At 28.7% G+C, this 138,735-nt stretch overlaps 6 protein-coding genes across 16 annotated transcripts in view; 4 read left to right on the forward strand and 2 right to left on the reverse strand.

Annotated features, from left to right (window-relative positions):
• Positions 1-20,626, forward strand: part of LOC108570031 (interference hedgehog-like) — a 37,828-nt gene extending 17,202 nt beyond the window's left edge. The window contains exons 1-8 of one of the 4 annotated variants that reach the window (XM_017931854.1): positions 9,080-9,102; positions 13,361-13,452; positions 13,513-14,184; positions 16,375-17,360; positions 17,428-17,647; positions 17,708-17,896; positions 17,958-18,115; positions 19,747-20,626. In XM_017931854.1, coding sequence (XP_017787343.1) covers positions 13,377-13,452; positions 13,513-14,184; positions 16,375-17,360; positions 17,428-17,647; positions 17,708-17,896; positions 17,958-18,115; positions 19,747-19,980 — 2,535 coding nt within the window. In that variant the 5' untranslated portion in view covers positions 9,080-9,102; positions 13,361-13,376 and the 3' untranslated portion in view covers positions 19,981-20,626. Of the gene's footprint in view, positions 1-9,079; positions 9,103-13,360; positions 13,453-13,512; positions 14,185-16,374; positions 17,361-17,427; positions 17,648-17,707; positions 17,897-17,957; positions 18,116-19,294; positions 19,354-19,720 lie in introns of those variants that run through there. The other 3 variants (XM_017931853.1, XM_017931855.1, XM_017931856.1) reach the window with 3 other exon arrangements.
• Positions 20,627-23,574: 2,948 nt separating this feature from the next.
• On the forward strand, positions 23,575-25,831 carry LOC108570025. Its single transcript, XM_017931836.1, has 2 exons — positions 23,575-23,749; positions 24,143-25,831. The coding sequence occupies exons 1-2, from the start codon at positions 23,723-23,725 to the stop codon at positions 25,766-25,768; spliced, it is 1,653 nt and encodes a 550-aa protein (XP_017787325.1). The 5' UTR covers positions 23,575-23,722; the 3' UTR covers positions 25,769-25,831.
• A 1,516-nt stretch (positions 25,832-27,347) lies between these two features.
• Positions 27,348-39,673, forward strand: LOC108570026. The gene is made up of 23 exons (XM_017931837.1): positions 27,348-27,508; positions 27,566-27,754; positions 30,062-30,222; positions 30,277-30,431; positions 30,485-31,154; positions 31,208-31,545; positions 31,602-31,843; positions 31,893-32,158; positions 32,583-32,685; positions 32,748-32,905; positions 32,964-33,146; positions 33,200-33,857; positions 33,909-34,024; positions 34,081-34,438; positions 34,498-34,890; positions 34,947-35,158; positions 37,349-37,765; positions 37,821-37,958; positions 38,012-38,248; positions 38,307-38,460; positions 38,520-38,797; positions 38,851-39,001; positions 39,057-39,673. Exons 1-23 carry the CDS (start codon positions 27,406-27,408, stop codon positions 39,251-39,253), a joined length of 5,877 nt encoding a protein of 1,958 aa, XP_017787326.1. The 5' UTR covers positions 27,348-27,405; the 3' UTR covers positions 39,254-39,673.
• On the reverse strand, positions 39,296-41,751 carry LOC108570024 (kinesin-like protein KIF6). The gene is made up of 7 exons (XM_017931835.1): positions 41,587-41,751; positions 41,394-41,525; positions 40,904-41,135; positions 40,694-40,849; positions 40,446-40,641; positions 39,835-40,371; positions 39,296-39,474 (listed from the first exon to the last, which is right to left on the reverse strand). Exons 1-7 carry the CDS (start codon positions 41,688-41,690, stop codon positions 39,296-39,298), a joined length of 1,536 nt encoding a protein of 511 aa, XP_017787324.1. The 5' UTR covers positions 41,691-41,751.
• On the reverse strand, positions 41,624-43,932 carry LOC108570029 (kinesin-like protein KIF6). Of its 2 annotated transcripts, none has more exons than XM_017931846.1 (9): positions 43,584-43,931; positions 43,336-43,531; positions 43,086-43,261; positions 42,930-43,024; positions 42,376-42,450; positions 42,275-42,317; positions 42,113-42,217; positions 41,837-41,951; positions 41,624-41,703 (listed from the first exon to the last, which is right to left on the reverse strand). In XM_017931846.1, the coding sequence occupies exons 3-8, from the start codon at positions 43,143-43,145 to the stop codon at positions 41,838-41,840; spliced, it is 492 nt and encodes a 163-aa protein (XP_017787335.1). In that variant the 5' UTR covers positions 43,146-43,261; positions 43,336-43,531; positions 43,584-43,931; the 3' UTR covers positions 41,624-41,703; position 41,837. The 2 variants fall into 2 exon arrangements, with proteins under 2 accessions (XP_017787335.1, XP_017787334.1); XM_017931845.1 differs by having other exon boundaries at positions 41,691-41,774; positions 43,584-43,932.
• Positions 43,933-43,946: 14 nt separating this feature from the next.
• Positions 43,947-121,685, forward strand: LOC108570027 (disheveled-associated activator of morphogenesis 1). 7 transcript variants are annotated; one of them, XM_017931840.1, is made up of 10 exons: positions 43,947-44,245; positions 107,548-107,670; positions 115,146-115,274; positions 115,523-115,681; positions 115,745-115,978; positions 116,039-117,457; positions 117,525-117,823; positions 117,883-118,186; positions 118,250-118,498; positions 120,985-121,685. In XM_017931840.1, the coding sequence occupies exons 2-10, from the start codon at positions 107,626-107,628 to the stop codon at positions 121,444-121,446; spliced, it is 3,300 nt and encodes a 1,099-aa protein (XP_017787329.1). In that variant the 5' UTR covers positions 43,947-44,245; positions 107,548-107,625; the 3' UTR covers positions 121,447-121,685. The 7 variants fall into 7 exon arrangements, with proteins under 7 accessions (XP_017787329.1, XP_017787330.1, XP_017787327.1 ...); XM_017931841.1 differs by lacking the exon at positions 43,947-44,245 and adding an exon at positions 52,930-53,518; XM_017931838.1 differs by lacking the exon at positions 43,947-44,245 and adding an exon at positions 84,847-85,104.
• Positions 121,686-138,735: the final 17,050 nt, after the last annotated feature.

Raw genomic sequence — 138,735 nt, forward strand, 5'->3', positions numbered from 1 at the left:
ATCACGTTCACTCGAAGCGCCAGTTATAATATTCTTAATCCACATAAACGCCGCTTTAATATCATCCATTTATATTATAACAACAACAACAAAAAACAGACTTTTCTTTCGTTCCAATCAGACAAATTGATAGTTTTAATTTAATTAAGACATTATATACGGATTTATCTGTTTCTTTCATACAATTTATATGTTTTTCTATTTGAATTTTAATTAATTATGAGCAATGAACATGATAATTACTAATACTAATATTTATTACAATTATTACACAAAATATAACAAATAATTGCGAATTTCAATACTGAAACAATTAATTAAATTTATGAAAATTTTTGATTTTTTTTTTCATTAAAATATAAAATTACTTTATTTGTTATAGATTCCAGAGTAATTTCAATTAAAAAGACTAGTAACGTCCCACAGGGCAGTTTTGTATAAGCCATATATCATGTGCAAAGGATATGGCGGATATATTCGCCATTCGTCCACAAAGCGTTAAAGATGTTTATTGGACGGTAGAATTTTATTTGAATTTTAATTAATTATGAGCAATGAACATGATAATTACTAATACTAATATCTATTACAATTGTTACACAAAATATAACAAATAATTGCGAATTTGAATACTGAAACAATTAATTAAATTTATCAAAAATTTTTGATTTTTTTTTCCAATAAAATATAAAATTACTTTATTTTATATATATTTCATTGCAATTTCAATTAAAAAGACTAGTAACGCCTCGATTAGAACTAAGATTCGATGGGTGCAATTTTTGTATAAGCCATATTTCATGTGTAAAGGGTTAAATATGTTTATTGGAAGATAGAAAAGTGATAAAATGTTGGTAAAAGCACATTTTTATTTAAGAAATTTACATTTAATGAATATTGCTGCTATTTTATACAATTGACTGTGTTTTCTAATCACAAAAATGTAAAGAATTTTGTTATTTTTTAAGTTTAAAATTCAGATGGACTCAAAAATAAATGAACTTTTCTTTTAATTATTTCAATACTTGATTTATTTGAAATTATTTTGTGTTAAATAAATCTTTAAAGAACATACACTTAGGGAAAAAACGTAGATGATTCAGATTTGATCAAATCTTGTGTACTTTTTCAAGAAACTTGTCTGTACTTCAAATGAACGCAAATTGATGTTAATCATTTAATGCGATCATCTCGAACGCACAACAATAAAGTCTAATAAGTCTCATACACATAATGCGCACATAAGTTGCATTCAAAAACAATAATTAAGGAAAATATCAAATAAACATTTTAATTAATGAAAAAATTAAAAAAATTAAATACAACTGGAAAAGGGGATAAAATAGACGTTTAAGGATATTTTTTTTGTATACCATTAGTTTCTTTCTTTTTTTGGGTTAAACTGCGGGGAGTCAAAGCCTGCTTCAGTTATGTGATGTGTAGAAAACATGCTGAATATTAAAATTTACGTTCTAGGAAAATGTTAGATTCGTATCTCTTTGAAAAGATACATTTCTGAAAGCCTTTATACTTTTCTAACGAGTTTAAAATGCAAATTTAGTTAAAAAGAAAAGAATATATTCAAGTCTGTCGAAATTAATTGATTTTTTTTAGTAAATTTTGAAACAATAATAATATTTATGTTAAAATAATCGATTTTGAGTAAATTTTGAAATAAAAATGCTGTAAATTATAAATACGAAAAGTAAATTTGAATTTGCCGCCATTTGTGCAGTAAAGTGTTGGCAACTCAAAAACAATAAAAAATTTGACAGCTGAGAGGTTAGGGTTAGTAAAAATCTTGCGTTACTTTTGGGACACCTTTTAGAACTAAAAAATGAATGCTTTAGGTTTGCTGAAAAAAAAAACATAAGGAAATGCTTAAATTTTGATTAGATTTTAATGAGTTTAATATTCAAATTGACTAAAAACACTTGAATTTTCATTGAATTCTCAAAATTGTAAATTGGTATAAAAAGAAGAAAATTTATAAAGTTATCATTGTTTTTTTACACTTCTAAAGAGTTGAAAAAGTACATGGAATAAAGAGTAAATCAAAGTTTTAGATCTGTTGAAATTTGTTGAAAGAATAGAAACGTTTCAATTTTGATTATATTTTGAAATGTTACTGTAAATAATTATAATATTTGTTTTAATTATAACAGAAATTTCAAGAATAAGAAAAGATTAAAGAGTTTAGTTCAAGATTGTTAAAATCATTAGAAAATGAAGGAAAATAGAAATATTAAATTCTGAAAATAAACTGTAAAAAATGAAAATTTATTGAGAAAATTGAAAAAACAATAAAGAAAGTCCTAACGAGTTCAAAATGCAAATGGGCTAAAATTGTTACATGAAAATTTCGATTACATTTCTGAAAAATTAGTGTTCCTACGAAGCGTGTAATCCTCTCTCCGTAGGTGCGCCCTCATTGCATCATCATCATTATTCGTTCCGAAAACGCTGTTGTTCTTCGTGATCGTTCGAGGATATAATGTATTACGTGCAATTAATCTAAATTACAGGAGAGTAAAGAAATAAAGAAAAAAAAAAAGGACGAAGAGGAAAGGAGAGAAGGCGAATAATCGCGTTTATAAAATATACGAGTGTAATTTGTCGATTCGTAACGGAAGTCAAAAATTACGATGCAGTTAATGATGAGTAGAGAATAAAAGAAAAAAACGAGAGTAAAACAAGATACGATTACGTGACCGTAAATTGTCGATCCATTCAATAAAAGCGAACTCGTCGTGCAATTAAAACAATGCCCGAGTTTGAGTTTGAGCTGAGATGAGTCTCGAATCGAAACCAATTAATTGGGAATATAATTGCGGGTCTCTCGTGGAATCCGTCGGAATTCCATCTGAAAGATTACCTTTTTGTGTTGTTTTGTGAGCGTTCGGTTAAGGCTCTGCGCAAAACACTCTTTTTACCTGTACGAATAAAGTAGATTACGTTCAGGTAAGAGAAGAGATGCATGCAGAAATGTTCCCATACGCTTAAACGCGTTAGCGCCAACATCAAATAAGAAGTGGAAGAGAGAGAGGAGAACCACTTTTAAAGGCTCTCCTCGGCTATTTCCAGCTGCTCGCACAGAGGTCGCAGCCTCGGAGTAATCCAAGAATGTCTTCTCGCCGATCTCCGAATTCCATACGTATACGCAACGTTTGCAATGCTTTTTTTTATTCCTTGTTTGATAATAATCAGTAATTTGTTTGATAATTCTTTCAATTTTCAGGTGAATTTGTTAGAATTTGATAGTAGCATTTAATTGCAGAAGTTCAACTGATACTGTTATTGGTTTTTTCTTTAATAAGCTTCGAGAATTGCTTTTATCAAGTTTAGATTATTTAGTATGTAAAATGAATTCGGTTCACGAACTATTCAATATTATTTACCATTAATTAACACTGAATTATGAGGATGAAAATCTAAGTAAACTAAGTATAAAACAATTGAAATTGTCAAAATAAAACAACGAACTAATTAATTTGACTTAAGTTTGAAGCAATTTTTTGTTATGTTATTCAATACAATTTCTATTAGTATCAATTGCCAAAAGAAAAACATGCATGAATTCAGTTTACGAACAATTCAATGTTTTTTTTAAATTCTTTGTTTGATATTAATCAGTAATTTGTTTGATAATTCTTTCAATTTTCAGGTGAATTTATTAGAATTTGATAGTAGCATTTAATTGCAGAAGTTTAACTGATACTGTTATTGTTTTTTTTTTCTTTAATAAGCTTCGAGAATAGCTTTTATCAAGTTTAGATTATTTAGTATGTAGAATGAATTCGGTTCACGAACTATTCAATATTATTTACCATTAATTAACACTGAATTACGAGGATGAAAATCTAAGCAATCTAAGTATAAAACAATTGAAATTGTCAAAATAAAACAACGAACAATTCAATTTTGTTATGTTATTCAATACAATTTCTATTAGTATCAATTGCCAAAAAAGCATGCATGAATTCAGTTTACGAACAATTCAATAGTACATTTTGAACTAATCAAATTGATTTAGTTTTGAATCATTTTTTTTGTTATTACTTTCTATACAATTTCTACTAGTATCATTTTTTAAATTCGGTTCACGAACAATTTAATATGATTTACATCAATTATTGTTATTCATTTTGACACATGTCAATTTTGACACTTGACAGTTTCGACATATACAAATACATTGCGTTGTTTCTTGAAACAATGATATTAATTTTGATATTTGTCGTGACAGTTGATAATTTTGACACTTGACAATGTTGATACGAATACGAATTTCGTTACGCTTAGTTTATATAACATTACAGTTAAGAAGTTGATATAGCTGTTGAAGCTACTTACAAAGTTAAACAAGCTTTATGAAAGATTGTATTTGAATGGGTTGACAATACTGTAAAAATTATATGATATGAAATTAACTGAAATTATGTGGATGAAAATCTAAAAAAAACACGATTAAATTCGGTTTACGAACAATTCGATCTTATATTTCAAACTAATTAAATTAACTTAGTTTTGAAGCAAAATTTGTCACATTTCTTTCTATACAATTTCTATATAATAATTCTCATTGACAAGAATGAATTCGGTTTACGAACATTCAATCTTACATTTCAAACTAATTAAATTAACTTAGTTTTGAAGCAAAATTTGTCACATTTCTTTCTATACAATTTCTATATAATAATTCTCATTGACAAGAATGAATTCGGTTTACGAACAATTGAATCTTACATTTCAAACTAATTAAATTAACTTAGTTTTGCTTCAAAACTTGTCTCATTTCTTTCTATATAATAATTCTCATTGACAAGAATGAATTCGGTTTACGAACAATCCAACCTTACATTTCTAAACTAATTCAATTGACATAGTTTTAAAACACTTTTCTACATGTATCATTTCGTTTTAATATTCTTTAACCGTCCATTTAACTCTCGACTAGAATGAAACTCTCGTAAACTCCGTAAGCGTTGAGTAATTGAATTCGAAATGTTAATTAATGCATCTGCATTATTTATTATAGCACCGTTGAATGTATTAAAAACGTTTTTTACGATCGCAACGGCCGCGACAATCTTGCATTAGAAAACAAAAGAAAGTAATAACTATGTGCAGATAAAATGGGAGTGACGTAAAGAAAAGAAAAAAGAAAAGAAATAAACTTTCAATTGCAACGAACCCATTAACGAACAATAATATCAAAATGCGTATAAATAATGTCCGTGCAATTACGGAACAATCAACGTGTTTATTTTAAATTGCTTTATACAATGAACAACGATTACAAAGTTAAGCGAGATGGTTTCAGGATAATCGCTTGAATTATTCATTCTGACACATGTCAATTTTGACAGTTTTGATACTCGATATTTCTGACGCATGGTAATTTTACTGATCAATTATAGTTTGCATTTTAATATACAAATACAGGAAATTAGATAATATTAGTTTATTACATTGTAGCTAAAAAGTTAAACAAGATTTCTAGAAGACAGTACTCGAATGGTAATAATCAACGAGTTTATTATATATTTCTTTATACAATCAATTACAAAGATAAGCGAGATGTTTTCAGGACAATTACTTGAATCGGTGTTATTCATTTTGACACGTTTCAATTTTGACACGTGTCAATATTGACACTTGACAATTTTGACACTTGATATTTTTGACACATGACAATTTTACTGATCAATTATAGTTTGCATTTCAATATACAAATACAGGAAATTAGATAATCTTAGTTTATTACATTATAGTTAAAAAATTAAACAATATTTCTGGAAGATAGTACTCGAATGGTAATAATCAACGAGTTTATTATAAATTTGTTTATACAGTCAATTACAAAGTTAAGTGATGTTTTCAGGATAATTGCTTGAATTGGTGTTATTCATTTTGACACTTGACAGTTTTGACACTCGACATTTTTGACACCTGGCAAATACAGTAATTATAGCTTGCATTTTTTATATATAAATACAGGAAATTGGATAATTTTACATTGTAGCTGAAAACTTAAAAGATAAGAATTCTAAATTTATTGACATAATTAATGAATTACAATTTGTATTTGAATAGAAAATTACATGAAATATTAGAAGCTTTTTTACATTACCTATTATTATTACATATTTACTTGAATCACTGATATTAATTTTGACATTTAACATGACAGTTGATAATTTTGACACTTGACAATTTTGACATTTGAATAATTATTTGAATTGACATTTTACAATTTTAACAATTATAATTATTTATAAACAATTAATTTTGACATTTATGACATGACAGTTGATGTTTTTGACAATTACAATATTGACATTTACAATTTTAACATTTGACAATTATATGAATCAAATAAAATTAGTATTTTTGTATATTAGTTTATATAACATTACAGTTAAGAAGTTAAGCAAGATGTCTAGAAGATATTGCTTTGAATGGGTGATAAACATGTTGAAGCTACTTACAAAGTTAAACAAGCTTTCTGAATGGGTAAAAAAGTGATATGAAATTACTGTTCAAATAAACTAATTTACAATTCGCATTTAAATATAGAATTTAATGCAAGGAATTGAAGAAGATCGTGCTAAAATCTTCGTTATTACAAAAGGCGTAAGGCATAAATTATGATAAAACGAGTTTGTTTTCGCGTCGTACATAAGCGTGAAATGCATGATTGTATACAATTTCCTTTAATATTTGTTTTTTTCTTTCCTTTCGTTTCTTTCATCCGCACTGTAAATATTTTATGTGGTTATTAAACGTCGGTGTTTATGCATTCCGTTAATGGTATTTAAATTCCTGCAGCGAGAAGTGCTAATTATAAAATTTATTAAGTTAAGCAATTTACATAATATTTCGGTATGATCTTTTTTTTTTTATTATAATTTATTGTTTTTTTTTTAAAATTAATGTTTACGGTATTTGATTAAAATGAACCTCAACATGGAAATTTTCTAGTAAATCGCTTTCTGGAAAAGCGATGAAGTCACATTATTCTAAGATATTCAAGACGCGCGTTTCGTAATCGTTGTCTATTCAACTTATATCGCGTCCACTGCACAAACCTCTCTCTCCACACTATCCATATATATCAACAAACATCATCAACGTCGGCTGCGACGTTACGTAAGAATCTTTGCGAGGAATTGGTCGGACCATATCCGCCCTCAAGGTCGGAAGAAATGCGTGCAAGAAATGAGTGGCAATGGGACAGAGAGGAAAATCGAGCGTGAAGATCAAGTGTGTTGTGTTCGCATGGTGTAACGTTACTAGTTTCTACTCTTTTTTTTGGTCGTTGTTGTTTTGTTATTAGAAAATCACCTTGCAAAAAACCGAAGAAGGAAATTTTAACTATTTCTCGTTTATCTTAATTGATTTCTAACTTTATTTTGATCCAATTCACTTATAAAACAAGTTATAATTATTTGGTACGGAAAATTTGTAATTTTAATCCTGATGCGTTTTCTTTATGTAGTCATTATTTCTTATATGAATTGTAATAGTAACTTTAAGTGATTTTTGTAAAGTTAACTTCAGCAGAAAAGTTATATTAGTTGATGAGTTTTCAGAATTATTAGAATTATTTTGATTTTCTAATTATTTACTGAAGAATTCATTCAATGAAATTTGAATTCAGAACGTATTAATCCTTTGATTTTTCTAAATTTTCAAATAAAAATGTTCTGAATTTGAGTCTCAAATTTGATATATGGTTTTTATCAATTTATTACATTTTTCTACATATTCTATATTAGTTAAGTTTATAGATTTTGAGAAGTCACATCTTGATTATTAACGATTTTTCAGTATTTCTTATTGGAATTATTTCAAATTTTTAATTGATCTTTGAAGATTACACTAATTTAATAGTAAAATTGGAATTCAGATCGTTTTAATTCTATGATTTTTCTAAATTTTCAAATAAAAATGTTCTGAATTTGAGTCTCAAATTTGATATGGTTTTTTTATCAATTTATTACATTTTTCTACATATTTTATATTAGTTTATAGATTTTTCAGCGTTTTTGATTAGAATTGTTTTAAATTTGATAATAAAATTGGAATTCAGATCGTTTTAATTCTATGACTTTTCTAAATTTTCAAACAGAAATGTTCTAAATTTAATTGAAAAATTTCATATTTTATATAAGTTTTATGTGGATAATACTTAATCATACTTAAAGTTAATGTTTCTTTTGATTGATTTCTCAAAATTACTTTAGTTTAATAATTATATTGGACAATTCAGATACTTCGATTTTTCTAAATTTTCAAATAGAAATTTCTTGAACTTAAGTCACAAACTCTATGCAAAATACGTATTTTTTCTTTCCTGATTTAAACCTGTCATTTTTATACATTTTTATATAGAAAATTGTTGAATTTAAGTAAAAAAAAAACTAATATTTTACATAATTTACAAGCAAAATTTATTTTATAAAAAAAAAAACATGATTTGCTAAGGTTTGGATTACAGTTTTTTATATGTAATTTGAATGAAATTATTTCAATTATCTAATTTTATTAATGATTTTGAATCAAATCATGAATTTATTGGTTTTAATTTAAGTTTATTTCTCGCTTAAATTAGTTAAGAAAAAACATTTCTTCTTAAAGTTGATTATTTTATTTAGTTTTGTAAGTTACAGAAAATCAATTAATTTCAGTATTCTGCATGTTTTAAGTCTAAAAATCTAACTGACTCTGAGTTAAAGCTTAGAGATTTTGAGTATTGTTTTTATAATAAGTTAAAAATCAATTTATATAAGCGAAATTTGGAACTTTTGTTGCATTAATAATTTTCTTATAAAACCAACCAAATTTTGTAAATTTATATTATAATTTTATCAAGAATGAAATTGATTCATTAGCAAATGAAAATTGGGTTAAGTCAATAAAATCCAATTAACTAATATTGATTGCGCTAGTATGAACTTTGATCGTGAACAATTACGTCCCGTTTTCAATATTCCCATCAGAGAAAAAGCCGCAACATCTTGTAATGATAGTAATAAATTATGAATTTCTTTAATAGGTGTACAGATCCATCAGATTCCTGGTAAAATGGGATTACTGGTAAAGATAATGCTATGATTAGTTCGCTTTTATATTTCATCTTGTTGCATTCCCCGTGCATTTGAATAATGGAGAATGCGGTTCGGTGTATTAACATTCAATGCTATTGCAATGCTGTAAAACATTACGATTATAATACGGTGTCTTTGCGAAAGGCTATCGACCGTAATCCTCTTTCACTCCTTCTTCTCCTCTACATAAATAAAAATAATTATCGAACCTGTTTTTGGTCGGAAGAGGGTGGATGCGAGCCGAAGGTGAAAGAGAGTTGGAAGATTGGGTGAACGGTGTTGTATCGCTTTTGCATCGACACACAAAGAACACACCACCACCACTTTCCATTACGTCGCACCGCCTCGGATCGCATCCAATCTCGGATGCACTTGCAGCTACATTTCCAACATCGGCTTCGTGAGAATCCAATTAAGCAATTCCAAGCAAACCTTATACTTAGCTCCATTTTTTCCTCTCTCTCTCTCTCATCTATTCATCTCTCTCACATTTTATACTGTTTTCGTCAGTTTCATTTCAAGCACAAGCACATTCAGTCACGATCTTCTGTTGTTCTTTTTTCTTGCCTCCTTTGATAATATGAATAACAAGGCATTTTTTTGATTACTATCAAACATTCCAAAATTACATCACAACTTATTTGCATCTATATTTCTTAAATCAAGCAATACAATTTACTTGGAAAAGTTTAGTAAACTTCAAATCCAATTCAATTTTTTCATCAATTCATGATTTCATTATGATTGTTTGTATTTTTGGGATAAGTTTGAATGAAAATTTACAATTTATATTGTAATTAATATTCAAATTCTATAGAAAATGGAAATGTTTCTTTACATTTTATGTTTATTAACGAGAAGAAAATCTTAAGAAACATCTCTCAACAACTATTGTCCACATTAAATATTATTTCATAATTTGCTTTGATTTTTTTTTAATTAATTGCAAACATAAGTAATAATACGTACTTAAATTATTGTATAATAAAATTTGATGGTTCTTACTACAAGTGTATCAAATAAAAATGTACATAATCTCAACATTAATGAAATGCAGAACAAATGAAATAGTAACGTTTCTTTTGTGACACTTTGTAAAATATCTCAAAATTAAAGATTTTTTATTTAAAACGAAAGTATTGTTTTACGTACTTAAATTATTGTATAATAAAATTTGATGGTTCTTACTACAAGTGTATCAAATAATAATTTACATAACCTCAATATCAATAAAATGCAGAACAAATGAAATAGTAACGTTTCTTTTGTGACACATTGAAAAATATCTCAAAATTAAAGATTTTTATTTAAAATGAAACTATTGTTTTACGTACTTAAATTATTGTATAATAAAATTTGATGGTTCTTACTACAAGTGTATCAAATACAAAATTACATAACCTCAACATCAATGAAATTCAGAACAAATGAAATAGTAACGTTTCTTTTGTGACACTTTGTAAAATTTCTCAAAATTAAGGATTTTTAACATTTTTTTATTACATTCCAAAATTACATCACAACTTATTTGCATCTATATTTCTTAAATCAAGCAATAACATTTACTTGGAAAAGTTTAGTAAACATCAAATCAATTCAATTTTATCATCAATTCATGATTTCATTATGATTGTTTGTATTTTTGGGATAAGTTTGAATGAAAATTTACAATTTATATTGTAATTAACAAAAAAAAAATGATTTTATAATAAACAATTTCGTTATTAATATTCAAATTCTATAGAAAATGGAAATCTTTCTTTACATTTTATGTTCATTCAACAACTATTGTCCATTTGTTCACATTGAATTTTATTTCATAATTTGCTTTGATTTTTTTTTTAATTAATTGCAAACATATGTAATAATACGTACTTAAATTATTGTATAATAAAATTTGATGGTTCTTACTACAAGTGTATCAAATAAAAATTTACATAACCTCAACATCAATGAAATGCAGAACAAATGAAATAGTAACGTTTCTTTTGTGACACTTTGTAAAATTTCTCAAAATTAAGGATTTTTAACATTTTTTTATTACATTCCAAAATTACATCACAACTTATTTGCATCTATATTTCTTAAATTAAGCAATAAAATTTACTTGGAAAAGTTTAGTAAACTTCAAATCCAATTCAATTTTTTCATCAATTCCTGATTTCATTATGATTGTTTGTATTTTTGGGATAAGTTTGAATGAAAATTTACAATTTATATTGTAATTAACAAAAAAATCTGATTTTATAATAAACAATTTCGTTATTAATATTCAAATTATATAGAAAATGGAAATCTTTCTTTACATTTTATGTTCATTCAACAACTATTGTCCATTTATCCACATTGAATTTTATTTCATAATTTGCTGTGATTTTTTCTAATTGATTGTAAATACGTAAATAAATTATTGTATAATAAAATTTGATAGTTCTTACTACAAGTGTATCAAATAATAATTTACATAACCTTAACATCAATGAAATGCAGAACAAATGAAATAATAACGTTTCTTTTATGACATTTTGTAAAATTTCTCAAAATTAAAGATTTTTTATTTAAAACGAAACTATTGTTTTACGTACTTAAATAATTGTATAATAAAATTTGATGGTTCTTACTACAAGTGTATCAAATCAAAAATTACATAACCTCAACATCAATGAAATACAGAACAAATGAAATAGTAACGTTTCTTTTGTGACACTTTGTAAAATATCTCAAAATTAAAGTTTTTTTATTTATAACGAAACTATTGTTTTACGTATTTAAATTATTGTATAATAAAACTTGATGGTTCTTACTACAAGTGTATCAAATAAAAAATTACATAACATCAACATCAATGAAATACAGAACAAATGAAATAGTAACGTTTCTTTTGTGATACTTTGTAAAATTTCTCAAAATTAAAGATTTTTAATATTTTTTTTAGTTATTTATGATACAATGTATTAAATAATTAGTATATTCATCATTCTAAATTATATTTTAACAATTATCATTGGAAATTACAAAAATCATTATTTTTCTATAATTTTCGAAAGAAATGAATGAATTTATATCTTTTTTGGTGATAAATTAGAATTTTCTTCAAAATTTCACAGAATCTTTATTTGAAAATATTTGGTCACAAAAACCATAATTTTATTTATATTTTGTTTTCAATTCAATTAATAAAGTATTAATCATTGATATACAGTAATACCTCGCACAGTGCGGCTTCGAACAGTCCGAAATTTTCAAAACAAATCAAACATAAATTATCTATTTCTATAGACAAGTGTCTTTTATTTGTAGTTTATTTTTATACGATATTCTTAGTTTAAATTGTGACTGGAATGGAATGTAAATGATTGAAATCTAGTTAGAGAGCAAAAACGAAAATAAATAAAAATGAATGAAATAAGCGCGATGAAATCAGTGCGGATGGAGAGAGGAACGTTTCGAGTCGCAGGATTTAATTGAAAGCTTTGCAAGCGATTTGCGTCCACACGAAAGTAGTCCACATTACTATGTGCATCATCAATACGCGCATTCCATTCGTTTATTTTTTTGTATACTCTGCTTCTTCTTCATCTTCTTTCGATCCACTTCCTAAGAACTGTACGCGCTCAAGATCAGTCGCAACCGCCGCTCGATGCGGTAGTTGTTGTGTCGAAATTACGGAATTATTAGTCATTGGCATTTCGCGTCGGCCTTTCTTACTTCACGACGAAGGTGCATGCACATTCCTATAACCCAACTCTCCGCATTTCACCGGTCGGACAACAACAATCCAGGGCCTGTGACCGCCCGACGAGAGCTGCTGCTGACTCGACCCCCCCTCGACTCTCTCAAGATAAAATTCCTTCACTCGAAAAACTCTTTCACTGCTCTGGTTAATGCAGAGAACGGTTTGGATCAAAATCCCGACAGTATCTTTTATAATAAATGAAACTATCTAGTTAATTAACCCTTAGGATCATCAAGAAACCGGGAAGAGGAGTTGTATGTAGATTATAGATCATTTCATTATTGCTATATTTCAGCCATAATCTTCGAAAATGTTTGAGATTTGAGATGGTTGTGGGGCTGTAAAGAATCTCTTCATCCCACGAGTTCTCCTCTGTATCAATGATTCAAGATTTACTAAATATGTATTACAAGAAAAATGGGGTGAAACTGAATGCAGCGCGTGTGGCCCACTTGCGGTATCGCTTTACCAAACTTCAAGTGAGATTCTAATTTTCTTTCTTTGTTCGCAGGGATGTTTGAAGTGCGATGGGGTGGTTCGAGGTAATCAGTTTCTACGCAGCGCTCGTGCACGTTCTTGGATCCATTACGAGCGTCGCCTCAGGTACTGTTAAATGATGATGTTATCTTCATGAAGTGTTCTCATTGTTGTTGTTCTTTGCAGAAGTGGGACGCATCCATAAGATTTCGTCCCCGACTTCCATAGCTCTTCCGCTGAACGACGAGACGATCCTGATATGCGAGATGAACATCGTTCCCGACAAATTCGAGTGGAGGTTCTACAAACTGGACGAGTCTCAGGTGTCGAATCCGAACGCTCTTCTGAATCTGACCAGGGATTACGTGGAGCTGCCTCCGAAGCGGTTCACCAACGACAAGAAGAAATCGACTCTGACGATAAAGTTGACCAATTCCTCTTCGGCCGGGGATTACCAATGCCTGGCGCATTACGGTGCTTCCGTCGTCGCTTCGGTTCCGGATCGGATAACGCTTACGACTCTTCGGAATTTCCCGGTGCAGCATACCACTCATGCGGTCGTCTCTTCTGGGAACACCGTGGTGTGGAAATGCGATCCGCCCTATTCGAATCCTGCGGCCTACGTCGACTATTATTACAAGGATAAACCGTGCCCCAATTCGCAGGGATCCTCGCTCGTTCTCCAGAACATCGCCGAAGATCAATCCGGATTGTACAAGTGTCAAGCGATGAACAGTCTGAATCCTTCCTCGAAGGTCACTTCAAGCGGTAATCTCAATATCACAGTAAAGGCGCACATGCAAGCTGAGAAGCCCAGATTCATAGTCCAACCACAATCCATCTACATTCTTCAGAAAGGTAATTTTAATGCAATCAAATTTCAATCAACATATTTCATTTAAACAATATTCTAGTACAACTATTCTAGGTGATTTACAAATCAAAAAAGTTTATATAAGTCTAGGCTTACAATTTCTACTCTCCATTCAATATGTTTAAAATGTAAAATTTTATTAATTATAATACTCGTACCTTGGATAATATCAATTTATCATTAACTCATGTTGAAGAAAAAAGTTTGGTATTCAATTTTTGTTCATAACTACTTCAACATTTTGTACATCTTGTCTTAAAGTTGACAACTTGAAGAAGTACTACATGAAAGTATAGAATTCAAACACATTTTTTTCTGAAATTTTACAACCTACGTTTGTCAAGTACTCAACAAATACAGTATATGCATTACTTGACAAATCACTTGGAAAGTATGGAATTGAAACAATAAGTATTAATCATGAAGAACACAATACTCTATACTTGACAAATTACTTGAAAAGTATAAGTCAACACTATTACTATTAATATTTTGACATTTTCATTCACTTCAAGTATTTTCTTTAAAATTTTTACAACAGAAGTTTTTCAATCATCTACCAATACTCAGCAAGTACAACAGGAAGTACGCAACGGAATATTTGACAAGTTACTTGGAAAGTATATCTACAGTTTTCAAAATTTTGAATATTTTGAAGTATTTTTTTTTCCTGAAATTTTACAACCTGCGTTTGTCAAGTACTCAACAAATACAGAATATGACAAATCACTTGAAAAGTATGGAATTGCAACAATAAGTATTAATCATGAAGAACACAATACTCTATACTTGACAAATTACTTGAAAAGTATAAGTCAAAACTATTACTATTAATATTTTGACATTTTCATTCACTTCAAGTATTTTCTTTAAAATTTTTACAACAGAAGTTTTTCAATCTTCTACCAATACTCAGCAAGTACCATAGGAAGTACGCAACGCAATATTTGCCAAGTTACTTGGAAAGTATAGCTACAGTTTTCAATTTTAAAGTACTACATAAAAGTAAAGAATTCAAACACATCAAAATTTTGAATATTTTGAAGTATTTTTTTTCTTGAAATTTTACAACCTGCGTTTGTCAAGTACTCAACAAATACAGTATATGCATTACTTGACAAATCATTTGGAAAGTATGGAATTGAAACAATAAGTATTAATCATGAAGAACATAATACTTTATACTTGGCAAATTACTTGAAAACTATAAGTCAAAACTATTACTATTAATATTTTGACATTTTCATTCACTTCAAGTATTTTCTTTAAAATTTTTACAACATAAGTTTTTCAATCTTCTACCAATACTCAGCAAGTACCACAGAAAGTACGCAACGCAATATTTGACAAGTTACTTGGAAAGTATAGCTACAGTTTTAAATTTTAAAGTACTACATAAAAGTACAGAATTCAAACACATCAAAATTTTGAATATTTTGAAGTATTTTTTTTCTTGAAATTTTACAACCTGCGTTTGTCAAGTACTCAGCAAATACAGAATATGCATTAATTGACAAATCACTTGGAAAGTATGGAATTGAAACAATAAGTATTAATCATGAAGAACACAATACTCTATACTTGACAAACTACTTGAAAAGTATAAGTCAAAACTATTACTATTAATATTTTGACATTTTCATTCACTTCAAGTATTTTCTTTAAAATTTTTACAACAGAAGTTTTTCAATCTTCTACCAATACTCAGCAAGTATCACAGGAAGTACGCAACGCAATATTTGACAAGTTACTTGGAAAGTATAGCTACAGTTTTCAATTTTAAAGTACTACATAAAAGTAAAGAATTCAAACACATCAAAATTTTGAATATTTTGAAAAAGTTTATATAAGTCTAGGCTTACAATTTCTACTCTACATTCCATATGTATAAAATATAAAATGTTATCAATTAGAACATTCGTACCTTGGATAATATCAATTTATCATCAACTCATGTTGAAGAATAAAAAGTTTGGTACAATTTTTGATACATATTTTAAAGTGGCCGTGAATACAAAAAGGTTAAGAAGCACTGTTCTAGAACATCGTTTCTTAGTGTAGATTTCAATGAAGCTGTATAAATTGATGTTTAATTCTATGTAAATTGTTCATAATTGATGATTGAAGTGTTTTAATGATTGTGTAATTAAAGGTTTGTGTGTTTTGGATTGTAGGTCAAACGTTGTTTTTGGAATGCGGTGCGGTGGGGACGCCGGTACCGACGGTATCTTGGGAGAAGAAAAACGGGATTTTACCAAAGAATCGCACCGAGTTCGTGGCAGGCGGTCTGCGGATCGTCGACGTGGTGCCAGAAGACGACGGCGTGTACATCTGCAAATACTCGAATTACAAAGGATCCGCCACTCATCTGATCACCGCGATGTACAACGAAGAGCCGACCATCATCCACGGCCCGAAAAGCACTCACGCCAAGGAAGGCGAAAACCTCGAGCTCGAATGCACGGCCAGAGGTGTACCTCAACCGAGGATCACCTGGTTCCTGAACGGCCAGAACGTCCTAGGCGACAAGAACATCGAAGCTGTAGAGAACATCCTGTACTTTGTTCCGTTCGAGAAACGGCACGCCGGAATCATCCAGTGCTTCGCCACGAACATGTACGGAACGACTTACAGTAGCGCCGATCTGGAAGTGATCCCCAAGCAGATATCGAGCGCTAACGCCGTCGAAGATGTAGTCGTTGCTCCGGTCGTTCCCAATCACAAGCGCGGGAAGAACAACAAGAAATTGAAGCACAAAGGAACAGCGGAGATGATCCCACCTGGTAGACCGATAATCTCCAGGTTGAACGATGAGTCGGTGGTGGTGCGATGGTTCGTGCCGACGAACGACGGTCTTCCCATCCAGTTCTTCAAAGTCCAGTACAAAGAATTGGGACCGGGGAAGAGATCCAAATGGAAGACGACCAACAACGATATAGCCCCGAACATACGCAGCTACGAAGTCAATAATCTTAAGCCCGAACACACTTACAAGTTTAGAATAGCGGCGGTCTACAGCAACAACGACAACAAGTTGAGCCCGATCAGCGATAAGTTTCATCTAATCAGAGCGGATTTCTCCACGAACAATCCGCTACCTATTCCAATCCTGAAGCACACAGAAACCATAAATACTACTTCAATCAGAATATTCTGGGAGGTAAATGCAATTAGTTGATTATCATCCTGCAAACGATACAAATTGAACTGTTTTTTTTAATTTCCAGTACACGCCTTTCCCGAATATAACCGTCGATGGTTTCTACGTTAATTACATGTCTGCGAGCAGCGCCGGAGATTACATGAAGGCCACAGTCGAAGACGAAAAAACTAACACTTACATCATAACTCATCTAATACCGGACACCGTCTACGACATCAAATTGCAGAGCTTCAACTCGAAGATGGCTGGACTATTTAGCCCCATCCTGAAGCAAAAGACTGACAGTAATATAACATCAACATCTTTGCAAAATCAACACGATTAATGATATTTTTTTCTTTCAGAATTAGCCACAGAATCTCCACTGACGACGACGGTGAAGAGCAAATCCACCGACGAATCCGCTTCAGATTCTCAACTCTACATATTCATCGGGGTTGGAGTACTCGTGGTGACTGTTTTGTTAAGCGTAGTCGTACCTTTGATAATCTGCACGAAATGGAAGCAGAGCAAAGAGGCGGTCAACGCTCGAGGTAATTTTAAATGTTTAAATTTCTTAGTTGATGGAAGTATTAAGTTTTATATTTCAATTAGGGGAGAGGACGAATAAATCCTCCGCCGACGAAATAAGCCATCACATTCAGGCCGAAGCGAACGAGTACGTGGTGACGCAGAAGAACTCGAAGAACAATGGATGCGGCCCGAATAGGATCACAATAACAGCGAATCCTTTAGCGGACGCTGATAACAAGGTAACTACAAACGCCAAGAACAGTTTAAGGCATTTGCATTTCGGTCTTCCTCATACTTCTAGGGTTCAATAAGAAAGAAAAAACTGTCTAGACTCAATTGCGCATTCAATTTTTGTTCATAACTACTTCAACATTTTGTACATCTTGTCTTAAATTTGACAACTTGAAATTTTACAACCTACGTTTGTCAAGTACTCAACAAATACAGAATATGCATTACTTGACAAATCACTTGGAAAGTATGGAATTGAAACAATAAGTATTAATCATGAAGAACACAATACTCTATACTTGACAAATTACTTGAAAAGTATAAGTCAACACTATTACTATTAATATTTTCAAGTATTTTCTATAAAATTTTTACAACAGAAGTTTTTCAAGCTTCTACCAATACTGAGCAAGTATCACAGGAAGTGCTCAACGCAATATTTGACAAGTTACTTGGAAAGTATAGCTACAGTTTTCAATTTTAAAGTACTACATAAAAGTACAGAATTCAAACACATCAAAATTTTGAATATTTTGAAGTATTTTTTTTCTTGAAATTTTACAACCTGCGTTTGTCAAGTACTCAACAAATACAGAATATGCATTACTTGACAAATCACTTGGAAAGTATGGAATTGAAACAATAAGTATTAATCATGAAGAACACAATACTCTATACTTGACAAATTACTTGAAAAGTATAAGTCAACACTATTACTATTAATATTTTGACATTTTCAAGTATTTTCTTTAAAATTTTTACAACAGAAGGTTTTTCAATCTTCTACCAATACTCAGCAAGTACCACAGGAAGTGCTCAACGCATTATTTTACAAATTACTTGGAAAGTATAGCTACAGTTTTCTATTTCAAATGAATTGTATTTTAATTCTAGGTTTTTTGTTTGTTTATTCTCAATGTTTTATTATTAATTGTTATTATTTCCTCTTAAATCTTGTTCTTATTTTCGAAACATCAATATTCGATGTATGTAACTTATTAGTAGTATTTGCTTTGTTCTCTGAATGCTTTGAACAAAAGATGGAATGCGCAAATTAGTAGTAGTATTATTATTTTCAGAATTGAATGAAATGCAAATGCTTGTTCAGAATATTTACAAATCTTCAGTAGCTTTGTTTCTGTAAAAGTAGTGATGGATTATTGTGTTTTTTTTTGTAAAATTTCTAGTAAAAAAAAAAGTAAGAGAATGCTTAAAAAGCGGAAAGTCGATGATGTAATTTAATGGTAAAAAACAAATCAAATCAAGTACGTTTATGCATGCGTTTATTACAATAATTATAATCACGTTTTTTTTGACGAATATTAATGATATAAACACACACAAAAAAAAGGAGAAAGAAATTAAACAAAATTAAGTTTAATTAAATTAAATTAAAACCGCCGCCCGCATTTTTATGTAACGCATATAAAAACCACGCTTACTCTTCGCTTACCTAAAAAAACTAACTACTAATTCGCTGTCGTTTGTTTCGCTTATTGTTTTTTTGTTTTTGTTTTGGGAGCCGCTTAGTAGTTTTTTGTTGTTTGTAATCTCTTTGTAATCACTTCCTATAACACTCGACTAAAACTAGGTTTATTTGGTCTTATTTCCAGAATATTCTAGCTCGGATTTTTTCCAGAGTCAAAACATGATAGAAATGTCGTGTTTGTCTTCTCAAAACAACAACTGCACGTCGTCGGCAAGCGCGGATGGTCAGGACCAGCAGCCGTCACAGCAGCAACAGCAACAGCAACAACAACAGCCACAGCAGAATCAGCAACCTCAGGAGCAGACGATGATGATCAAGGCTAAGCACAAGAGCAAAAGGCGAAAACACGCCGTCGACGGTTCGTCCGGAGAGAACTTCGTCTGAGACTGAGAGAGATAGAGTGTGAGAGAGAGAGTAAAAGAAGATGTGGTGAAGATGTCGATCGAGATCCAAAGAATGCAAACAACATCCAAGATCTCTTCAGCACTTCAAGCACAACAAAGCACAATCATACTTGCCATATCCCATTGCAGTTGTATCTCCGATATTCAGTTACTTAGTACAACGAACAAATATGTACATAATTTATTATATTAGTTAATAAGAATCATGATCATGACTACTACCTTCGCTGCCTATTTTTTTTTTTGTTTTGTTTGTTTTGTAACTTCAGTATTACACGTAGCTATTAGTAATCAGTAATTACTATTTAAGTTTATTTTTTCTCTTATTTAAGTAACGCACACTTATGTATATACGAATGTACAATAAATTAGACTTTAGACTTTAATTCATACGAAAATATTTTTTTTTGTTGTTGTCGTAAAGTAGAAATTTCTTCGCATTGTTTTAATATTAATATCACTTGCGCACAACTTTCGTAAACTGAGAACTACCTGCATATTATTTACTTGCCTTGTCCTACCTTTCATGCGGATCTACTTAATTTATTGTTAATAATTTATGTTTTTTTTATTGTTGTTGTTGTTTGAAACGCATTCAAAATGTACCCAAGCTTCCTCACCAACAACGATAACGAAACTAAAAGTTATCATACGTTCAGATTGACGTGCTCTGCTAATTAGTAATTCCCATAAGACTGGATTGCATAGTTTAAGAATATTTTGGGGGAGAAAAACGTCAACTCTGAAAGCCCATGTTCCTAGATCTACAAAATCCCCGAATTTCCTTTGTTTTTCCCATTGCACACTCTAATTAATTGCTTGCAGCAATTATCCTGACTTGCTATTAGATCAAATCTAAACGTCTCATTTTGTTGTTAATTAACTCGCTTACACACGGATCTGCTTATTTTTGTTTTATTTTGTTTTCTTGGACAGTCCAATGAATTGAGGATTGTTGACACTTTTGTACTGTTAAAATTTAGAAGAAAAGAAAAATCTGATATTGTTCAACCAAGAAACTACAAAGTACTTGTCCCATTCAGTGTATACACAAATGTAAAGGCTAATTGATTAAAATTGTGATTTAAATAAAAATAAATTATTAATTGGACTATTTTGTTATACATTTTTTGTTGTTGTATTATTTATTTAATCCTGGATAGATTTTGGTTCATAATCTTATGACACCGGTTTGAAAATCAGTGTACTAAAATTTGAGATTCGCTGCTGCAGCTGTTTCGATTCGTGGATATTCGTGTTTTCTTCACCATTTAATTCACTCGTTTTATTTTCACACTTGATCATTTTTTTTATCAAAACTTTCATTGAATAATATACGAATAATTATAAGATTATATTCACGTAAAATCCTATAGTTTTAGCTTTAAAATACATATCTTACGTTCATTCTAGTGTGAAGAGTTTATCAGAAATTCTATAAAATTTGTATATTTAAAAAAAAGAGTTTTTCAATTTTGATATTAAATTACATAATAATGATAGGAATCACAATAACGCAATTATAGTCATATTAGAGCTTATAGTTTTAGCTTTAAAATGCATATTTTATGTTTCATCTAGTATGAGTAGTTTTTGACAAATACCTTAAAACGTAAATATATGTTTTCAACTTTGCTATCGAATTACATTCGATTTGTGTAAACAATTGCCTTATTTTTATTACTGTTTTATCTAGGGTGCGAAACGCCCAATAAGAACTATTTAAAAGTACAAATCAGCTCTGATTCGTCGTGTTTTAGACAGTGCGGAAAATATATTTGAATGCGAACTTATTCATGAAAAAATATTAGAATTCTAATTTAATAATACATATTTTTTTGTTAATATTTTAAATGTCCAAACTCGACTCTACAATTACTAGATATTTGAGCTATTAAACAGTGTTAGTGGACAAGTAAATTTAAAAAAAATATACAAAAGATTCCAGAGGATTCCAGTACTTATAAAGAAATTGTTTTCTTCCCATCACTTTCTTATTGTGATACATCAAAATTAGTTATAATTCTTTCCTCTTCCTTTCTAATTATATCCAACATTAATATAATAATAGTAGTTCTTACATTAACTACTTTCACTGAGAAAAAGTATATTCACAAAAATAAGCTATTTCAATTGTTAAGAGTTTTTTTCTTTACTATTATTACTTTATAATAATTAAAAAATAGTTTTATCAGATTTTATAGAGAATTATATGAAAATCATGAGTATCATCGATTATTTATTATAGTCATATTAAAGTTCATAGTTTTAGTTTTAAAATGCATATTGCATTTTTTATGTAGTGTGTGAATGGTTCCAGAAAAATAGATTCAAATGTAAAGACAATATTACTTTAAAAAGTTTTTTTTGACAATAAATTAGAAGAAAATGGTAAGTACTAGAATTAAATTATTGCTTTCATATTAAAGTTAATAGCTTAAGGTTTATTATGCATATTTTACTTTCTTTCAAGTGCGAATCGTTATTGAGAAATAAGTTAAAAGGTAAACACACTGTGTTTTAGATCCTCAATTTTTTTCAATTTTGGTAACGAATTATACACAAAATGGTGCAAACAACAATTAAGATATTAATTCATATTAAAGCCAATAATTTTAGCTTTAAATTGGATATACAACGTTCTTTCTAATGTAAATAGTTTCTTTGAAACATTGAAAAAAGTAGACACTAGTTTTTTGAAGCTAGATAAAAGCATTTTTTTATTTAGATGTCGAATTACACGAAAATGGTAATTACGACAATTAAGACATTATAACCATATTAAACTGCATAGTTTTAGCTTTTAAAAGCATGTTTTACATTCTCACTTGTATGCTTTTTTCTTTGAGAAATTTAATAAATTATATTATCAAAACTTTCATTGATTAATATGCAAAAATATACAATAAAAAAGTACAATCATTATGAATTGATATTCTTATAAAATCTTATAGTTTTAGGTTTAAAATGCATATCTAACATTTTTCCTAGTGTGAATAGTTTGTGAGAAATTCCATAAAATATGTACATTCTTAAGAAAAGAGTTATTAAAGTTTGAAAGTAAATTACATCATATAGATAAGAATCTCAATTACACAATTATAGTCACATTAAAGCTCATAATTTTAGCAATAAAATACATATTTTATATTCTTCCTACAGTGAATAGTTTACGGGAAATACGTTGAAACGTAAAGACACTAATTCTCGATACTTAAAAAGCAGTAATTAATTGTCACTTAAGTAATATTTAACAAACAATTAGTTTATGTAATAACACGTAACAATGACGATTGTATTTTCATTTAATTTAATATAATTGATATCCTTTAGTGAAATGCAACTAAAAACAACAACTAATAACTGCATGTGTGTAGAAGAGAAAAAAAACTTGTTGTGAAATTTCTAATTAGCTGGTGTTTTCAAGGTGTAAAATATAATTAGGTATTTAAATTTAAGTTGGTTTGATCTTGACATCGTCTTCTTCGTACAAAAAAAAAGAAGAAGTGGAGGGAGGCGAAAGAAAGATACCGAAAGCATAAAGAAACCAACCAGTCGTCAATCGCGGTTCGACCTCGCGTTTACCAGTAGCCAAGAAGTTTCTTTCTTGCGTGGAATGAAGTTCTGAGAAAGAAAGAGTGAACATTTATTGAAAAGAAAAACTGTGAAAAGTGAGAATCACGAGATAAAATAAAGAAGTAAACTTAAATCGAGGAAAGAGGATGATGGATTATTTTCGAAAAGCTGCGGTGAGTTTCGTTTAATGTTTGACCTTCGCACGAGATTGCTTTACGCAACTGATTGAACCGCACTTTCTAAAGTATTTTGCATAAGGAATGGCACAAAGACAAGTAATGATAATGGATTGTTGTTTCCCAATCATAAACATTAACCGTTAAGCAAACAGGTACACAGTTTTCGCACTCGAAGTGTGTCGAATTACGGAATTTAAAACGATTTATTGAAAATGTGATTTTTCCTTTGAAATTTCATTTTGTTTGAATGAAAACTCCGGAGAAAGTGAAATTAGAAAGTCGTAGCATGCATGTATTCTACAATGCGAGATGCGTTTAAATTACAAGAAGAAACTGTTAAATAATTGTTTATTAACTGTGTGTTTTTTTTTCCACCGCCTTTTACAGTTCCTGCACGCGATTCTCGTAATTGCGTGTTCGCTTCAGCCGTCGCTCTCGTTGCCCGCTGGATCTTCGGATGTCCACTACGAGGATACTGTGAAAGAGGTGGAAGATCTGATCCAAGCCGATCCGTCTTTGCCGCGACTGACGCGCGGCGAAATCTTGGAGATTTTGGATAACATCACCAAAGAGGAAAGCGATTTGGGGAGCAGAGATCAAAAGTCTATTATGGTGGTGATGCCGTATTCACCGGACAGCGAACGTAACGAAGACATGCAGGATCTGTACACGAAACCACCGGTGACGCACATCATCGGTGACAGCGGCGAAGAGAAATCGAAGAAAAAGAAGGCGCCGAAAACGCCGCTCCAAACCGTCAAAACAACTAAACTGCTTCCTGTAACCACGGAAACAACAACAAAATACGTTACTAGGAAACCGGAATCATCAACTAAGATAGTTTACGTGACGGAAGCTCCTGAAACCACGAAGAAATTTGAGCGTCATCCGAACCATAAATACCCAGATGAGGATAAAATCTTCGCGCAATCGTCCACCAAAAGACCGTACAGGGTTAAATCGACGACACAAAAACCGGCGACTCGTCCTGAGTACGTTTACAGGACGAAAACGACGACCCAGAAACCCATCTCGAATCAAGGATTGAACATAATCACAGCTCCCACTTTGATCCCGGAAGCGGCGAAGCTGATAAACAAGAAACCGGTCGCGTCTCCGGCTCTGGTCGACACGATGCAATTACCGGAAGATTTCAAGAACGTTTTGAAGAATCTGGACACGCTCATTAAGGAAAACCCGGAATACAGCGCTCAGTACGAGGCTTTGAGTCCGTTACCCACAAATCCACCTTACGTGGAAACGACAACAGCTAACGCCGATTTGCAGAACGTCGCTAATAACTTATCACCAGACATGAAAGAGCTATTGATGAATTTCGGTTTGATCCCAGATTTGAATAAGAAAAAAGTGCCTTCAGTACAAACGAAACCTTTTCAATCTGCAAGCTTAGATATTAACCCGAATTCGTACGTAAGTTTCAAACCTTTACCCGAATCGACGATGGGAAGTAGTGACGATGGAATGGACGAGTTTTTAGCGAAATTCGGGCTCGGTGGAAAGAACAGTCAACGATCGCAGAAAGCCATCAGCGCGCAAAAACCGAAGAACGAATTGGATAAAGGTCAATTCAATTTGGACATGATTCCCGACCATCTGAAGGGAGTATTAGCTGATATCGGTATTCAAGGAAAGAGGAATGATCAAAAGTCCATCCCTTTGCACCATCAGAAAGGACCCAATCCCATAGATTTCGATAGCAGCGTCGATAAAAACGAGTACAAAAGGCAACAAAGCACAACAACAACAGAAAAACCAGCAGAGCCACAAAACGGTTCGATGAAAGATCTGGAAGATTCCTTCGGAGGATCTTCGGACGTCGTCAAGGAAACTGTAGATGTAACGACGGAGGCTCCCAAAAGGACCGGTTTCTACTACCTAGTGGATTGGAACACTTTCCTGGACATCGACAATCAAAAAGGAAAACGCGTCAATTTACGTTTCCAACCGACAATAGGAGATCCGAAGCGATTCCTCTCCGTCTCCGTCCCGTAAATTACCAAAAATCTAAGCAGGTTGTGGTTTCTAAACAAAAGGGATTTATACTGTATATATACAAAAAAAAAACGCATTTTATTTAGTAAATTTGCGCGTAAATTAAAACGAAAATAAACGTATTTATTTATTGTATTAAAAAAATGAGCAGAATTTGTGCTAGTTTTAAAATTATTATTTATTGGTATTGTATCGATCATTAAATTTATTATTTTTTTACTATATTTTTGTTATTTATATGTAACCTTAATTATACGGTTTTCGTTGATTAGGAGGAAAAAGCGAGGAGGAGAAAATTAAGTGAATAAAAAAACGGTTTTTCTTCAGTTTAAAAAGAAAAAAAAAACGTGTCTGCATCAATTAACGGAATATTAAGTAGGTTTTGGAATGGTTACGAGACCTCGAACTTACCAACGGTTCGGATGCAGGACGTGCTAATTGGTTAATGCAAATATTAGCATTAGGAAAAGAAGCTATAAAAATCATGTTTAACAAAATTTGATTCATATAATTTCAAACATAGTTTACTTACTTTTTTTTACTCAAAATTAGATTTTTTAAACTTCAAATACAGAAAAAATTGTATACAATCAAAATATTTTTTGATCAAAATATTAAGTTTTTTTAAATTTAAACCATGTTTTCTGACCCAAAAATTACATTTATTAACTCAGAAGAAAGTTATTTGTATACATTCAAGGTATTTTTAGTTTTTGTATCATTATTTAAAAATTTTAGAAAAAAATCTTTTAAAAAATTATTTAATATTTAGTTTTTTTTTGTGGAATTGTTCAAATTAAACTTGTTTTAAACAAATCTTAGATAATGAAAATAAAAAAATCTAAATTTGAACTTAAAAATTTCACAATTATATAATTATTTGCTCTAGTAAGTAAAAACTTGTTTTTATTTTAAATAAAATTTAAGAATTTATTTGTATCAAATATCAAATCAAACTTTTAAGAATATTTTAATCAAATTTTTGTTTAAACTTTGAACAAAATGTAAAAAAAATAATATTTATTTGGGTTTGGAAATTGTTGTTATAATCACTTTATTTAATCAAGACTTATGCAATTTCGATTACACATCATACGTATACATACACTTTCAGAACTAGTTTATAAATTCTTGTTTTTTTTCTCTTCTTAATTTTATTTTTCAAGTAAACAGACTTAAGAAAGTAGCACAAAGTTTAAATAACTTGTTTTCCGAATAATTTTCTTAGATTTCTAACGAAAGTTATTACCGTTTAATTTCTTACATGCATAAATATATCAAATTGAATGGTAAATATTAAAACTTTTTTCAACAAATTATAAAGTTAAATTATCAGAAAATTATTTAGAAAATTACAATTTTTACAAAATGTAATAATTTATTTATATTTAATCAAAGTTTGTTAGTAATAATGAATATTTTAACTATAATATTATACTAATTTTAATAATATAATTAAAAATATATTTTTTGTAACAAATTTTTATAGTTTGACTGAAGAAAAAGTTTGAGAACTTTTTCAAAACTCAAATAAACAAGTTTTTTTTAAATGTATTTGAAAAAAAAATGTGTGTAAAGATTAGTTTAAAAGTGAATTGTAAAAATAATGTTTCGTATGCTTTTCGAACGGATGAACGATGTTCGTCTTCTATTTACTATTGTGTGTGAGCGCTTCAATTGCCGCAGATGAAGACCCTTGGTATACGTATCAATTTGAGAATGCGGACGAAAGCAGAGAAGGTAAACTATATTTTCAAGGAAACAACAATATTTTCTAAAAATCTAAAAATCTTCTAGAATTGATCATCGATCGTGTGAACGCCGTCGACGGATTCAAAACTGCTGAGTCCGTCTTGAAGTGGAAGAGTATTTCGTGGAAACGCCGAAGCTACGCTTTAGGTATTACAAACACCGGGATTGCAGTGCTGAAGGCGACATTGAACAGTACCGAAAATGAACGTTTCGACATCGCAGAAAACCATCACGGTGAGTTGTCTAATAACTGAAACATCAATTTCGGATACGCAATCGTTGTTGCGTATTAATTAATAGCGGGAAAGTCAAGTCAACTATACTATCCATTGTTGTGTAATAATTTCGGGTTTCAATTACGTCCGATTATGTCACAGTCGTCTTTGATACCGACGTCGTTCCAAATTTGTTTCTTGTTTTCCGTTTCCTAGTAACGCAATCGCTAAGCAACTGCCAATTAGATGGTTGTCAATGTGAAATGCCTGTGCGTTGGTCGTACAGGAAATTAGTTCAACTCGTTACAAACGAAATATGTCTAGAATTTCCTTATAATTTGCATAAATATTTTCTAAGAATTAGTTAGAAATATTTATTGGGTTGGAAAGAAAGTAATTTCGGTTTTCACAAATAGATGGCGTCATTTTTGACTTGTGTCAATGTTATGATTTTGTCATTTGGTTTATTATCAATTTTAACAGGAATGCAAAAACGAACATTTTCGACATATTTTACTGTTTTATTTCTGTAAAGACACGAAAGTTGCTAAGACTTACAAAAAGATATGTAAAGTTTATGATGTTGATTGTTTAATAGAAATGGTTTGAAATCGTTCGTTTTGAAGATTTTTCACTCAAAGAACACACACATTCTTGTCGACCTACTGAAGTTTGTGATGACCAAATCAAAATCTTAATTGAATTGGATCGTCATATAACTATGTATAAATGTATTACAAGAACTGAAATTCACTTAAATGTCTTGGACTCATTAAGAATCTCGATATTTGCATGAATTGGAAACGAATCAATATTTGCAATATCCATCTAAAACGCAATGAAATTGTATACTTTTTTTTAACAAATCATCACTAGTAATGAAAAATGGATCATCTACGATAACATCAATTGAAAATTATCATGATCCAAGCGTGATGAACCAGTATAAACCAAATTGAAAGCTGAATTGCATCAATCAAGATCATGCTATCAATTTGGTGTGATTGCAAAGGTGTTGTTGTGTATTTTGAGCTGCATCCAAGGAACCAATCGATCAATTCAAATGTTTACTATCACATTATTCATATAGCTCTGACCTTGTACCATCAGATTTCCATTTATTTCGAAGTTTTCAAAACTTTCTTTTACTAAGTATAAGTGCATATAAGTTCAGTTTTTAGCTGATACAAAGATCACCAGAAGTTCTATGATCGCGAAATCATGAAGACACCAGAAGGTCAATCAGCCAATATTCAAGGAAAGAGGAATGATCTGGACCATCAGAAAGGACCCAATCCCATAGATTTCTATACCAGCGTGGATAAAAACGAGTACAAAAGGCAACAAAGCATTCATTCTTTGTATATAAAGAAATGAATTTTATTTCGTAATAAATAACCGAAATCATTTTCTTTCTGACCCAAGAGAATTAAAAAGATGTAGATTTGTTAAAAAATGGTTCAAATCTGTTTGAAAACTGAACTGTTAACAAAAAAAACGAGAATATTTTCCCCATAAAAGTTAACGTAAAATGAATTAAATCTTGAAGCTTCTATGATTGCACATACATCACATACTTGATTTACCTTTACTCGAATTGACGATGGAAAGTAGTGATGATGGAATGGTTGAGTTTTTAGCAAAATTCGGACTCGGTGGAAAGAACAGTCACTGATTGTAGAAAGCCATCAGCGCGCAAAAACCGAAGAACGTATTGGATAAAGGTCAATTCAATTTGGATATGATTCTCGAAGATTTGAAGAGAGTATTAGCTGATATTAGTCTTCAAGGAAAGAGGAATGATCAAAATTCCATCCCTCTGCACTATCAGAAAGGACCCAATCCAATAACAAAGCATTCATTCTTTCTATATAAAGAAATGAATTTTATTTCGTAACAAATAACCGAAAACACTTTCTTTCTGACCCAAGAGAATTAAAAAGATGTAGATTTGATAAAAAAATGGTTTAAATCTCTTTGAAAACTGAACTGTTAACAAAAAAAACGAGAATATTTTCCCCATAAAAGTTAACGTAAAATGAATGAAATCTCAAAGCTTCTATGATTGCACATTTTGTTCGTAAACCGAGGCTTTTTCAATTGTTTTTTTTTTATTTCAGTAAGTTATCTTTGTAGAAAAGCAATGACAACTTTGATTGTGACAAAAATATTTATCAATTTATTTTCCAAAAATATTATTAATTTTTACAATTCAATTTGGAAATTTATATTATTTTTTCTTGTGAATTATCTAATTTTCAATATTCAGATTCGTTTTAAATATAGAAATTTGAATATTTGATGATTTTTTTTCTTTACATTGCAGCTTTGGATTCAATTGTTTTGGACGCCGACTTGTTTCTATATTCGAGCAAAGATGAAAAACAGACGAGTCTCATCGCTCTGGTCCTTACATCCAATCAAAAATCATCCACAAATGTTTCCGTTGATTTAAATTGGTACGACGTAACTAAAGAGAATCAATTTGTAAGTATACTAACAAATTACAAACATTTAAAGTAAAAAAAATTGTGCGTTTAGGAAAAAATCTTATCCTTAAATTTGAATAAAAACGTAACATACAGCAAAGTGATCAAAACTAAATCGAAACATCTTCTTCTCATTGGTGATGTATTGGGAGATGAGAAAAGTTTAGCAATTTACGAGTTTTCTTTACGACGTCCAACAAATTATTGGTGCGTTCCATTTGAATTAAATCATTATTTCTTAAATTAATTAATCAATTTAGGTTGATTCAAGTTATTAAATTAAATAATCCAATATTGAGTACGGCTTTCGTGACGTACGGCTACAATTCATTCCTCGTCGTGGCTCAAGAAACCGACGTGCAAATCTTCATTTATACCAATGGAAATTTCACGAATTCCGGTGTTATGGAAGTGAAACACGTGAGGCACGTGTCTTCGTTCACTATAGGTTCTAGGGCTTATTTAGCCGTTGATGGTTGGAACGCAGGCATCTACAGATTCACGAAATCTGGTTTGGTGCAGGAAAAGATCAAAGATGATCATTTCGAGGGTGTAGACTTTTGGTTACCAATGTCCTTGAAGACGTACAAAGATGAAGAGATTCTTTTAGCTGAAAGGTTCTTGGATCACGGCTCACACAAAACGTATACCATCGACGTTGTGATCCACAATGGAAGGAGATTCGCCATACACGACGAGATGATTTGCAATTATTACGGCGAAGAAACGCACGGGATGAACTGTTTGGTCGAAGAGGAAAGCACTTGGGGTATCAAAGGTTCGGCTATCCTTAACGTTGGGAATTTGTTAGGTATTTTGATCCCAAGGAAAAACGCATCCTCTGGTTTGTTCATGATCCACACCAGTTTTCGTGACCTCCCAGACCCCATGGATTTAACGCATCTGAAAGAGTTGAAGCAACAATTTGATGTAATTCAATCAAATCCATCAAATTCCTTAGATTAATCAATCAAATTTTGTAGAAAGATCTGAAGCGACAGATGGAGGAAATAGCGAAGATTAAGGAACAACTAGAACCTAAAGTGGAAACAGCTAAAGAAGTCCACATAGTTCAACAGCAAAACGTGATGTGGGATAACAAAGATTACATCGAGGAATTGAAGCTGAGGGTTCAGAACATCAGGAAAGTTTTGGCGGATATGAAATTAAGGATGGAAAGTTCGAATTTGAAGGATCGCAAATTTAAACATCTCGTTGTTAACGATTTGGTCGAAGTTAAAGGAAGCAGTAACGTTAAAGATATAAAAACGGTTAAATTTAACGGAAGATTAGTCGACGATGTATTTGGCGATATTGTTAGGTGAGGATATAACAAAAATCACTTGATTTTAGATAAATAATATGAGGTAATTGTAGTAAAGATAATATGAAGCACATACCGAGTTTGAAAACTTTCCAATTCGCTGAAATCAAAAACATCAGTTTCGATTCAATCAATGGAATCGATAAAACCAAAATCGCGTTTACTGAAGACGTGGTTCGTATCAAAGGAGATGTTGTCTTTGAGAATCCTGTAACTGTTGGAAAGTTGAATGCTTCTACTCTCAACAATTTGGTTCTTGAGAATGAAATCATCAAGACTGGAGCGTTTTATAAAGGTTTGTTTAATTTTTCTACTGAAATTATTGTAATTATTTTCTGTTTTAGATCCTTTAAGCTTTGAGCAATTGAATGTTGTCGACACGTTATCAGTTGATAAAATTAACAGTTTTCCAATTCATAAGAATTATTTGGATGCATTCAGTATCAATGCGAATGGAGTTTATCCAAAGTTGGGAGATATTGAGAACGTTTATATTCCTGGAAATGTTACAGTCAATCAAATTAATGGTGAAAATTTGGATGATTTTATTAAGTCCCTTTGTTTGACCAATATCAAAACTTACGTGCCTTCAGAAACCACAATTATTGGAGTAATTATGATACTTTTTTTTTCAAATTTTACTAACAAAAGCTAAGGTTTCTTCTTTCAAGTTTACTGAAAAATATAACAATTCTAATTTAATCATAATCAGAAATATCTTCATCTAATTTTCATAAAATTGTACTGAAAACCTTATTATTTCTTCATCTCATTCTTCTTTAATGTTTCTTTCCTGTTTATACTGGAAAAAATACTTTAATTTTCTAAATTCTGCAAGAAAAAAAGCATTTTTTTTTTAACTACACTGAAGAAATGCAATATTTCTTGTTACAATTTAACAAAAAAAAATGTTTCTCTTCCTAATTATACTGAAAACTTTTATATTTCTTCTTCTAATTATAGTGAAAACTTTTTAGAAAATTTCCATTTTTCTGTTCTAATTTTCTATAAATATATTCATTCTGTTTACACAGGATTTGATTGTGAAAGAAAAAGCCGACACGGTTAAATTCAACAAACTCTCATTCCTCGACGATTACCTTTTCGGAATATCAAATTCTTTCATACACATCAAAGGTATTTTTCATAATAATTAATAATAATAATTTCACAAACTACATCATTTCACTTTGTAACAGGCAAGAAAATGTTTTCGAACCCGATATTCGTAAATGAACTAGTGACCTTTGAAACAATCGGCGGTGTCGACCCCAACGAATTGGTGACCATGACAACGCAACAGGAAATCTTCGGTAAATTCACCTTCCAAGACTTAGAAGTCACAGAAAGTTTAGATGTGAGTTAATCGTTATTATTTAGTTTGGAAAAATTTGTTAATTTTTTTTTTTTTGCAGATCATTGGTAACGTGACTGGTGTAAATTTGGAAGATTTCTTACCGAACGTGGGTATAACCAAGACCAAACACATCATGTCCGATATTAGCTTCAAGAATTTAGAAGTTGAAGGCACAATTTACGTTGAAAATAGATTCAACAGAAGCAATTTGGATGAGATACTAGAGAATGTTATTTATAAGGTTTAATTATTAATTTTTTGTCAAAAAAAAAATTTAATTTAATTTTTTTTCAGAATGAGGATTTTGCTGAAATTCACGCCCTGAAAGGATTTGCTAACGGTTTCACAGTGCAAAGCAATCTTAACTTACTTTCCAACAAGATTAATAATTTTGATTTGGACAGTTTCATACATAAAGAGAGTCAAGAAATAATCAAGGCTAAGATTTTGCGTGGTCTGGTGACTTTCGAAAACTTGGAGTTGTCTGGTAATATTGGGGATGTAAACTTGACTAATTTGGATCAAGAATGCGTGAAGTTGTCGGGAGAACAGTTCATTTCGTCAGAGCTAATTTTCGAGGAAGATTTGAACGTGGGTGAAATCGAAATTTTGGGCGGTTTGAACGAAATACCCGTTTCTGATTACTTCTACACTGATAGCAACAGCGTTTTGTTAAACACGAAATTCGATAGAATCAAAGTTTCGAATTTGATAGTCGAAGGAAATTTGAATACGATTGAGGATAATTTCAATCTGCAAATTATAGATCAAAGAAGGCTCAGTTTTACTCGAGATCAACAGATTACGGCAGATTATAAACTGAATACTTCAAATATGTACAATTTGGTTGTTAATAACGTTAATAATTACCAGTTCAAAGAATTGTTCGATGTCGACGTTGTTGGTGAAATACTGAAAAAGAATTTACTCGAAAACAAGTATAAAATTAAAGGTAAATTATCAAATATAATTTGGATAAATTATTAGTTTATTTCATTTACAGATCTTATAGTGGAAGAAACTTTATCCATTGAGAGTGTAAACGGTATTCCCATGAAAAATATAACGAAAAATTGCGTTTGGTCGCAGGAAAACGATGGCCCAACTTTAGCCTTCAAAGTAATCTAAAAACTAAGAAAGTTTCATCAAAATTTAATCATTTCTTCTTTTGATAGGATAACGTTTATGTTAAAGAAATTATCACGGATAATTTCAACGATATTCCGTTTCAAGAAATGCTGGAAAACGTGGTTTTCAAGAACGAAACTGATGATGTTAGAATCGACGGATTCAAGCTGTACGCCAACGGTTACGAAGTGCTGAATTACATGGTTTCGCCTCGTTTGAACGCAGTTAAAATGGAAAATATCTTGTTGAAATCTGGAAGGCAACAGATAAAATCACCGGTGATCGTTTTCGGAGATGTTCTGATCAGGGAAAACGCCGAGGTTTTAGGTAACATCAACGAAATACCTGTTAATTACTTCGTGAACTCGTTTGAAAGCCTCAACGAAAACACATATAGAATTAAAGGTTTGTTTTTTTTTGTTGCAATTATTAAACAAATTTGTATAAGTTAAGTTGATTTTTAGAAAACGTAATGTTCAGTAAAGTAGCTTACGTAAAACAGTTGAATACGCAAGGGTTTATAAACAAAATCAATATATCCGAGTTCATGATGAACAGGGTTGACGTTAATCAGGATCAAAGGATTCCGTCTGAATTGATCTTCGAAGATTCGGTTTCAATTGACGCCAATTTGATTATTAAGAATCAAATCAACGGTTTAGATATGATCAACATGAAGGATGAACTCTTGTACATCACGCAAGACGCCGTTGTTAACGTTCCAATTCAGTTCCAAAACCCTGTGGTTATACGCGAAGAATTCATTTTGGACGATGATTTTAACAGTCAATTTGTTGATGGTGTTAACGTGTCTGATTGGGTTAACGCAATCTATATTAACAAGGGTTTCATTCCTGGTAAGAATTGTAAAGTTTTGTCGAAATTATGTTAAATTTTTGTTTGTTTATTCTAGAAACTGTAAAGTTTGATTGGGTTGATGTACGGGGAAGAGCTGAAGTTGAATTTCTTAATGGTATTTCGATGCTTGAAGTTATTCCTTTGAAGACGGAACAAGTTATAAGTAAAACGTTGGCTGTGTCCAAGTTGTCGGTGTTTCGTGATCTGTCTGTTGGGAATTTGGTGAATGGTGTTAATCTTCAAGATCAATACTTGAATTCTATAATCGTAAGTTGAATCAGTTGAATGAAAAATGTCCATCTTTGAGAGCTTATTTCAGAAAAATGGTACTAGATAGGAATATTTGCATATTGCATATTGCATATTGAAGCTTGAATATTTGGCTTTAATTAGAGTACTCATATTTATAATTGCTCTAATTAGTTGTCCAGTAATACATCAAAACGTGGACACACTGCTTTTTAAAATTTGAGGTCTAATTACAGGAAAACGGTATTAGTTCCAAATATGTAAATACTTGCATATTGAACTCTAATTATTTGTCTTTAAATCAAGTACTCACACATCTAATTGTCTCAAGTAATTGTCAAGTAATACAACTAAACAAGGTGCACTGCTTTTTTGAGTGTTATAATTATTTTTTTTCAAATTTGAGGTCTAATTACAGGAAAACGGTATTAGTTCCAAATATATAAATACTTGCATATTGAACTCTAAATATTTATCTTTAAATCAAGTAGTCACACTTCTAATTGGCGCAAGTAATTGTCAAGTAATACAACTAAACAAGGAGCACTACTTTTTCGAGTGTTATAAAAAAAGTTTTTTTTTTTCAAATTTAAGGTCTAATTACAGGAAAACGGTATTAGTTCCAAATATTTAAATACTTGCATATTAAACTCTAAATATTTGTCTTTAAATCAAGTATTCACACTTCTAATTCTCGCAAGTAATTGTCAAGTAATACAACTAAACAAGAAGCACTGTTTTTTGGAGGGTTATAAAAAAAGTTTTTTTTTTTCAAATTTGAGGTCTAATTACTGGAAAACGGTATTAGTTAAAAATATGCAAATACTTGCATATTGAACTCTAAATATTTGTCTTTAAATCAAGTACTCACACTTCTATTTGTCGCAAGTAATTGTCAAGTAATACAACTAAACAAGGAGCACTGCTTTTTCGAGTGATATAAAAAAAGTTTTTTTTTTCAAATTTAAGGTCTAATTACAGGAAAACGGTATTAGTTCCAAATATTTAAATACTTGCATATTAAACTCTAAATATCAAGTAATACAACTAAACAAGAAGCACTGTTTTTTGGAGGGTTATAAAAAAAGTTTTTTTTTTTCAAATTTGAGGTCTAATTACAGGAAAACGGTATTAGTTCCAAATAAGTAAATACTTGCATATTGAACTCTAAATATTTGTCTTTAAATCAAGTACTCACACTTCTAATTGTCGCAAGTAATTGTCAAGTAATACAACTAAACAAGGAGCACTGCTTTTTCGAGTGTTATAAAAAAAGTTTTTTTTTCAAATTTGAGGTCTAATTACAGTAAAACGGTATTAGTTCCAAATATGTAAATACTTGCATATTGAACTCTAAATATTTGTCATTAAATCAAGTACTCACACTTCTAATAGTCGCAAGTAATTGTCAAGTAATACAACAAAACAAGGAGCACTGCTTTTTCGAGTGTTATAATTATGTTTTTTTCAAATTTGAGGTCTAATTACAGGAAAACGGTATTAGCTCCGAATATGTAAATACTTTCATATTGAATTCTAAATATTTGTCTTTAATTCAAGTAATCACACTTCTAATTGTCGCAAGTAATTGTCAAGTAATACAACAAAACAAGAGGAGCATTGCTTTTTCGAGTGATATAAAAAAAGTTTTTTTTTCAAATTTGAGGTCTAATTACAGGAAAACGGTATTAGATCCAAATATGTAAATACTTGCATATTGAACTCTAAATATTTGTCTTGAAATCAAGTACTCACACTTCTAATTGTAGCAAGTAATTGTCAAGTAATACAACTAAACAAGCAGCACTGTTTTTTCGAGTATTATAAAAAAAGTTTTTTTTTCAAATTTGAGGTCTAATTACAGGAAAACGGTATTAGTTCCAAATATGTAAATACTTGCATATTGAGCTCTAAATATTTATCTTTAAATCAAGTACTCACATTTCTAATTGGCGCAAGTAATTGTCAAGTAATACAACAAAACAAGGAGCACTGCTTTTTCTAGTGTTATAATTATTTTTTTCAAATTTGAGGTCTAATTACAGGAAAACGGTATTAGTTCCAAATATGTAAATACTTGCATATTGAACTCTAAATATTTGTCTTTAAATCAAGTACTCACACTTCTAATTGTCGCAAGTAATTGTCAAGTTATACAACAAAACGTGTAGATTCTGTTAATACTTGTTGTTTTATTTGTGATTGTAGTCCAACAGGAATCAAGGGGTGAACTCTAGAGTCATATTTGAAAGCAACGTTTTGGTGCGTGACGTTCTAGAAGTCATCGGTAATCTGAACGGCTACAATGTATCATCTTTGGTTACCACAAACACCGTGCAGAATCTCACCGCCTCCTACAAATTCACCGATAAAACGACCGTGGCCAATCACGTCATCGCATACGGTTTAGTAAACAACATCAACATCAGCGAGTGGACTTCCAGCGCCGTCTACAAATACGCTGAAACCCCGCAAACAATCAATCAACCTTGGAAAGCGAACAACATCACCTTCGGCAACAACGTCTTAGGAAGCGGCAAGATTTGCGGCTTCGAAATCAGGAAATTGGCGGATCGCACCGAAGAGCGCAGAGTCTTCAAAACTACAGTCGAAAGCGAAATAATCGTAACTTGGAAAATATTTAAGAAAACTTCGATAATGAAACAATTTATATTTTCAGAATCAATACGGAATGATTTGCAAGGATATAAACAAGATAATTTCAGCTTCCAGAGATCAGATTTACTTGTTCAGTTATTTGGATTATTACCAATATTTGGAGTTCGAAAACGATATTGCGAACGTCCATAAATTTGAGGTTTAAATTCAATTGAAACTAAGTTTTTTTTGATCTAAACTTTATAATTTTAGTATTTGGGTAAGGCTTACCTTTTGGTGAGCGAAGAGAACAGCTGTAAATCGAGTCTCTTCCTTTGGGCCGAGCACGGTTTTCAGCATCTCCGCTACATCCAAACCGGATTAATCTCTCAAGTCATCACCGTAAGAGACGGCGATTTCCTCTTCTTAATCACCAGAAGTGATGTTGTTTTCACCAATTGCAGCATCGAAAACAGCAATATTTGGAAGTTCGAAGCTGATGATCTAATGGTTCTTTATATACCAAAAATTAATAACCAACAACGAAATTAACCATTTCTTTTTTCAGTTGCTGTACAATTTAGGTGATCAAATTTTGTTGCAAGATTCTCTAAAACCGGGAACTTTCTACACGATGGACAAGGATGCAGTGAACGAATTCTTGCTTACAACAGTGATCGAAACTGATTTGCGGAAGATTCGGAGATGGTACATTCCAACAGGTAAAGCAATCATAAATTTAAGCTTACACAATCATAATTTTTGGGTAATTTTTGGATAGAAAACGCTGCTTTCATTCCGCGAGGTTTGAAAACTTCATTGGCAATTCGTAACGGAAGGAAAATCTTCTACTTAAACACCAACGATGTAGTCGACATGGCTGAGAGCTACGACGCTGTGGTTATTGGAAATGTTACTGTTCAAGAGATGCATTTACTTCCTGGTCGCAACGGCGGTGAACTTCTTCGGTTGAACGTTGGTTATCCGAGGAGAAGAACCTTCTTAGCCTACGCTTCACACGAAGAAACCAGTGTTAGAGGTCGTCTGGATTTCATCAAAGTAAAAGAACAATCAACAAAAAAGTAAACCTAAAATTATCTTTTAAATTTTAGATTTATGAAGACATCTTGACCGGAACTTTATACCACAAAGTACCAACTTATAAACCATCATCATTAATATCTTTAGAGTTTGGTGAAAACGGAGAAACTCTTCTAATCTTCATGGAAGACGAAAAGAACTTGCAAATTTATGAATATAAAGGTAACACAAAACAATCAAAATCTCACAAATTAATTAATCTTTTTTTTTTGTATAGGAATCGAAGGGTTTAAGCTAAGATCTACAGCTGTGATAGCCGGAAAACAGTTGGTACCATTGATTATACCTAGAGAAGAATGTCCGAGCAAGAATCACGTCTTCATCGGATCCATAAATGCGAATCGGCTGACCATTTTGCAGGCGATAATGCAAGGCGATAAAATCGAACAAGAAAACATACATTGTGTTCTGTGATTCATGTTTATGTTTATAAAAATAATATATAAATCGTATTGTTTACGTCTTAAACTTTAGTTTATAGAATTTGATGATTTCCTCGTCGATTTCAGCGTCGCCAGTCAAAGGTACAGATTTCAAAAAGTCCTTGAAACCTTTATCATCTTCTTGCCCAAAAATTGTTTCAGCTTTATCAAAATTTTGCTTCAAATTAGGTTGAACCACAACATCAGAATTTACTATAAAATTTGGTTCTGTAATCTCAAAATCTTTGCTCCAATTTGGTTCAATTTCATCAAAACTTTTCAAATAATTTGGTTGAATCGAATCAATTTCTCTTCTCAAATATGGTTCGATTCTACCAAAACTTTTCTTCAAATTTGGTTCAATGAAATCAAAACTTTTCTTCAATTTTGGTTCAATGACATCATTCTTCAAATTTCCTTCAAAATCTACATTTGAGACAAGATTATCAAAATCTCTATAATCAATTGGTTTTCTAAAATCTTCATTCAAAATTTTCTCTCCACCAAATTGATTTCTATTGCAATTTTCATTCAAAAGCAAATCCAATTCAGCGTGGATATTAAACTCCTTACACTCATCATTCTTAACAACTTCATTAGCTTTAACATCTTCATTCAATTTCCGCACCAATTGATTCTTTATAGACCCATCAACTCTTCTAACATTCGAAGCTTTAGCTTCCATCAACACATTATTCAAATTACATTGTTTCGCATACGACAATCCAATCTGCTCATTCTTCAATTTAGACTCGAACCTAACTTTAGTCCTTTTTACACTCAAAGGCGTATTTTCTACTTCCTCTTTGATACTCTCAATTTTACCCAACAAACCGCGATATTCCACTTGAGCATGTTTCAAAGCAGTCTCCAATTTGTTAACTTTCACGAAATTATTCGAATTAGCTTCGATCTGTGCTCGAACATCGATTATTTTCAATTGAAGTTCGCGCAGTTGCGACGAATACTTTTTGGCCACTTTAAGATTATCGTTCAAATTAGGTTTAGAAAATTCCAATTTCTTAAAATCTTTGTTAAGAGCGCAGGGAGTGTCAATAGTTATTCTGTTTCCATGATAAACGTTTTTATCAACAATTTTTGATAAAATTTCTGAAATTTTGTTAAAAAAAAAATAAATTTAAAGATTGTGTTTTTTTTGTTATCTAAATTAAAATTAAGGATACGAATTTCTTCATCCTTTTGCTTAATAATCGTTTGATACTTGTCTACATCACAGTTATCGTTGATGCGAGTTTTAAAGATATCGAAATACGCTTTTATCTTACGAAAATCGTCACATTCCAAATCGGCAATTCCGTTCAAGAAATCTTCAACTTCGCCTCTACACTTGTCTTCCTCAAATTTACTTAACTTTGATTCCTAAACTTAGTAAAATAAACAATAGATGTCTTCATTAACATTAAAATATTACCATTACATGATTCCTCATCTGCAATTTATCACGTAAATCTTGGATTTCGCTCTTCAAATAAGCGATTTCTTGGATCGAATTGCATTCTGCGTTGCTCGAACTTTCGATGTTGACTTTAGCCACTCTTTGGGCGAATTTGCAAGTGGCCATAGTTTCCTGCAATTTGCTAAATTTAGTTGATCATTTTTGTAAGTTTGATTATGGAAAAACCTCGTAGTTTATTTGAGATACGCTCAATGTTGCCAACATCGTGGTAGCTCCATTGTTTGAAAGGGAATCGCGCAGCATGAATGTGAGAAGGCTGTTTCTGAATGGAACGTGAGCTCTGTTGGTTTCAGTCAAGGCCGAAATTACTTGTTCCAAGTAATGCAAAGACAGATTTATGTATTTGGCCTCGCTCAAGTTCACGCCGTTCAAAGATAGTTTACTCAATCTTTCTGAACTAAATTATACAAAAAAAATACTATATAAAAATCAGAAACCCATAGTTTGGTTCAATATAATCAATATCTTTCATGAAATCTGGTTCAATTCGATCAAAATCTTTGTTCAAATTTGGTCCAATTCAATCAAAATATAAATGAAAAACGAAAGAAGTTCTAAAACTCTTCAACTACAAACTAATAAAATTAAGATGTTGATAAAGTTTTATGAAATTGAAGAAGATAAAATGAAAATCTTCATTGAAAATAGATAATACCCAGCCAAATCGACAATATTCAATTTAGATTGAATCAACGTATTTCCTGCATCATCAAAGAAATGTATGTAAAACGTGAAGACGCAGTGAGATCTGGAAGAACACTTGTTCAAACTAGTTTCAGCAGTTGTCCTGAAAACGAAAAAAAATCTTCATAACATAGAAAAGGAATTGATAAATGTAAAAAACTAACCTTCTGGTATCTCCCATATACAACAGTTTCATAGCGTCACGTTCACTGCAAACTTTCACGACATTCAAATTCTTGTATTGAGCTCTACCATCTCTGTCCTCCATGAAAGTGACGCGTCTGTGTAAAGAAACCAAAAAAAAAAAAAGAGACAAAGATTTTCCTGAATTATCTATCTATAAATCGCACACCTGAAATGTTGAAAAATTTGATAAAATAACACATTTTTGATAGTTTTTTTTTCTTTACTCACTTTACGGTAATTCCTCCGCGCCGCTCTCAAACGTTCTTTTCGGATTCAACAGGTCGTAAGCTGTTTCGTTGTAAATCTCCAAGAATGATAAATACACGATGTATCTTCCATTTGTCTGAAAATATTCAAACAAAATTGTACAATTCTTTCAGAAAATTAATTAAAAAAAACTGAAATATTTTAACGTTAATTTCATATTTAAACTTAAACTAAAAGAAAAATCTAAAAGCTAATTTTAATGTTTTCAGTGAAATAAAGGTAAGTCAAAAATAATACTTCGGTGAGAAATTTGAATATGTATTCGATGGTCCTCGGAATCAATCCACGTTTTTCGTAGTTTGAATGCGATCCTGTTAAGGAATACGTTTTTCCGCTTCCTGTCTACAACCAAACATTGTTAATTAAAAAAATTTAATTTTTAAAACTGTTAATTTTTACCGGTCCGTACGCAAAAATCGTACCATTTCGACCATCCATAGTTCTACAATTAATTCTTAATTTAATTCGATATCTAAACAATATTCATAAGAAAACTGTACTTATCAATAATCGGAACTGCGATACTTTCAAACACATCTTTTTGATCTGAATTTAAATCAAACACCCTTTGAAATCTGAAATAAAAGATATATGACTGTATCATATTTTTATTATGTGTGGTTAGGTTAGGTTAGGTTAGGTTAGAATAATGTTGGAATAAAAAGTTAGGTTAACAAAGAATAATATTGAAATTAAGTAAGGGTAAACTGTTGTAATAGGTTTGGTCAAATTAGTGTTCGGATTGAGGTTAAGTTATATTTATGTTGAATCAGAAGTCAGGTTATATTAATGTTGAACTATACATTAAAGTTTTTAAATATGTCACTTTACACGTAGTTTTACAAGAAAACTCAATGAAAGAATAATTTTCCAGAATAACCTAACCTAACAAAAAATCAACAAATATGAACATTACACAGTTCTTCAAGAAATTATTCGTCAATGTTTATAATTCAAATAATGTCTGCAAACAAGAATTATTGCTTAGAAATGTTTTTTTTAACTAAATTAACAGCAAATTAATTGATAAATTTTCATCATAATTGAGATTTACCTGAATCTGTGCGAAATGCGTTTCTTCCGGTGATCATCTTCAGGCTGATGCAGCGTTAAAGTGTCACCGTTGCTCGAACGATCCACCCCATAAAACTGCAACGTAAAGTTAACAACCAGAGCTTAAACTTAACGAGATCTTTAAAATTAGTTTTACCAATCTCTTCGCAACATCCTCCCTTCGTATCCTCGCGTACACGTTAATCCTACTTTTCATCCTTTACTACAATTGTCTCAATTGTCAAATTATTGACGTTCACACAAACTGTCATCAATCCATAACAACAACAACAACATGATAAACGTTTTTATCAACAATTTTTGATAAAATTTCTGAAATTTTGTTAAAAAAATAAATAAATTTAAAGATTGTGTTTTTTTGTTATCTAAATTAAAATTAAGGATACGAATTTCTTCATCCTCTTGCTTAATAATCGTTTGATACTTGTCAATATCACAGTTATTGTTGATGCGGGTTTTAAAGATATCGAAATACGCTTTTATCTTACGAAAATCGTCACATTCCAAATCGGCAATTCCGTTCAAGAAATCTTCAACTTCGCATCTACACTTGTCTTCCTCAAATTTACTTAACTTTGATTCCTAAACTTAGTAAAATAAACAATAGATGTCTTCATTAACATTAAAATATTACCATTACATGATTCCTCATCTGCAATTTATCACGTAAATCTTGGATTTCGCTCTTCAAATAAGCAATTTCTTGGATCGAATTGCATTCTGCGTTGCTCGAAGTTTCGATGTTGACTTTAGCCACTCTTTGGTCGTTAATCCTACTTTTCATCCTTTACTACAATTGTCTCAATTGTCAAATTATTGACGTTCGCACAAACTGTCATCAATCCATAACAACAACAACACTAATAGTGTTTGTTCCATTCGCATGTTTCGTAATCCATGATTTCTTTTGCATCGGAATCGATGAGATCGTGCGCGCAGGACGACAGGATACTTGGGCGTGCGCCATCCGCCGCCCTTTTCCGCCCCCGCAGGACGACCTTATCACCGCAGAGCTATTTCGCAGCATTTCCTTCCCACTGAAATCCTTCGCAATAAAAGCGTACGGAGAAGGAAAGGAGAGGAAGGACTTGACGCGGAAATCGATAGGTCATTTACGGTCGTGTGTGCATCGTTTTTCTGTTACTTCCTACAAAAGATTCTCAATTCTGCAATTATCCTCCGGTAATCCCTGTGTAATCTCGTGGTGCGTTACCGTTCTCTTCCAATGGACCTGACGTTCGTGATGATGCCTTCCCACTTGATCAAAACCCAGTCAAAATAGCTACCCCAAATAACGTAAGTACAAGAAAAAACTTAATATTTTGTTAAATTCATCATTGTAAACAATCTTTAAGTTATACTAAATTGTTCTAAGTACAACTAAATCATAGTTAGACGACTAAAATTGTTAATGAACTTACGATATTTTCTTTCGAAAACAATGTTAGAAAAATAAAATAAAATTTAACAGTCTGTTATATTTACAATAATTGAATAAAAACGATGATTAAAAGATGAAAATACTAATAAAAACACTAATTATTATTCATTAATTTTTGAATACAGTTAAGCAAAAAAATTTAATTTTAAGTTCATTTATTGTATAGAAAAATTTAATTTTTCATTTTTGAGTTCAAATATTCTGAACACAGAGAAAATTTGTATTATAAACGTCCCAATCTTATTCATTTTTTTTTAATTATCACATTTTATAAGAAAATTAATTAATTTAAGAAGTTATTAATAATTAATTATTAATTTTTTTTGATAGAAATGTTGCTTATATGAAGAAATTCACTGTATCAAACACAATTTTGAACTTGTTAGTTGAAGGAATCGATGAAAGCTGAAGTTTACGCAAAGTTCCGGTAGATGGAAGCATCCGATTACCGGCTTCATTTTTTTTTTGTTGTTTGTTTCTTGTTTTCTTTCGCACCGAAAAGCACGCCGGATCCTATAAATAATGTCGGCTACTGTGCCGAGTTTATTCTTAGCAACTTAATTACCGTTTTGCGGCTATTTCAGAAGCATAATATTTTACGTTATGCAACACGTACTGTTGCGGCCAACGATAAATAAACTCTGTTTTATTTACTCGAAGCAATTCAATTTTGTATCATTAACTTCAACGTTTCTATAGAGATTATTGAATTATATTTTTTTGAAACGTATGCCATGGCATAATCATTACATATTATCATTATTATGATGCCAACTAACCCCATGCGCATTAGGCAAATCCTCTTACACGCCTACTACTTGCACCCCTATAAAACCGCCGCAAATTGTCAAATCATGCAAATTTTCAATAGATTCAATCAGTTCTAAGCGATTTGTTTTCACCGTTATTTTATATTTAACTAAGGGTCCATTCTTCACAACATTTAATTAAAAAAAATATTATCAAAAACATTATTTAACTTTTTTACATTAACAATTACAGCATAATGCGGTTTCGATCAGTCCGAATTTCAATAGTTCTGTTTGTTTTCTTTTTGTTTATACGAATTGCTTCTTAATGAAATCATTACTTCATGTGAAATCATGCAAATTTTCAATACATTCAATCAGAACTACGAGATTTGTTTTTATGGTTCTTTTCCAATTAATTTAATTCAAATATTTTACTTCTTTAAATTAACAATTACAGTAATACTTCGTATAGTGCGGTTTCGATCAGTCCGAATTTCAATAGTCCTGTTTGATTTTTTTTGTTTATACGAATTACTTCTCAAACTTACAAACATAATTGTCAAATCATGCAAATTTTCAATAGATTCAATCAGAACTAAGAGATTTCTTTTCATGGTTCTTTTCCAATTAATTAAGGATGCATTCTTACAATAATATCTCGCATAGTGCGGTTAAGAATTCCAATAGTCCGGTTTGATTTTTTTTAATAGATATTAGTTATTAAACTTAGAAACATATTTCATAAATAAAATTGTGAATAAAGGAAAAATATTTTATAGGTAATAAAACTTGTATATGAAATAGTTAATGTAGTTTCTTGATATATAGTTATTATAGTTGTAGTTGGCGTGTTGATGTGTTTTTCTTTTCTTTTGAAAAAAATATGATTCAATTAAAAGGAAATAATTATTAGTTGCTTATATGTCCTTGCTTATAAACTTATGCGAGTGTCGTTAATAAAAAATGTGGAAAAAGAGAGGGAAATAAAAAGAATGTATTAATTTATACAGAGAGAAAATAAATACAAAGTAATAATTTACAACGAAACAAATGTTGCGGTTTATTGCGCATGTATTATTTATTAATCGAGTGAAAAATATGCTGAGAATATTAATGTAAAGGGAAAATTATGTTTATTAAGTTTTGTAATATTAACAATTCTTTGCGAATAAAGATATGTTAAAATTCATGAAATATTCCCAAAAAGTGAGTTAATTTAAAAAAAAAATCCAAATATTATAATATTGAAACTTATTTTTAATGGTATGAAATACATTTTTGTAAGATTTTGATGAAAAATTTACTGATTTGAATCAAATATATTTGTTTTTACATAAAATATCATGTTTTAGTTAACTTTAAATCAGTCTTCATTTACTTCAATTTATGCTGAAAACGCTCCTAAATCGAGTTAATTTAAAGAAAAATACAAATATTATAATATTGAAACTTATTTTTAATGGTATGAAATAGATTTTTGAAAGATTTTGATGAAACATTTGCAATTAATTCATGGTTTTTAGCATTTTAATGAAATGAAACAAACATATATATTTTCTTTATAAATTTTGTTGAAAACTTTTTAATTTATTCCGGATTTTTAGTAAACTCTGTCTTCATTTATCGTTGAAACGTTCATAAAGTGAGTTAAGATAAAACGTTTACATATTTCATAAGATTTAGTCATATTAAGCACATTTAAACTCATTTTAATGAATTCAAACAATTATATATGTTTTTTTTACAAATTTTGTTGAAATTTTTTCAATTTATTCATGGTTTTTAGTAAAGTATGTCTTCTTTTCTTCTTAAAACTATCATAAAGTGAGATAGGATGTAAAGTTTACATATTTCATAAGATTTAGTCTCTTTGATCAAATCAAAACTCATTTTAATCAATTGAAACAAATATACATATTTTCATTACAAATTGTGTTGAAAAACTTTCAATTTATTCCTGGTTTTTAATGAACTCTGTCTTCATTTAATCTTGAAACGATGCTAAAGTGAGTTAAGATGAAAAATTTTCATATTTCATAAGATTTAGTCACTTTAAGCAAATCAAAACTCATTTTAATGAATTGAAACAAATTTTCTTTACAAATTTTGTCGAAAAAATTTCAATTTATTGATGGTTTTTAGTGAACTATGTCTTAATTTAACCTTGAAATGTTCTTCAAGTGAGTTAATATGAAAAATGTACATATTTCATAAGTTTTAGTCTCTTTAAGCAAATCAAAACTCATTTCAATGAATTGACACAAATATACATATTTTATTTACAAATTTTATTGAAAATTTGTCAATTTATTCGTGGTTTTTAGTTGAATTTGTCTTCATTTATTCTTAAAAAGTTCATAAAGTGAAAAGTTTAATGAAGTGAAACAAATATATAAATTTTTAAAGATTTTGATGAAAATGTAATTTCATTAATTTTACCATATCCAAAAACAAATTTATATTAAGCAAAAAAAAACGTACAAATAAATAAACAACATAAATCTAAAAATTGTACTGAATGATCTTACAAATCTACGTTGTATTTTTTTGTCGTTGTATAAACAACAAATAAAAGTGAGACCAAAACCTACAAAACGAAACGAGAATGCGGATTCAAATGAATTGATTTCATTTAACGTTTTAGCAAAGAAACGAACGAGAGAATAAGGAGTATGTTTATAAAAAAAAAGAGTCTGTTCGAAGCAGCCGCAGCTGTTTTCACTTTCTTCGATAAAAATTTCATTCCAATTCGGTCATCGTAATTGATAGACTATTAAGTTTCTTTTGATTGTATTATATTGTTTTTTTTTTCTCTCTATATTTATACAAACATCATGTGTTTGATGTAATCTTTTGCTATTTTCGAGAAATTTATTTATAAACTTTCATATTTTAGTGAAATACCGTTAGTTAACTGAAATCCTGTTGACCTAGGTCTTCTAGTAAAGTTGGGGTAGTATTTCCAGTTAAAAAATGTTTAATGTTTATTTTAGTTAATTCTTTATGCTATTAATTTGTGTTAACAGTTACTTTTGTTGTATTGAAAGTTGAGCACGAAAGCGCAGTGAATACTGATGAATGGAAAAATATCGTGGCTCGTGACTAATCAATACTCGAGTAGGCTGCTGTATTCGATACGTTCTATTCGTATTCAAAGTGTGTAAGAAAAATTGACACATAATTTGAAACAATGTTTGGTTTTTGATATTATTATTTATATAATTGAAACAATAATTTGTTATACAATTATTATACACTGTTTTTTTTATTAAATGCGCTTGGCTTGTTTAAACATTAGCGGGAAATTTCAATATTGATCAATTGTACTTATGTTTCTAATGTTACTATTTTTTAAAATTTTAGCGGAAAATTTAAATATTTCAAATACATTTCTACTTTCATTACTGATAATTTTATAATACAAATAAAAAAATCATTATATAAAATTGATATAGACAAACATTGATTAGTTAACTTTTCAGTTGTTTGAATTTTAGCGGGAAATTTAAATATTGATGTGCTAACATTTTTAAAAACGTTAGTATTTTTTAAATTTAAATATTTCAAATACATTTCTACTATCATTACTGATAATTTTATAATACAAATAAAAAATTTCGTTATATAATTATTAGTTAAACAATGGATATAAACAAAGATTAATTAAAATTAACTTTTGTTATTAGATGCTTTTCAGTTGTTTCAAATTTCAGCGGGAAATTTAAATATTGATTATATAAATCGTGCTTACATGTTTAAAAACGTTACTATTTTTTTTAATTTTAAGCGGGAAATTTAAATATGTCAAATCATATTCTAAGTTCATTATTGATAACTTTCTAATACAAATCAAAGATTTTCAGATGTTTGAATTTTAGCGGGAAATTTAAATGTGATTGTTATTTTTGAAAACTATACTATTTCAAAGTGAATTTCTAACAAAACATAAATTTCTTATATAATTATTAACTATAAACAAAGAATAATTAAAGTAAACTTTTCTTACATTATAATATTTGTGTAATTAAAAACGTATATTTGTTATACAATTACTATAAACAAAAACTAATATAAACAAGGAACATTTGATGTGAATTTTTGTTATTGTAACGCGTATACAACTGTTATTTACATTTTAAGCGGGAAATTTAAATATTTATTGTTGGACATTGTGAAAATGACGAGAAAATGATTTCAATTTTCAGTATTATTGAAAATAATTTATAAAAGATAAACATGAACTATAATTATTATAAAAAGTGTTCGATTTTTAAATAAAAACAGAGTTATGGATCATTAATTCTATTTCTTTGAAATAACATTCAAGTAAAATTATTTATTTCCTTACTTTGTATTTTCTATTAACTAAAAACAAGTAGTGAATAATTATTTAAACTATAATTAGATGATTTGTAAAGATAAACTCGTGTAAATGTAATTAAACACTTTCTAAGATCTTTAACATTAAACAGATTTACGGACTGTTAATTTTATTTCTTTTTAATAAGATTTCATTAAATTGATAAAAAAACGTTTAATACCTACTTTTTCAATTGGTTATAAAAACCATTATTATTTTACTTAAAAGAGTAAAGTTTAAATGAGTTTTTTTTAACGTCGTTTATTTATGCACAGATAATTGCTGAAAGTAAATATTTACGCAGGGTTCGGTTTTAAATTTATTCAAATTACTGTTACTAACACTGATTTTTTAACAGCTTGAGAGCCGAGAGCGTTTTCACTTTCATTCGATATTAATTATATTACTTTTAATTGATCCACTATTGAGTTTCTAAAAGATTGTTATTTTTATACAACAAGTTTTTTGTTGTTGTTATTTAGATATTTTGTATATTGGTTATTAACAATTTTTTTTTTTATTTAATTGACAAATTTATTAAATGTTCTGAATGTATACTTTATAAAATGCTTATTAGTTTATAGAAAGTTATATTTTTTCATTTATATTTTGTTTAAAAAAAAAAGCTTAATCAATTATTATCATCAAATCACTTAAAGTTTTCAATTGAATCGTAACTTTCAGTGATTAGATTTAAAACAGATGTTGTATTTTGTTAATTAGTAAATTAAAATAGTAAAATTTTCCATTTTTATGAAGTTTTCAAGAAAATTTCTGAAGTATATTTTTTTTTATATAAAAATCGTTTAAATAATTGACAATTCTTAATTTTTCGTGAAAACTTTTATAGAAATTGTAGAGTTAATATATTATTTTTTACATATACAATAGAAAAATCTCGATTTTCTTTAGTAAAAATATTATCTTTTACTATAAAATCGTTTTATTTATAGGAAATTGTCAATTACATTATGAAAAGTATAACATATATGTTACAATTTAATAATTAACGCTTTGACATGTTTGAATAAATCCTTCAATTTACCGAAAATTAGTAATTTTACTATACGTTTCATTTTTATATACAAGTTGTTATATTGTGGTAATGAAAATCTTGTTTTTTGTTTAAATAATTCGTATAGGAAATGTATAATGTTGAAAACTTAAGTTTTGTGTGTACTACAGTTTTATAATAAATAGAAAATCGTTCAAGTATTTAAAAATTCTTAACTAATTTATAATAAAAGAAATAATTTAGATATGTTGCATTTTCATAATGAACTCTTTTTTTTGTAATCAATTATGAAAATCTTGCTTTATATTATTTATTTCACATTTTTAATGATTAGTGAATTCGTCCTTAAAAGTATTGCAGCAAATTTGAATCAGTATATATAACAATTTCATGATTATAAATAAAATTGTTTAAGTTCTCAATTAATCCATCATTAACTGGTTATGTAAGCAAGACATTTATAGAATCAACACTTCATTTTGTTTAATAAAGAGTAAATTGTTAATTTTTACAATCAATTTTGAAAGAATATACAGAAATATACTAGTTTTTTAATAAATAAAAACGTAGTTCAAATTACTGCAATTTCATAATTTTTTATTGTTATTCAATTATTAATTTATACAAAGTTGTTTGGTTAATTCATTAAGTAATGATTTATAGTGAGTTTTTGGAAGAAGTTTCAATCTCTATAAAATACAGTTTTGTAATAAAGATATACGTTAGTTTAATTAACTGAAAAGTTATCAATGAAACCATTATTAAATAAATGTAGATTTTTTTTTCCTTATGCAGTGAATTTTGAAGTAGGTTTGGATATGTTTGTAATACAGATTTATAATAAATAGAAAATTTGTTTAATTAACTAAAAAGTTTTGAATTAATTCATTATTGAGTTTTTAAATTTATAAATAAATTTGTTTAATTAATTAACAATTAAAGCATTGAATAAATGTTGCATTCTTTCTTTTTGTAGTGAATTTTGAAGTAAGTTTGGATATGATAATGCAGTAATACGGTTTTATGTTGAAAAATAAATTATTTAAATTAACAGAGAAGTTCTCAATTCATTCATTATTGAGTTGTTAAATTTCTAAATAAATTAGTTTCTAGTGAATTTTGAACAAGGTTTCAATATGTTTGTAACACAGATTCATAATAAATTTGTTTAATTAACTGAGAATTTTCCAATTAATGCATTATTGAAATGTTACTTTTCTGAATAAAGTTGTTTCAGTAATAAATACTTAATTTTTTTGAAGAAGTAATGGAATTATAATGTACTTTATAGTGAGTTTTCGGAAGAAGTTTTAATATCTATAAAATACAGTTTTATAATAAAAACTACGTTAGTTTAATTAACTTAAAAGTTATTTAGTTTTATTAAAAATTAATTTCTTGAATAAATGTTGATTTTTTTTCCTTATATAGTGAATTTTGATGTAGGTTTGGATATGTTTGTAATACAGATTTATAATAAATAGAAAATTAGTTTAATTAACTAAGAAGTTTCAATTGAATAAATGATGAATTATTCGTTTTTGTAGTGAATTTTTAAGAAGATTTGAATATGTTTCTAATACAGATTTATAATAAATTGTAAATTTGTTCAATTAACTGAGAAATTCTTGAAGTTGTTAAATTAACAATTCATGTTTTGAAGAAGGTTTCAATATGTTTGTAACACAGATTTATAATAAATTTGTTTAATTAACTGAGAATTTGCCAATTAATGCATTATTGAAATGTTACTTTTCTGAATAAAGTTGTTTCAGTAATAAATACTTAATTTTTTTGAAGAAGTAATGGAATTATAGTGTACTTTATAGTGAGTTTTCGGAAGAAGTTTTAATATCTATAAAATACAGTTTTATAATAAAAACTACGTTACTTTAATTAACTTAAAAGTTATTTAGTTTTATTAAAAAATAATTTCTTGAATAAATGTTGATTTTTTCCTTATATACTGAATTTTGATGTAGGTTTGGATATGTTTGTAATACAGATTTATAATAAATAGAAAATTAGTTTAATTAACTAAGAAGTTTCAATTGAATAAATGATGAATTATTCGTTTTTGTAGTGAATTTTTAAGAAGATTTGAATATGTTTTTAATACAGATTTATAATAAATTGTAAATTTGTTCAATTAACTGAGAAGTTCTTGAAGTTGTTAAATTAACAATTCATGTTTTGAATAAATGTTGAATTCTTCCTTTTTATAGTGATTTTTGAACAAGGTTTTATAATGTATCTATAATAAATAGTAAATTTGTTTAATTAACTGAGATATTTTCAATTAATCCATTATTCTAAATAAAGTTGTTTAAGTAATGATTAGTATTAATTTTTTTGAAGAAGTAATGGAATTATAGTGTACTTTATAGTGAGTTTTGTAGGAAGTTTTATGGTGGAAACAGAATCATTCAATGGATCGAATGCATTTATTGCATTTTGGGTGTATTTCGACCATGAAATGTATAAAGTTTAAGTGGGAAATGGGTGAAAAATAAAGGGCTTTTGCAAATAAGTTTTTATGTGTATGTATTATTGGTAACGGAATTGAACAGTTCGATGAAGGGATGTGGTAATAATAGAGAGGAGAGAGAGTAAAAACGCGTTGGGGCGAAGAGAGGAGAGAAAGAGGGTGAATTGCCATACGGCAGAAGGGCGGGCTCGTGGCAATATGGCACGAGAACACCACCCGAAGGGGACAACACAGACGCACACATTCATATACGTATATATATATATATACACATAAATACATACATACAAACACAGCCAGACACGATGAGGGTTCCAGAAAATGCACACACACTCTCGCATTTAGTACAGATGTTGGGTTCGTGCAAACTGCAGCTTCCCGAAATCCTCCCGTACATCAAAACTCTCTTAACCCGTCGGTTTTCGCGTCAAGAGTAATAAAGGACGAGTGTTGCAAATCAATCAAAGTTTAGTGCTTTTTGTCAAGGATTTAATAAAACCCACATATGATCAGGTAACAAATAAATAAGAAAATTAAAAAAAAAAACTAGAGTATTTCCGTTATATAAACGCCGAGAGAGCCGACTGAGATTAATTACAAATTGGGGTTTATTTCGGTACGAACGTTTTAAATAGCATTCTCGCCTCCACCGCACATCTCCTTTTTAAATCAAATACTCGTGCTGTTGTCTTTTCACTTTCTTTTGTTATAAATTTTGTTTTTTTTTTATATATAAATTAATAAAAGTAAATTTTTAAATTGATTTGAAGATTTCAATTCCTATTTGATTTAATCGGTTTATTTTCACCTTCGCTCGCATAATAATAATAAGAAAAAAAAATAAAGAAATAACACTTTCTCCTTTCGTTTGAGGAATTTTCGGTGCGTTTCCACTAAGATTAATAAAGTTGCGTTTTCATCTCCTATTATTTACTATAAATGTGTTATTTTGTTTTTCATTCGTTTGATTAATTGAGATGTCTGCTGCAACCCTCGTTTATTTTTCTCTATCTATCTTTATTCAGCTTGTTATTTTATCGTTTGTTCTATCTTCTGTTCGTCTGTGGTCAAATGCATTTGCAGCCGGTATCAGCTGTCTGGATCCAACGACGTTCCAGACAGTTTTTGACCTCGGCACAACCCCATGCACGCACGGATCGATCCCCCAAAAAGTACGCTTTTCGGGGGTTCGTCGAAGTTGCGGGAAAAACAACTATAACTTGGATTATTGCCCTCCCACGCACGCACATCCATATATCTTCTGCAGATCTCATCCAATTCGAATCAATATCTCAACATTCAACTGAAACTGACGTTTTGATACACTGCATCTAGATAGCTATAATCTTTACTGACTGTAATCCATAATCAGAAGATAATCGTAGATCATTCTTCTAGCATATAATTTTATTAACACAATGTTTGTATTATTATCACTAATATAATGAAAATATAAATGTATTATAAAAAATAGAACAATTTAAGTTGTATTATTTACATACTAATGAAATTATTACACATTAAATGAAAAAAATAGTCAATGAATATTATGATTAAAATTTAGAAATGTTTCAAACTTTATTTACAATTATTATAAAATGTTTGTAATCACTTGGAATATTAAAATATATAACTTGTTTTTATTATTTTGATACTTTTTTGTTGTGAAATTTGTTCATTTTTATCATTAACATTTAATTAATTTTACAATTTTTATATTATCATTTAATATATAATTAAAAAAATACTTCAAATGTGCATTATTTACAATACACATAAAAAGACAATCAATAATAAATCATGAAACTTTCTACTATATTTATGGTACTAAAAGTTAAAAGTTTTGGAAAGTTTACCCCAAAAACGTGAAGAAAAGTTTGTATTATCCATAAATAGAAGTATGTATTATTACTTATGCATCTACGGTGAAATGCTAATATTTCAACTACATTTACAATTCATTTTCCATTTCACTGCACAACAAAAAATGATAATAACTGCACAACAAAAACAACGATGAATTAAGAATACAGTGAAACCTCGCATAATATTCATTATTCGTTTAACGAGCAAAATTAATTGTAAGAAAAATTATTTGCTTAACAAGTGACGATGAGAAGAGAAGTCTCGGATTGCGCGTCTTCTACATCAGTTTTAAAACTTATGCACGCATTTTATGTATATTTTTGAATATGTTTCACTGTACGAGTAAAAATCCGAAAATTTATACCCAAATCAATGTTTAACAATAAAACGACATTGAATCTTAATAATTTTAATAAGTGATGTAATTATAGTACAAATTTAAACATAATTCGATTATGGTTAATTTTTGTAAATTTTGTTAATTTAAACTAGAAAATACTAGTTTTTGTTTCAGCTGTTGAAGCTTCGTTTTATGGTAAAATATAGAAATAAGACACAAATAAAATTTGGTTGTAATTATTGGTTATTTATTTAAAAGAAAAAGCGGAAGAAAAAAACTTTAAACGTTAATAACTAATAACACTTTTTTCTTCCTTATTGTTAATAGATATTGAAAGTATCAAAGAAGGAAATACATTTGTTCAGAAATTTCAAAAGCTTAGCTAAAGTTGGCGTTCTTCCGCAGCTCGAATTCCATTCTCTTCTGGTAATTGCATCCATTTTGCAGCAAGATAAATGTATTAAAATGATTTCCCAATCTGGAGTCCACTTTTGGATTGTCTTCAATTCCAGCATCACCTTGACAATTGCATCAACTAAAGTCTTCAGACCATCTTCAGAAGCTTCGTGCAGTCTCTTCAAAATGATCGCGTCTTGCACCAAATTTCGCACTTGGATGCTTTGCGCGTTGAGCACATTCATCCTGAGCAATGTGTAATCGATATACTTCCCAGAAAATAATCCATTTAGACTTGAAGTCGATGGAGTGTACAATCTCCTATTCATGCGTTTCTCCAAAAAATGCAAGAACTGTACAAAAGTTGGAAAATCTCCGCAGCACGAGTTCCACTCATGTCTGTTATCTTCATCCATTTTGCAGCAGGCTAAATGGATCAAGACAAGGTTCCAATTCGCTGACCACATTTTGATTTTATGCAATTCCTGCAGCACTTTGCAAATAGCATCCATCAAAGTCTTCATATCATCTGCAGAAGCTTCCTGCAGTCTCTTCATATTGATCACTTCTTGCACCAAATTTCGCACTTGGATACTTTGCGTCTTCGTCAAATTCTTCTTTATTAATGAAAAATCCACATACTTACCTGTAAATATTCCATATTCCTTAGACATCGACGGAGTGTATGATTTCAAATACTGCAGCTCGGAGTCCGTCTGAGACATGGAAATGTTGTATATGGAAGACATGTTGATTTGTCAGTTGATGTTTACACGACTGTGTCTGAAATGTAACTGATTTGAGATGTGCTGAAACGCACATTTCCAAAACTTGGAGTAGTTTTATGACTACAAAAAAGTTCTTTTACCTGATATCAGGTAATTGAATTTTAATGATTTCTCCGAACTTTTTAATGATAGTTCCTAGAAACATCCCTTTTCCGGGTACGCTATAGCTATACGAGTAAAAATCAAGAAATTTTAGAACAGATTAAACTCGTTAAGCGAAATATTTTGAAATTAATTAAAAAATATTTCTATAAATATAGAAATTATTTATTAAATTAGAACAAAATAAATAAATTCAATTGAATAAGACATTAAGTAAAATAATGAAATAATCTCTTTCGATGATTGTTTTTTTGATAATTTGTTAAAATATCGAATATAAATGTTTCATCAAAAACGTTTCGAGAGAAAAAAAAACCGTTACTTATAAAGTTCGTTATTTTCTATCTAATTTTAACAAAGTCAAAATCTGAACATGTGATTAATATGTAATCATTTCCAGATGTTACTTTCTTCTTGAATTTCATCCAAATTAAAAAAAAAAAACGTCCGTTTCGTAAGAATCAGGAATAATTTAAACCGAATTCGAAATTAAACATAAATTAACACTTACTAAATTAAGAGAAAATACACTAGTTTTTTTTGTTAGTTGATCCATAAATTATTGCGTTAAAAATTAGAAGATGTATCGAGAAAATTAGAATAAACATGTATAATTTATTTCGTTCATTTCCTGTCGATTATTACATCCTAGTTTTAGTTAATAAAGTGAGTATTAGTTGTAGTCTACTATTTTGATAAATAGAAAACGTCGCGTTGATCAATGGGAGATGATTGATCGAATGAATTATAATAAATATGTAATGGAATTTCTATTTAAAAAAATAAATAATAGCGTAAACATGTTCTATTCAAATTGTTTGTGAATGATTCAATCGCATTTCTTTTAATGGTATTTTAATGAAATGCGAAATTCTTGAATAAATTTATTGTGTTCTATAAACTAGTTTCTCGGATGTGCAAAGAAATCGTTTGTTGTTAAACCGATGACAAATTCTCTTTCTCTTGAAACGATTTGTTCTTCAAACAATGCACTTAAAGAAGTGCAAGTTACCTAATAAATCGCATAGGTTAAAGCCTTGAAAGTAGTGTTTTTTGTTTGTTTATATGAAAGTTGATGGAAATATCATTAATTTTATTGCAATATAAATTAAATAATTTTGCGGAATTTGCGGATGAGCAAATAATTTGCAAAGTTTTTTGAAGCAGGAATTAGAAAAGCCAAAATTGGGATTTCGACACACCCACACCTTGAAGTGTTTGGAAATAAATTGTAGTAATAATAAACTGACGAAGTCTATAAAATTTGAGCGACTTTCGATTGCAGTGCAATGACTGAATTAATTATTTCTACGTTTTTTATTTTTTATACTCAATTATAAAATCCATAGCGTTTCTTTTTATTTACATTCCTTTTTTAGTCGGGAAACATTTTAGCTTGATATTTTTTTAATTTATAAAGAGTTTACATGAAAATGCATTACATTTTTTGTAGAAATTTACCTTTTTTATTTTCGATTTTACTACTGCTTTACATTTTGAAACAGTGAAGATTGAAAATAAGAAAATGAACAAATTAATATGGAAAATAATCAAGGAAAATGAAATGAAATAATTAAATGAAGAATTAACATAAGAAGAAAATAAATGAGAAAATAAACAAACAAAAAATGAGATTTCTAATAAATTTGAAAATGTTGTTCATTTGAAAAAGTGTAACATTTAATTAAGAAAATTAAAAATCACTGTATTTTAATTTAGTTTTTATATTATATTTTTTTACCTAATAATTTGTTATTATTAATATAATAATAATTATATGTGAGTTTCTTCAAAATATTTGTTTTGAGTATCCGTCGCCGACTTGTCTGTCGCGTACGAATTTTCTAGGAACTATAAAAAAAAAAAGTTCGGGGAAATCATTAAAATTCAATTACCTGATATCAGGTAAAAGAAAATTTGTGTAGTCATAAAACTACTCCAAGTTTTCGAAATGTGCGTTTCAGCACATCTCAAATCAGTTACTCTTCAGACACAGTCGTGTAAACATCAACAGACAAATCAACATGTCTTCCATATACAACATTTCCATGTCTCAGACAGACTCCGAGCTGCAGTATTTGAAATCGTACACTCCGTCGATGTCTAAGGAATATGGAATATTTACAGGTAAGTATGTGGATTTTTCATTAATAAAGAAGAATTTGACGAAGACGCAAAGTATCCAAGTGCGAAATTTGGTGCAAGAAGTGATCAATATGAAGAGACTGCAGGAAGCTTCTGCAGATGGTATGAAGACTATGATGGATGCTATTTGCAAAGTGCTGCAGGAATTGCATAAAATCAAAATGTGGTCAGCGAATTGGAACCTTGTCTTGATCCATTTAGCTTGCTGCAAAATCGATGAAGATAACAGACATGAGTGGAACTCGTGCTCCGGGAATTATCCAACTTTTGTACAGTTCTTGCATTTTTTGGAGAAACGCATGAAGATGAGATTGTACACTCCATCGACTTCAAGATTAAATGGATTATTTTCTGGGAAGTATATCGATTACACATTGCTCAGGATAAATGTGCTCAATGCGAAAAGCTTCAAAGTGCGAAATTTGGTGCAAGACGCGATCATTTTGAAGAGATTGCACGAAGCTTCTGAAGATGGTTTGAAGACTTTGGTGGATGCAATTGTCAAGGTGATGCAGGAATTGAAGACTATCCAAAAGTGGACTCCTGATTGGGAAATCATTTTAATACATTTATCTTGCTGCAAAATGGATGCAATTACCAGAAGAGAATGGAATTCGAGCTGCGGAAGAACGCCAACTTTAGCTAAGCTTTTGAAATTTCTGAACAAATGTATTTCCTTTTTTGATACTTTCAATGTCTATTAACAACAAGGACGAAAACAGTGTTATTAGTTATTAACGTTTAAAGTTTTTTTCTTCAGCTTTTTCTTTTAAATAAATAACCAATAATTACAACCAAATGTTATTTGTGTCTTATTTCTATTTTTTACCATAAAACAAAACTTCAAAAGTTAAAAAAAAAAACTAGTATTTTCTAGTTTCAATTAACAAAATTTACAAAAAATTAACCTTAGCCAAATTATGGTTAAATTTGTACTATAATTACATAACTTACCAAAATGAAAGATTCAATGTCGCAACAATAAAACATTGATTCATTCGTGTGTGTATTAAGTTGTTATTTCGGGTAAGCGAGTCATTTTTCTTATAATTAATTTTGCTCTTTAAGCGAGGTTCTACTGTATACAATTTTCATTGAATTTAATATCAAATATTCAAATCTAAAAATTGGTTTTAATTAAAAAAATATGCATATAAGATCGTACAAATTAGATTAATGATAATGTAAGTTTTTAATTCATATTTTTTACTATAAAAATTAATATTAAGTACTAAAAGAAAAGTACAGTTTCTCACTCTGTTTTTCATTCCTATCGATTTCTTTAAGAATTTCTTCCAGACTGACCTCAATAAGGCAAATGATTTCAGTTAACTTTCCGGTTCGACTCTTCCAGCTTTTTTGTTGTTATACATTTCTACTGTTATTTCTTCAACGGGTGAAACCGCATAGATCAGTTACATCTTTAAATCTCAAGTTTTGAAGCATACAAAATTGATTAATTCTTCAATTGCAGCAACAATTTTTAAATTATATGAAAATTTCTGATTATTTTTCTTCTTATATTACAAATATTAATTAGTTAAAATTTATATTTCTTTTAATATAAAGAAAATTTACATATTTTTCGTTTAGACTTAAATCTTATGAATTTCATAATAATTCTTATAATCTTTATTCATTTAATTTGATGTAGTATTTATAGTTTACATGATTTAATAACTTGTTCCAATTTATTTTTGGTTATTAAATATTAAATAGTTTAACTGTGTACTAGATTTATGTGCAGAACGAATTGCGGAGGGATTTTAATTGGTTTTTTGAAATTAATAAAATATTGAGATGAAGATGAAACAACAACAACAAGAACAAAAAAAAAAGTTGTGAACCTGTAAAACGTGTAAGTGTTATGCGTGTATAATGAAAAGACGTAGAATATAAAAGTTGTAAATCCGGTATGCACGTTTATGACTAATAAATAAAGAAAGTGTAATAGCATTTCCTATAAATCAGCATAATAATGTCCGTTGAAAATAACGTTGAATACGAATCAAATGATGGAAGAGAGATGCGCAAGTGAAAATAAGCAAATCAATATGGAAAATAATTAAATTAACTTTGAATCTAAGTGTAGAAAACAAGGAGTATGAGAAAATGAAGTTGGATAATGAGACAATGAAGATGGAAAATTGATAAATGAAGAAGAAAAGTAAATAAGTTTATATAGAAAATGAACAAGAAAAATAGAAAAATGAACATATGAATATGAGAAAATGACTAAGGAATATATGAAAATGAACATATGAATATGAGAGAATGACTAGGGAAATTGAATAAATGAAACAAGGAAAATTGAGAAGAAAAATACGAAAATTAACAAATAAGTATTCAAAAAGAATAAGACAAAGAAGAAAATGAACACATAAATATCAAAAATGAACAAATCAATATTTTTTTGTATGAAAATGACCAGGAAGAATAAAAATGAAAAGGTTAATGAAGAAAATAAACACGGACATTTTTCTTATTTTGAATTAGGAAAAGTAATAACTAACATGATTGATGAACAAATGTTTAACGAAAGTGAGAATGGATTAGAAAATGTACAATGAAACTGAGAAAATAAGAAAGAAGGAAAAATAGGAAAATGTATAATAATCATATGAAAATGAACGTATAAAAATGAGTAAATGCGTAAGGAAAATAAATGAATAAATAAGAAAATTTACAAGGAAAATAAGAGAGAACAAATTATGAAGATTAACAAATTAATTAGAGAAAATGACTAAGGAAAATAAGAAAATGGTGATTATTAAGGAAAATTGATAAATGAAGATTGAAAATGTGAATATGAACAAGGAAAATTGAGAAGAAAAATACGAAAATTAACAAATAAGTATAGAACAAGAACTAAACAAAGAAGAAAATAGACACATAAATATCAAAAATGAACAAATCAAGACAAGGAGAAATAAAAATGAAAAGATTAATGTGTGTAATTTTTCTTATTTTGAATTATGAAAATTAATAACTAACATGATTGATGAACAAATGTTTAACGCAAGTGAAAATGAAAAAAAAAATGATAAGAAAATCTATTTGTTGATATAAGTAAAAAAAAAAGCAATTAAAATGAGAAAATGAAAAAAAAAAACTAATAAGAAAATGAGAATGGAAAATGAACAAATTAATGAACAAGAAAATTAATAATTCTCTATGTTAATTATTTCATTTTATTTGTTAGACGAATTAATATGGAAAATGAACAGATTAATGAAGAAAATAAATTGGGTCAGGAAAATATCAAAATAGACATATTACTAAGGAAAATGAATAAATGAACAAATGAACAAAATGTACAATGAAACTGAGAAACTGAACAAGGAAAATAAGAGAGAAGCAAATTAAGAAAAATAACTAATCCTTAAGGAAAATAAGGAAAATTGTTGTACAAATCAATAATGAAAATGAATAAATGAACATTGAAAATCTGAACATGATCAATGAAAATTAAGAAGAAAAATAAGAAAATGAAGAAATAAGAAAATGAAAATATGAAAAATTAAGAATAAAAATGAAGAAAATAAACACGTAAATTTTTCTTATTTTGAATTAGGAAAATTAATAAGTAACATGATTGATGAACAAATGTTTAAAGAAAGTGAAAATGAGAAAATGGATAAGAAAAACTAATAATAAAATGAGAATGGAAAATTAACGAAAATAAGAAAATGAACAAATAAATTATAATCATTAATTAATGAACAAGAAAGTTAATTGTTAATTTTCTCATTTTGATTGTTAGACGAATTAATATGAAAAATGAACAGATTACTGAAGAAAATAAATAAATTCGGTTAGGAAAGAAATAATAGAAAACTGAACAATGCAAATGAGAAAATTGTTACTGAAAAATAAGTGAATGAATGAAAGAAGAATGAAATAAATAATCAAAGCAAGTGGATAAAGAAAAAAAAAACAAAAATTGGATGCAGAATCGAGGAATTTCGATCGAACGAGAAAGAGATGAAAAAGAATCACTTAGAAAGCTCATTACCAGAGGTGTTTTCTCTTTTCGTTGAGTAACGAAACAACGATGAGGGAATGGGCTGAACGAGAGAGAGAGAAAGAGATGAACGGATCCAATAATAATAATCCAATAATAAAATCCAACGAAAGTAAGGCTAAACGAGTACTCGAAAAAAAAAATCGAGGCCTTTCTACACAGCTCCTGATCTGCGAATATAATCATCATCAACGTCATCATCATCACTCTTCTTAATCAACGCTAAAACGTATCGATAAAATGGAAACGGCGGCAGCAGGTAAATTCTGTGTCTGTCTTTCAGTCCAGTTGAACAACCTGCCATTTACAGCTGTGGACATTAACTAATCAAACCTAATAAACCTACTTATATAATGCGCAACCCGATTCTTCGTTTTGGTCTTCGGTTTAATTGGACGGAGACTTCTTAATTGGAATGCGCGACGTCGCGTTACGTTGCGATCCGAGCGAGGATGGACTTGGAAATTAGGCGCGACCGTCCGAAATCGGATCTCTGGACAGACGAATCGGCGGCCGAAACGTTCCACTAATAAAGGAAATCTGTGACAAATTCACCGGGTTTATGGATCACCACGACCGTTTTAGAAATTTTACAATAGAAAATTACGATCGATGAACAACAACGAAGACACTCAGGTCACATACATTATTTATTTCATTCTCAATTTCCTCTCCAATATAAACATGCCTCAATGTCTTACTTTTTTTTTGTTACAATTTGTTACATTTGTAAGGAAATCGTTGTTTTTGCTATATAAATCTTAAAATTCTTCAATCTTAATATATCTTAATATACAATCATTAACTTCCAATTAAATTCTAACTTCAAATTCTATTGAATTAGTTGAAATCTTAAAGAAGTTGCTAAGGCTTTAAGAAGTTACAAATTCTTACTTTTTACTATTAGCTTCATACACAATCTTCAGATTTAGTTCAATTTGTTACATCTTTGAATACGTTTGTAAGGTTTTCTTTTCAATGTTATTTGAATCTTCATATGTAAGTGTTAAATTCAATTGTATTAGATTCATAAATAAGTTGCAAAACCTTAGTTTTCACAATTATATGAATCTAAAAACAAACTCTTTAAATGCAGATGAATTTGTTACTTCTTGAGTATGCAAATATTAAATTCAATTGAATTAGATTCTTTAAGAAGTTTTAAAATCTTAGTTTTCTTTACATAAAAAATATACTCTTGCAAATTATATTCAAACATCTCAACAATCTTTTACAATAGAAAATTACGATCAATGAACAACGACGACACTCAGGTCACATACATTATTTATTTCATTCTCAATTTCCTCTCCAATATAAACATGCCCCAATGTCTTACTTTTTTTTTGTTACAATTTGTTACATTTGTAAGGAACTCGTTGTTTTTGCTATATAAATCTTCAAATTCTTCAATCTTAATATATCTTGATATACAATCATTAACTTCCAATTAAATTCTAACTTCAAATTCTATTGAATTAGTTAAAATCTTAAAGAAGTTGCTAAGGCTTTAAGAAGTTACAAATTCTTACTTTTTACTATTACCTTCATACACAATCTTCAGATTTAGTTCAATTTGTTACATCTTTGAATTCGTTTTTAAGGTTTTCTTTTCAATATTATATAAATCTTCATATGTAAGTGTTAAATTCAATTGTATTAGATTCATAAATAAGTTGCAAAACCTTAGTTTTCACTATTATATGAATCTACAAACAAACTCTTTAAATGCAGATGAATTTGTTACTTCTTGAATATGCAAATATTAAATTCAATTGAATTAGATTCTTGAAGAAGTTTTAAAATCTTAGTTTTCTTTACATAAAAACTATACTCTTGCAAATTATATTCAAACATCTCAACAATCTTTTATAATAGAAAATTACGATCAATAAACAACGACGACACTCAGGTCACATACATTATTTATTTCATTCTCAATTTCCTCTCCAATATAAACATGTCCCAATTTCTTACTTTTTTTTGTTACAATTTGTTACATTTGTAAGGAAATCGTTGTTTTTGCTATATAAATCTTCAAATTCTTCAATCTTAATATATCTTAATATACAATCATTAACTTCCAATTAAATTCTAACTTCAAATTCTATTGAATTAGTTAAAATCTTAAAGAAGTTGCTAAGGGTTTAAGAAGTTACAAATTCTTACTTTTTACCATTACCTTCATACACAATCTTCAGATTTAGTCTAACAAATTGAAGATTTTTGAATACGTTTTTAAGGTTTTCTTTTCAATATTATTATATGTAAGTGTTAAACTCAATTGTATTAGATTCATAAATAAGTTGCAAAACCTTAGTTTTCACAATTATATGAATCTACAAACAAACTCTTTAAATGCAGATGAATTTGTTACTTCTTGAATATGCAAATATTAAATTCAATTGAATTAGATTCTTGAAGAAGTTTTAAAATCTTAGTTTTCTTTACATAAAAACTATACTCTTGAAAATTATATTCAAACATCTCAACAACTTTAATTTAAATATTTGAGAATGTTAAAGAAAAAAATTAAACCGTTTTGTAGAAGAAGTAATAAAAAAATGTGCAGAAAACTTAAAGAGACTCAATTCACATATAAATGTTTACATTTTACCATAATATTCACATAAGTTCAGACATGTAAAGGAATTCACTGCATTAATTCTCGACTCAGAACTAATTTACGCAACGTTCAAATGAAATATATCACAAATAAACATTTCGAGATAAAGAAAAATCAATTAATTATACAATCATACCTGTTAATATCAAAGGCAATAATTCCACCTACATTTTTTTTGTATAACTTATAAATTTATTATTCAAAGTAATTGTATTAGATTACAAGAATTAATTTATCTCAGTTGTTATATTTACAAACAAATGAAATATTTCTTTTATTTAAAGGTTACTTGGGAATAACCTCGCATAGTACGGCTGCGGCAATATCCCGGACTGTTTGAAATGTTTAATCGAAGAGATTTGATTATATAAATATAGGAAAATATAACAAAGGATAGGGCGGATATATTCGCCGCTCGTCCATAAATGATTAAAATTGTAAAATTGCAATGAATCTCAAATATAAACGAAATGTACTAATAATTGTTTGTGTTTAGAAAATAATGACACTAATATTATTCTCCAATTCTAAGAAAAACATAAATAAAATGTGTAAATTTAAACATGGAATAAGAATCTTCGAGGTTTCTAGTTTGTAGGAAAACCAAATAGAACAGAAATAGTCATGATCTGTTCATATTTAGTTTATATTTATAAATAAATGAAATATTCCTTTAATTTAAAGGTTACTAGGCAATAACCTCGCATAGTACGGTTGCGGCAATATCCCGGACTGTTTGAAATGGGTTTAATCGAAGAGATTTGATTATATAAATATAGGAAAATATAACAAAGGATATGACGGATATATTCGCCGCTCGTCCACAAATGATTAAAATTGTAAAATTGCAATGAATCTCAAATAAAAACGAAATGTACTAATAACTGTTTGCGTTTAGAAAATAATGACACTAATATTATTCTCCAATTCTAAGAAAAAGATAAATAAAATGTGTAAATTTAAACATGGAATAAGAATCTTCGAGGTTTCTAGTTTGTAGGAAAACCAAATAGAACAGAAATAGTCATGATCTGTTCATATTTAGTTTATATTTATAAATAAATGAAATATTCCTTTAATTTAAAGGTTACTAGGCAATAACCTCGCATAGTACGGTTGCGGCAATATCCCGGACTGTTTGAAATGGGTTTAATCGAAGAGATTTGATTGTATAAATATAGGAGAATATAGCAAATGATAGGGCGGATATTTTCGCCGCTCGTCCACAAATGATTAAAATTGTAAAATTGCAATGAATCTCAAATATAAACGAAATGTACTAATAACTGTTTGTGTTTAGAAAATAATGACATTAATATTATTCTCCAATTCTAAGAAAAAGATAAATAAAATGTGTAAATTTAAACAATCTTCGAGGTTTCTAGTTTGTAGGAAAACCAAATAGAACAGAAATAGTCATGATCTGTTCGTTATGCAGTCCTTTCGGAATGTTTACCTTGCGGTCAAACGAAAATAAAAATGCAAAGAAGTACTTCCATTTCGCACAGGCAAAAAAAATATACGTCTTTTCCAAATCCTACTTTCTCTGCTTCGATATACAAGAAGTGCAAGACGTTTGCGTCATCTTTGCGGTTTTTTTTTTATATAAGTTGAATAGTTTACTAAAGAAATGGAAACAAGTTCATAAATGTTCTAGTTTACAAAAAATTCTACAAATTTGTTTTATGCAGTAGTTAAGCAATAAAATTTAGTGAATGAATAAATATTTAGTTGAGATTTATTTACATACTTTTGTTTGCAAAAAGATTCTACACTTTCTGTTATTTGTTTACTTAGGTCTTATTTACTTATCTCATTTATTTTGCTTTCAGTAACTTCAATCTTTTCAGTGATCCTAAATCAATAAATTTGTCAATAGATTTTCATGAAAATCTAAATCTTCTACTAAATTCTGAAAAACAATATAATTTATACAAATACATCCTATTTAAGGAATAATGGAAGAATTGTGTACGGAATAAATTTGCAAAAGTAGTTTTTTTTTTCTTATATTCTTATAAAAATTTAAATTTTATTTCCATTTAATTTCCTTAATGCACAATGTGTGTATGTTATATGCGAAGTAAAAGAGGTCGATTATGCAAATGCGTTTAGATGCGATAGTCGGAATGAGATGAGATGAGAGAAAAAATGTGTACATATATAAAATAAAATAAATGTGAGTTATTCGAAAAACGAACGGTTAATCACGTGTAGTGAATACATTACGAAAGATTTATTTTATTCGGCTTTAGTATAAAACGCCGTTACCATGGTTTTCAAATTGAGGGAATCTGATCAATCGTAGCGGCTTGGGATAGGTTCGAGGCAGTTGTCATGGAGATCTGTAAAAGTTTGTTGATTTTAAATTGGAATTTTAACATCAGATTTTAGTATTTGGAGATTCAAACTGAGTATAAAATTTTGGTGATCAACTTTCAAAGTTATAGTAAACGTAATTATTATATGCATTTAATTTCTTATATGTTCTGATTATGTGAATAACTCGCATAGTGCGGCTTCGATTAGTCCGGATTTGTTATAGTCCGATTTGAAAATTTTAATGACCTATTTTACGAGAATTATATCGTTTTGTCCTCAATTAGATAAAAAATTGAACGTTTGTATCATATTCTTTTATATTTGTTCCAAGATTCAAACTCGCTACATTTCTATCAGATTTTGTTGATGATTAAAGTTCAAAGTTTGTGATGAACTTTAAAAGTTTAAGAAACTACCTTAATTAGTAAACTTTTATTATTGTATGCATTTATTTCATCAGTATTTGAATTCATCTTAAGATTACCTTGAATTCTTTTACTCAAAATTTGAACTCATGAACTTTGTACCAGATTTTCTGGTACAGGTGATAACGAAACATAAATTTTAGTGATCAACTTTCCAAATTTAAGAACTTACATACATCTTATCATATTTTCTTGAAAAAGTTCAAATTTCTTGATTAAAGTTTAAGAAAGTATCTTGATTTTTTTCTCTCAAACTTATGTATTTATTTTGTCAGTTTTCTAACTTATAGCTTACTTTTTTATCATGATTACATTTGATTTTTATACTTGAATCTTTTATATTTGATTTGAGATTCGAACTCACGTAATTCGTATAACATTTTCCTGAAAAAGTTCAAATTTGTTGAACAATTTTCAGAAAGTATCTTGTTTTTTTTTTTGTTTATAATAATTCAATTATTATCGTATGCATTTATTTTGTCGGCGTTCGAACTTACGAAACTTATTTGCGTTGTTTACAATCGCGTTTCGCATTGTATACAAACAATGTTGGGATGTGTGCAGGTGCATACCAACTCGGTTCTTCGTGAATACACCTTAATTGTCGAACGTTTTTTGATCACATTCAGAAAGTGTTTGTAGGCGTGGTGTGTGTGTTGCTGCTGCCAAGGTTGGTCGTCTGCATGTTTGGCCCACTGCCAGAAACTCTACCGGGTTCAAGAGACTCCTCGGCTCGATCGTCGCACGGAAAGAAAAGACAAAATAAAACAGAAGAGACGGAAGCAGAATGAACGAACTACTACTACTACAACAAGAAGAAACGCAGTGTGAATCGATACCATAACTTACGTTTGATTGTCACTTTACTTCTATTTTTAAGCTTCACTCATTCCAAACATTCTAAACTACATATTTTTAGATTTATTACTATTCTCACAACTATCCATCAAAATCTTCTTAAACTCATCTTCATTAAATAGCGAAAAGATCAGCACTTTTTGTAACGTAATTTAATTTGTTTTATAACTACGTTTTATTAGTTTACTTTATTCTTATTCGAATTTCTTATTTCATTTTCTTTCTCTCTAATTGTTTTTATGACTAATTAATTATATTCCTTATTGTTTTGATAAAATTAGATCAAATCTTATTAAAGCAAATTCTAAAAAACTGATTTGTAACATTGAATCATTGTTTTTTTTTTACAATTTTCTTAACTAATATTTGTTTTACTATTTTGTAGGTAAATTGAATCTCATAATTCAGACCAAATTTATTACTCTATGTTTGTTGAAATACAGTTTTAAATAATTCGTTAATTTTAATCAAAATTTACAAGAAAGTCACAATTTTATAAAAAAAATCTACTGAATTCCTGACGTTGATTTAACGCAAATATTTGCTTATTGATTAAAATTAATCATGTTAACATTTCCAGTAAAGCTGATGATTATCGTGTTATCATTGAATAAACGTCAATAATGACGATCTTTCGATTAATGTTCTGATAAAGTTATGACAAGAAAATATTTATATTTTTTAATCTTCTTAAATTATATATTAAGATTACGAAATGAAAACAACATAATCTACATAGTTTTAAATAATAGATCTACACTTATTTTTATAATATTTATTAATTGATAAATAGAAGTTTTTCTTGAAGTAAATTGTAATTTTTCTTAAGTATTTCATTGCAATTAAAACTCATAAATTTACAATAAATTCTTTAATATCATCGTTGTAAGTCAAGATAGAAATTTCAAAGCGCAATTAAAGAAACGAATGAAAAAAAAACAGTAATGAAAATTAGAGAATTGTCAAAAAAAATAAATTACTTTACTGCTTCGTTTTCGTGAAGCAATTAACTTTCGTAATGTAATTCGCTTCAAATTTCTCCATAATTTTATATGTTTGTTTATGCACGTTAATTCTCTTTTTTTTTGTTTCCATTTTCTAAGTCTGCGCGAATTTCATCCTCCACGATCTATTTTCGTATCTACGCGCGCAAAACCGGAATACGTCACTTTTGACACTTAAACTGCCAATTAACATGCTAACGTAACTGTGGTTTAGCATACAATGCGATAATTATAACCGCTGCAGCTCGCAGTTAAATGAGACGTTTGACGTGCGCTCTGTGTGCAGAATCTCGGGAGGATTCGCGACCCAGATTTCGATCCATCCCGCAGAATGCAACGCAACATTTGTTTCGCAATTTTTTTGTCATATACTAACTAACTCTGTTGCAGTTTAAATCTGGATTCGGTTTGACGCCTCCGCATCTCGCCCACATCTTTGTCTCTGACATTACCATTACCATCATTATTGTTATTATTATATCATATTGTTTTGTAATAAGGTGCGCGGTAAGGTGTAATTGCAATGTGATACCATAAATAAGATCATTGTGATTGGGCTTTTACGCGTTTAACATTGTTTCACTTTCTGACACGCACCTTGCGTTTTGCGTGCATTTACATTCATTTGTATCAGATGAAAGTGAAATTTCTGAAAACAAGTAACAAATACAACAATACCTCGCATAGTACGGTTTTACGGATAAGTACGGATTCACAAACTTATTTTTTATTGAACAATATAAAAAAAATCTGAAAAATAAATACACAAAATTATTTATGTATTTTTCACTTTATCGTTAAGTTTCGTTTTGTGCGATTTTAAAATCCTCGATTGGTGCGGTTTCAAACTGTCCGGGATGTTGGAGTAGTCGATTTGTTTTATACATTATTATTATTTCAATTATATAGTCAAGTCAAGTTTCTTTTTGTGCGGTTTATATATTTAGTTCCTCGATTTGTCCGGTTTTAAACAGTCCATTTGTATTCTGCATTCGTCTCTCTTTAATGTAATTTTGATGTAATCTTAGTGAATTGAAGCAATTGCAATCAAACTTTATTCAATTTCTACATAATTGAAACACTTTGCACTTAGTAGTGAGAATTTACATTTGTATTAGATGAAAGTGAAATTTCTGAATCAAATCTCTCTTTAAGTACTGAATCGAGTTTACTAAAGCAGGAATTAAGTGAATTTGCTTTGATCATAGCAAATCGAAGAAATGGCAATAAAACATTATTGAATTGGTGTAGAACAACAATTGGTTGTAGAAGAGAACAAGTGAAATAAATATATTTTTTTTTAATAAATGATCGGTTTATTATTTCCATTATATAATCAAGTTTCTTTTTGTGCGGTTTATATATTTAGTACCTCGATTAATCCGGTTTTGAACTGTCCATTTCTATTCTATTTTTGTCTCTGTTTAAGTATAAAATTTAATTTACTAAAATGGAAATAATGTTAATTTGATGTAATCTTAAGGAATTGAAGCAATTGCAATCAAACTTTATTCAATTATACAAAATTGAAACACTTTGCACTTAGTAGTGAGAATTTACATTTATATCTGTTGAAAGTGAAATTTCTGAAACAAATCAAATATACGTCTCTCTTTAGGTACTAAATAAAGTTTACTAAAGTAGGAATTAAGTGAATTTGTTCTGATCACATCATACTACAAGTTTTTTTTTGTTATTATATAATAAATAAATCTAAAAATTTGATTATTTCATTTGATTATATATACTACATATTTTCGGAAATTCTAAATGTTTCTACAATTAATAGGAATTAATCAAATTTTACAAAATTGAATTTCTAAATTTAAAAATATATTACAAAACGAAATTTCATCTTATTATTTTAACTCTTTCCAACCACTATATACTATATACTTTGTCTTGACTTTTCTTTTCTTTTCTCTTATTGTCGTGTTTTATTCAAAATTTACTCTTTACATACTACAAACTTCTTCATCTTCATCATTATCATCATATATTTCTTTATTTTGTCTAGTAATTTGACTTTTCTTTGCTGTTATTATCGTGTTTTATTTAAAATTTACTCTTTACTCTTTACATACTACAAACTTCTTCACCATAACCTTCTTCACCATCTACTTTATCATCATCTACGTCTTTATTTTGTCTTGACTTTTACTTACTCCAATTATTGTGTCTTTTTCAGAAATTCTAAATGTTTCTGCAAAATAATCATGCAAAATTGTATGTGCATATGTCTTTAAACTATTCTTAATAGAAGTAAATCAAAATTTACAAAATTGAATTTCTAAATTTAAAAATATATTACAAAACGAAATTTCATTTGATGATTTCAACTCATTCCAAACTATATATTATATAATTTTCGATTTTTTAATGTTTTTACAACTATACTTATTAATTTTGAATATACTTTTGAAATATTTATTACGTTAATTCAATCAACTATTATAAATAAAACTCTTGTTTTAGTTGATACATAACTAAAACAAGTTTTATTCTTTAAATTATCACTATTTTTTTACACATTTGTATGAATATCTTAGAACACAATTCTTAATTAAATTATATTAATTTGTTTAGAAAACGGATTTGTTTCCATTCATTCCATAATTTCCTCTAATATAACAATTTATTAGCAAAAATATTATCTATTAATAATAACAAGTTTTAGAAAAAATCTTGTTGAAAATAATCCTATTAGAAAACAATTATTAAGTAACTAAAGATTCTTATTTAGTTCTGTAAGTTGTACCACAAATAACTGTACTTGTCTTATTATGCCAATACATTGTAAATATTGTTAATAAAGTAAATATTTGTGATAATTTTCAGTAAAAATAAAGTTGATTATATAATGGAAATAATAAACCGATCATTTATTAATAAAAATGATATTTACTTTAGTTGTTCTCTTTTTTTGCGGTATTCAATTAAGTTTTATTATCATTTCTTCGATTTGCTATGATCAACTTAATTCCTGCTTTAGTAAATTCTATTTAGTACTTAAAGAGAGACGAATACTTGATTTGTATCAGAAATATCACTTTCAACAGATACAAATGTAAATTGCAACTACTAAATGCAAAGTGTTTCAATTATGTAGAATTGAATAAAGTTTAACTAAAGATTCCTATTTAATTCTCTAAGTTGTACTACAAGGAACTGTACTTGTAAATATTGTTAATAAAGTAAATATTTGTGATAATTTTTAGTAAAAAAATAAAGTTTTTTTGTACGTAATTTTGTGTATGAGATAAATGTGCGTATTGAGTAATGCGTTGTGATGGTTGTAATCGGAAATAGAGCTAAGCTCTCGGATGAATTCGAAACATGCAGTCCGATGCACCTGTGTAGAAATAATAAGCTTTACAAGGAAATACCATTACTTAATTCATTCTTAACACATCCTGTACTCATAGAATCCATTAACTTTCTAACAGAACCGAAAAGAAAACCGAGACGGTTAGAAAAAAAAAAAAAGAATTGTGCTGCAGCCTTTGCATACATTTGCAGTTAAGTATATATTAATTAATTATTTAATTAGGTATGGAAATATCAGATATGGTTAAGGGCGCAAAACCAATTAAAACTGTGCTGGTAGCTGCGACAGTGACATTTACAATTGTTAAATATACGAATTATCGAAATAAGTACCTACGCAATCCACTATCTTATTCACTAGTAATTGGAAGGAAATAATAGGAGCGATTGAGAGAGAGAGAAAAAAAAAGAGTCAATGTCAAGTGGAAAAATGTCTGCTTTTATCCGTTCGTAGAAAATCCAAAGACAGAGAAAAATAGAAGAGGTATATAAGTAGAAAAAAAATGTGTTTCTTTCTTGATCCAAGGAAAACAGTGCAATCAATATAACTCCAGCTCGTGTAAGGTCAAATAACGTTCATCTGGCATACATTATATGCGTTTTGAAATGCGTAGGTAAGGAATACTACACACACAGACACACACACATGCTGCCTGCATGCAGTCGCGATGAATGAATACTTACGCGAATACTATTAATTTCGACTGTTGTTACCGTTGCTGGTACTGTTCTTGTTGTTGGATATTGATTGTGTTTAGTTTTATGATCGCGCGTGCAGAGGATGAACAAAAGAAATGCACGAACAAACGCACATGCTGTTTCAGGTTCATCCGCAAATATGCGTTGCGCAACGCAATTATGAAATATATTATTTATGTGGGTCACCAACGTTGGGCCCAATTGAATAAGATGAAGAAAAAAAAAAAAACTCGACGAATCCAATCCGAAACGAGACATTGAAAAATAGTAACTGTTAGTTTTCGTCCTCTTTCATCTTCGTTTATTTCCTTGAGATTTTCTTTGTCTTCTAATTCATCTTCTTCGTTATATTTTTCATCAGATTCTTCATCATCTTCTTCATAATATTTATCACTTTCTTCATCATCATCTTTTTCAACATTTTATTCACAATCTTCATCTTCTTCATCAACATCTTGTTCTTTATTTTCTCTAGTATTTTGACCTAACTTTTATTTTCACTTATTCAAAATTTACTGTATACAGACTACAAACTTCTTCATCTTCATCTTCTTTATCATCTTCTTCATTATCATCTTCTTCATTATCATCTTCTTCATCATCTACGTTTTTATTTTGTCTAGTAATTTGTCTTGACTTTTCCTTGCTCTTATTATCGTGTATTATTCAAAATTTACTCTTTACATACTACAAAATTCTTCATCATCTTCATTATCTTCTTCATCATCATCTTCATCAGCTTCTTCATCATTTTCTTCATCATCATTTACGTTTTTATAAGAGCAAGGAAAACTCAAGACAAATTACTATTGTCTTGAGTTTTCCTTGCTCTTATTTTCGTGTTTTATTCAAAATTTACTCTTTACATACTACAAACTTCTTCATGATCTTCTTTATCATCTTCTTCATTATCTTCTTCATCATCATTTTCATCATCTTCTTCATCATTTTCTTCATCATCATCATCATTCTCTTCATCATCTACGTTTTTATTTTGTCTAGTAATTTGTCTTGAGTTTTCCTTGCTCTTATTTTCGTGTCATATTCAAAATTTACTTTTTACATACTACAAACTTTTTTATCATCTTCTTGATCATCTTCGTCATCGTCTTATTTTTCAACATCTTTATCATCATCATCTTCTTCATAATATACGTCTTTATTTTGTCTTGATTTTTTTTGCTCTTATTATTGTGTTTTATTCGAAACTTACTCTCTACATGCTACAAAGTTTTATATATTTTCTGCTCTTAATAACATATTTAATTGTTGTCTTTATTTTATCTACTTCTAGCTGTCTAGTTTTTCCTAATTATTTATATTATTTTTTTGTTGTCTTTCAGTATTATTATAATTTCTTTGCATCTTATCATTTTTTTTCATCATATTTTTCACATCTTATTTCTCATTTTGTTTTATTTTTTCTCATCTTATTTTCATACTTTCATCCTTTATTTGGTGTTTCTTTTGTTTTCCTCTCGTCTCGACTACTTTTCTTTTTGTCATCTAATTCCTAACTTCTAACTTTTTTGGTCTTCATCATCCCTATTTTGTGTTTTTTACTTGTCTCAACTTTTTTCCATCTTCTACTTAATCTTTTGTCTATATTTATCATCTTCTCTATTTCTAATCATCATCTAATTATTATGCAAGTCTTTTATTGCAGATTTTTCACATCCCAACTCACTTTTATCTTCGTCTTTATTATATATGTTTTTGTCTCCTCAATGGAAAATAAACAAGTGAGCAAACCCGTACGTTAATTCCTGTAATTTAGTCGCAACGACAACAGTTGCATTAAGCCTTATTAACCTTAGACAATTCTTTTAAACGGCGTCAATAAATTATATGCGTTTAACAACTGTATTTACTTCATTTCTTGCATTAAAGAGAAGGAGATAGAAAAAAATAATTGTACGAAATTGTACGTTTCGCAATTTGCGTCCGCAATGGCACAAGGCATACATTATTTGTGCGACTCTTTCTTTTTTTCTCTCCTGCTCAAAATATTATAAATCGAGAGCGCTGATGTCATTAAGACAAGTGAAATATCAACATGTTTTGTTTTTATGTCATTAATTTAATTAAAGCTTTCTTTTGATATCGAAAACGATTTTATTCTGAAGCGAATTAACAATAAAAAAATCTTTTTTTTCTTTCAATTAGTAACGAGAATTATAGATTTGTTGTACGAACAGATGTGAAATGATACATACATCTTTACCAGTTATCCTTCAAGCTTCTTATGGACATCGACGCATTTTTTTTTAGCTTCCTGCATTCGTTCAATATAATTTATAAGTTCTTAACGAACCTTCAGACAGTATGGTTTGTTAATTGCTACAATCGTTAGAATTATCAATGTTCTATATATAATCTACTTTTCAAATCTGCTACTGTTTATATTGATAATTTAATTAAATATTTAGTTGATTGTGTTGAATATAATACTGATTACTTTAGTTTTTTTTATTTGTAAACTCAGTTAATTTTGTACAGTTTCTTCAATTTACCTGGTAAATCTTGGCATTTTCTGACACGCCATCTCTTGTTCATTTTTCAAACTAATCATTTAAGATTTACTAATTATCGCTGTTAGAACAAATAATTAAAAATAGAATTTAATTAAAGCGGGTCATATTTAAATAAATTACATAACATATTATATTTAGCTATGAAGTCGTCTAAAAATTGGATATAATGCAAGGCTTTATTGCTTAATGATTATTATAACTCATGAATTCTAAACACTTGTATGTGGTAATTTTTTGTCGATGCGCTATCTTTTATCAATTTTTGGAACCGATAAATTTAAATTTGATTATTTGCTATTTAACAAGATAATCATTTATATTTTTATTATCGTTTACATAACAGAGTCAATTAGAATTGAAATTGTAAAAAAAATATATCATAATTCAATTAATTATATATTTTATAACCTAATATATTTTATTTTATTACAGAAATCTTGGTTAAAAATTACGTTTTTATATGTAAAAAATTAAAGTTTCTTAAGTTTTCCAATACGCCATCTATTGTCAATTTTTTAAACTCGTCGTTTAAAATATTGGAATAAAAGCAAAGTTTAATGATTGGTTAATGATATTTGCAAATGTATGTGGCAATTTTTTTTCGATACGCCATCTTTTATCAATTTTTCGAACTAATAAATTTAAATTTGATTATTTCATATTTAACAATATAACCATTTATATTTTTATTATCGTTTATGCAGTATAGCCAATTAGAATTCAAAATGTCAAAATAAATATATTATATGTCAATTATTATATATTTTATAACCTAATATTTGTTTATCTATAAAGTTGACTGAAGTTTTTGGTAAAAAAAATAGTAAAAAAATAGTTTTTATGCATAATTTATAAACTATAGAGTTTCTTAAATCTAATTTTAATCCCTTACTTGTGGGTTCATCCAATGCGCCATCTATTATCAATTTTTTAAACTTACAAATTTAAATCATTTAACAAGCAAAGTGTTTGAATCAAAAATTGATAAACATATATTTCAATCAATTATATAATATATTTAGCTATAAAATTGACTGAAATTCTATATTAGTTTACTTTTAACTAGAATTGGCTTCAAATGGACAAATAAATCAAGCGTTATTTTGAGCACAATTTGATCATTTATTGAAATTTACTGTGCATTATTTCGTTGTGTTTACTGTAAATCATATAAATATATGAAAAGAAAAGAAAAAACGTTGCGTCTGACCTAAAACGTTCTTCAATCCGCATTAAAATCGTGCGCAATTCCATGCAGATACAGTTGCAGCATTTTGCATTTCGCGACCGTTAAGTTCGATATATCCAATTTCACATATTATTTTTCCGATCCGCCAACGTTGATGATGATGATGATGGTAGTAGTAGTCGGATCAAGTGAATAGAAGAGGTATGCAGCGAGGAAGACGATCATATTGATGATGAGTTGGAAGAGGTAACTGTTTTTTATTTTTATTTTTTTTTCAGTGACGGCAATTTGTAATCGGCTTTTGTAAATAGAAAATAAATTCAGTCGCGGTCTCAGGAGAATCGCGATGCAAATATAATAATGTTCGATGTTGACATTTCAATCTTGCACAAGGAATTATTTTTATTCGACCACTAACATTTCGTTTCGACTGCACCTAAGAATACCTGCCTCATGCACACTACACACCGCAACCATTGTTTTTTTTTTCTTGTTTAATTCTCCATCCGCTTTGCATTATGAGCAGATATTTTCATTTGAATCTAATAAATTGTATTCGTCGATGCAACGAATCTGAAATTGTGATGATCATCAATTCAAGAGAGAAACACGTGTCTGCGAGATGCGCCGAAGGAACGGTATTATTTGCTTGTTGTTGTTTTTCGTGAGTCGAGTTTAGAGGAATAAGTGAAGGGAGACATTAAAATTCTTCCGACTACGTTTATTTCTTTCCTTCTACTTCTTCGTCTTCTTCTTCTTCTACAAAGGACGCACACTGACCTACTGTTAATTAACTGCACATTTAAATGTGTTATCTTCGGATCACGTCTGCCTTGTCTACGTGTGCCCTACAATAACTGCATTATACACAAACATGATCTAGGTTAAATGTATATAAACAATATCAGACATGCTTCGACTTTACGAATTTCTTCTCTCTTCGACTTTTCCGCTTTTACCATTTCATTTTAACATGCACTACATTTGTTTCCGTCGCGAATCGCATAATTTAATTAAGAATATATCTTTTACGTTTTACATTGCTTACTTTTATTACTAACTTAATTGCAAATTACTTAAACTTTCCACAATTTCAACTAAATAATTATCAATGGTTGTAGTTAAAACAAATTGAAGAATAGTTTTGTTTCTATTACCAACTTAATTACGATTCATTTAATTAATTTGATAGTTTTAAAGACGCTAAAGTATTCTCAATGAATTTAACATATTTTCATATAATAATTGTAAAAATTTTAATTAAAACTTTATAATTACATTTTTTTGATACATTTCTTTATTTAATTTAACAAAACTTACTAAAACTAATTGTAAATAAATTACAAAATTCTCATTAAATTTGGATTCATTTCTTTATTCAATACATCAAAACTTAATCAAACGTAATAATTAAAAAATATGACAGTAAAACAAATAGATGCATTTGTTTCTATTACCAACTTAATTACGATTCACTTAATTAATTGAAAGTTTTAATGACAATTCTCAATCATTTTAACATATTTTATATACTAATTGTAAATGAATTTAAAAAATCTCATTAAATTTTGATACATTTCTTTATTCAATACATCAAAACTTAATAAAACGTAATAATTAGAAAATATGACAGTGAAACAAATAGAAAATCATAAATTTCTTATTGAATATTTGACATTAAAACACATTGAAGCATTTGTTTCTATTACCAACTTAATTATGATTCACTTAATTAATTGATAGTTTTATTGACAATTCTCAATTATTTTAACATAATATATACACTAATTGTAAATGAATTAAAAAATTCTAATTAAATTTTGATACATTTCTTTATTCAATAAATCAAAACTTAATCAAACGTAACAATTAGAAAATATGACAGTGAAACAAATAAAAAATCATAAATTTATTATTGAATATGTGACATTAAAACGATTCACTTAATTAATTGACAATTTTAATGACAATTCTCAATATTTTTAACATTCTGAAATTCTCATGAAATTTTGATAAATTTCGTTATTCAATACATCAAAAATTAAGAAAACATTTCAATTCAAACAATAATTTGTTGCATTTGTTTTTATTGCCAACTTAATTATTTATTACCAACTTTTATTACAAATTTTTCTCTTATTTTAGTAACATTTTAGTAATATTAATCAATTTCATGTTTTAAATCATAATTATAATAAATTTTAATAATAATACAAAAAGATTTTAGATGTATTTTTGTTGTTCTTATAAATTTGAGTTAATTTAGATAAGGAATCAAAATTTTGGGTTTAGAAGGGTCGATCCTTGGGGAACATCGAGGAAGTAATTAGTAATGAATATATATATGCAAACCGTTTATTATTATGTGCACACGTTTCCTGCATACTCCACATTCATCAGATCAATCTTAATTACTTTTGTTTTCTTTATATATTATAATTATAATACTAACATTTAACTAATGGTTGGACGTTCTCTGAATACAGGATGTTTTCTTGATGTAAACGTCGTTTCAGGAATCAAGGTTGTTTTGTCTTGCAACATTCAATTATTTTTATTGTTGTAATATAATAGTAATTTTTTTTGCGGTTTATTTTTGATATATATTTAATTTCTCGATTAGTTCGGGTTCTTGTCAAAACCGGACTATACGAGATATAGCAATAACTGTATTGCTGTATTACTTTACAAATACTTTATAAATGTTACTAGATACTTGAGCGAAGTACATCAGATATTATGCAGACGAATTATTAGTAAAATAGTAATACCTCTCATAGTGCGGTATCGATGAATCTGGATTCACTATAATCCGGTTTGATAATTTCATAACAAACTAAAGTCTCTTTTTGTGCGGTTTGAAAGTCCACAATTAGTATGATTTCAAACAGACCGATTTTCCGGACTATGCGAGGTATTGTACTTTGTACTTTGATAATATAATAGTTAAGAAGTTTTTTTTGATGATTTTGTAAAAATTTGTCCTATTTTCATTCAAGTATTCTTATAAAACAAAATATCGATTTTCCATTTAAGAATATTCCTCATCATGGGTTGCTTAACTTTCTTGAACTGTCAAACATTAATTACCTCTTAACACCTGTATTTGTTTTACATGAATTTTAAAGAAATGAACTTAATAGCAAAAGGCTTAAAATTTTTGTGATAATATTTTCGTTTATGAACTTTGAAACTTCGATTATAGCAAAATTTTCTTAACTATTGTCCATTTCCTTTATTTTATACATAGAAGTTAACTTAATAAGAGAAAGGTTAAAAAGTTTGTTGTAATGTTTGTATCAAATGTGTTGTAGAAAATTGATAATTTCTCATCCAATTTATTTCCGTTTAACACGTTGCTTAACTTTCTTTAGCTATCAAATATTAACTACTCACTAGAACTGAACTAGACAATAAACTGTATAAAACTTAAGTAGTTAGTTGTAAATTTGTAAATGCAAACGAAACATGATTCTGCAAATTCTTCATTCATATTACGCAACACTAAATTCTATACGCATTTATTAAAGAAATCCCACTTGTTATTTATTTATGTGAACGATATTCGCGGAATCTGTCCGGACGCGACGCGAAAATTTGAATACAGTGTGTATACCTACGTACTCGTATTAGTAATTAGCGATAGAGGCAAATTTGCAAGTCAAGGGGAATGCGTTCATGGTAACTCGTGGATGAGGAAACCGATGGAAATTGCTTTTAATAATAGCAATAAGTGTACGATAGAAATATAAGAGAGAAGAGAAAAAAAATGTGTATAGGTAAAACGTGAAGGAAGAAATACGGAGCGAGAAGGAATTACGAGAGACAGACCTGATTAGAAAGTAGACGCACTCTTTTCGCGGTAATTTCATAATTATATTTTCATGTCAATTAAATACCATTTCTTCTGTTGCTGCCGCAATGGAATTCACATTGCTTTATTTATGTCTTCTTAACTTCAAGATGAACTCTATTTTTATTTATACTTAAAGAATACAGAAATACTTCACATAGTGCGATAAATGATAAGTAATACAGTAGAATACCTCGTATAGTGCGGCTTAGATGAGTTTATATTCACTATAGTCCTGTTTGGAAATTGAAATTTTAATTGAACTAAAAATTAGTACACAAAATGATAAATTATCATTCAAATCAAATCTCTTTCTGTGCGGTTTATTTTTGTATATATTTAACTCTTTGATTAGTCCGGGTTGTTGCGGAAACTCATAAATATTACAATATATTTAACTCTTCGATTAGTCCGGGTTATTGGCAAAACCGGACTATGCAAGGTATTGTTGTATTACTTTACAAATACTCTTGAAAACGAAAGCTACATTACAACAATGTTACGAGATACTTGAGTAAAGTACATCAGAGATCATGTAGAAGAATTATTGAAAACTATTGAAACTAAACTAAACTTTAGAAAAGTCAATACAATCAATTCTCTTTTTGTACAGTTTATTTTTGTACATATTTCTCGATTAGTTTGAGTTATTGTCAAAACCGGACTATGCGAGGTATAGCTATAGCTGTATTACTTTGCAAATGTTACTAAATACTTGAGCAAAGTACATCAGAGATCATGCAGACGAATTATTTGTAAAGTACCTCTCATAGTGCGGTATTGATGAATCTGGATTCACTATAGTCAGGTTTGAATATAATTAAATTTTAATTGAGCTGAAAAATTAGTAAACAGTCCGGGTTATTGGCGAAACCGGACTATGCGAGGTATTGTTCTACTACTTTACAAATGTTACTAGATACTTGAGCAAAAACAAACTAAAGTCTCTTTTTGTACGGTTTGAAAGTCCACAATTAGTATGATTTCAAACAGTCTGATTTTCCGGACTATGAGAGGTATTGCACTTTGATTTTTTCAAGTTTAAATTCTTTAAACAAAATCTAAATAATAAAGGAAATATAATTTCTTGTGATCGTTTTTATTAATTAAAAGATTCATCAATTTATATTGAAAATGTTGTTATTAATCTAAAGTAATAAAGCAATTGCAATTTCTTGAAATCGTTTCATATTTTTTTTAAAGATTTAGTCAATTTTATGATATTATCAAAGTTTTATAGAAGATGTGTGTAATTTTTTTATCGTTAAGTACATTTTACAATTTCAGTGTTGAAATAAGTAGTTAATCCTTTGTTTACTACAAGGTTGTAGATTAGAAGAATTAAGAATGGTCTGATAGAAGATTGTGTCTGAATTCGTTAAATTAACGAACAAAGTTTCTTAAGTGGATAATTTAGAAACCTTCAGAATCTTATCTTCTACTGTTGAAATATCTTCAATTAATTAATTTATAAAAAAAAATCTCAACAATAAACATTAAAGTTTATATGATTACATATAAGTATAAATTGTTTATTATTGATAGATATTTTTGCTACAACTATTGTTTTCTGTTTTAAATCATAGAAAATTTCCATTGAGTAAACTGTTATAAAATATGTAAAAGGATATTTAAAATATAGATTTTTTTACTTAATTTCTAGAGCTATAAAACATTTACATTAAAAAAACTGATAAAAATATTATTATAAATTTGATTATGTTGTTTATAATAAGAATCACAAAGAAATATTATTAGTAAATAAGTAGTATAAATGTAAATGTGACGTTTTTTGATAGGAAATAACATAAATTTTCAGATTTCATAAAACGTAATTAATGAGCGAATTGTATTCAAAAAAATTATGAAATACAATCATGTTTGTCTAATATTTGTAGTATTAAAAGCATATTAAACCTAAAAGTGTTTGTCAAATAAATACATTTACAAGTAACATTGATTTCATACACAATTTTTTTAAAATTTAATTTGATCAAAATTAAATTGACAAAAAAAAGTACCAAAGTTTAAAGAAAACTTATGTACTGTTGATTAAAAACAAATTTTGAAAATATGAGTCATAATTTGCGTCTAGTTTATGAAAAATTAAACAAAATTTTGATAAATTTATAACTAATTCAAGAAAATTTAATAAAATTTAAATTAATAAGTTAAGAATCAATACATCAAGTTCTTTTTCATTAATTTTATTTTTTTTTTTATAAATAAATTTTAAAAATAAGAAAAAATGTTTATAGAATTTATTTCATCAAAAAAATATAACAAATTTAAATCTATTATTCAACTTTGATATAACAATTTTCTTTCTAGTCTAATTCTACTTAGGTTTACCTATTCTTAACATAAATATTTTGTTATGTAAACATACTATCATCATTTTATTCTCTATTGTTGTCTGTTTTAAACTAAACAATTTTGAACTATTTTCATTAATTCTCTATATGAAATGTTCCAATTTTCTTAATATGTATTCACTAAAAAGTTAAAAATTTAAACTTACTTTCTTATTTGTATGTATTTGCATTCTTAACAATACTTAAAATTTCAATTACACTATTTATTATCAAGAGTTTTAGTGTGTAATAGTTTTGATTAAATTTCAATAATTTTTTTATATGAAATGATCCAATATTTCTACTTTATTTATTAAAAAAGTTCAAAATTTAAACTTTCATTCTTATTTACTATACTTACTTACAATTTTATACAAGTTTTTATTCTATATTTTTTGATCATCATTAATTATTTGTATGAAATGTTCATTTTTTTCTGCTTTATTTGGATAAAAATCGTAGACTTTAAACATTTCAATTAAATTCATAGTAATCCTAAGTATAAAACATAGCTACAAATCAAATTTAGAATAAATTTTGAACTATTATTAATGTTGATTAAATTATATAATTATTGATTGTATTTAAATTTTTCGAAATTCTTCTAAATGTTAGTAGCATTTGTTTTGTAAACAAAATGTTGTTTAGGATTAAAACGATCTTTTCGTGAAGAAATGTGGAAATCTGAGAAGATGAGTGAAAAAGACCGAAGCAAAAGATTATTAATAATAAATCAAATGCAATAAAAATGCCTTGATTCGAAAACTTTCTCGTCTGCGGCGCCACCGATGCAAGTAGGTCGGTGTTTGAATATTTTGCTACACCTGTGCTGTTGTGTGTGCCGAAGAAGTGGATGCCTTGGCTTTGGTATCCAACATACCTGTGATAGCCGCGAACGCGATTGTACCTCCCAACAGCGCGACCACAGAGAACGTACCATCATCATCAACAAGTTCTTCGTCAGTTACGTTCCGCGCTCAGTTCGGATTGTTGTTGTTGTTGTTTTTTTCGTCGGCAACGATGAATTTTTGAAACATTTCTTTGATCGACGAGATAGTGAATGAGAACTGTGTGTATCTCTCTTCGATTTTTATTTTTTGGATTACTTTTGATCCTTTTTTTCGGTGTTTTTGGCATGTTCTTTCTTCCTGGATAAAAGACGAGAGTCGACGATTTTTGCAACGATGAATTCAGTGAAGATGTGTAGCAAGGAGCAGTTGAACGATATCATGGATAAAATGCACAAGGTACCAAAAAAAAAGCGTTTAAAACAAATGTAATTATCACTTTTTGTTGCTGCGAATAAAACGCAATTTCTTGACGATAAATCCGAAACCGGGCATTTAATTAACGTGGTCCACCTCGGGCTAAAACTATATATATATAAGCACGCACACTTGTGATTTCGTACACAGCCAGTGCTTTCTAGTTGTTGTATTTAAAAATTTTCTCTCAGATCGTAAGATTATAGGTGGATGGAAAAGAAAGTGCACACGAAATTTGTTTTTGTTCCTGTTTCGAAATAAAATCGTAAAGTGTTGATAAACAGATAAAAGAATTAAAGAAACCGTTGCGTTTCATTTGTAATTTGCCTTAAACGGATCATAAACATTCTTGTTCGCTTCTTTTTGCCTCGGTTGGAGGCAGCGGTTTCAAAACTAGTTATGCTCATCGCTATTTAATGTTCCAATTTTTTCTGTTTTTTTTTATATTTATTAACACACACACAAAAAAAAATAGTAGTAATACATAAGGATTTAAGCTTTCTTTATTACTTATTAGATTTACATTCGTTCGTAATCCTCAAAACGTTTATTACACAATTTATTATCATCAATTTATCCCTTATTTATAAACTAAACTATTTTGAACAAATTTCATTAATTCTTTAGATGAAATGTTCCAATTTTCCTACTTTATTTACCAAAAAGTTAACGTTCTTTCCTATTTGTTACATTTTACATTTGTAACATTCAAAAATAATTTAATTTACACAATTTGTTATCAAGAATTTTTGTCCTCTAATGATTTTGATGGAATTTCATTAATTTGTTAATATCAATTGTTCGAATTTGCAACATTATTAATACTTTATTTATCAAAAAATTAAAAGTTTAAACTTTCTTTCTTATTTTGTTGTATTGTACATTGAATACATTCCTAAAAATTTGTATTTTCAATTTATTATCACGAAGATTTATTTTGCAATAATTTCGATCAAATTTCTTCAATTTTGTATAGGAAATGTTCAAATTTTTAAACTCTATTTACCAAAAAGTTAAAAAATTAAACTTTCTTTCTTATTTGCTTGTATTTTACATTTGTAACATTCCTCAAAATTTGAATTACACAATTTGTTATCACGAGGTTTCATTTTACAACAATTTTGATCATATTTCCTCAATTTTGTATACGAAATGATAAAATTTTTCTACTGTATTTACCAAAAAGTTAAAAAATTTAAACTTTATTTCTTATTTGTTGTATTTTACATTGAATAAATTCCTCAAAATTTGAATTACACAATTTATTTTTACGAGGTTTCATTCTGCAATAATTTAGATCAAATTTCCTCAATTTTGTATACGAAATGATCAATTTTTTCTAGTCTATTTACCAAAGAGTTAAAAATTTAAACTTTCTTTCTTATTTGTTTGTATTTTACATTTGTAACATTCCTCAAAATTTGAATTACACAATTTATTATCACGAGGTTTAATTCTGCAATAATTTTGATCAAATTTCCTCAATTTTGTATATGAAATTTTTCTACTTTATTTACCAAAAACTTAAAAATTATATTTAATTTTATAATATTTTTCAAAATATAAATTACACAATTTATTATCACGAATTTCTATTCTCTAATAATTTGATTAATTATAGCCAATTTATAGTCAGTTATAATTGAAAATTTTCTGCTTTATTTGCATAAAAATAGAAGAATTTAAACATTCTTCATTAGATATTAGATTTAAATTCTTAGTAATCACTAAATTACATAATATAGATTCAAATTTGATTAATTGGAAAAATTTCATTCAAATTTTACCGATTTTTTTTACATAAAATTATACAAATTTCATTCATTCTTCATTAGATTTACAAGAAGTAGAATTTTTCAAAATATTAATTAAACAATTAATTATCACAACTTTTTCTTAGTCTTCAATTTTGATTATTTTGTAAACTAAACAATGTTGATCAAATTTCATTCAATATAAATATGAAATGTTCCAAATTTATACAATTTTTCCATTTTTGAGCTAAACATTCTTATACAAAATAATTTAAGTTTTCTTTAATATGATGCATCAAAAATAAATTTACCTTGAACTTTAAAACTATTAATAAAATCTTGTTTATTTATTTATATACTTACCTTTTAATATGTATTCTTTGTCTTGTCTAAAACATTTCGAATGCATTCAGTCGATGCGCTTTCTTTGTCGTTTTCTTTCGGCGAAACGCTTTTGTATATATAAAAAAAATATATACATAAACATTCGTACATTTAACTTTGATGTAACGTTTTCTACGTTCTAAATTGAGCAAGGCTTTCGTCATTTTCTGTAGAAGGAATTGGAAAACGTAATAAAACCACCACGTACAAAAATGCACACACATACAAAAAAAAAATGCAATTATTTCTTTCTGTCCAAATATTTGCACTAAGTAATTGTAAATTTCTCAATAAATTTCCCATTTATTTCTTGAAATAAACAGCTTTGTATAAGTTTTTATTATTTATGTTTAATTTCTAATGAAATTTATCAAATGAACATTTATTTTCAAACTATAAACATTAATGAAATATTTACAATAATTCTTTTAAATTCATTATTGAAACAAAACGTTTTAGAATTTAATAAATAATCCAAAATTAATAAATTATAGTAATTATAAATTAGTATGAATGAGTGAATATTGAATGTGAATTTTGCATAAAATTTATATTTTTATAAAAAAAAATATTAAAATTTGAATATTTTGTAATGATCGTACATATTTTCAAATACTCTTGTAACTAAAAAAAAATCAACAATCTACAATTACTTTTTGTGTAATTGCGACAATTAATTTACTTAACAGAATTCTTATAAATATTTCTTCAATAAAGAACTTGATTTGATTATGATTTCTTTCTAATTTTTTGTAATTCTTTTACAAGCAAAGTTAAGAATTTTCGAGTTTCAGATTATTTACTTATAAATTATATATATATCACATAGATATCTCAAATATTTTCAAATTTGAATATTTAGTAATGATTATACATATTTTCCAATACTCTTGTAACTAAAAAAAAATCAACAATTTAGATTACTTTTTGTGTAATTGCGACAATTAATTTACTTACAAAATTCTTATCAATATTTCTTCAATAAAAAACTTGATTTGATTATGATTTCTTTCTAATTTTTTGTAATTCTTTTACAAGTAAAGATTAAGAATTTTCAAGTTTTAAATTACTTAGTTAAATATTATATATATATTTCATAGATATCTCAAATATTTTCAAATTTGAATATTTTGTAATGTTCATACATATTTTCCAATACTCTTTTAACTAAAAAAAAATCAACAATTTAGATTACTTTTTGTGTAATTGCGACAATTAATTTACTTACAAAATTCTTATCAATATTTCTTCAATAAAAAACTTGATTTGATTATGATTTCTTTCTAATTTTTTGTAATTCTTTTACAAGTAAAGATTAAGAATTTTCAAGTTCTAGATTACTTAGTTAAATATTATAAAAATATTTCATAGATATCTCAAATATTTTCAAATTTGAATATTTTGTAATGTTTATACATATTTTCCAATACTCTTGTAATTAAAAAAAAATCAACAATTTAGATTACTTTTTTTGTGTAATTGCGACAATTAATTTACTTAACAGAATTGAAATTTGATTATGATTTCTAACCAAATTTTTGTAATTCTTTTACTAGTTTTAGATTATAATAAATTATATATATTTATATAAAAGTATCTATAAGTATTGCGTAATTGTTGGTCAATTAATTAAAATCTGAAGACATTGAACTGAAAATAACAATAATTACAATTAATGCGCAGTTGAAAAGGTCGCACGAAAATTGATAATCATATAGAATTAAACGATCAACGTGTCAGTCAGTCAGTCATTTGTAAAGCGCACAAACGAAGGTTGCACAAGAATGGGCAAAAAATTCTTGTAGTTTCGGAAACAAAAAGGATTTGAAAGGCAACCGAACAAATAAATTGGTAACGAATAATAATAAAAAAAAAGGAAACCGATAACCGCAAATTAAAATATTTGCAATAATAATTATTAAACGCGCGTTCGCGCGCGTTCAAACTTTGCATGTGTAGTTATTATAATATATTACGATATGAAAGCGAGTACACAAATTACACGTTTTCCTATTTCGCGTTATGCAAGTTCATGTGTCCGAAAGCGATGATCCCGTATATGAAACAAAAAAAAAAGAGAAGTTAAATAAAATTTCACTCGACCTTGATTATTTATCCTCGCTGCTGCCGTACAAATAATAATAATTCCCCTCCAAACGTTATCAGCACAAAGTGTACAATGTTTTTTTTTTATATATTATTATTTGCGCTGATAATGCGATATTGGCTGTGGTTGTGAGCAGTTGATTAGTGACAGGTGTGTGTGTCGTTTACGTTGATGATCCTTTCCAATTCTTTGGGATTAAATGCACGAGATTCCGTGAAGGTAGTAAGGAAGATTTAGTCCTTTGGACAAACGCGGATATGTATTTTTTCATTCTGTACGTTTAATGAGGATAAAATTGTCTGGTAGATGAGTAATGGATTGAAGCCATCTAAATCGTAATTTGCCTAAAAGGGGATCAATGTCACTCACACCTTTTACTCGATATTTGATATAGAAGTCGGCAAAATACGCGATGAGCTAAGAATGATTCCCTTAACAGGATTACATTTAATTGGAAGAATGTTCAGACAAACAACAGTTTTTTTGCTTGGAAATACAGTGGAACCTCGCATAACGAGTGAAAGGAATTGTAAGAAAAATGACTCGAAATTCGCATAACGAGTGACGATGAGAAGAGAGTATCCAAACGAATGAATCAATTTTTTATTGTTGTGACAATGAATCTTTCATTTTGATAAGTTATGTAATTATAGTACAAACTATATTTAATAAGGTTAATTTTTGTAATTTTTTTTAAACTAGAAAATACCAGTTTCTTTTAACTTTTGAAGCTTTGTTTCATGGTAAAATATAGAAATAAGGCACAAATAATATTTGGTTGTAATTATTGGTTATTTATAAAGAAAACTATTAGAAATTAATTAAATAAAGATTTTTTTAAAGAAAGTTACGTAAAGATATTTGTTTGTTATAAATCAATAACAAATAATCATATTTATTTCAATATATTTAGTAAATCAATAATTTATATTTAATTCATTAATTTACAATAGAAATTAATGAAATAATTAAAAACAAAATCAATGATTGCAATGAAAATGATGGTTTCTTCAATAAATGTTAATAAACTTTATATTTATTAAACTTCTTTTCTTTCTAAACTGAATTAGAAATCGAAATATTTAAGAAAAAAATACAAAATTTTGAAATTTACTTGTAATTTACTGTAATTGGGATTCCTATACAAAATTTAAGCGATTTCTATGAAAAAATCCAACATTCGAAATTTACTGTAAATAAAATTTTGTTTTGAGAAATACCGAAAAATTCGAAATTTGAATTAAATTTTACAATTAAATTCCAAATTTTCTTTATATTGAAATCATATTGCACAATAACCATAAACATAAATCATCCATTCAAGTAGTTTCAACAATACACGTTGTTTAACTTTCAAATAAGATAGTTGCATTACTATAAAATTTACTGTTCACTGTTTATAGAATTAGAAATATCTTTTATATTGAAAACAATATTAAAACATAAAGTTAAAGTGGATTTTGAATCATCCAATTTTTTTCGAAGAAGAACTGATTAAAAAATATATCATCATCATTTATTTCCTGTGATTATACTGATAAAATTATTTGGAAATGAATGATTGCATTTATTTCTGATAAATAACAAGTAGATAAATGCAACAAATTGTTGATTTATTATCGGATCAACGTTGTAATAAACGTATCGTCGTCATTAGATAACAAAAGAAAAACACATGTTTTATAGTGAATTTGCTACCTAAACAATACAATTATTTACTTTATCTTATTCCTAGTAATAATTAGGCTTATTTTGTTTTATGATGATTATAATATTATTTTTAATTGATCTTTTTAATAAATTGATAAATTGGAATTAGATGAATGATAATGCAACTACTTTTTTTTAATATTTCATTGTAAGTAACTTGTCAAGTATCACCTGTACTTGTCAAGTAATTTGCAATAAACAGCCTTGCTTTAAATTTGGGAAAAGATGTTTTGAAAATATGTTTCTATATAAGTAACTTGACAAGTATTGCAATTTATCATCTTTACTTGTCAAATTACATGCCATTAACACATTTGTAAAGTGTTTCTTTGTAACTACGTTTCTATATTTCATAGTAAGTAACTTGTCAAGTATTGCAATGTATCACCTTTACTTCTCAAGTTACATGCACTCAGCAGCTACCTTTTTTTTTAATTTGGGAAAAGTTGTTTTGAAACTACGGTTCTATATACGTAACTTGTCAAGTATCGTAATGTGTCATTTTTACTTGTCAATTACATGCAATAAACAGGCAATTTTTTTTGTAAAGTTTTCTTTATAACTACGTTTCTATATTTCATAGTAAGTAACTTGTCAAGTATTGCAATGTATCACCTTTACTTCTCAAGTTACATGCAATCAGCAGCTATCTTTTTTTTTAATTTGGGAAAAGTTGTTTTGAAACTACGGTTCTATATACGTTACTTGTCAAGTATTGTAATGTGTCATTTTTACTTGTCAAGTTACATGCAACAAACATTAACATTTATATTTTGTAAAGTTTTCTTTTAACTACGTTTCTATATTTCATAGTAAGTAACTTGTCAAGTATTGCAATGTATCACCTTTACTTCTCAAGTTACATGCAATCAGCAGCTATCTTTTTTTTTAATTTGGGAAAATTGTTTTGAAACTACGGTTCTATATACGTTACTTGTCAAGTATTGTAATGTGTCATTTTTACTTGTCAAGTTACATGCAACAGCAACATTTATAAATTTTATAAATTAAAGTAACTACGTTTCTATATTTCATAGTAAGTAACTTGTTAAGTATAGCAATGTATCATTTTTACTTGTCAAGTTACATGTAAATAACAGCTATATTTTTTTATTTGGTAAAAGTTGTTTTGAATCAACGTTTCTATATTTAATAGTAAGTAACTTGTCAAGTATTGTAATATATCACTTTTACTTGACAAGTTACTTGCAATAAACATACAACTTTAATAAAATTGTAGAAAACGCTGTTTAAAATAATTGGAACAAAGAACAGTTAAACAATTTGCAATACTTACACTTAAATCTTTAATTTTGTATACTTAAAATATCAGTTTTTAATTAAACGCAAAGTAAAAATTGCAACAATTTCCGTATTTTCATATAATTACTTAAATTTTAAATAAATATGCAAATTAAATAAGAAGCTGGAATTAACATCGTTGAAATAATAATGCACGAGCCACGAAAATTGCGAAAATAACAATTTGCGAAATGCAATTTGGCAATTAAACGAAATGAGTTCCGTCCGTCCGTCCATCGAACTGCTCTTCGTTAATAAGGAACGATGATTGCGCGCGTTACACAACCAGACGGAAGAGTTTTTTTTATTATACAAAACCATTATTATATTTTCTTCCTTTATGCAATGCCACAAGCGAAATCGAAACGCTTAAAGAATTCATCTGGTGTCATCTCCAGTTTCCAACTTTCATACAAGAAAACAAAGCTACTGGTAATAATTACATTACGAAATGCAACGGACGCGCGCTTTTCGCTCCTTCGCCAGAGCGCTTTATAATTGTTAAAATAAGTTTACTTTGCACTTCGATTATAAAGTCGTTTGCGAGTACATCGCGTGTTCCAGGTGTTAATTGTGTCAATTAATAAGTTTTTAATGAGTTTTTAACAATGGAAATTAAGTTTAATCAATAATTGAAGATTAATTAATGGTTTCGTAAACGTAGATTTTACAACGAGAACTTGTGTTCTTAGTAATTTATTTATTAATGGAAACTGTTTGTATGTAATAATAGTGATTTGGGAGATTGTAAATTGTTATTTAATTGCAGATTTGAAAGGTTTAAGTCGTTGGGTTGTTGAGAAGTTTTCAAGTAGATTTATAACTCAAAATAATTCGTGTGATTTCAAGTTCTTGCACGTTTCAAACCGGACTAATCAAATTTTGTGCACTAATTCTTACAATTGATATTTTAAAACCGTACTATATCGAATCAGCACTGATCGAAGCAGGACTTTGCAATTTATTTCTTTTCTAATTAAACGTAATTCTTCATAAAATCACCCATTCAAAGATTACATTTTTATATGAAGAAATTGAACTAAGATTAAAAGGTTCAAATTATATGATTAAGTTTTAAGTGGAAGGAAATCCTCTGAGCTGTATGTCAGTGCTCACCTAAAGTCTAATAACTGATGTTATCTACAAGGAAACAAGAAATGTAGACAGCAGTAAAAGTGTAGTTGTAAAGCAGTTACTTTGTGTGTGCGGGATAATACACAATCGGTGTATGTTGATACCATAGTTCGGAATGGTCTCTTTACATGCTACTTCTACTGGAATACAATGCGAGAGCAAAGACGTTGATGATGAGGATGATGGCATCTCGATGTTAGTAAAATGTGTAATGAACCGAGACCGCCGTGTATATGTGTGTGCATTGAGCAGCAGATGCTGCAATTATGCCTTCAATTAAACAGTAAACTAGAGATTTCGATCCGTTACAGCTTCCATTTCTTCGTGTACGTGTGTTGTAATTGCAACGTGCATATAGGAAAGTCGGAAGTGTTTAATCATCGATCTAACCAATTCATCTATCCATGTGTGCACGTATTATTTACATGACCGTTGTTCCAATCCGTTCGTTTTTCCTGCATCACCATATTCATAAACTTCTGCTTTTATCTGCTCATTTTTGCGATTTCTGCTTCGATTCCGTTCAATGGAATATGTCACTGGATACAGTTAAGATTTCATTGGCACCGATTCTTTTCTTCCATTTTCGAAGTCCTCGACTTCTTCCTTAAACAGTTTTGTAACACGCACGTCTCGGTTATTACGCAGCGATGCGCTTCCTGAATTCAGCACACATTTCAAACAGAACACACACCTCATCGTTTATTGACAGCTTACAATAGTTAAACAACATTTGATACTACTTGAATGGATAATTTTTCTGTCAACTGTCATTATTTCAGTCATACTAATTTGAAATACTCATTTTGACAGAAACTGTTTTTGAAATGTCAAATATAAATCGTTTTACCTGTCAACCTATACAGAACTTTGAAGTACTTATTTTGACAACAAATAAATGAAATTCGTTCAGCAAATTTCAAATAAATTGAACTAAATGTTTCTATAACAGTTAATTGTATTATAAATGTCAAAAGGTAACCATATATATTATCTGTGAACTAATTTTTAAAACTTACGAGAAATGCAGTTTTTATTGATTTATTTGTTTATTTTAATAACAGACAATTGTTTTTAAATGTCATATGGAACTCTTTCACTTTATCTGTCAATTGTCAACAAATTCGAACTACTTACATACATACAGAACTTTGAACTATTTATTTTGACAACAAATAAATTTGTCTGTCAAATTTCAACTAATTTGAACTACATATTTATAGAACAGTTAACAGTCTTTTTTTTTTGAAATGTCAAAGTTGACCTTTCATTTGACGTGTCAAAAACTTACTTACGGAAAATACATTGATTTTTCAATCATTTTTTTATTCCCATATCAGTTAATTGTTTCTAAATGTCAGATAAACTTTTTCATAAAAATATCTCAACTGTCAACAAATTTGTAATAATTTAGATAAATGTAGTTTTTTTTTCTATAATATGATATGACATAAGTCAATTATTTTTATATAACAGATCAAACTCGTTCATCAAATTTTAAATAAATTGAACTAAATGTTTCTATAACAGTTAATTGTTTTATAAATGTCAAAACTAATCAACTGTCAACTAATTTGTAATACTTACTATAAATGCAGTTTTTATTGAATAATTTGTTTATTTTAATAACAGACAATTATTTTTAAATGTCAGATGAAACTCTTTCATTTTTTCTGTCAACTGTCAACAAATTCGAACTACTTACAATAAGTACAGTGTCTTTTCTATAATTTATTTATTCTGACAACAGTTCATTATTTCAGTCAAACTAATTTGAAGTACTCATTTTGACAGAAATTGTTTTTGAAATGTCAAATGTCAATCGTTTTACATGTCAACCTATACAGAACTTTGAACTACTTATTTTGACAACAAATAAATTTGTCTGTCAAATTTCAACTAATTTGAACTACATATTTATACAACAGTTGACAGGTTTCATACGGAAAACACATTATATTTTCAATCATTTGTTTATTGCGATATCAGTTAATTATTTCTAAATGTCAGATACACGTTTTCATTAAAATATGTCAACTGTCAACAAATTTGTAATACTTTAGATAAATGTAGTTTTTTTCTATAATTTGTTTATTTTGACAAAAATCAATTATTTTTATATAGCAGATCAAACTTGTTCAGCAAATTTCAAATAAATTGAACTAAATCTTTCTATAACAGTTAATTGTTTTATAAATGTCAAAACTAATCAACTGTCAACTAATTTGTAATGTTTTTAAATGTCAGATGGAACTCTTTCACTTTATCTGTCAACTGTCAATTAATTTGATCTACTTATTTTGACAGCAGATACTTTTGAAATGAAAAAGATAACCTGTCATTTGACCTGTCAACAATTTTGAACTACTTAAAGTAAATTGCAGCGTTTACTACTATCTTAGCAAAGGAAATATATGAGATGAAGATTCTTAATGTAATGTTCCGTATACATTACGCTCAATCTATGGTAAAATACTTGCACTTACTGCACTGACCATAAGGAACTAAATATAGTCACATAAATTATATATGTTAGTACATATATCAGCGCAGATGTTACTACGATTGTTTTAGTTTTTTATGAAAAAATAATCAATATTTGCTATAAAAGAATCTTCAAATTAATTTAATTTTTTTTAATTAATTAAATTAATTAACTACAAATGCAACCTAATAATCTATATATTACGTGCAGAATTCAAATTTAATGAATGAAATATGTAAGTTTCCATAAATTATCCAAACTAAGAGCAGATCTTAATGAATTTACAAACATTGAATAATTGCACATTAACACAATACGGACAAAAGCGATTAATACTAATTGAGACATGGTAATTCATAGTTGCGAGTACGAAAAAAAAACGTGTTAAAAGTTACACGCGAATGCTAATAATTATAAGATTATGAATTAATTAAGGATAGTTGACAAGGTCGAAACTTGTAGAAAAAATGTCGCTTTTCAACCGTAAATGGGAGGAAAAAGTGTTTATCCATAATTGCAAAAGCGTTATAAATAAGGAATATCGGTAAATGCATAGTTGCATTCGTAATTAGTCAGCATGAGCTGTATTCACGTGTTTCTTTTCAAGGGGAAATTTGTTATTAATACAAATATTACCGTATTTGAAACGTGCTTCTTCTTTCTCTCGCAGTTTGTTTTCGATTATCCATGGAAACGTGTTTGCTGTCACAAATGTATGCAGTATTCAAATTAGTATACTTTTTTTTCTCAGTTGGTAAAACGTAATAATGACGTAAATTATGGACGAGAATCCGTGATATTTGCACGTCTTTAAAAAACTGTCATTAAAGGTATAACGGTTTATGAAAGTTTAGCAGCTTTTTTAGGAAACTATACTTGATTGATGTATTCTACCAATTCCTATTATTTAATATAGAAATATACATAATTGACAAAATTTGATACAATTTTTAATTAATTTAACTTAATTGAATCCATCTTCTAGTCAGATTAAAACCTAAATGACAGATCTATCAACTGTCAAAAAACTTTAACTACTTATGTAATTTATTATAACGTAAATTATACACGAGAATTAACGTATAACAGTTAAGCAGTTTGTTTAGAAGACTATACTTGGATGATTGATGTATTTTACCAATTCCTATTATTTTATACAGAAATATATATTATTGCTGAGACTGAGACTTAATTGAATCCATGTTCTAGTCAGATTAAACCCTTTCATTTTGTCTATCAACTGTCAACAAATTCGAACTACTTACAATAAATGCAGTGTATTTTCTGACAGTTTTAATTATTTTGTCTGTCAACTCATTTGAACTACTTATTTTGACAGTAATCGTGTTTGAAATGCCAAAAGTTAACCTTTCATTTGATCTGTCAACTGTCAAATTTTTTTAACTACTTATGCAATTTATTATAACGTAAATTATACACGAGTATACAATACAGTTAAGTAGTTTGTTTAGAAGACTATACTTGAATGGGTGATTGACGTATTTTACCAATTCCTTTTATTTTGAACAGAAATATACAATATTGCTAAGACAAAATTTAATTAAATTTGAATTAATTCAACTTAATTCACTTCATGTTTATAAGAACCTTGGCCTAATCTAGTCAAAAATTACGTTATTTTGTAGCTAAAACCGGTCGTATTTGCAAAAAGTATACCTTAGTTATTTATTCAGTATTGTTGTGCAAGTGCTAACGTGAGTTTTATTCATATCTTATTTAATTTCTTACAATAAAATATTAAAAAATGTAAAAAGTAAAGTTTTCAATGTTTATAACAAATTATTAAAGTTGTCATTGTTATTTGGTATTTAATGAAATGCGAAGGAATATCAAGCGCGTTTGTTTCTTCGCTCCAAACAAAGGCCGATCGACGACGTCGTGATCTTCGAAATGAAAGTATCCAAGCAACCGTCGTCGTCGTTGCCGTACACTTTTTATCTACCTTGAAGGTAGAAATCGTCTAATATTATAATATTCACTATTATTTTTTCCTACAAGGTTCAATTTTTTGTCGTTGTTGAAATTTTGCATATAATTTCATACGACTATTAAATGTAATGCAACAGTTTACAAGCAATTATTAAATTATTTCATAAGAAATAACAACTTAATACTCTAACGAATGAATCTATGTTTTATTGTTGCGATATTGAATCTTTTATTTTGATAAGTTATGTAATTAATTTTAGTAAATTTAAGTAGAAAATATTGGTAAAAAGTAGAAATAAGACACATATAATATTTGGTTTCATTATTGGTTATTTATTTAAAAGAAAAAGCTGAAGAAAAAAACTTTAAACGTTAATAACTAATAACACTGTTTTCGTCCTTGTTGTTAATAGACATTGAAAGTATCAAAAAAGGAAATACATTTGTTCAGAAATTCCAAAAGCTTAGCTAAAGTTGGTGTTCTTCCGCAGCTCGAATTCCATTCTCTTCTGGTAATTGCATCCATTTTGCAGCAAGATAAATGTATTAAAATGATTTCCCAATCAGGAGTCCACTTTTGGATTGTCTTCAATTCCAGCATCACCTTGACAATTGCATCAACCAAAGTCTTCAGACCATCTTCAGAAGCTTCGTGTAACCTCTTCAAAATGATCGCGTCTTGCGCCAAATTTCGCACTTGGATGCTTTGCGCGTTGAGCACATTCATCCTGAGCAATGTGTAATCGATGTACTTCCCAGAAAATAATCCATTTTGGCTTGAAATCGATGGAGTGTATAATCTCATTTTCATGCGTTTCTCCAAAAAATGCAAGAACTGTACAAAAGTTGGATAATTCCCGGAGCACGAGTTCCACTCATGTCTGCTATCTTCATCCATTTTGCAGCAGGCTAAATGGATCAAGACAAGGTTCCAATTCGCTGACCACATTTTGATTTTATGCAATTCCTGCAGCACTTTGCAAATAGCATCCATCAAAGTCTTCATACCATCTGCAGAAGCTTCCTGCAGTCTCTTCATATTGATCACTTCTTGCACCAAATTTCGCACTTGGATACTTTGCGTCTTCGTCAAATTCTTCTTGATTAATGAAAAATCCACATACTTACCTGTAAAAATTCCATATTCCTTAGACATCGACGGAGTGTATGATTTCAAATACTGCAGCTCGGAGTCCGTCTGAGACATGGAAATGTTGTATATGGAAGACATATTGATTTGTCAGTTGATGTTTACACGACTGTGTCTGAAAAGTAACTGATTTGAGATATGCTGAAACGCGCATTTCCAAAACTTGGAGCAGTTTTATGACTACAAAAAAGTTCTTTTACCTGATATCAGGTAATTGAATTTTAAAGATTTCCCCGAACTTTTTAATGATAGTTCCTAGAAACATCCCTTTTCCGGGTACGCGACAGCTATATGGTAAAAATCAGAAAATCCGAGATGTTTTGAAATTAAGTAAAAAATATTTCTATAAATATAGAAATTAAGTAATAATTAAAGAAAAAGTTTAAATTTTTTCGTACCAAATTTCACATTTCCAAGAATTAGAGTACAATAGTTTTCTTTTACCTAATATCAAGTAATATATTTTCATGATTTCCTGGAATTTTTATGATAGATCATGTAAACATATTTTTTTTTTTAATTTCTCATTTTAAATTTATAATAATATTTAGTTAGTTAGTTAGTACACACAATTATTATATTTATAAATAAATTAATTAATTTTTCGCACAGTCAAGTCTCTTTTCCTGTTATTTATATACGGTTTAAAGTTCCTCGATTAGTCCGGTATATTATCGAAACAGATTACCAGCACTATTTGAATTATTGTTTGTATTTATTTTATATAATTTGAATGTAAGTGTAGGATTCAACATGTATGCTTCAACACAATGGATCGAAGTTGCATATGAATATCAAATTTACGCCCATACCGCGCGCATCTTGGAACGGCGAAAAGTATGTTTTTTTTTAAAGTTTGAGAGAAAAGATTTACATAACATATAGCATATAACATTGGCATTCGAACGGAGTGCCGTTACCGGTTTTATCCCGAACAACAAATGGAACAACAACATCAACAACGTCCGCATATTCTTCATTTCTAAATACTTTTCCTGACATCCATCGTCAACTGCGTGTAACGGTCTTCATCTCTTTCTCTTTCGCTCCTCATCATCATCATCAACTCCAGATTTCTTCATCATCGCAACGCTTTGTCCCGTCGTCATTCTTGATTGATTTCGCACAAACTTCCTACTTTACTCTTTGTTCTTCAATCTTTTTAACAACAAAACAATCACTAAAACAAACAAATCTGATGACTCACAAAAAAATCGTGAGTAAACATTGAAGCGTTTCGCAAATATTATCTAAAATTATTGCTATTGTTTGTGTCTTCTTTTGAGACACGTAATTCATTTTTTTCCATAAATCCAAGCGATGAGTGTTGTTTTATCGATGATAATAATAGGGTATTATACGAAAAGCAATACTTATTTTACTTCTTCATCGTTGTGAAATTATGCAATATTATTGGCTCATCCACCCGAAACAACGAAATAAATTTATTTTGTATTGTAACGCAATATCCATTTTTTTCGTTGTGTACTTTTTAATAAAAGGTTATTTATTTTCGTAATACTTTATTTTTATATCATATAAGCAATATTTTTATAGACATTTTTGCGAAGCTTATGAAAACGTTTCATCAAATTTGTAAGTGAATTACGACTAATTGACAAATGATACAATAATACCAATATTTACGTTTTAAAGAGTGAATATTTAGCTTTAATTTGGTTGTTCAACAATGAATTTGTCGCTGATAATTTTGGTGATATAAGCAATAATGTAAAGACATTTTTTCGATGCTTATAAAAACGTTTCATCAAATTTGTCAGTGAATTACGGCTAATTGGCAAATGATACAATAATACCACTATTTACGTTTTAAAGAGTGAATATTTAGCTTTAATATGGATGTTCAGCAATGAATTTGCCGCTGATAATTTTGGTGATATAAGCAATAATGTAAAGACATTTTTCGAAGTTTATAAAAACGTTTCATTAAATTTATTAGTGAATTACGGCTAATTAACAAATGATACAATAATACCATTATATACGATTTAAATAGTGAATATTTAGCTTTAATAAGGTTATTCAATAATGAATTTGTCGCTGATAATTTTTGTGTTATAAGCAATAATGTAAAGACATTTTTTCAAAGCTTATAAAAACGTTTCATCAAATTTGTCAGTGAATTATAGCTAATTGACAAATGATACAATAATATCAATATTTACGTTTTAAAGAGTGAATATTTTGCTTTAATTTGATTGCTTAACAATGAATTTGTCGCTGATAATTTTGGTGATATAAGCAATAATGTAAAGACATTTTTTCAAAGCTTATAAAAACGTTTCATCGAATTTGTCAGTGAATTACGGCTCATTGACAAATGGTACAATAATACCAATATATACGTTTTAAAGAGTTAATATTTAGCTTTAATTTGGTTATTCAACAATGAATTTGTCGCTCATAATTTTGGTGATATAAGCAATAATGTAAAGACATTTTTTCAAAGCTTATAAAAACGTTTCATCGAATTTGTCAGTGAATTACGGCTCATTGACAAATGATACAATAATACCAATATATACGTTTTAAAGAGTTAATATTTAGCTTTAATTTATTTATTCAACAATGAATTTGTCTCTGATAATTTTTGTGATATAAGCAATAATGTAAAGACATTTTTTCAAAACTTATTAAAATATTTCTTCAAGTTTGTCAGTGAATTGCGTCTAATTGGCAAATGATACAATAATATCAATATATACGTTTTAAAGAGTGAATATTTAGCTTTAATGTGGTTATTCAACAATTCATTTGTCGCTGATATTGTTTGTGATATAAGCAATAGTGTAAAGACATTTTTTCCAAGCTTATAAAAACGTTTCATCAAATTTGTCAGTGAATTACGGCTAATTGACAAATGATACAATAATACCAATATATACGTTTTAAAGAGTTAATATTTAGCTTTAATTTGGTTTTTCAACAATGAATTTTTTTGTTATATAAGAAATAATGTAAAGACATTTTTTCAAAACTTATTAAAATATTTCTTCAAGTTTGTCAGTGAATTGCGTCTAATTAGCAAATGATACAATAATATCAATATTTACGTTTTAAAGAGTGAATATTTAGTTAATATTTAGCTTTAATTTGGTTATTCAACAATGAATTTGTCTCTGATATTTTTTGATTTATAAGCAATAATGTAAAGACATTTTTTCAAAACTTATTAAAATATTTCTTCAAGTTTGTCAGTGAATTGCGTCTAATTGGCAAATGATACAATAATATCAATATTTACGTTTTATAGAGTGAATATTTAGCTTTAATATGATATTTTTTGTGATATAAGCAATAATGTAAAGATATTTTTTCGAAGCTTATAAAAACGTTTCATCGAATTTGTCAGTGAATTACGGCTCATTGACAAATGATACAATAATACCAATATATACGTTTTAAAGAGTTAATATTTAGCTTTAATTTGGTTATTCAACAATGAATTTGTCGCTGATAATTTTTGTGATATAAGCAATAAAGTAAAGACATTTTTTCGAAGTTTATAAAAAAGTTTCATCAAGTTTGTCAGTGAAGTACGGCTAATTGACAAATGATACAATAATAACAATATATACGATTTAAAGAGTGAATATTTAGCTTTAATTTGGGTACTCAATAATTAATTTGTCTCTGATATTTTTTGATTTATAAGCAATAATGTAAAGACGTTTTTTCGAAGCTTAAAAAAAAATTAATATGTTACGTATAATTTTCGATATAAAAGCAAAAATGTAAAGACGTTTATTTAATTTAGACGCAATTTCATTGTTTTCTAAACTTTCTTTTTCATCAATTTATGCATAATTTTGTAGATTTTTTATACAAAACTGATCAAAATCCATTGTTTTCATCGACTCAACTAGATAATTAAGTCAATTCTTCTATGAAAGTAGAATTGAGTAAAACCTCAGCAATTCTAATCATTTATAGCGAACCAATTAATTCCGCTGCGCCTCAGGTGCTTTTGCCTCGCATTTCTTAAAAACAATGCACTGTCGGCTTCTTGGAAAACGCCTTGGAAATTCCGATCTTGAATTTTCAATGTTCGATTTCCAGATTTATAGTCGTTCCAAAGCAGTCCATCAAATAGAAAATTATATGAACATTGAAGCAAGGAATACAAAAAAAAAATGGTGTTTAGATAAACGTCTCAGTCAAGTGGCGTTTCTTGCATACCGAACGCGTGCTGTTCTTAGTTGTGCTGTGCTCTGATCCACTTCAAACTGTTGTTATACACACACACTGTACGGTAATATAACATCAATCCGTAATGATTTATGCAATAAACCAAAGCGAAGCCAATTCGTTTATGCAACACCATTCAAGTTCACCATACAATCAATGCACTTTTCAACAATGTGATCAATTTAAGCATTCCAATAAACATGCTCACATAACAATTCGTGAATTCTACTGTTAACTTTGTTGTGTATTTGTATGTATATGATCAAAATTTTACAAACAATTAATTAATACCAGAAAATTATCATCATGTAAAATCAATATATTTGAAATTTTTATTAAATTAAAGTTTTAGTTATATAAATAACGTTTTAAGACTAAATTTATGTTAAATTTACTAAAAATAAACATATTTTGTTCTGTCTATGTTATGGATTGAAAGTAGAAATGCATTTCTTCAAAACTTTAAAAAATTTTGCAAAACTTGACGATTTCCCGGAATACGAATTCCGGCAACAAATTCGACAACAATTCGACAAAACCTTTCTGATCAATGTAAAATCCAAAAAAATTGCAAAAATAATGTATTTTTACTTGGAATTAATGGAGTGCGTATCTCCAAAAACTGCATGAGCTGTACAAACGTTTGCATTTTCCCGGAATACTAATTCCAATCTCTTCTGGTAACTACATCTAAATGTATCAAAACTCTATTCCAATCTGGTGACCACTTTCCGATTTCCTTCAATTCCTGCACCACCCTGCAAATAGCGTCCACCGAAATCTTCAGAGAATTCTTCTAATTTCTTTAAATTGATCACATCCTTCAGCAAATTTCGTAGTTGAATGCTCTGCGCCTTTGCCAAACTCTTCTTCAATAGGTCCAACCTAGGGGTCTTCTAGACATGTTTTGAAACAGTCGTGAAATGTAATTGATTTGAGATTTGTCGAAATGTTGTATTTGTAGCTCTTTTTTTAATACCAAAATTTATAATTTCAAGAAACAAAACAGTAATAATAGTTTTATAATCGTAAATGTTTTTCTTTTACCTGATAATAGCTAATTGTTTTTTAAGTTTTATGCGACTTTTAAAAATGAATTAAGTCATTTTTCTGAAAAATTATGCAACTATTTCTATTTACCATTAAATTTATAGCAAATTCCAATTAAGAATCAGTAGATATTTCCATGATACGCTTAGATTAACTTAATACATAATAACTTAAATCGTATCTTAATAATTATATTCCATAATTCTCTCAACACAAAACGCAATAGTATACTTTTTTTTATATAATTTAATACAATTGAATATAAAAGCGAAGTTGCATAATATAGAAATTACTTAATACTGGATTTCTGGTGTTTTTTTAAGCAACGAAACGAAATCGTTTCAAAATCATGAATCATTTAATGCGTGTAAAATGTACACTGCAAATATACACATTTTTGTTTGTTTGTGTTTTGTTTTTTGTTGTTTTTGTTTTTTTTTGGTGAATTGCACAGCAGCAAATGTAACACGGATTCGCGTAGTTTCGTAACAGCAGCGGTTATTTGCAGTCCGAATTTCTGATACAAAATTTCTATCGTTAAATTTACGTAATCGGTTTCCGTTTGAAATTTCTCGATTCGCAGTAAATTTTGACGTTTCGTATTAATAGTTGTCAATTTTGACAAGTGGAATGAGAAACATTTGGTTGGATTAAAGAAACGTATTAATTGTTAAAGTTAAGCAACGTGCGTCGCGATAAATAGTTTGGATTGGTGATAGGTGAGTACTCTTCCAATTCGGGATTAATGACTATAAGTCAATTATAAAGAAAACTTCTCAGTGTAAAAATCATACAAAATAGAATCCTATAACGCGATTATCATAAATCTTATTGAATAATTAAACAGTTATTTTGACAAGTTTTTAATAAATTATGATTCTTTTTTTGTTGGTTCTTTAAATTGTAAATGAAGTGAACGAAAAAACTTGTTTAAGTATTGAAATATGCACGGGTATGCATAAACAATTGAGTATCGGTTACGTCACAGTTGATACGAGAACTTTGTTGTTTTTTTTTGTTGTTGCTGTTTCGTTTGGATACGTTGAGTAATTTTCGAGCAACTCGATTAGTACGTACTAATGCGGTGATACGGCGCAGCGTGTTTTCGCACTTACCAAACAATAGTTTGCAATTCAATTGTGAGTTGTTGTCTTTTTGTCCAAGAAAATGACAAAATATTATTAGAGAATTTATTCAAGAGATTTGTATTGTTATGAAAAAAAGTAAGTAAATTGATTTAACAAATTTAGTAATTTTTCTGTAAATTGGCTATCAACCATTAAATGATTCAATCTAGTGCGTTGTGTAGAAAGAAATATATTTAAGAATTCTTGTTCATTTGTTATTTATACAGCTCCATCTATTGTTTACATTTGAAATGCTTATACTTCTTCGTGTTTTATTATAAAACACTTCGCATAGTGCGGATTGGATTCGCCGGACTATAGAAATAACCGCAAAAAAGGAGAATTAAATATATAAAAGACAAAAAAACAAAACATTTATGTATAAAAAATAATTGTATGTAAAATTTTTTTGAATTTATTTTAATTGTATTAACATTTAGTTTGTATTGAAATTTTCGACTATTGCGAATCCGGACTAATCGAAGCCGCACAATGCGAGGTAGTTATGTATATATGTGAAATATGTTTGAATCAATGTTTCTATATGGAAAAATCATACTAAAATGTTCATTGAAACACCTGCTTTAATAAGATAGAAATATGTTAATGTACTCTATATATTTATTCACCTCGAATTGATCCGTTTTGCCGTGTTCAACGTTTCTTTTCATTCGATTTTCGAGGTAATAAATCCTTTTACATGCGTGCTATTTACTTATTATTACGCATTTATAAACAATCGCAGATAAAGATCGATACAGAGTGGAACACGTTCAAATGTAATAGTTGCAACTAAGAGAAAATGTGTAAAGAAAAAACGTAATGAATGTGAACAAGTTTTATAAATGAATTTATTGTGTATTTTCAAATAAAACACGATACATTAATCATTACTTGGCAAGTGACATGTGCTGTATGTGTGTTTTATAGAAAGATGGGGATTGTTTATCAATTATTACCAAATTTCATCAGAAAATTGAAACATTACTTGCCAAGTAACTTTATTTGCATTGGTACTGTCAAAAACATATAACTTCATACACATGTGTACGGGAAATGCAATTGATCTAAGCTCCACGTGTATGGTGTATATGTGTGGAGTTACGCATTTCTGGACAAGTAATTGAATATTTGTACTAATATTTTCATAAATTATGATGATATTTTATAAACTTGTCAAGTAAATTAAAAAAATAAGAACTATTACGGATGAAAATTGTAAATAATTTAATGTTTAGTATACACAACTTACATACTTGTCAAGTAATGTGTGACAAGTGTTGTATGTGTGTACTATAGAAAAATGGGGATTGTTTATCAATTATTACCAAATTTCAACACAAGATTGAAACATTATTTGCCAAGTAACTGCACTTGCATTGGTACTCTCAAAAAGAAATAACTTCATACACATGTGTTCGGCAAATGCAATAAGGTGATTTGATCTAAGCACAACGTGTATGGTGTATATGTGTGGAGCTACGCAATTTAAGACAAGTAATTAAAACAAGTACTAATATTTTCATAAATTATGATGATGTTTTATATACTTGTCAAGTAACATGTAATACATTAGGAATGTCAAAAATTAAGAATTGTTGCAAAAGAAAATTGTTAATAATTTAATGTTTAGTATACACAACTTACATACTTGTCAAGTAATATGTAGTGTAATTTCATAATTCACAGTGATATAAAAATATAATTAAAATGTTATATTCAAAATAGTAAAACTTTCAAATACTTGTCATGTACATTACAAGTAACTTGTAGTAGATTTTCATATTTAATGTGGACGAAAAATGCAAATAATTGAATGTATTGTTAGTGTGCATATATGGTTTTACGCGATACTTGACAAGTAACGTGTACCTAATTAATGGTACTTAATTTTTTTATCAATGATGTGTTAATTGCTATATCTTTTTGCCAAATAATTGAAAGTACTTGTCAAGTAACAATTAATTGAAAATTTACCTAATTTTACCATACATTCAATAAATAATTGTGACATTTCTTCAATCATTTTACTAATTATTTGTTTGTTTTCTTCTTTTTTGTAGGGTTTTCCTAAGTGCAGTTTGAAATTACCGGCCTGGGACAATTTCACAAACGCCCTGCCTCGATTACATATACCGGCCATGCCGGCCGTGCGCTCACGCCGCGGCTGGTGCGGCTGTTTACAGGTGAGTTTTTGTTTACTGCTACCTTTCATCACCTAATGATATTCGTTGCTCTTTTGTTTTATTTACCTGTACTTGCAAAAAAGACTAATTAAAACATGTAGGCGAGGTAAAACAAAAACAACAAATGTTAACGTTACTCTCCTAATTTAATTCGAACGCGATTATTAATTAACTAATTGAAATTACGTAATTTCTCAAAATAAATTCATTTTATTTAAAATTATGCAAGTATTTCTATATTTCCAATATAGACTAATGAAAATACTGTAAAAATCTGACAAAATCAATAATTATTACTTAATCAATTTTCTTAAATATTTATATGATAATTAAAGATAATCAAATTGAAAGCAATAATTTGTCAATTACTTATTTTGCAGACTAATTTAGTCATTTTTTTTTCAAATATTTTCATCGATTGATTGAAATCTAAACTTAATCAGTATTCAATTCTTTTCTAATTATAGAAACTCATAATTTTGAACGTTTTCCGCCTTATTATTACTATATATTTCGTAATTAAATTAAATAATCGCACGTTTCCTTTGAAAAAAAAAGAAAAGAAAAAGCACACACACTATGATTATTTGCTCAATAAATGTATTAACAGTGTTTCCTATTAGATACGCGAATGCAAATGCGAGCACTTTTACTATCGATTAGAAATTTATTAATAATAAGAGCGTTTCCATGTTTTTTTTTCTTTTCTTTGTTGTTCAACGAAACCAAATTTAATTACTTGCGGATAATTGAATTTGCGAACGCGAAAGTAACTAATAATAATAAACGTTATAATTAATCACGAACAAATAGAAGTGGAAAAAAAAATCAAGCAAGGTCTTGAAATATCTGCATAAATAGAATTAAGTTATTTTTTTAATTGGAATTGCTTTTTTTGTTGTCTCTTTTGTGCAGCTGTTGATAGAGAAAGCACACTTTGCATTAGTTTAATTCATTTGTTATTAATAGAGCAAGCTTTGATGTTTATAAGGATTGAAATTTAAAAAAAATATGAAGTTATTAAACTGTAGCTATTTATAATTGAAGAGACGGGGAAGATAAAGAGAGAGAAAGGAAAAAATAATGGAGTTTAATTACTCGCGTTTCCTTATTGCTGTGTGTGGCTGTATGTGTGGAAGGAATTGCAACAGAAATCTTTCACCTCGACCACGGCTAATGCCCAATTATTATTCCTTCGCGTTTTATTTCCGGAATGTATCGATCTGTATGCGATTATTCCAATTTGCGAAGCTATTATTTCACTCTCCATTGGAATTCGGTTTTCATAAGTCATTCAACAATAAGTTAGTTGAACTTGCTTTTCAATCGTATCGAATTTGCAATAAATTCTTATATAGTTATCTCTTCCCATTCATAATAACTGTTTTATCGAATCTATATTAAATTCGGACTAATCGAAGCAGCACTATGCGAGGTATTACTTCAAATCATGAGGTTTTTGACTAGTTGTATAAATTAATACAATTAACATCAAAATATTGATGTTTACCAATTCATAATATCAGTACTGTTTTTATGATTGATATTTTCGAATCGTTCTATATTAAATCCGGACTAATCGAATCCGTACTATTTGAGGTATTGCTGTACTTCAAATCATGAAGTTCTTAACTATATTTTTATAAATTAATACAATTAACATGCAAATATTATTTTTTTCTAATTCATAACAAAAATACTATTTTTATGATTGAAATTTTCGAATCGTTCTGTATTCAAATCATGACTTTCTTCACTATAGTTTCATCAATTAATACAATTAACATCCAAATATTGTTTTTTTTAAATTCATAATAAAAGTACTGTTATTTAAATCCGGACTAACCGAAGCCGCATTATGCGGTTCAAATCATGACACGTTTTTAACTAGTTTTATGTATTAATACAATTAACATGCAAATATTGATGTTTTTTTCCAATTCATAACAAAAGTACTGTTTTTATGATTGAAATTTTCGAAACGTTCTGTTTTAAATCCGGACTAATCGAAGCCGCACCAAGCGAAGTATTGCTGTACTTCAAATAATGACGTTCTTAACTATAGTTTCAAAAATTAATATAATTAACATGCAAATATTGATTATTTTCTAATTCATAACAAAAGCACTGTTTTTATGATTGAAATTTTTGAATCGTTCTATATTAAATCCGGACTAATCGAAGCCGGACTATGCGAGGTATTACTATACTTCTTAACTTAACTATAGTTTCATAAATTAATACAATTAACATGCAAATATTGATTATTTTCTAAGTCATAACAAAAGCTCTGTTTTTATGATTAAAATTTTCGAATCGTACTTTATTAAATCCGGACTAACTGAAACCGCACTATGCAAGGTATTTCTGTACCTTAAATATTAACGTTTTTAACTAGTTGTATAAATTAATACAATTCACATAAAAAATGATGACTTCCCTATTCTTAATAAAAGTACTGTTTTTTTTTTATAAATGGGATTAATAAAAATAGTAATTTCAAAAAGTTTACAATATTTCGCATAGTACGGATTCTGTTAATCCGAAACCGGACTAATTGAGGAAATAAATAAAATAGAAATAAATGACACCAAAAGAGACTTGACTGTATAAAGCGAAAAATTCGATCATTTTTTTGAAATCGTAATTTGAAGAATGTGTTACAATTGATGAAAACGTTAGGTTTTATTAAAAAAAAAATAGTGTACAATATTTCACATAGTACGGGTTTCTCTCATATGCTATGATTTTTTGAAACCGGACTAATCGAGTGTTTTTTTTTTTAATTTTCAATAGTAAATCCGGACTAATCGAAGCTGCATTATTAGCTAATATAACACACGTTATAAAAAATATGTCTAAAATAAATTATTAAAGATATAAAATATTAATCAAAATTTACTTTAATGAATATTTCCATTAATTAATTACGAAATTAGTATATTTTATGTTCTAAATACAGTAAAATAATATGATTTAACACAAAATTGTAGTTATTTTCTTCAATAATCACAAAAAATAAACAATTTTAATTTATTTAGAATTATTTTATACAATTTGTAAATTTTACGTTATTAATTCTGTTTCGTATTAGAAAAAAATGACTTAAAATTATTTTTTTTCATTTCTTTAAAAATCTAAAACTGTACTTTTCTACTTGGTGATATCGCAGAAGTGTAAATATGTTATGTCTAGATAACACAAGTTTATCACCATGAACAGAAAATATGTGCAAATATAAGGTTTTTTTTTTGAACCAAGTAAATTCTTCGCCTATGACTATGACAATACAAATTGTATTTGTCTATTACTTTGTTTTGCAATACTTTTTACATAACAACTTAATTAATTTGTAAACAAGTCTAGATCATAGATTATATAGTATTTATAATTGAATTTAGTATAAAAATTGCAATAATTCAATGATTGTTTGTTTAGTTTTATAATTTTATCGTCATTTTTTTTAATATAAAGTGTCATGAAAGAAGCGTTATTACTTTGTTTAGTTGTTATTTAGTAGGTTTTGAGGTTATGTCAGTTTTAATTATACATTTGTATAACTTGAATTCTTCAATTTTATATGTATGAAAAACATTTGTAATTATATTACAAACAATTACAAATTACAAGAGTTTATTTCCTTATACATTTTTATTAGATACTAATAATAATTGAAAATATTGAAAATAATATAAAAGTTAAAATTTCTTACGATTGACTAAAATATAAATTCGAGATGTGATGTAAGTTTTTTTGATGGATTAAAAAAAAAACTGTATGAGTAACAACAAGGAAATACATGAATATTTATGTTTTGATGAGATAAAACAAAGAATTTGGTCATCTTAAGATGAAAAAAAATGTATAGATTAACATATTGAAACGAACGAATTGTGTTCATAATTTATGTATGCGGTTTTTCGTATCAACTAAACTAAATGTATTTTACATGTTCGGTTCGATGAAAATTGCATAGTTTAGGTGAAACGTCGAGCGGCGGTACTGAAATTCAAATGAATACGACGATAATTATGCAAATCGTCCTGCATTAGGGAAACGGACACAAAACGTACGGAAAGAAAGTAGTCGATCCGAAAAATTAAAATAAAAAAAAATCGATTTCTGTTGTTGTTATAGTAAACATTAGTATGCGTTGTAGAACATCGAAGTCGGCTTTGATTGAAAACAGGTGAAACAATGGTGGTCAGTGGATCAACGGTCTAAATAATATTGTTGCCATTGCCAACGGAAATACAAGGTCAATTGACACCGAAATTGATGGAACGGGGAAGACGAAGTTTCGTTCATTCATACATGTTTATTGGATTTTAATGCATATGTACAAAAAAAACAACATAATAATGTGATGTCGACGTGAGCTTTAGAAATCGTTATTCCTAAACCGTTTTTCGTTTGTTTCTATTACGTGTGTTGTCTTGGAAACTATGCAGTATCGAGTGTGTGTGTGTTTCTGAACCATTCCAATTAACTAATGGCATTTGAGTGTCGTTAACCTAATTTTGTTTAATGAATTTAGGGTGTTTCATGATTACTATTTAGTTTAATGATGAGTAGATAACTAAGTTACCAATTAATTTAATCGTAATGCTGCAATCACACTTAAAACATAATATTTGTTACTTGTCTATTAGGAAACAAGGGCCCATGTGTTTTTGTTTTGGGCCCACGAAAAATATTTAGTCTTTATCTTACTAAATGATGCTTAGGGCCCACGACAATCTTAATGCGGCTCTGGCAACAGTTATTACATACTAAAATTGAACTAAATTATTCTTTAACATAATATTTCTCAGGATTATTAACAGTCAGACTCGTTTTATACATTGGGCATACTAGACATGAGGGCCCACATCTAGCCCACTCACGAGGTTTAATCGTAATGCTGCAATGACACTTAAAACATAATATGTGTTAGGAGTACCAACATCTATTAGGAAACAAGGACCCACGTGTTTTTTTGGGCCCACGGAAAATATTTAGTTCTCATCTTTTTAACCGATGCCTAGGGCCCACGACAACCTTAATGCGGCTATGCCAACAGTTATTATATACTAAAATTGAACAAAATTATTCTTTAACATGATATTTCTCAGGATTATCAAAAGTTAGACTCGTTTTATACAGTAGGCTTATCTTAACTGATGCATAGGGCCCACAGTTATAACAGTTATAATATACTAAAATTGAACTAAAATATTCTTTAACATAATATTTCTCAGGATTATCAACAGTCAGACTATTTTTCTAGACGTGGGCCCTCGTGTCTAGTATGCCTAATGTATATACTAGACATGAGGGCCCACGTCTAGACCACTCACGAGGTTTTTTTTTTTATTATAGAACTGTCAACTGTCAACTAACATAACCTCAAAAACAAATAAATAGCGACTAGACAAAATAAATAATTCAATCAAATCAAACCAGAATTGACATAACCTCGAAGGCAACTAAACAAAATAGTAATATTCTTTCATAACACTTAATTTTGACGTAGTTTTACAATTTAATTGTCATTTATAATTGCATAATTCAAATCAAACCGAAATGAACATAACCTCAAAAACAATTATATATGGATGAAACAAAATAGTAACGTTTCTTTCATGACACTCCCTATATAATTTCATTGACTTATATAATTTCAATAAAACTAATTGAATTGCAATTTTGCAATCTTCATAATTGTATTTCATTATCAGTTTTTTTTTTAATTTTATTCTATTATCAAACAAAAATATATAAATATGTTTGATATTTATTTTATTTTAAAATTTGTCATGTCCTCGAAAATCAATGAAGGGAAATAAATACCTTTTGATCTACTCAATTGAATTCCTTCGTCAGTCGCCGTAAACCGCTGCAAATAATCGCTTTTTTTTTCTTGTTTTGTTCCTTCTCTCGACCACATCCTGATTGATCGAATGCACCACAAGAAATTCTAATTTTATTCTTCATTACGTCCGTATCTAATATGAAATATTCACTTCTCTATCATCAAAATTCTAGACAAAATAATTTTTGTATGAATGTATTTTTTTTAATAATTTAATTATGAATTTATATAATTTTTTTTTAATCTCATTAATAATTTAATAAAATTATTGATTTTAACACAAATTATACAATTTGTTTATAATTTCTCCCTTAAGCGAATTTCAATTAATTTTGAAGACTTACAAGGAAATAGTTTTTTCGATTTGCTTTAAGAAGGAAATTACTATTCGAACGATTTCCTAAAGCATTTTCCATCTTATTTAAATAACTAGATGTTATTTCACTTAGAAATGCTAATTTGTAGTAAAGTCGTTCACCATTTCCTGCAAATGCTAATAGACAAGAAAACAACAATGAAAATTTCAATTTTTAATATAAGTTTAATTACATTTAAACTTTTCATAACTAAATTTGAGTAATTAATTGTGTTCGTTAAAGTTAAAGTATTAAAATTCCATGATTTTATGATGCTGTGCGAATAAGTTGTTTTTAGAAACGTTTCGATAAATACATTCAAACAGAGATAAATGCGTTAATAAAACGGAATGCCAGACTTTCCTGGTGTCGAGTTCAGGGGGTCAATCATTAGAAACATTTGCGAACTTAATGAGCATTTACCTCGTTCCCATTCCGAGCTACAACGAACTGGAATCTAGAAATTAACAATATTCAACATTAACTAGTTAATACTAGTTCATAATTTATGCAATTTACATGAAAATCACGTATGAAATATATTAATTACACACGGGTTTACATTCGCATTTTGTATTTGTTAAATTAACTTCAACTTTAAAACCTTTACTTTACAGAAAATAAATTTAGTTTTAAATGATTATTAATCTATGCTTATCTAAGTGAAATAATTAAAATATTTATAGTTGTTAAATTAATTTGTTTTACATTAAATTAAGAAAATTAATGTGATTTTAAGTGACTTAAGTAGTATAAGTATTTTGTTTATATAAATAATGATTTGCATAAATAGTTCAATTAAAGAAATTACCTTTTTTTCCAATGGAAAGTTAAGTAAATAATTTAATTTTCTTAATTAGAGACGTTTATGTAACGTAGATTTCTAATGATTACTGCTTTAACTGATGGAATTTATGTAATAATTAAAGTAATAAGTATAGAGAATCTGAAGTGTTAGTTAACCTTTTTACTTGCCGTAATAAATTAATAAATAAGTGATGAGGAAAAGGGGGCATCATCATCATCATTGTTTCACGGATCTCTTCACATTAGATTTACATTTATCGTTTGTGACGTGCTGCCGCTGCTGCAGCTTATGAAAGTAATGCATAATTTTATTTTTTTTTTCCTGCACGGAAATCGCAACAATGGTAATTACGAAACCTCCGCGTTTTGTTCGATCGAATTCTCTCTCTGGATTCCTCGCATTCATTTTCTTCTTCCACCTTTCATATTTTTTTTCATATGTTCTTCTACTCTTGCAGGACGATGAACCACCCGAAATCACGTATTGCGTCGTCGAAAATACCGGAACCCTGTCTCTTCAGGCCATCACACCCACACAACCAATGCCACCGCAGGATGAATTGGATGCCAAATTTGCAGAGCTCGTGGTATGTTTTTTCATATCAACTTTGGATAGTTTTCTCTTAATCTTTGTTCGTTTAGGTGTGTTTAAGTATTGTAATTGAAACTTAAAGTTCTACGAAACGTTAAAATCTTGAAGAGTTGAGATTGGATGTGTTTAGGTAGAATTATCTTCAATTCCAAACTTATAATTGGGATGCTTTTGTTGTAATTGCAATAAGTTCTATAAAATGATAAAATATATGGTTGTAACTTAATGTTTTCTGATGTTTAGGAAGAATTGGATCTCACAGCACCAAACAAAGCGGCGATGCTTGGTTTGCCTTCGCAGAAGAAATGGCAAATCTATTGCTCTCAGAAGGGTGGCGAAGACGTGGTGGATTTGACGCACGCTCCTGAACATTACATCGAGATCCTTAAGACCTTCGCCAATGTACGTCTTCCACTTACTTAACATTATCTTTCTTAATCTTATGATTGTTTTTTTTTTCTGTAGCAAGAATGTCAGGAGGAATGCAACATCGATGAAGACGTGAGAACCAGGACGAAACAAATAGACGGCCTGAAAACCGCCCTGCGAACGTCCACCCACAGTTTCGTCATCAAGTTCATCGAGTTGGAGGGATTGCCGGCCTTATTAGATTTTTTAACGAACATGGACTACTTTACAGCTCAAAGCACGATACATACCAGCATCATAGGTTGCGTCAAAGCGCTCATGAACAATTCGGTGAGTTTTGTTTTTGTGTAAGTTGAAGATTTGGTTATGATAATTTGGTTTTGTCTGCAGACTGGAAGAGCTCACGTGTTGGCTCATCCGACGAGTATTAACACCATAGCGCAATCCTTGAGCACGGAAAACATCAAGACTAAGATTGCCGTTCTCGAGATTCTGGGAGCTGTTTGCTTGGTCAGCGGTGGTCACAAGAAAGTTTTGGATGCCATGCATCATTACCAGAAGTACGCTTACGAGCGCATCAGGTTCCAGGGGATCATCAACGATCTGGATAGATCGACCGGTGTTTATCGTGACGAAGTCAACTTGAAGACGGCAATCATGTCTTTCATCAATGCCGTCCTCAACTACGATTTGGGTCAGGAGAATCTGGAGTTCCGTCTGCATTTGCGATACGAGTTTCTGATGCTCGGCATACAGCCTGTAATCGATAAGTTGAGGAGGCATGAGAATGAAACGTTGGATCGGCATTTGGACTTCTTCGAGATGATTCGTAACGATGATGAAAAGGAGCTGGCCAAGAAGTTCGATCAAGAACACATTGATACCAAAAGCGCTTCGGCTATGTTCGATCTGATCAGACGCAAATTGAGCCACACACCGGCCTATCCTCATCTTCTATCCTTGCTGAAGCACTGCTTAACTTTACCGGTTTCCTCGGAGACTTATCCGCAGTATTGGTTGTTGTTCGATAGGATCGTGCAGCAAATCGCTTTGCAGCAGAACGAGCTGAACGGTGTTAGGGATCCGGATTTGGCGCCTATCAAGATTAACGTGCAGAAGATCGTTCATTTGTTGGCCAAAGAGGAAGAGTTGGTGGCGGCGCGGAAGATGGCCGGGGAATTGGAGAAGGAGAACAACGACATGTCCAACAGATTGGCGAAGAAGGAGCAAGAGTTGGATCAGAGGACGCAAGAGAAGGAGGACATTGAATCTAGTTTGGCTCGAATCAAGGAGCGTCTGGAAAAGGAGACGGCCTCTCACATCGAGACCAGACAGAAGTACAGCGAGCTCGAATACAGAATCACCGAATTGGATAGGCAGATCAACTGCGAAAGGGGCGAACGGCATAGGTTGGAGCGTCTAGTCACGTCGGGTAACATTCCGGACGATGCCAAAGTCATCGGACTTAAGTCTGCGATCGAAGGAGGCGCCGGTGCTGAGATCAAAACAAACTACAGTCCGATTCCACCGCCTCCTCCGCCGTTGGCGCCACCGCCACCACCGGCTCCTGGTCCTCCGCCACCTCCGTGCGCACCGATGGCTCCACCGGAACCTCTTCGCATGGAGATGCCGAAGAAAAACGTACCGCAACCGGCGAATCCACTGAAATCGTTCAATTGGTCTAAACTACCCGACGCGAAGCTCAACGGTACAATTTGGAGCGAATTAGATGACACCAAGCTGTACAACGCCATGGAACTGGATAATATCGACAAGTTGTTCTGCGCTTACCAGAAGAATGGAGTTACCGTAAGTTAACTGATATGAAAATTGATCAACATTATACTAAGTTTTGTATGTATTTTGATGGTTGCAGAATGAAGGTTCCATTGAGGATTTAAGACAGCTAGGTAAAGGAAAAACCAAAGTGTTGTCGGTGATCGACGGAAGACGCGCTCAAAACTGCACCATTCTCCTATCCAAACTGAAGATGTCCGACGAGGACATCACCAAGTCCATCCTGAGCATGGACAGCAAGGAACAGTTACCAATAGACATGGTGGAACAACTCCTGAAGTTCACACCTAGTCCCGAAGAGAGAGCTCTGTTGGAGGAGCACGGCGACGAAATCGATTCCTTGGCCAGAGCGGATCGATTCCTCTACGAAATTTCAAAGTAACATCAAAAATAAAAAAATTATGGAAAGTGGAATTACAAATTCTATTTCATTGTAGAGTACCACATTACGAGCAGAGATTGCGCAGCCTTCACTACAAGAAGAGGTTCACCATCACCGTCAACGAGATCCTTCCGAGGATAGCGAGCGTCATGGAAGCTTCCAGAGAGGTTTCGCGCTCCAGGAGGCTAAGAAGACTGTTGGAAATCGTTCTCGCTCTTGGAAACTACATGAACCGAGGTGCCAGAGGAAACGCGTCCGGCTTCAAGTTGGCTTCGCTCAACCGTTTGGCCGATACCAAGTCGAGCGCATCCAAGGGAACGACGTTGCTGCATTATTTGGTGTTGATTTTGGAAAAGAAAGTGAGTGTTTTTATACAATCTCTGCATTTCATCAATGTAATTTCTATGCTTTTTGTATTGCAGTTTAAAGATATTTTGCGGATGGATGAGGATCTGTCGCACGTGAGGGACGCAGCTAAAGTATCCTTAGCAGAGCTGAACAAGGACATGGGTCAGCTGCGAGCCGGCTTGAAGGATGTTACCAAAGAAATCGAGTTCCACAGGAAGCAGAATCCAGTGGCCAATGACAAATTCGTTCCTGTCATGAGGGAGTTCCAGGCCACGGCCACCTGTCGCCTCGCGGAAATCGAGGATCAATACCAAGATATGAAAGTAAGTTGTATTTCCTTATTAACTCATACAGACACATTTCTATTAAATAATTAATAAATTACAAAATTTAGTGATTCTTTTGACCAAACTTCTCACGAAACAGAAACACAATTTTTGATTAGATAATAATATTTATTAAGAATATGAGAATAGATTACAAAACAACACGTGTTTCCTTATAAGTATATAGAAAAAACAGATGTTCATCAAACAGTAGCTAAAGCAGGTGGACGATGAAGATGCAAGTGCAGAAGGTGTGCTTACATGTATAGGAAAGACTAGGAATTTGAAAGAGGAATCACTTCGGGGGTCGTAATTTATCTTAGCTTTTGGACAGCTGTTTGCTGAGGGACAGGTGGTCTTGTATGTCTTTGGGCCTTTCGAGCACGCGCCTCTTCCTAAAAAAACAGGTTGAAGACATATCCAATTAGACAGCTGCGAACCCTCGAAATTTATTCGTTCATTTTAAATGCATCGTGTGACCATTATTCCTTCACGGCTCACAGAATATTGTTCGTTAAAAATCCATAATTACTGGAAAGGTTCACACAGTTTTTTTTTATTTAAATCGAAATTAATGGATGTTTTCTTGAGACGTAAATCTAGTTGTCTATACTGTCACATTTGTTTTCATTAAATTGCATAATGTTAATTGGATGTGGATCAGGGAATTTATTATATAATGGATAGTAAATGATAATTAAGACGAAAATTGACAGAAATACTATGGTCGTTAGCCTTTTGGGAAAATAAGAAATTGCAAATAACAATGAATTAGAAAATTATCAAAATGTATTATGAATTTTATATTTATTTATAAATGGTCTTCAGATTGGAATTTTTTTAGTGTTGCCAACACGTAATGGCGGGAAATTCAAATCTTGCGTTAATTTTGGGACACCCTTTATAAATAGCCATTTATAGTTTATACGTTTTGTCTCCTAATTGTAGAAACTTTTTAATTGAATTTTATATTTATTTAAGTAAACAGTGGAAAGATTTTTCTTCCCACATGATCAAAAATACACTGATTCGAGTTTCTTTTTCATTATTTTCATTGTAAAGTCGAAAAGCTTTGCATTTTATTATACTGAGTTTAATTATTATATTTCAAAAAAATAGTTGCTACAGATTTAGTCTTAATTTTTGTCCCAAATTCGACTACAACTTATATTCTATTATCTTTTGTTAATAGAAACTTATTAGTTTGATTTTCGACTTACTTAATCAAAAATACATGTATTTCAATAAAGTTTTTTCTTTCACTATTTTTTGTTAGTAAAAAGTGTTAATTTTTATTGAAAAGTAGACAAGCTTTGGATTTTATTAAAAATGAAATATTAAAAAAAAAACATTTCAAATTCTAAGGATTTTCTTTTAATATTGAGTATAAGTATTATATTTATAAAAAAAAATAGTTTCTACAGATTTTGTCTCAATTTTATCCTAAATTCTACTACAATTAAACTACAACTAATATACAAGTTTTTAAATCCATTGCAATCAAAATGAAGTTTAATCCTTTAGGAAACTAACTATAGACATGTTTTCTATTATATTTCATTAAGTTAATTAATCAAATCTTTAAAATGGATACAAATGTCGTTGTTGATATATAGACTATTATATTTTTGAATTGTCTCTAAGAAATATTATATAAATTTAAGCTGATTTAAATGATAAGATTTGTTTCCTAATGGAGCAAATGCAAGTATAAATGAATATTTCTTAATACAAGTTATGTTGGTTGCCTATACAGAACTAACGCTCTGTTAAACTGGTTTTATAGCACAGCTTAAGAAAATTCAGATTATTTCATAACTTTCTCGATAAAAATCCTTCAAAATACTTGAATTTAAAGATTGTCGTAATATTCTTATTAACGTCTAAAAAATAAAAAATATTTAGGTAGTATTAATACAAAAGTTAATTAATTATTAAAAATTGAATTAAAACGAATTTACAAAGAAATATGTTGACACTCATTTTATATCTATTTTTAGTCAAATTATACAAAAAATCAATAGTTATAGTTGCATATTTAATGTTTAGTTGAGGAAAGACAACATTTTTTTTGTTATTTTAAATGTTGTTCTAATATTACCTAAATCATAGTTAGGGGTTTGATTTGAATAAAAAATAACAATTTATTTTATGTTATTTTCTATTAATTTTTGTGGAGGAAAGGCAATAATTGAATGCATTAAAGCTGAAAGCTATAGAACTATGCTACAACTAAAAATTATATTTTATTAATGGCCATGAAAGTTTTCTTTCATTTTTTTCTTCTTGAAATGTTAGCTTATTATTGCGTAATTCATGACTAGGGGATAGGTTGTAGTCCAAAGTGCAATCTCAGCAAAGCACTTATTAACAACACACAAGCAATTTGGGTCAATTATGATTAATTATGAAGCGTTGAATGTATAATTAACAATTTTTGCAAATTGCAATTAATAATTTACAATCCGCTTTTGTCCTTTCAGACTCGATTCGAAAGAGCAGTGAGATTGTTCGGCGAGGATCCGAACGCGGTGCAACCCGATGAATTCTTCGGCATCTTCGACACCTTCTTGATGACTTTCACCGAGGCTCGCCAGGACAACGAGAACATGCGTAAAAGACAGGAGGAGGAAGAGAAACGTGCCAAACAGGAAGAAGCACTGAAGAAGCTCACATTGGAGAGGAAACACAGCAGAGAAGGAATCCTCTCGAGCATCAGCAAATCTCTGAGTCTGAAGAACGGAGAGACGACGGGTGACGCGAAAGGCGAATTCGACGATCTCATCTCGGCGTTGAGGACGGGAGATGTTTTCGGTGAAGATATCGCTAAGTTCAAGAGGTCCAGGAAGAACAGGATCGGAGCAGGAAACTCACCGCCGCGACGGAATTCCGTTAACAGAGACGACAGCAGAGAACGTGTCATCACGAACGGATGTAGACAGTAAAGAGATTATAATTTCGTGTTCGCTCACGTTTTTGGTTTTTCTGACATTAGAGGTGCATCAATTAATCCGCTATAATCTAGACTGCGACTATAATTACGAATTAAATTAATTTAATTAAAGAAGAAAGAAATTCGGACCAATGTTTCAACAACAAGAAAAAGAAAACATGCGTTCCACAGTACGTCCTCCACCCTTTACCACAAAGCGTTTTTTTTTCGTTTTGTTTCCTTTCCCTCTCTCTGTAAATTATTTTATATAGAAATATTTATATAATTGTTATTATTTTTTTATATATATTCTTTTTTTTATTATTATTTCCACTGTATTTATTATTATAATTATTTTTGTCTTGTATAAATTAGTTCGTTTATATTTCTTTGTACGAAACAAAAGAAAAAAGAAGATGGAGGATCTACTGTGTTCATTTTCACGAAATTGCCAATCTAGATGTGTTTGTTTTGTTTTGTTTTTTTTTTGTTTTTTAATTCGTCATTTTTTTTTATATATATATATTTACATATATTTATACATTGCATAGACGTAATCCCAATATTAAACGATGAGAAGATGAGGAGGTGAAGAGAAGAAAAAACAAAATGAAAAAAATAATTGAACGAAGCGCACTTAGACACGAAAACTATTTAAACAATTTCTACGTTTATATTGAACTATTACATAGATATGTATTTAATTATGGATCTAGGTACATGCTAAAACATTATTTATATATTATATACATATAAAACGAAAAACAAACAAAAATTATATATTACATGTGAATGAATGGATATTGTATACATAATTTTTTTTTTCATTTGCTATGCATTGAACTGATATTAACATTTATGTGTTATAATATACTGTTAATTTATTTATTATTTCTTATTTTATTACGAAATCATTCCACTTTATATTTACGTATACTCTCACGCACCACGCAGATCAATAAATGAGTGAAAAAAATAATAAAAAAGAATACGAGTGTCATATTTAGAAACCGTAGAATAACGTAATTTTATTATAACATTAAAAAAAAAGTAAGCAACAACAACAACTTGAAGAAAAACATCAAGTTCAGTGGCGGAACTACAATGCTGTTGAATCTTGGATTTGTAGGAGGTCCAAAGAAAAATTTGTTTCGGGCCCTCGGATAGTAAAATTAACTGGTGTATAGGGCCCACGGCATTTTTAATGTGGCCCCACGAGAACCGACACTCACATTTTAATTGTTGTCTATGGGGTTCTTTATTTCAAATCAAGGGAGGCCTTAAATAAAAATTTGTTTTGGACCCTCAAATAGTAAAACTAACTGATGTCCTGGTCCCACAGTTTTCATAATGTGTCCTCCCCTCTAAGAACAGTCTATCCATTTTAACTGTAGTTCTATAGTTCTATGATTTTCTCTATTTCAAATCAAGGGAAAGCTCAAATAAAAATTTGTTTCGGGCCCACGACATTCTTAATGTGGCTCACCCAAAAACCGACACTCACATTTTAATTGGTGGTTAATCAAGGCAGCCTGAAACAAAAATTTTCTAGGTGTCATCAAATTGGTATAAGTTCTCCAAATTTACTTAGGTTTTATGAAGTGCTATGAATCTCGAGTGAATATTTTGCATGGATGGGACAAAGATTCGAAGTTCCGCCACTGATCAAGTTACAATAATTATCTTAGTCAATAAAAACAAAAATATAACGTTAAAAAATATCGCATCGTAAAGTTTCGGGTATTGAAGAGCGGACGCGAAAAAGACATAAAAAATATGTGAATATAAAAATGTGAATTTTATAAGCGAAGTTTTATAAATAGAGATGATAATCGTTGTTCTTGTCACTAACTGTTAAATGATTCATATTTTTGTAATGTATTTTGTTGAAACTGACACGGATATAGCGATAATTATATCATGCTTAATTAATTAACGCACGGTTCTTGAATTCCTTTTTTTTTGATTGTATAAGACGTGTTCTTTCTTTATAAAAATTACTGGAGAAAGAATTAACGTTCCGTGACAATTATGGTTTTTTTTTACTACCTTTTACAGATTTAAAAATCTTGAAATTCATGGTTAATGCTAGTTGCAAAAATAATGGTTTTATTACTAATTAGGAGTGATTTTTCATCAATTCGAATTCGGTAAGTTTCTTATATTTTGTTTCTTAAACTGACGGATTAATTCGTAAAGCGAAAATTTGTAAATTGAAAAATGATTATCAATAAACGTAATATTTATTTAAACTCAAAAATTCCTGAAATTTGTACAAACTTTCAGATTAATTTATAAAGCGAAAACTCGTAAAAATATTCAAAATTTTAATAGATTAATTCGTAAAATGAAAACGCAAAGTATTATTTTTGTAAACTAAAGTTGAGTTTCGAAATTAGTTAATTAGTAAAGTGAAAATTCGTGAAATGAGTATCAATTTCCAATAAAAAAACAGATTAATTCGAAAAAAACGAAAATTTGTAAAATTAGATCTCATTTTCAATAGATTATTTAAGTAATTCATAAAATGAGAATTTGGAAATTCATGAAATTAGTACCACTAAATAAACAGATTAATTGGTAAAGCAAAAATTCGTAAAATTGGAACACATTATTAATAAAAGTAACATTTAATGAAACTGAAAAGTGAGATTTAAAATTGATTAATTGGTAAAGCGAAATTTCATAAAATTAAAACTGATTGTTAATAAACATAATAATTAATTAGATTCGAATGGAAGTTAACAGATGTATGAGAAAATTTAAACTTATTCCTAATCTAAACTAAATTAGATTGATAAAAATGTCTTATTATTTTTCAGTTAATGTAATTCCTTACTTTTCCATCTTTTTCTATATTAAAATGTTTGCTCAATTATGGTTTTCAAGAATAGCTTAAGAAATGGAGAATAGCAGTTAACGAAATGAAATCACATTCACGCTAAAGAAAGACATCTGCCCAACTGTAAGACTTAATGGACAAGATCTGCCCAAAGCGACAAAAGTCAAATATCTAGGCATGCATCTAGACAGAAGACTCACCTGGCCTGGAAAGATCACATTCAGGCTAAGAGGGAGCAATTAGAAATAAAGTTTAGAAAACTCTACTGGCTTCTAGGGAAAAGGTCGGAAAGGATGGACGTATGGTATCCAATTGTGGGATGCGGCCAGTAAATCGAACATACAAATTATATAAAGGTTCCAATCAAAATACCTATGAAATGACATTAGGGCTCAATGGTTCGTCAGGAATAAACAAATACACAAAGATCTTCATATAGATATGATCGAGGATACAATAGCAACATTTAGTAGTAGATACCAAGATTTGTTTGTTTTGTTCATCATTTTCTTTGTCTATTAACAATAATAATTTTCCCTACTCTTCCATTTTCCAAGCTTAAAACTTTCCCTATAATAAAGCAATAAATTTTTTCTGAATTATTGTTTTCATACATATTTATTCATCATTTTCTTCATCTATTAACAATCATAATTTTCCCTACTCTTCCATTTTCCAAGCTTAAAACTTTCCCTATAATAAAGCAATAAATGTTTTCTGAATTATTGTTTTCATACATATTTATTCATCATTTTCTTCATGTATTAACAATGATATTTTCCTTACTTTTGCAATTTCCAAGCTTAAATATTTTTCTATTTTGCTCAAATATGGTTTTCATAAATATATATTCATCTTTTCTTCATCTATTAACAATGACAAATGTTCCTTACTTTTCCATTTTCCAAGCTTAAAACTTTCCCTATATCAAAACAATATATATTTGCTTAATCATTATTTTCATAAATATTTATTCAATCTTTCTCCATCTATTAACAATGACAAATTTTCCTTACTTTTCCATATTTAAAGCTTAAAAATTACACTATAATAAAACAGTAAATGTTTGCTCAATTAAATATTTCATAAATATTTCTTCATCATTTTCTTTATCTATTAACAAAGACAAATTGTTCTTAATTTTCCATTTTTCAAGCATAAAACTTGTCCCCTATAATAAAACAATAAATGTTTGCTCAATTACTGTTTACAATATAGAATGACTAGAGGTGTTTACTGCATTTACCTGCTCCGGGTTTCATTGCTCCATCCGTACTTAATAGTCCAGAAAATTGGACTCGGTAAATGCACATGACGTGTAAAAGTTCCATCCGATGATTCATCATCGTCACTATCAAATGGTCACAGGAAAATTGTATTCATTCAGGAAATCGCCTTCCCCTTTTTAAAACGTATCCGATAAAATTCTCCTTCTATTTAAAGGTTTAAAATGACGTTGTATCTCATTTCCGCCACATAAATTTTATTGATATTGTTAATGTTAATGTTAGTTAATCAGTGAATAACTGGAATTACATTAACTGAAAAATAATAAGACATTTTTATCAATCTAATTTATGAGTTTAGATTAGGAATAAGTTTAAATTTAAACTAATTTTCTCATACATCTGTTAACTTCCATTCGAATCTAATTAGTTATTATGTTTATTAATAATCAGTTTTAATTGGAAAATATCATTGTTAATACATGAAGAAAATGTTGAATAAATATGTATGAAAACAATATTTGAGCAAACATTTGCTTTTTTATTATAGTGAAAGTATTTAGTTTGAAAAATGGAAAAGTAAAGAAAATTGTTATTATTAATGGATGAAGAAAAATGTATAAATTGTTTAAATACTAATTGGCAGGTTGTGAATAAAATAAAGGTTACAAAAAGTTAAATACTAAATTGCATCATAATTTATACACATTCTTGTAACATTGTGTGTACGCAACTTTATAGTAAATAACTGTTATAGTTGAATATTGATGTTTATTTTACGTCGATTGTATGCATATTATGATTGCGCAGTATCTCAAGTTACTTGCATAGAAATTATTGCTATTAGTTCATTGCGAATGCTAACAGTCCGATTAAAAACAGAAAAAAAAACAGTCCCCGTTGAATATGGGATGGTGTGATTCACATTTAACAGTAAGCGAAAGATAAAACTCGAATGTTTCGTAATAAAATTGAGTTTAATGCGAATATTTGAAACTGCCCACATACTGCAAAAAATAATAATTCCTTCACCTCCTCCTCTCTTCGTGTAGTAGTAATCCGCAATTCTTCGTCTCGTTTCAATTTCTGTTTTTGCTTGTCCGTTCGTGTTTCACTTACGAAACTGTTACAAAGTGTACGTATTCATAATAATACAATGTCTCGCATCTTTGGCTCGGGCTCGGTTATTCCGCGAAAAGTATAAATAGCCGGAGAAAAGAAGGAATAACAATAAAGGGAAAGAGTTACCGAGGTGGCGGAGAATGAATGAATAAGAGGAAGTTGCGAAAGCAGCGAAGTTTTCTTGTAGAAGGATTATTTAATATGTTAAATCCTTGTAATTTCCAAGATAACTAGATGGCATCGGTCGCGAATTTATTATAAATATATGTGTGTCGGAAGAAAACGGAACCCGATATCTCTCTGTACTTTCTCGGACATGTAAATATTCAATAAATAACAGCAAAACGTTAAACACCTACAATCATTCCTACGCCCGAAGACACAATGAGTCGAGCAACGAATTTACATTCATTCCTTCCTCTTCTTTTCTTCATTTCTTCATCCTTCTTTTCGTTTTATTCGTACGAGTCGTATGTAATTTTGCGATGACGTCGGTCACGATTCGCCTTCAATTTTACTTCTCTAGTGCAGCGTTTCCAAAACTAAGTATTTCACGGAACACTGGTGAAAGTTAATACGTGTTCCATGAAAAGCAGAAATGAAATAATTAGTAAATAAATAATGAATGTTTTTTTGTATTATTTCTTTCAATTTTTGTGAAAATTTCAGGATTTAAGAACTTTTCCATTTGCAAGAAAAGTTTGGGAAACCCTGCTCTAATGTATTCTGTTCCAATGCAAAACCTAAACACTTAAAATCTTCGCTTTTTTTCACAGTCTGCGATTTGCATTTTCTTGCGCTCACTAGGAAATAGGAAACTTTAAAATCCTTCTTTTTTTTCTGAATAATTTTCTTACTTTTCTTCTCATAATTATTAATATGCACTTTCTAATTCATCTACATCAATATTATTATTAATAAATAAAAATTAAATAAAACAAATTCTCGAATTTCTCTCTGATACATCATGTTTTTCCTCTTTGATTGAAAATCGTTGAAATTATATTTGTTTCATCTAAGAATTACAAATTACAGTTGAAAGTTTGAATCAAAGTACGAAAATTAATTAGTTATTAAAGAAAGTAATCTACAAATATAATTTTACTTTTTGAAAGTTTTCAATTACTTTTTATATAACTTTTTTATTTGGTTTATTTATGACAACTTCATGATTGAAACAATAATATTAACATATTATAGATACAAATAATTTATCCTAGTTGAAGAATCAAACATAAATATGAAAACAAAATTCTTCACAATTTTTAATGAAAATTAATTACAAATCTAATTCACTTTTTAAAACTCTCTCAAATTTCATTAATTTGACTAAAATTAGTACTATTCTCCTAAATATATCATTAGATTTACATTTTTATCGTTTTATAGTTCCATTTTTTATTTCTGTTTAACATAGAAATAAAAATATGAACAAAAAATCAAATTTTTTAATGTAAATTACAAAATATTAAATTACGAATTAAAACTATTCCAAATTAAATTATTTTCACGAAAAATTGTTTAATTATGATAATTACATGAATAAAATTACATTTTAACTTTATTTTTTATAGAAAATAAACAATTATAACAAGAAAATGCTTAACAATTTTCATTGCAAATGATAAAACTCTCAAATTTCATTAATTTGGCTCAAATTCATACTGTTCTCCTAAATATATCATTAGAATTACATTTTTAACAATTACAGTTCAATTTTCTTCAATGGAATATTGAAATAAAAATATGAAGAAAAAAAAACAAAATTTTTAATAAAAATTGTAAAATATTAAATTACTTATTAAAACTATTTCAAATTCAATTATTTTGACTAAAATTTGTTCAATTCTGAGAATTACATCAATAAAATTACATTTTAATATATTATAGTTAATTATTTTTAACAATTTTCATTGAAAATGAATTACAAATCTAATTCACTACTTAAAACTCTCTCAAATTTCATTAATTTGACTCAAATTCGTACTGTTCTACTAAATATATCTTTAAATTTACATTTTTTTAAAGTATTATAGTTCAATGTTTGTTTTCAATTGAATATGGACATAAAAATTTGAAATAGAAAATCATATTTTTTGATGGAAATTTCAAAATATTAAAACTATTCCAAATTCAATTATTTTGATTAAAATATGTTCAATTCTGTTAATTACATCAATAAAATTACATTTTAACATATTATAGTTCATTATTTTTTTTATATCAAATAGAAATATGAAAAGAAATTGCTTAACAATTGTCATTGAAAATGAATTACAAATCTAATTCACTTCTTAAAACTCTCACAAATTTCATTAATTTGATTCAAATTATTACAGATCTGCTAATTATATCCTTTTTAACTATTATAGTTCCATTTTCTTCAATGAAGTATTGAAATAAAAATAAAGAAAGAAAAGATCAACATTTTTAATGAAAATTATTTACAAATTTAATTTGCTTTTTTGAAACTATCCCAAATTTAATCATTGTAATACAAATTAGTTCAATTCTGATAATTACATAAAAAAAAAACTGTTTTTTTTCTATTCATGTAGGTATTTCATTATAGCTCGAAAATATTTAACTATTTTCTTCTTTGCTTACCAAATAGAACCACTTGCTTAATAATTTAAAAAAAAAATATATTATTGAATCAGAAAAAAAAAATGATTACGAGAACAAAATATTAATTAGTTCTACATTTACTTAAACGAAATTACATAATTTGCACATATTATATCATCATTGTCCTCTTTGTTTCTTATTCCTTGCAACTATACAATATAATAAGTACGTATGCATAAAAGTAAATACAAAAAAAAATGGGAAAACGAAATAATTGCCGTTTCTTGCGTTCAGCAAAAAAAAACAGCAAGAAGAAAGAGAGCAACGAAACGAAATATCATACTCGAATGCTTCTCGTCCGTTTCGTTTCTTCAACTTTGCGAAACATTTGCAGAAAACGGAATACGACAAGGAATAATCATCATTTTTGCCGCGAGAGAAACTTGTGTCGGTAAAAGTGAATTTAAGTATTAATATAATAACCGACAATTATGCACAGTCCAGCAACCAGACGTAACAGCAACAATTTCAACGAAAATAAATACAAAGTAACAAGAGAGAAGTCATGGAAATAAGTTATTAGCAGAAATTAGTTTTACTTGTGTTTATAGTTTTCAAAGTTATTCTTGGCGTCTCATAGACGCCGCGCGAGTAATGTTTGTTGATTGGTAACTGAGTGAAATTAATGTAAAAATAATTGATACAACATAATTTCTCCATCACCTTGCTAATAGCATTTGTTGAATGTCTTCAGACCTTCTTTAGGAGCTTCTAGAAACCTCTTCAAATTGATCACATCTTACATCAAATTTTGTACTTGGACGCTTTGCGCCATCGCCAAATTACTTTTGATCAATGTAAAATCCATATATTTCCAAGAAGGTAGTTTTACTTGTGTTTATAGTTATTGGTGGCGTTTCACAGACGCCGCGCGAGTAATGTTTGTTGATTGATAACTGAGTGAAATTCATGTAAAAATAATTGATAAAACATAATTTCAATTCCAAAGCTACTTTGATTGTATGTTAAATACGTAATTTAGTTGTTTTAAACATACTTTAATCAAATTATATATGAAAATTGGGTTTTCTTGGTAATGATTGTAAATAAACAAATTATTCTATAATAATGAATTATTAAATTTAATTAGTTAAGCTTCTGATCGTTGCTAAACAAATGATTATATGTTAGTTAATTAACAAAACTTATTTTTTAAATGATATTTTCGTTTTAAGTGATTGTAAAGTAATTATTGTTAATACGAAAATAATTGTTAGACCACCTTCGATTCCAAATGCCACCTTGATGTTTAAATTTGCTGGAAATAGTTGTAGTAAACAGATAATTCTAGTTGCAAAATCGCGTGTGCGTTGAAAAAAAAAAAAGAAACGAACAAAATGAACCAGTTCGAAAACGTTTTTGTTTTAGAAAAACAACAACAAAACTGTGCAACTAATAAATAACCTGGATATTTCCAATCCTAATCACCATCAAACGGTTATAATTAAAATCGCACGTACATGCTTCCAACAATAATATATAATAATAATACGAGTGTAACAGAAAACATTTATTTCGCTGCAATTATCTAAATTGGTCTATTAAATATTTACTATAGAAAACGCGACACAATATCGTTTTCTGTCTGACCTAAATAACGAAATTACGTACATTATTCAAATGTAATTAACGCATAAACAATGTTCGGTACATTAGAGTATTTGGATTCAGAAGAAACATGATTTTCGCGAGACGAAAAACAGTGTTCGACGTTTACATCTCGATTATGTTGATGCAACTCGCCGTTTTCATGATTCCAATGCGATTGCGTTACGAAAGAGGTAAATCTTGGATTACGATTGTTAATGGACGATTTCGATATGCGTTTTGTATAAGTAAGATTAATTTATTGATTAAAGCAAATTTTGATGTCATTTTTTTTTGTTAGTGTTCATTGGAGTTTATTTGATGTTATTTTACTCGAGAAGTCGGCATTATCTGTTCGAGAATGACGTAGTCGATGGTTTGTTCCAAATGATGAACGCTTGGGGTTACGTGTCTGCTACAGTGATCATGTTCCAATTGACGTATTATCGAAAGGATTTCTTCGATTGCTACAAAACTCTGCACACAGTCGATCTCGTTTTAGAGAAGTCCTTCGCGAAGATTTGGAATTATAACTTCGAATTCGTCTTTCCTCTAATCATGACTTTCCTCTCGATTGCTTCTGCTTTTGTCTACTACTTCACGATTATCGTGCACAAAACGTACATTTTAAACGAAGTCCTTAGCACCGTCGGTATCTTGTATTCGGCAGGACAACGATACATACCTTTCGTACAGCTGTTTATTTACAGCAGGATTGTTATTACGAAGTTAATGTTTATCCACGAAACGCTTGAGTTGTTCAGGAAAGAAGATAGAATTGATTTGGAGAAATTCAATGTTTTGATGCAAGTCCACCATCTGGTTTCGGTCAACCTCTCCAAGCACATCAGGATCATCGCCTCTTCCGTCTTCTTCAACATCATGTTCTCATATAGCTTCACCGCTATAGCTATCGCCGGTTTCAGGGTTTTAGAAACGTCTACTCTGATCATTTTCTGGTCTTACTCGATGGTCTGGAACATTTTTCTTCTCGTTCACTGCACAATTCTCCAGCAAGTCAACAACCAGGTATGTAAAAATCAATGTTTAAATGTCTTTAAAACATTTGTATAGTTTGAAGATTAAGTTTATGATTAATTAATAGAAATGAGACACAATTAATATTTAGTTTAATCATAATAATAATTTATTTAAAAGATGAATACAGATTAATTGGTAATAAATAATTTTTATTCTTTATTATGTCACAATGTAATTAGTATATCTCAATTTAAAAAATTATAAATTACATGGTGAAATCAAAGATATTATTTCTACAAGAACTTCAGAAAGTTGACGATTTTTCCAATCTCTTCAGGTAATTGCATCCATTTTCCATTCTTTAATTGCTGCATTACCTTGCAAATCAAAGTCTTCAAACGATCTTTGGAAAATTCTTCCATTCTCTTCAAATTGATCACATCTTGCACCAAATTTCGAACTGCCTGCGCCAAACTCATCCTGATCAATGTAAAATCCATATATTTCCCAGAAAATATTACATTTCCAATTGAGGTTGATGGAAAGTACGATTTTATAGCCAAAAACTGCATGAGCTGCACAAAAGTAGGAAATTTTCCGGAGCACAAATTTCACTCTTTTCTGCTAACTACATCCATTTTACAGTAATCTAAATGGATAAAAACTCTAATCCAATCTAATCCTTTCTGATTTCCATCTGCAGAAGCTTCTTGCAGTCTCTTCAAATTGATCACATCTTACATCAAATATAAATCCATATATTTTCCAGAAAATATTCCATTTTTGATGGATTGTATAAATCCAAAGATTCCAGCTGGAAGATTATTTCAGACATAGAGATGTCAATTAATGTTAACATGACTATGTATGAAACGCAATATCTGTAGGCCTTTTTAATACCATATTTCAAAATTATAAGATTTAGAGCAATAAAAGTTAAGGGATTTTTTCTACCTGATAGTAAAAGTTCATTAATTTTTAAGTTTTTGGAGAATTATGAATTTGGAAACTCAAGTTTTTAAAATTTTTAGTTTTAAAGTAATAAATATATTCAAATTTTGTATTTACAAACGTCTTTTGAAGATTTCATTTGACTTTGAACAAATTTACTTCTAAATCAAAGAACATTAATTATTAAAGCATAAAATATTAATACTTTACTAACTAATTTTTAACTAATTAAAATAATGTAATTCTTTTATTCGTATTACAAGAAATTGAAAATATTATAATTTTACAATTTTCAAATTAAAATTTTGTTAATTATCATAGTTTTTATTAAATTATTAATTTATATTTACAACTCATTCTTTTATAATTTTCTACCAATTTATTAAAAAAAATTGAAAATATATTCCAGAAAATCACAACAAATGCACATCATCAAAAACTATAGTTTTTAAGTGTGCTGTGATATTAACAAAAAAAAAACGATTTAAAAACAGTGACTTAATGACACAATAAATAATAATAATAACAGTAAATTGCGTAATCGTAAATCTATCCGTAAAGCAAACACAGCTTAAAGCAAAAATTGATTAGCATAAAAAATAATATGCAAAACAGATTTATATACACTCACATATATATCCTATTCTTTTACACTAATTGGAGTAGCAGCATGAATCACCACGGTTTTTAAGCAGTCAGATATAGAAACTTGTCCCAAAGGCTAAATTTGACTTTCTTCGATTCGTTAGTATTTCTATAATTGTTCTTATTAATTAGAAATAAAAAAAAAATAATCTACATGAGGCAAGGTTTCATTTCTGATCGATTTGCAAAAAATTCCTGCATCGTTACCTAACGATATTTTCATTGGTATTTTGATATTTATGTAATTGATAGTGGGACACGGTGAAACTCTAATCCATCGATCATCGACTATCAATGACCTAGTAACTTATCCAAAATTTATTCAGAACATTTCTGCAATCCGTCTATAAGATTCTTATTTTCTTATTTTATTTTTTTAATGCCGACTCATAAATATCGATTTGACAATTATTAATGTGACTTCAGCAATCAAAATATTTTTATTGGATCTTTTACATGTTACATTTCTAGGCAAATATCTATCATAGTGGGCAAATGCTATTAATGTTTCATTAAATATGCAGAATAAAACACAAAAAGAGAAACTCTAAATGTTGTTTTGCAACAAGAAGAAAATTTTGAACAACAATTTTTTTTTATGAAGATAATATTTGCTACATGTTACACTTTTAAACAATATTTATTTGCTTTGAAAGATTAATTAAATTTACAGAATAAAATATAAAAGAAACTTATAAAAAAAGAAACTAGAATTTTAACTAATCAAAATATGTTGCAATATGTTTTAAACAAATTGAATAGTAAGTTTTTTATAATGATGTCGCTAGATTTATATGCGATGACAGTTAATTGACAGCTGTCATTGTGACAGTGAACTAATCTTAATACAGTTAACATAATTCATTTATGTTTACCGTGAATTTTTATGGTCACCAATTTATTTCATCACATGCTATGACAGTTAATTGACAGCTGTCATTATACGTGGTGAACTCACATTAATATATTCATGATAATTCATTTATTTTTAACGTGAAATTAATAATCACCAAATAATTTAATAGCAACGTCAATTAATTGACAACTGTCATTATCACAGTAAATCCATCTAAATTACAACATTTCGTTTTAAAATGAAGTTCATAGTTAATTTCTCTCTATTCTTCTTCTTTAAACATCGACAAACTTCAATTAACCTGTATTTTATTATATGCGTTAACAGTCAATTGACAGCTGTCATTGTGACAGTGAACTAACAGTTGATAGTCACCAATTTGTTTCATGATATGCTATGACAGTTAATTGACAGCTGTCATACACTCTGTACCTTTCATACATATATATTTAAATTTAAATAAATATGGATAAAATTTAAAACAAAAAACACAAACTTCAATTAGCCTGTATTATATTATATGCGATGACAGTCACTTGACAGCTGTCATTGTGACAGTGAACTAAGATTAATACATTTATGATACATTCATTAGCGTTTAACATGAATTTTATAGTCACCAATTTATTTCATCACATGCTATGACAGTTAATTGACAGATGTCATTGTAACTAGTGAACTCATATTAATATATTTATATTTATAATTCATTTATTTTTAACGTGAAGTTAATAATCAACAAATAATTTAATAGAAAGCAACGTCATTTAATTGACAGCTGTCATAATCACAGTAGATACATCTAAATTACAACATTTCGTTTTAAAATGAAGTTCATAGTTCATTTCATTTTATTCTTCTTCTTTAAACCTGGACAAACTTCAATTAACCTGTATTATATTATATGCGATGACAGTCAATTGACAGCTGTCACTGTGACAGTGAACTAACCTTAATACATTTATGATAATGCATTTATTTCAAACGTGAAATTGATAGTCAACAATTTGTTTCATGATATGCTATGACAGTTAATTGAATTTGCGTCAATTAATTGACAGCTGTCAATATCACAGTAAATTAACTTAAATACATCTAAATTGCAACATTTCTTTTTAAAATGAAGTTTATAGTTAATTTCTTTCTATTCTTCTTTAAACCACGACAAACTTAAAATTGACCTGTATTATGTTATATGCGATGACAGTCAATTGACAGCTGTCACTGTGACAGTGAACTAACCTTAATACATTTATAATAATTCATTTATTTCAAACGTGAAGTTAATAGTCAACAATATATTTCATAATATGCTATAACAGTTAATTGACAGCTGTCATAAAATTTTGAACAAAAAAACACAAACTTCTAAACACTATTTTTCTGATTGCGTAAATGCTATTAAAGATTTATAAAATTACAGAACGAAATAGAAACTCGTAATTTTACTGCATTAAGAAACAAATAAATTTTGAACAAACAAAAGATTATTCTTTTTTTGTATAAAAAACTAAAATGTATTTGCTGAGGCGAAAAGAGGATTTGGAAATCTTCTTCGATAAAAATCTTCGGATCCTTTTGCACGGTTCACAATGGAAGTGCATGTTTCTACACGCTATTTTTCTACTTTGTTTTCTTGTTATTTTCTACGCTTGCTTACAATTACGATTTTCAACATCTCCGCGCATTGCGAAAGTCTTCGCCGTTGCGACACGACGGTTTTCCTGCACGTGTGCGAAGTAATGCCTTTTTAATCAACCTGATGGATGGGTATCAGCACACTCTTCAAACGTAAATAAGAATTGAACAAAGAAAAAGGAAAACACTTATCACGATTACTGAGAAACGTGTGAAATTATAAATAATCTAAATTTAGATTTAATTTTTCCAAACATTAGCAATTTGTTTGTTAGTTATTACTTACATTCAGGTTAGTTTGATTTTTTTTAACAAATTAAGAGTTAAAAATGTAAAATTAACATTTCTATGCGTCTATAAACATATTTCAATAAATTATTTAAATTCAGTTTTAATTTGAAAAAATACAAAATTTACATTTTCTATGAGTTTATAAACATATTTCAATAAATTATTATCATTTCATATCGTTTTATTTAGGTTAGTTAAGATTAGATTTTTTTTTTAATTTAAATTAAACATATTTAGAATTAAATATTTGACATTCTTACGAGTTTGTATACTAATTTCAATAAAATATTATCATTTCGTATCAATTATTGCTGCATATTTGGGTTAGCTAAAATTATAACAAGTTTTTTTTTGTTTCATTTGAAATAAATAAATTAAATAAGTTTTTTTTTGGTTGGTTTGGAATATATTTTATTCCACTCATTAATAAGTCAAATATTTCTGATATTTTTTTTGGAAATAACGTTAGATTAAATTTCTTGTTAATATGTGTATTTTTTTTTTCACATTAGAAATAATTGAATTATGATAGTTCACTGTGTATAATTATTAAATAAATTGGTGACTATAACATTCATGATAAGTGAAGTATCATAAATGTATTAACATTTGTTGAATATCACAATGACAGCTGTCAATTAACTGTCATTACGTATAATGAATTGATGATTACCAACTATTTTTTAACAATTGTCAACACGACACAACATAACACGATTATTTAAAATTATAATAAGATATTTTTTTTAGTTTCACTGTGTATAATGACAGCTGTCAATTAATTGTCATAATATTTCATGAAAAAAAATAGTTTTTTTAATAACAGCTGTCATTATAGATTATGACAGCTGTCAATGAACTGTCATAGCATATTACAAATCAATAAAAATAAATAAGAAAGGTTCGCTTAATTAAATAAATTATAATTAAATATCTATTAAGAATAGGATATTATTTTTTATATACATATACATTTTTGGCGAATATAATTTGCGTAATTAATAGATTATTAGATATATCCAATTAAGGAATTTCACAATGTCACAATTTAAATTAGGTTATACCAATTGACATTCCTTCTGTTGGCAAATTCATTATTATTTTTTTCTGTAATAAACTAATACAAGTGTAAGTTTTTTTTTAATGAATGGATTATAACCATTGTTATATAAAAAAAAATGAAGAAGTAGAAACAATTGTAACGTAATATAAACATGTATTACATAATTTATACCATTCTATTTTCTTTGGAAAGTGTAATAACGTGATCGTCGAATAGCATTGTTCATTAAGTTCTTGAAGATTTTTTTGTTTGTCTTATTATGCATCAGCATTAACAGTATATGTATAATATGTTATATTAAAAATAGTAAATATATTAATGACATCTGTCAAATAACTGTCATCGTTTGACACGAAATAAATTATAGACTACCAACTTTTCATTGAAAAGAAATGATATATCGTAAATGTATTAACGTTGGTGTACTGTGTATAATGACAGCTGTCAATTAAATGTCATCGCATATTATAAAATCAATTAATGACCGTCATCTTTATATTAACAATAAAAGTGGTAATATAAATGTATTACAGTTAATTCATTATGTATAATGACAGCTGTCAATTAACTGTCATAGTATATTATGAAACAATTTGGTGACTGTAAATACACGATAAACATAAATGAATTATCATAAATGCATTAAAATGGTATATAATGACAGCTGTCAATTAACTGTCATCGCATATTATAAAATCAATTAATGACCATCATCTTTACATTAAAGTAGTAATATAAATGTATTACTGTTAATTCAGTGAGTATAATGACAGCTGTCAATTAACTGTCATCGTATATAATAACATTGAAGTTTATTAATTTTAAAAAGAAATGTAGTAATTTAAATGTATTTAAGTTAATTTACTGTGATAATGATACCTGTCAATTAACTGTCATAATATATCATGAAACAATTTGGTGACTGTAAATATTCGATAAACATAAATGAATTATCATAAATGCATTAAAATGACAGCTGTCAATTAACTGTCATCGCATATTATAAAATCAATTAATGACCATCATCTTTACATTAACAATAAAAGTAGTAATATAAATGTATTACTGTTAATTCAGTGAGTATAATGACAGCTGTCAATTAACTGTCATCGTATATAATAAAATTGAAGTTTATTCATTTTAAAAATAAATGTAGTAATTTAGATGTATTTAAGTTAATTTACTGTGATAATGATAGCTGTCAATTAACTGTCATAGTATATCATGAAACAATCTGATGACTGTAAATACACGATAAACATAAATGAATTATCATAAATGCATTAAATTGGTATATAATGACAGCTGTCAATTAACTGTCATTGCATATTATAAAAATCATGAAGTTAATTAAAGACTACCATCTTTACATTATAAAAAAATGAAGTGACATAAATCTGTTTAATACTACTTTTTATAATGACACCTGTCAATTAACTGTCAAAAGTAAATGATATTTATTACTTCCAATA

This window comes from Nicrophorus vespilloides, unplaced genomic scaffold, assembly GCF_001412225.1.
Source record: "Nicrophorus vespilloides isolate i.1.1-1 unplaced genomic scaffold, Nicve_v1.0, whole genome shotgun sequence".
Classification (NCBI taxonomy): Eukaryota; Metazoa; Arthropoda; class Insecta; order Coleoptera; family Silphidae; genus Nicrophorus; species Nicrophorus vespilloides.

What these genes read in the sequence shown, in the direction of transcription:
- LOC108570025 (XM_017931836.1), top strand. Translation starts at nt 23,723, where the DNA reads ATGATGGATTATTTTCGAAAAGCTGCG. An exon ending in ATTATTTTCGAAAAGCTGCG is followed by an intron (nt 23,750 to 24,142) that starts GTGAGTTTCGTT and finishes CGCCTTTTACAG; the next exon opens with TTCCTGCACGCGATTCTCGT.
- LOC108570026 (XM_017931837.1), top strand. Translation starts at nt 27,406, where the DNA reads ATGTTCGTCTTCTATTTACTATTGTGTGTGAGCGCTTCAATTGCCGCA. An exon ending in AAGTCACAGAAAGTTTAGAT is followed by an intron (nt 32,906 to 32,963) that starts GTGAGTTAATCG and finishes TTTTTTTTGCAG; the next exon opens with ATCATTGGTAACGTGACTGG. An exon ending in GCAAATTTATGAATATAAAG is followed by an intron (nt 39,002 to 39,056) that starts GTAACACAAAAC and finishes TTTTTTGTATAG; the next exon opens with GAATCGAAGGGTTTAAGCTA.
- LOC108570024 (XM_017931835.1), bottom strand. Translation starts at nt 41,690, where the DNA reads ATGGAGGACAGAGATGGTAGAGCTCAATACAAGAATTTGAATGTCGTG. An exon ending in TATATGGGAGATACCAGAAG is followed by an intron (nt 41,526 to 41,586) that starts GTTAGTTTTTTA and finishes TTTCGTTTTCAG; the next exon opens with GACAACTGCTGAAACTAGTT. An exon ending in AGTTGTTAAGAATGATGAGT is followed by an intron (nt 39,475 to 39,834) that starts GTAAGGAGTTTA and finishes CAAATTTTATAG; the next exon opens with TAAATTCTGATGTTGTGGTT.
- LOC108570029 (XM_017931846.1), bottom strand. Translation starts at nt 43,145, where the DNA reads ATGAAAAGTAGGATTAACGTGTACGCGAGGATACGAAGGGAGGATGTT. An exon ending in AGGATGTTGCGAAGAGATTG is followed by an intron (nt 43,025 to 43,085) that starts GTAAAACTAATT and finishes TTTACGTTGCAG; the next exon opens with TTTTATGGGGTGGATCGTTC. An exon ending in CGCATTTCGCACAGATTCAG is followed by an intron (nt 42,451 to 42,929) that starts GTAAATCTCAAT and finishes CTTTTATTTCAG; the next exon opens with ATTTCAAAGGGTGTTTGATT.
- LOC108570027 (XM_017931838.1), top strand. Translation starts at nt 85,042, where the DNA reads ATGAATTCAGTGAAGATGTGTAGCAAGGAGCAGTTGAACGATATCATG. An exon ending in TCATGGATAAAATGCACAAG is followed by an intron (nt 85,105 to 107,547) that starts GTACCAAAAAAA and finishes TCTTTTTTGTAG; the next exon opens with GGTTTTCCTAAGTGCAGTTT. An exon ending in ACCAGAAGAATGGAGTTACC is followed by an intron (nt 117,458 to 117,524) that starts GTAAGTTAACTG and finishes TGATGGTTGCAG; the next exon opens with AATGAAGGTTCCATTGAGGA.